Below are 127,816 nucleotides of genomic sequence, written 5' to 3' on the forward strand. Positions count from 1 at the left end.
ATAATATTATGTTTTTAATGTTATCAATCCTAACATGTATACACAGGAGATATGAAATATCTCCACAGTATGTTTATGGGAACATCTTTTAGTTTCCCCTGGATGTGTGAAGTTGAGGGTGAGTTGAGTTTTTAATCATAATCCTATTTACTTATTGATACGAAACATCCAATCATATTTGAATGCAAATGAGGACCTCTGACAGGGTCTGGTGAAAAACAAGGCTCCAAACTTCATGTTGATTCTATTGGCCAAGCTCCTAAGATGCTGCTCATTTGGTTGATGTATACAACTATTTATCAGTAACCAGCTGTAAGATGTTTTACTTTGATTTATTTTAGGAGAAATAACATTTTACTCTGATGAGTTATTGACCAGTAATGCTTATAGATGGGGTGAATCATGTGCTGTGGGTCAGTATGAGGGAAGGCTTGCTTGTGTTGAGAGTCAGAGGTGTATGAATGGTCACCAAGCTCAAAGGTGACACTAACTCGACCTACAGGGATGTCAGTAACAGTCACATGACACAGGTAAAGAAATGTATATAGGAACAGGTTTCCTCTTTGGTGTAGTATAAGTTCAATACAGAATCTCTTCTTTGGTTGTCGGATCTTTTCCTTTTTGCATATCTGTTGAGGTTTGTCTAAACTTTACTGCACAGGTCATACTAGTAGTAGTGTGAAGCATGTATGATCTTGTGGCTTTGATCAAAGATAATGTTGCCGAAGTACGTTGGCACAAGTCATACTATATTAAATAAAAAATGGGTAGAGCAGGGGTTAAGAAGTTCTTCATCATTTTGACGAAGAGGATAGGATGGAGGTGCTGATCACATTTACCACCTCTATATGTTTACAGCAAGATGGCATTCTGGCATCTCCCTAGTTGATATGAGCAATAAAACAAAGGCTTCAATTGCAGTCGAAACCTCAATACATCAACAGTAAGAGTTGAGATGGCATCGAATGAGTCACTTATTGAGGTCCCAGAAGCCTCGGTGCTGTGCTGCAATTGCTTTTATAGAGTTCAACTAGGCTGTTTGCGTAGGTAAGATGGGGATTATGAAAAGTGTTAATTCAAAAACGGTTCCAGCAGGATTTAGTTATAAATTGACAGAATTTATCCATGTTTCAACTTGTGTTAGTTATCAAGTCTATTGTTGCAGATTATAATGTTATAATAATATAATATGTTAATGTCTCATCCCCAATGACACCTCCAAAAGGCATAAACCCAAAACTCTGTGTGAGTGGTGTCTCGACTCTCTTACAGCGGAACAAATTCATTTTCTCTCTTCCATACTGACCATGTCGCCTTTTGTTTTGTTCTTTTTACACTCTGAACCAACTAAAATTCAAGGGCACGCCACTGTAAAGTGAGAAACTCGCATGTTTCCATATACTTTATATTTTGACCTTATCGCTGACTTTATGTTAGGGGAGTGTTAGAAAAATTACTCAGAGGCTGTATTCAAAATCAAACATATCGGACATTTATTCTTACAAGAAGGAGCAAATACATGTACACTCAAAGAAGGATGTCCAGCATTGCTCAACGTCACTCCTCCGTGGGGCAGCTTTTATACAGTGTGACAAACAGTTGACAGTCACTCCCATTCCCTTTGTATCTGCTTTCGTAGATAATACTGAGTTTGGTTGTAGGTCACAAGATAAGGACACAGAGACGTTGTAAATTAGACGTTGTAAATGAGACAATAGAAACATTCTTGAGCCACAGGCAGATAAGATGAGTACATCTTAATTTTCTCCATCAGGGAGCTTAAGTTATTTATTTTAAGTGAAGAAAGGAAGTATCTGGGGAAGGACAGCTACAAACAGTGAAACATAAATGCTGTGAACTCTCGATACGCTCAGCAAGATATTCAGTCTTTTCCTGGCAAATTTGCAGACACAGTTTGGCAAGAAAAGGTGGGAGCTTCAGGGGAATATAAATAATAGCCAGAAATGATTGCATTGTTCAGAGTTGTCCCAGCGAAGATGCAAGGAGTTTGATAGTTGGGGGTTTGTTTGGTAATTGTAAGAGCAAAATGAATGATTACCTCGTGTAATATCCTACGTGCTGTTTTGATACTCTGTAACTTTCCACTCAGTAGATTTCCTTCAGACCTGAAGTGCATTTCATGTGTGTGTGAGAAACTTGCTTATCTGTCGATAAGGGAACATTCCATTGTTGTCTTTTGGACTATAAAAATTAATTTTGGTGTGTTTACTGTTCACTTGTGGAGTTGGGAAAGTTTGGATGAATAATCTTTTTCATGTTGAAAATAACAGGTCCTTTCCTGAGGGGCAGAAAGGAGAAGGGAGAAATTTTATAATGCGAACAGAGAAGGGGAGTAAAGCATATTTTACTGCAAGGTCAAGCGTTTGGGTTGTGACTAGCCTCCTCCGCATGTGTGGTATTTGTCATGCCAGACGCCTTCAAGGCCAGATCTTCGAGTGTGAGGGTGCGAGGGAAGAAGTCAGACACTCAGAACATGAAATTAGTTCAGACATTTATCAGCTCAGGTCCAATGCAAATGCAAAAGGGAAACAAATGTTCCATGTGATTTTTACTGTATTTCTTGTAATTGTTCATATTCTTTGTGCCTATAACAATTTAATCAACCATTTCATTTTCACCACCAAATTATGTGTTCACTTAAGTCAAAGAAGACATTGTATTGTGGACTAACAGCAGCGCCTGTGATCTTTTAGGAACGGGTCATTTTACTGTGCAAAACTGGAACTCCCTATATTGGTGAGAGACGGTAAAAACCTTTCCAAGATCTGTCTCGTCCGAGCCCAGTTCCTCCCTTCTTCAGTGAACAAAATGAACAAAGAGAGTGTGATTAGAAGTGAAAGGCGGGTCTTTCTCTGATCTGAGGAAGCTGCAAGAGGTTTGTCTCAGATTTCATACAAATCAAAAGTTTTTCCATGTGTAATAGCTTCCTCCAGTGGATAAGAGTGTAATGGCAATACAATCACTGAATTAATTCATAAGCAATCAGAGACACTCTGTGACTTCTTTTGATTATTGACCAATCAGGAAAGTATGGGAGATTATTTTTTTTGTACTCATCTATGTATTTACACTCAAGTTCTAGATTGAATCTTAATTTCTGCACCAGTTTGAAAGAAAGCTCTTGACAGTTCTACTTCAGTTGCTCTTGCGAGAACCCTCAGTCTATTGAAACCTTTGATTTTCCATAAACCTACTTTGCGTCAAACTCAGAAGACCTTGTGTTTGATTAAGAAGACTGTAAGTGGTGTTAAGGTGACCCAATCCATTTGGGCCTGGTGAGGGATTATAACAGGGTTTAAAACCAGATGTTGGGAGAAATGTTTTTGTTGTAATGGAAATTTACTGATCTGACTTGCTCTGAGTTTTTAACACTTTACCAAAAACAGGAAGTGCACCAGACGTCCCCTTTGTCTGGTACATCTTACAGACCAAGTAGCAGCACCTAGCCAGAAACCTTGGGAGTAGTCAGCTCTGTGTAAAGTTAACTGTCTGATATAGTCCCTACTCCTGCTCTGTTCCTTTAAAAGACTGCTGACAAGACAACATCCTGGTCAGTCACCTAAACTCTAACTGAATGCTCTGTACCTTTGCAAAGGTTTGAATAAAAAAAACCTCTTAAAGACAACTTTCAGATTTCAGATGTTTATTTCAGATTTCCACCACATTGTCCTGCATTCTGAATCCAACACTGTTCATATTTCAGATATTTGCTGTACTTGTCTGCAAACCAAAGAACAAACTATTTTGCATTTTAAGTGAATTAGAAGCTTTTGTTATTTTGTGTCTCCGTGTCTGGTTATTATTAAGACGCTGCTTAAGAGTTATTAAGAGTTCATGTTATTTCCTGAAGGTAATACAAACACAAACACTACATGTAACAGACAGGTTGTGAGTGTTAGAAGCTGCGTATGTGCATGCTGTTGTGGAAAATCCGTATTTTACAAACAAGGTGAGAAATGAACACATTCGACCATACTGCAGCGATATTCTTTTTTTTGTCTTTTATTTCAGATACACATGCATGTGGACTCAGATCTTGTGACTTCTAACACTGATCATCTTGGCCAGTTTCCTGGCCTTGATCAGATCAGTCTGAGGGAGTTGCGTTGTATAACCCCGGGTTCTGAAAGCTATCAACTCGCTTTTCATCAAGGACACACATTTCCTCAATCGGGTTTTTTTCATACATAGTTATACAAAGACCATGAAAACAATTTCTGTCCTTTAACAACACACAGGTTCGTTTAGCAAAAGTGATCAACAAACACAGCTCCACCACCACGTGTGTTGTTTTAATAAGATAAATCATTACACAGTATAGCTACATGATCATTTCCAACTCTCTTGTAAGCTTGAACTAAAGAACTTCCAGAAAGCGCGGACATATCATGAAGCCCTCATCATGTCTGTTGATGCTGGGTCCATATCAGTGGTAGGCTGCGTCATGTCATTTTCTGCTGAACAAAGGACATCAAGTTGAGTCTTATTTTTCTTTCAGTGTAATTCGGTATCTTCTGATTGGCTCGCAACACAGCCAAATGAATGAGTGAGAAAATGAGCAACAGGAGAAATCAGTTCTTATACACGCTGACCAACATGTTGTAAGAGAGGAGGTGAGTTACACGTCATCTTGAGCTGGTACAAGAAAAGCATCTTCCTTGGAGACAACGGAGCAATTCAGGCGTCCTTATCGTGTCCTGTCCTTGGACACAACGTGGCATCCCAATGGTCGCTGTTTGTAGTAATAATGTAAGGTTTCTCCACATTTTTCTGCTTGGTCACTGGGACAGAATTGAAGATATGTTGGTTTAAGGAAAAAGGACACGGTCAGTGATGCAGTCAGTGACACTGTGGTGGAAATTAATGTATTTCCTTGTGAGAAATCAAAAGTATCCCAAACTCGCTGTCTTTTGAGTATTTATTACAAGATAAGATATAGAAAATTATAAGAGCGTACAAATCATCGAACATGAGCCAAATGAGTACAAACAGAGTCACAGGATACTATTCAGCTGGATAGTTGGAGAGTTTCTTCACCTGTGGAGGATCAAGAAAGTCTGACCACTCTTCGGAAAGAGAGGAGCCTTAAATCTACGTCTGGAGATGCCCTCTCTCATCCCTAACCCTGAGCACAGGGTATCCGTCAATCATTAGTCAGCTGCACATATGGACCGTGAACTCTAGTTAAGATAAGATAATACGTGTCCTCCAGGGAAGCAAACACTACTGAACTTAAACGCGGATTCGATTACATAGAAGTGACATCCGGATTGGATATACATGCTTTCCCTCCAAGAATGCACTGCTGAGACAGGAGCATAGGGTCAGCTGGGGTCAACTACAGATCAGTTACATAGGATGAATTTTTCTCCGACAGACACCTGTTGTGTAAAGGAACACGTAGGGTCTGGAAATTAATATTACAGCTACCAAAAAACTCAATCAAATGAGTAAAAAAACAGTCTCGCAGTTTTACATGGGGAGGACATCAACAGCATGATGGACTGCATCACAGAATACATTCAATTCTGTGAACACTCCATCGTACCATCCTGGACTGGACACTGTTTCCCCAACAACAAGCCATGGATCACCAGTGACCTGAAAGCGCTTCTCAATAAGAAGAAAGCAGCCTTCAGGTCTGGGGACGGAGAGGAGCTCAGGAGAATGCAGCGCGACCTGAAGGAGAAGCTGAGAGAGTGCAAGGACTCCTGCAGGAGGAAGCTGGAGGCCAAACTCCAGCAGAACAACGTGAGGGAGGTGTGGACCGGTATGAAGGAGATTACTGGCTTCAAGGGGAGAGAGAGACAACCAGGGGGCTCCCTGGAGAGGGCCAATGAGCTAAACTGTTTCTTCAACAGGTTTAGTTCACTGCCCTCATCTGTCTGCTCCACACACCACACCTCCCAAACACCTCTGCTGCCTTCCCCTGCCTCCCTCTGTCCCCCCCTGGAGAGCTGCACTGACACAGAGCCCTCAACCTCAAAGGGCTCTTCCACCAGTGACGCCTTGACGACTGGCCAGGTTAGGAGACAGCCGGAGAGACTCCACCTGCGCAAGACTGCAGGACTACCAGTCTGTACTTTCGCCGTAGTCTGCTGGGGGAGCAGCATTGGAGCCGGCGACACCAACAGACTTAACAAACTGGTTAAGAAGGCCGGCTCCATCATTGGCTGCAAACTGGACAGTCTGGAAAAGGTGGTGGAGAGGAGGACGCTGAGGAAACTGTTATCCATACTGGATAATCCTGACCACCCTCTCCACCACCTGCTGCAGAGACAGCGGAGCACGTTCTCCAAAAGACTCCTCCAGCTCCGCTGTCACAAGGACAGATACAGGAGATCATTCCTGCCCACCGCTATCAGACTATACAATAACTCACCCCTCGCCAAATCCATCACACAACAATGACACCCTTGCTTTTGTTTGTTGGTTTGTTTTAATTCATTGCACTGTTGTTTAGTTTAGTTTATGTAATATTATTCTATTTTATTTTATTGTATAGAATGTGCTTTTTAAAAAAAATTACATTCATTATTTGCAGGAAGTTATTCAACTACTTAAGATTCATTATTTATTAAAGTATTAATCATTTATTTGTAATATTTTCCTTCGTATGTGTGGTAAGTCATTTCTTGTGCTGTCTGCGGCTACAGCTGATCAAAGTGACCCTTACACAAGGGGTCAACGGGAGGTCACAGTATCAAGAGGTTTCAAGCTCTGGTGAGGGGAGGGGTTTTCATTTTCAGGAGAGGATGGATGTCTGCTCCAAATGTACATTTACTCACCTCTTGCATGTTTTCTGCACACACGCACGCACGCACACGCGCTCCCGCTATCTTTGAGAAGCATCCTGTTTCCAAATTGCCTGCACGCTCTCGGTGCCGCGTCGTTACTCAACAGAAGCGCAGGACAGCTCGACCCCAGCCATCCGGAGGCTGACACCAACTTTCTATCGGTAGCATCAAGTCAGTCTGCAGCAGCAATTAAAAGCGTCTTGACTTTGTATCAGCTGACTTGGAAAACTGCTGGTTGCGGTCGGTGAGTTGGGAGAAGCAACTAATATCAACAGGTGTTGTAAATCGGACGGATGACGTCAGGATTGAGATGTAGTTTGACTGGTAACGGTTGTTAACGGCTGTTTAGGATGTTTTAACGTCAACTGGTTTTCTCGACTGTCGCACTGAAGAAGGGGATTTGTTCAGCTCGACGGGGGGTAAGTGTTTCTACCCTGACGTAACTCACGTGTGACGTTAAATCAAGTTTTACAATGTTACTGGGGAGTGAACAATGAACACTCGTCAATATCTTGGGTGTTTCAGCAATGGGCATCTGCAGAAAAGGACAAATAGGTCTATCCGTGTCTGTGTGTGTGTGTCTTTAACTTTATAACTAACTGGTGTTAGTTTGCGTCCCAAATTCATACTTCCTGGAGACTTTCTTGTGTGACACTGAAACAGCAGTAGGTATCGGTGAAAGTAAAAGTAACTTTAAGTTCTTCAGTCTGAGGACTCCCATAAAATGTAGTCGTCCCCCCCTCCCCCAAATCTATTTATTTATTTAGGAAATCCATAATCATAAAATATGTTTCACAAACTCCATTTATAGCGAGTCTTGCCTGGTGTGTCCTGTCCGAACTGTTTGCAGCGCCACCTGGTGGTCACAGCTACATCTTACAGTAGTCTGTGGGTGGTGTGTTTTAAACGTATGGTGAATCTCATGTGTCACTTCTGCAATTTTCAATGTGGGGACTGATACATCTTAATCAGTATGAATGAAGAAAATTTGCAAACTAATTAAGGTAAATAAATGTAATGACCCAACTATGTAACTGATATGCCACCACTTGCACCATCTAATGTCTTCCTAAAACAACAACCTTCCTCCCATACTTGTATAGAAGTATATCCTTGTAGGATCCTGTATAATTTAACTTTCATGTTGCACACAGAGCTGCCTGCGATATGTTTCTGCTGCTACAAGACGCCTATAAGTTCTCAAATTGTACCAAGGAGTGTCGACGAGAGTTGTGTGGGAGTTGTAATGGAAATGTATCACAACTTGGTTGTCTACTGTTGTACAACGCTATCAGGGTAGACATTGTGAAACTGAAGGAGGAACTGAGACTGGACTTAGAGGTTAAATGGGATCAAGAACTTCCACCAAGCGTGCCTGCAGGTGTTAAAGTGTATAAATATCCTGTACTCTGAACAGATTGGGGATTTTACATGTGGAGACCTCTGATCTCTGTATGGTGTTAAACCAATTTGCTTGTCTGATTGCAAAGTAAACTCAACAAAAAGGTACTTGAATGTGACTGTTCACAGACCGAGATACATGCTCACCGTTACTTTGAACATTGATAACGAATAGGTTAGGTTAGGTAGTTACTTTATTAATCCCCAAGGGGAAATTTTTTTATATAGTGACAATGGTGAAATTAATTGGAATGATCTTAAATCACTCTATAAAGGCACAAAGTCTTTTGTATGGTGATGGAAATTTTGGACCATGATGTTAAGTAACAATGCTGTATGTGTTAAAAAGATTGCGTTGAGGATTTAGTTTGGACCCAAATATTTATTTGTAAGTTCATATTGAAACTGATGTGGAACTTGTAAACTATGTCGTAGCTTGATAAATATTGGACTTCTGGTTTCACATGGTACCTGATGTGTTTGGTAGAATGCGTGTCATGATGATGGCAGTCAGAGAATTGTAACGGCGTTATTGTTATGATAAAATGTTAGTACAGTTTTGATTTTTTTTTTGGGGGGCTCTTCTGTTTTTATTTTTCTGAAGTTTGAAGTATTCAACTTTTTCTTGTCACACATGATGAAGTTATAAAAAGTATTTCGGGCATCTGGACAAAAGAATACTTGTATTTTCCTCCCGAAATCATTATAATGACTTCAACTTTTATGTGCAGGTGGTGTTTTGTACAACGGCAACATGCAGCCAGGTGGGGCACACAAAGGCACGTCTTCCACCAGCTGCATATTATGAACTACCATGCTTAATAGTGATCTTTCTGTGATTATGTCCGTTTGATGCTCTCTGTGTTTGTAGGTGTTTTAAGCAAAAGCCAGCTGTTGGATTCTCTGAAGGTGTATCTGAACAACAAGAACAGACTACAACCCATCATTGGTTTGTGGCAACAGATCCGTACGTTGTGTGTATGTGGTCTGTGTTCTGTATGTGGACTAAAACATTTTGTTGTTTTATGGACCTTTAGGGCTGGGCAGCATTATAGAATGTGTGAAGGTGGGTACACAGAACAGAGATGCATTGTACATGTGTCAGGTGTGTGTGTGTCGACTTAGCAGAGCTGACATGCGGAACCACATAATGGGAAGTCTCCACAGATTCAACTACATTGTAAGTAGTCCTGGAGAAGAGGTCATGATGGCAGAGTTATATGCTGCCTTATATTGAAGCTTAAAGGGTGATGTTTTGCCCGGCAGAAAGCCCGGCACCCTCACTTAGTGTCTGAACGGCAGGACGGCTTTGACCTGTCGAAGCTCGCCTGGCCACTGATGGAGGTGGCTGGGACGCTTGAAAGAGAAGAGGGAAAAGGAGATGTCCAGGTATTTTATTTTAACTATGTCTTTGCTTGTAGTTGCACACAAATGAGTGTTTTTGATAGCAGAGCTAATGTGTTTTTGTACCTTCATATAAAGGTGTTCGAGGTTGGAGATGCTGTCTACCAAAAGATGGCAACATGCAGTGAAAATGACGGTTAGTGACCTTTGTTCAGAGGGGGTGTTTCAACCTCTGTTATGTCCCCGTGCTGTCTCACTCTTGGTCTTTTGAGTTTCCTCGTACCCTTTGTGTTATTAGCATTAGTTCTGTGTATTTAAAAAAAAAAAAAAAATTATTATTATTTTTTTTATTACATATGGTTTTCTGTGTCTCTAACACCACAGCACTAGCTCTGATTAATTCCTTAAGAGATGGACAGGATGACCCTGAAAGCTATCCAGAGACTACATCATTGCACTTCCCCATCAAATCGCAGAGGATTGTTTTGCTTGCACAGAAGCAAAAGAGATCCTCAGAGAAATCCCTGGAGGCTGATGGGAATTCATACAAGATGTCAGCGTGCACTTTAAAGTCTCCTCCGACACGTACAAAAGTAGCTCAAGTCAAATCAGAAGTCTGGTTAAAAAACATCCCGACATCACCTGAGAGGAGCAAGAGCTTTCTCAATGACTACACAGGAACCAAACCTGTCATTGGTAAGCACATCAAGTATTTTACTTTTGTACTATTATACTAAAATTAAATTGAAAATGTTACTAAATTATTGTTCTGCACCATTTCCAAAAATAAGTGCTGTGAAATAGTACATGAGTGCTACTACATATACTGTGGTTGGCCACTAAATAATACAGCTCATACTCATCCCCCCCATGAAATGTCAAATTGTTGTTTTTACATATGTATAGATTTAACAAATACGAAATAGGGAGTTAATTAGGAAGGAAGATTTTTTTTTTTTTTTTTTTTTCTCCACCAGACAAACCTAGTGTCCTATTTCCACCCATGTTTGTGCTCAGCGAGGCGAGTTGGAAGCTGCCTTTAGCTACATATTTACAGGGGTGACAGGTATTGATCTCCTTATCTAACTGTCGCGTGTGTATTTTCTAAAATATCAAACCATTGTGTTAAAAACATGTTTGCAACAGGTCTTTTCCGGGTGGATGAGTGTCGAAGTGAAGGTGGCCGCTCATGCTGTTTCTTATGCCACTGCTGCCGCATCAGATCCAACAAAGAGGACATCATTGATCACCTAACCAGCTCCTCCCATCTCGTAAACTACTTGGTCAGTTTTGTAGGGATCAACAATTAAAATGGACACGTATACAAGTCCTTTACCATTATGTCTGTAGGGAAGATGCCAGGTGTGACTTTAATTTTCATAAAAATGTCTCCGTATAGATGGAAACTCATCCTGAGCAGGTGGAACTACTGACTGCAGATATTGAAGGCAACGCTCAGCTTCTCCAGTCACTGGCAAAGAAAGTGGAGCGAGAAGAGGGCAGAGGAGAGCTGAAGGTACCCTAGTTTCTTTTCACCACAGCTTATCCTGCAGTGTTTATGCTGCCTGGAAGATGACTCGTATATCCTTTTCCATATGATTTAATTTCACTGGTGTAGCGGATTAGCATTCGGGGCACCACTTCCTGCCGTCAGAAAGACTCAAGATTTAATTTTGATATACAAATGTGATCAGTCAACATAGTCTGAATCTTGATTTCTACATTCACGGATTTCTTTTAATATATTCTAGGAAATACAAAAAAAAAAAAACTTCTTGGTCTAAGTAAGAATATTTATTGAACAATATTCACACTAAGAATAACACATATGAATAGTTATTGAAGTATATGGATTATGGATGCAATGAACAGGATTTCTCTGCTAACAGAGGGATGGTGGGAACAAATAATAGTTAGGTTATGAAGAACGGAGCTAGTTCCTGATGTAAATGGAAGATAATGAATTTAGAATGAAAGATAATGAATTTAGGATCAAATAAATCGGCTATCAAGACATCAACCCGATGGATCAAAGCACTCCGATAGATTATGGAGGGTCGTCCCAACATGCCTCTTTCCTACAGACCTCTGTAGTACTTTATATGAGTAACTAAAGGCAGGCAGAAAGTATGCAGATTAACTACATAAGCAGGGCTTGTAAGCATTAATTATATGTTCAATTTATACAAATGTTAACCATTTGCATGAGAAACAAACACAATAACACATGAAAACCATGATGAGATGTGTGTACATCATAGTTTCAGCTTGAGTACTGAGTTTTTCATTGTGGAGTTGTAACATTGTTCAACCTTGAGGCAGCAGACATGAGTTGTCTGGAGGTCAGTTGGTTCTCACAATCAAGAGTCAAACCTTGTGAAAAAGGGGAGAAAATGTTTATTGGGCCTGGTGGGTTTTGCGGCGTGAAAGCTTTGGGTAGTTTTATCTGTAGACCAGCGGTGTCATGTGTTGTAAGTGTGTGTGTGTGTAACCTGAGGATGACTGGATGCTTGGTATGTGCTGAAGAGGATCTCTTATCTCACTGCTCTCGTCTGACCTTCAGTTTACAAACATGTCTCCAGGTAGTAAAAGCACCAGAATCCCTCTGTCTGCTACTCGCTGGCAAAAGTTACCACTGGTGTAAGTATGGAGTCTTTTCTTTGTTTGGCCATAAACCAGTCACTTCTTTTACTCTAACTCTGCTCTGCAGGTGTGACTTGTGTGTAAGTATAACATTTAACTGTCTGTCACTTCACATTATTACTTGGACTCTGACCTGACAGCGTGGTGTCGTACTTGATGCTGTGCTGAAAAGTCTTAAGGTCTCAAATTTCAAACATTCACTCCCTTGGGGGAGACAAAAAAGAAGAATTTTTGTATTTACTACTTTTGTCTTCAATAATCAAATATATATTTTGCAGAAAGTTTTGTATACACCTGTTGTTGTATTACCCATATTTTCCTTTTCCCTCTTAGTTATTCTGTTTATGCTCAGTGTCTCTCTTACTGTACATGGGTTTGAATGTTTAATGTTTCAATAATTCATTTTTGAACACTTTTTTTTTTGCATCCAGTGCACTTGTAAGTGCATCTTTTTTTCTTTGTATATCCCCTTGTATTGTTTTTGTTTTAATTCAGGTATAAAGATGCTGTGTAGCAAATGGACACATACTAACAAAAAGAGAATACCCATCAAAGGTGTGTGTCTTTTAAAGCTACACTTCACCTTTCCTTTCAACAGTAAATTTATTCTTGTAATATGCCCGTTCCATTTCAACCTGTCCGTGTCCTGTCTTTGCTTTGTGTTTCAGGGCCGATTGTGAATGAGACTTCAGTTCGAGGCTTACCAGAGAAATCCACTGTAACGCTGTCCAAACAGGGAAACAGAGTAACAAGGAGAAAAATGAGGAAACGGGTTAATACTGTATTCAACGTGAGCCTGCCTATTACCAAAGGTTCACTGCTGCTGGAGAGGATGTTTTTCAGCAAGGTAGGCCTCCCTGTGTCTTCTGCATCACTCTCATCTGACTTGGATTTCATTCCCTCGCCGGAGTCGCAGATCGTGGATGACGAGTTGGACTGTGACACCGGATCATCTGCAGTTAGCCGTGTTGAACACACCTCCACGTGTGAAACCTCACAACTACAAGAGTTCGATAGTGGAGATACCGATGCTGGTCAATACACACCAGGAAAAAACATCACAGTCACTCTGTTTCAAGATGTGGACGGTTGTGTCAGTGACCGTGTGTACTTCAACCAGACTAAAGACATAATGGGGACAAAAGACCAGGAGGTGTGTGGAGAAATGAAGTACAACAGACGGTATGGTTCTCAAGAAAGTCAAAAGTTTGATGAGAAGTGGGAAAATGAAGCTCTGCAGACACAATATGAGGGACAGTTTCCTGCTGGGTCCCACACTCAGGACTGGCCATCTTATTACTCCTCCTACAGACACGACGAGGGTTACACTGAGCAGTGGTACAATTCAACTTCAGAGAGGGAAGTTGGAACAAGAGTGGAAGGGCAACTCAAAGACATGAGCTCTGATGCTATTCAACAGTATTACCCACAACACCTCCAAAATCACTACATGGCGTCAGATAATGCAAGTCCTCTGATGGACAGTGCGGGGGGGCATTATAGACTTTCTGGTGAACCCATTCCTGTTGTAGACGACGCTGCCAGGATAAACATGCAAAGTCATCTGGAAGATTCCCTCTCGCACGGGAGCATCATTTCACCAGAGGCTGGAGGTCAGCCTCTGACTGAACAGAGAGGATTGCAAACATACATGGAGTTCCCCGTTGACCACGTTCAGCCCACTCCACAAAGTTACGCGACACAATCTACAGCCTATCAAGCCAGCCAAGTAGACTATGGGTTGATGTCTAACCCCAACCAACAGATTGGAGCTTGGACAAACTCTTACCAGCACTTGCCTCATCCTTTAAGCAGCTGTGGTGGTAGTTGGGGTGTGACACAGTCCAATTTCTTCATCCAACCCCAGCAGGCTCCATATTATAGAGCCCACTCTGATGTGCATTTCAGAACTACTGGTTTGTCAGGCTTCATGATTTCAGAAGGTGGAAAAGGAAACACTCCATTTATGTTTGCATTTCCCAGTTGTAATTCTGAAAACAATGCCACACCTTACTAAGACTACATTTTGACTCGAGGGATTTGTGTCCACATTGAAAGAAATCACACCTGGATGGTCCAGAATGGGATGTAATCATACCGGGGCATTTAAAAAAAAATTTTTTTTTTTTTTTTGCTTAAGATAAATGTACTGGCTTTCTGTTATAAATGGTAGCGTCCTAATGGATGGATTGTTTTGCTGCAGTGATTCCAGCCATTCAACCGAAATGTGCCCAGACTGAAATATTTCTTTTGATATGCTCAGAAATGTAAGTGTTAATGGTGAACATGTAACTGTTGCATCATCGCATTGCATAAAAACAAACATTTAATACATCCTAGTAGTTCATTACAGCAACAAAAAATTATGTGTTTCCACAGTGAGACTGTGATTTGGTAGTCACTGAGTACGTTGAACTGTTTACACTCACTGTTTTCTATTTCCTTTGGACCATTATGCCAATGTGACTGCTTTGCTTCTGAAATAAAGCACTGCAGAGGTTACCACTTTGACCTGTTTTGCTGATTTGGGGCACCAGTGACATTTGTATATTTATGTGGTCAATGATGTAATATCAAATATTATGAGATCAAATACAACTTTCTTTGATTGGTTGGACTTCAGATTCCATTAAGCCTGGATAGTAAATGCTTTTTTGTTAAGTTGTGGGCTTTAACAAAATGTGGCTAATTGTGTAATGCAGTGTTGTGGTCAATAATGGATGAGTTTATGGATGTCTTTGAGTTTATTCATTTATGAGGTTGAATCATCTCCTCCGTGGCATCCTTCCTTGTTGATTACAACAGTAATTGGGTACAGCAGCAAGGAAATGAAGGTCAACTTCAATAAGGATTTATGATGAAAATAGATTGTAGAAGAGAGTTCAGAGAGTGCAGGCTTTTATATCTGCAAAACCAAATGTCCTCAGACATGTGGGGGAATCGAATTTATGCATTTGGTGATTACGTGTACAATACAATGCAATTTAACAATCCTAAAGTAAACATACAAACACTGGAGAAAAAAAAAAAAAAGTTTGTTCAGTTGTGCATAGCCTGCAAATGTTACTCAGGTTGTGTTCAAATAAACAATTGGATATAAGCCTGCAAACCGGTCACATCTACTTTGTATCGGTGCGAATGCTTAGTCATTGACACTTCAACTGCCACATGTATTCCCGAAATAGTCACTGTAATTTCCGTGGAACATGAACGCAACATAGCTACGGAAGCACTCCTTGCAGGCTACTGTAGTCTCTCCCCCCCAATCCCCCCCCCCCCAAAGCAAAGGCAACAAGGCAAGTCGCTCCTGAACACCAGCGAGAGGACGGCGGTAGCTCGTCAGCGTAAATAAACCGTCTTTAACATTGCAAAGGTTGCGTACGACATTTAATGTGGATGGCTGAAGTCCCCGTGGCGAGCGGCTGACCTGGTGCGAGACGAAAACACGTCTGGGAGAAACCTCGAAGCTGCCCCTTTTCTCCCAGCGTCTCCCACTTGAACCCCGCTCTCGTCGAGATGTCAGCTTTCTCCGAGGTGGCTTTAGAAAAGAAACTGTCCGAACTTAGTAACTCTCAGCAAAGTGTGCAGACGCTGTCGCTGTGGCTCATCCACCACAGAAAACACTCCAAGACCATCGTCGGTGTTTGGTTCAACGAGCTGAAGAAAGGTAAGGCTGATGCGGAACGCTAGCTGGTCCCTCGTAGTAAACACCACGAAACGTGCTCCTCCCGAGTCGCAGACAGATTGCGCAGCCTTCGGCCGCATCAGCTGGTTATTCTGTCGGAAGCTTTATTTGTACAATTACAACCATTGCAGCCAAACTAGCGTTAAAAAAAACAAACAAACAACGATAAGACAGCAGGTTGTTGTTAGCACACTTCCTGCTAACGCTAGCCAACTTTGGAGCGATCACGTTACCAGTTTTAAATGTTTTTTTTTTTTTTTTTTACAAAACCGGCATTATAACCACGAGTTATCTATAAAAAAAACAACAACAAAAAACCTCGTTTGTTTTCGTGTTAGCTGGCCACGTGGACGTTGTTAAAGATACTCTTTAAATTGACGCTGTATGTCTTGAAATGTGTGCAACACTGATGTTTGCTCAGGTTAAATATACGAGACCTCATTTAATGTATGACGACGTTTCACCCACTCGCTGCACAGATTTAATTCACTTATTAAAGCTGCACCACTATAAAGTTAGTAAATTAACATCTGTGGTGATTACTCTTTGTAATATCTTTCAAACCTTTATAATCTGCCGAGCACTTATAGCAACGCCATGAGAGCAACACATTCATTTCAGATTTTTGTTTTTTTTTTTTTGTCAACTAATTCAATATTTGTCAATTGGATATTCATTAATATGATTGTAATTTGAGCTCATTTTCTCCACGTGTTCACATCCGATGCATAAACGGCTAGTGTCACCTTGTCAGACTTTAATTGAAAAATAAAAGAATCCTGAATGTATTAAACATTAGTGTATAATACAAATGTAAGGAGTGGCCTGCAGATTTGTAACATTTTATTGTTATTTTGTACTATTACCATTCAAATTGCATAAAATGAAAGTAATTGATTCCTAACCTAACACTGATTGCTGTAGGCAGACAAATTTAAGTTAGGTTTTACTGAATGTGGAGTTGCAGTGTAAAAACACAATTCAGTTGTATTTTTGCGAGGTTTAATTCAGAACGGCCTTTTGTAGAGATGTCAGGCATGGCTGTAGTTGTAGCTAATACTGGCACACTTTTCCTTGGGGTGCTGGTTAACAACCTAATGATATCTCAAGTGGATGTTGTATTTTAGGACTTTCTCTGAGGACTGAAAGGAGAGTTCAGTGTTAAAGGCGGTAGGAGACAGAGATGGCACTCTGGAGACTTGTGCTCGTCTCGGTGCCGACTGTGACCTGTCAAATAACAACAGAATTATGCATCAATTATGAATTTCCTGCGCTGAAATTCTGTTGGACGTAAAGAATATCTTCATTTTCCAGAACAAAGTCTCCATAGTTTAAAAAAAAAAAAAAAAAAAAAAAAGTAAAGCGAATCAGCTCATGTTTGGATCTTGCTTATGATTAATAGGCTGACAAATCTGCTGACTCGTTTTGATGCCCTGTAGTGCGGGAGGTTTACAGACCGTCTTAATTTTACTGACAGAATCTGAGTCTCCCTAATTTCTGTAGTTTTGTGAGGAACAGTGACTAAATAGTGAGCAGAGACCCACCAATAGCCGATGAGAGCCAGCTGACCAGGAAGTGTCACCCACCCCACAAGCCCAGAGCACAGTGATATTGATATGAAACGGCATCTCCGTGGCAGTAGAAGATCAGATATGTAGAAAGAACGACTACATTTCTTACGATCACTCATTTCCGTCTACCCTCCACCTATGTACAAATACCAATAATATTAGCTTGTAGCAGTAGCTTTACAAAATCTCTCCTTTTGTTGAGTGAGGAAATCAAAATCATTTTTGAGTAATGAGCTGAGGCTAACCTAGAAATAGCTTCTTTTTTTTTTTTTCATAACAGTACAACTTTATTTGTAATTCACCTTCAGCTCACGCTGCAAAATGTATAAGCCATAACGATTCGGTCTTCTCAGCCATGACTTCACCTGAGCACACGCAGGTGCAATCAGCTGACTGTGACGTTCTGCCTCTGTGTTAGTGAAGGTCTGACGTCACGTTTGATGACGTGAGTTTCTGCGACATCTCAAGCCGCTTGAATCACCATTCTGAAAGAGTTTAGTATAAACGCTGCGTGTGAGATGCTGCTTTTTGACTGAATCTTGCAGTGTTTGCGTGTTCTTATGATTAAAATATTGTTGTTATATCTTTGGTCTTCCACTTTTTTTTTAATATTAGTTAAGATTTTAAAATCCTCTATCGTACATCAAGCATTATTTCTGACTGATTTCTGTCTTTTATACTATACAAGTTAAACTGATTCATAACGGGACAGCTTGGTGGGAAAAACATGGCTTTTCAAGAAAAGAGTTCAAACATGTTTGTGCATGTAAACCTATCACTGTATGTCTCAGCCAAGGGTTCAGTGTGGGAAATCATAATCAAATCCCCTTGTAATATGTATATTTGTACATTTGAATGCACACAGCTCCGGTATCACGCAAGCTGACCTTCCTGTACTTGGCCAATGACGTCATTCAGAACAGCAAGAGAAAAGGACCAGAGTTCACCCAGGACTTCGCACCGGTCATCGTTGATGCATTCAAACATGTGTACAGGTCAGATTATATTTGACAGATAAATGGCTCAGGAACATGCATTGTTACGTCATCTTATATAGGATTCTGCTGCTAAATGATGGCATTTATATTCATTTAAATATGACGCACAGTTTTGATTTAAAAAAATTGATTTAGAAATATGAGAGAATTGCAGCTCAAAATGTGATTTCCATTTGGACTTAAGGAGGGGACTTTGCCAAAACACATCCCCGTATATTCACGTTGAACTAAGTTATTGTCAAGTTTACCGCTGTTCCTGTATTGTCCCGTACAGACATTCACAAAGCTGTTTACGGTGAATGTGCCTGTGCTGTGTGTTCCTGTGCAGAGAGAGTGAGGAGGGCTCAAAGAAACAGTTGGGTCGGGTTTTGTCCATCTGGCAGGAGAGAGCCGTGTACGAGAACAACCTGCTGGATCAGCTCTCGCAAGTCTTATGTGAGTTCACCCAACACCAACCTGTGCAGGCTCGAACGTAGTGATGAACAGCCAGCCACGTCTCTTGATTGTGAGCCAGTGTGACTGCTTGCTCTGCCAATCTGCTGGTTTGTACCTCACGAGCTCAGTCGTCTTAACTGCACAGAGCTCGCACCCATAACGTTACATGAGAGGATTCCTTACAGTGAGTGTGAAGCCTTAAAGTTGCAGCGTAGTTTATGACATGAAATGTGCACCATTTCCTAAAATGTCTACATGTGAGGTTTTTCTTTGTCTTGTCTTATGTTCTTGGGAATTTAAGATGGAGAAAAGAAGGCTAAGAAGAGGTCATACGAGGAAATCCAACCAGACGATGAGGGCTTTGCCTCCCAGAGCTCCCCAGCTGAGCCCCCACAGGTGCCGTCCGAGTCAAACAGAGCAGACAGTTTAAAGTTAATACAGCTGCTTCTGTATTTTAATATCAACCCTTCTCTGCTGCCTCTCCAATGCTGTTTGTGACACGTACTTAAATACCAGACCCTCTTGTGCTCGCCTCACCTCGCTCCCCTGCTTATCATTCTCCCTCCACCTCAGACAGCGGAGTTAATTCGAAGTCTGCAGGAGCTGGAGAATGCAGCCTCTGGCGACTCGGTGCTGCGTCAGCGCATCTCCTCCCTCCCTGCTGAGGTGCAGGACACGTCACTGCTTAACAGGATCACAGGTAGGATGCAGGACTGCTGTATTATATATGCATACACACACTAGTCTGTTCCAAAGCTCAAGTCATGGTCATGAAGTTGTACGAGACAATGAATTTGTCATCAACAACTGCGATCATTTTATAACACTGTTATATCATAAACCCAATCACAGGTTAATAATACACCCAATGAAGAAGAAGAGCCCATTTATTAGCACCAAACATTGGAATATATTTATTAAAATTAAATTTCTGCCTGCCTTTAGGCTTTGTAAACAAAAACTTCACAGATCAGATATGTGTTAGAAAAATTACTCAGAGGCTGGATTCAAAATCAAACATATCGGACATTTATTCTTGCAAGAAGGAGCAAATACATGTACACTCAAAGAAGGATGTCCAGCATTGCTCAACGTCTCTCCTCCGTAGGGCAGCTTTTATACAGTGTGACAAGCAGTTGACATTCACCCCCATTCCCTTTACATCTGAGTTCAGTTGCAGATCACAAGATAAGGACATGTGGACGTCGTAAATTAGACGTCGTAAAAGAGACACTAGGAACTTCCTAAGCCACAGGCAAAGAAAATAAAACTAATCTTATTTTCTTTCCATCAATATGACATAAAAAAAAAAAACACTTAAATATACAAAGCCTATGACTGAGATATACAAAGAAATAACTGACAATGACAGGTACCAATAATCAAAATACACAATACACAAGGGTGTCAATAATTCTCAACTCGTGTTCCATTAAACCACAGACGAAGAGGAGATGATGTCACTAAAAGATCAAATCTCAAACGGGATAAAATGACGTGGAAATAAAGATGTAAATATTTCATTTATTAGTTGTATTCAGCTGTTTATATACAGATGAATAGAAACAATTATGACAATTATGTAAATAATGTAAAATATTACAGTAAACTGTGTGGGGTGTCTCGTTATATTGCTATTTGTGTGAAAGGAAATCGGTGGATAAGAAACAGATGAAAATACACCACCCTCACATATGCACAGACATACAGTACGTTAAAGTTCAATGCTGAGTACATGCAGTGGGGGATTTTCCTGGATATTCAAAGATGTCTCATCAGAGGTTTTCATTATATAGAAACCTGTATCGTCTCAAGACATGAGACAATACATCCAAGTCATTTAACCACTTTGACAGTAAAAGGCTACAAAGCCGTCACCTCGAGAGACCGACACTAAAACAAACTGAGGTGCAATCGAGCAGGACACTGAAGCCAGACAGATAAAAAAAGGGCTTAAATGTCTCTGTCTGCCATAAGAAGATATACATTGCGCCAGCACTGATAGATAAGTGAATGACCCTCGGCTGAAACCCCCAACACCGGCTATATTTAAGCTTCGGGCATTGGTCTCTGTGTGCCTTCTGTGCTTCAGATAAAGAATCGGGGGAACGGCTCTCCCGGCTGGTGGAGGAGGCCTGCATGCTGCTCGCAGACTACAGCGGCCGCCTGGCGGCTGAGATTGATGACAGGAGGCAGCTCACGCGGACACTAACGGTGTTCCTGCAAAGCCAGAAGGATGGTTTGGTCCAGAACGAGCAGAAACTTGAAGTGCGTGAATAACTTTCTTTCTTTCAATTAGAATTAGTTGTGTTTGTGTCTGTGTTTTGTCGTGTCCGCCTCATCTTTGAGTCATCGTCACTCACTGCTGGTGTTCGTCTCTCTTGTGTGCTCACACTTCTGGTTTTTGTCAATGTTTTGACGATATATTCTGTCATGTATTTCAGCACGTTGCATGCTCTGTGTTGTTACTGAACCAGACTGCATCTCTCAGTTTGACTGTTAGGCCTGCTGGCGTTACAAAGTGAGGAAAGACTCCTAATTAGACACAAACTTGAGATCCAAGTGAGGTTTCCCCTCTTCACTGTGAGACGCTTGTTTCATTTAGCTCAGTTTTCTCAGTGTGTTCTGCCCATGAGGTAAGTATCGACCAATTTAAGTATTTTTTGTTTTCCCATAGTATTGCTTTTTTTCTTTTTTTTTTGTGGTGACAATAACTGTCCAGCCTTTATTCACAGGATACCAGGAGGAAAAATATCCCATATTTGTATCTCAACTCAGTCAAGACCTTTGTAATAAACCTGAAAATAAAAAATGAAAGTGATTTTGTGAGTGATTTTATTTTCCTCTGAGACTTGCAGCTCCTGTTAAATCATTGTACAAATTTTCCATTTCAATGATGCTCTACAGTCATAGGATTTAAAACTTAAAGTTTTTTGTGGTATTGTTAGAAAATGCTACACACTACTACACACTAGAATTTTTGTTATTCTTCAACAGAAGATGTAGATCGAACAGAAGGAAAATGTTCACTTCATGATGTTATTACAGAGAAAACCACAACAAAGAAATTAAAAGGATTTCAGGCATCTTGGTATAGATGACGGGATATTGAGAGCACAGAAGGATATTTTGTTATTTGAAAGTGTTTAAGTCATCCTGAACTGTTAAAAACACCTGCAGCCTTAAGAAATGTGTTTGGCTTGCACAGCTCACCTTCATGCATCAGTTGTTTGACAATTATATCCCATAAACACATCTTAGAAAGTAATATGCGTGGCAAAGGCAGAGCAGGGAATTAAAACATTTGACAGACAGGAAGTAAACAAATGGCGAATAAACATGAATTATTACTTAACATGAATTCCTCCTTTGTTGGCTTGTTTTCAGCTGTCTACCCCCCATACTTCTGTTTTATTTCATACACTGTGTGATCATCTATACAACACAGATATTAAACTTTAGATGCTTCCTCTCCAAAGAATCTGAAACTCTTGTGTTTTTTTTTGGTTTGATCCCCTTTGATGTGTGTAATGTAAATTAAATTAAACCGTGACACAGGTTAGTCATAAACCTGAGGTAATATAGTTTCATTATAAATTCAGTGGTTTGAAAAAAAAAAAAAAAAGCTGAATGCATTACAAGTTTACAGGCTATATATATATATATCCAAATATATTTATAACACCCTCGCCAAACCTTTTTGCATGTGCACAGTGTTGTTTTCTAATGGGACTAATTTTTAAAGGACAACACACCATGATTGATAGAAGTCTTTGGGTGGACATTTTAACTTCAGTTTGACCTTAAGCTAACATCTTTCCAATTTACAGTAATAATCCTACATTTCTATGTTGTCTTGATATCCTTGATGTAGAATTTCTAACTAGATTGTGTCAATCACATCATATTGGTGTTGAGACAAAAAATAAATAAACAGACTGTGAGATCTTTGAGCTCTGATGGACTGTTTTCTGTTATGGACTTTTTCAGGAGTACAAACGCAAACTGGCGAGGGTGACCCAGGTCCGGAAGGAGCTGCGATCCCGTCTGAACAATCTTCCAGAAGGACTCTACAACCCCTCAAACTGACTGGAGGTTTCTCCTCTGCACCACCACACGTCCTTCCTGCTACTGGATCATCTCAACCCAACTCAAGAAATGTCTGTGTGTCCCCGCACGCTGACCTTTGTTTCTCAGCATCTCCAACCGATCGAATCATCCACATGTCTGTTATAAACGGGAATGTCTTCTTTTACTGTCTGCAAACTCATCTCTTAGTTTTAGAGTAAAAACACTGTAAATGAAGGTTTACTGTCATCAGAAACAGGCCTCTCATGCTTTGGCCCCTGCCATCTAACTCTTTCAGCTTTAAAGATGTACGGAGGATGCTGGTGTGATATTTTTCTATTTATAGCAACTTAAGATAATACACCTTTAGTGTGATCAGTCATAATAATGAGCAGTATTTTGAATTGCTGTTCCTCTTACTGTTTTTGGCAAATGCATCTGTCTAACTTTTGGTTGTAGATAAGTGCATCAGTTTTTCAAGCTGGGATAATTGTTTTCATGCAGTGTGATAATGGCCTCTGAAGAGACTGATATACTTAAAACCATTTTCCTTCAACTCATGTTACTATAATTTACATGAAGCCTAATAGTAAAAGGGTTGTGTAAATCTTTGTTTGGTTTCATGTAAATATGGTGGAGTTAATTCCTGCTCCTGCTCATAAGTGCTTATGATTTGTATCTGTGTTGTGTCTCAGACCTCGAGGGTACTGAAATGATGAATGAAAGAGTTGTGCTGTCCTCTACTGTAATGCGTCATAGTTTTATCCTTGAAAGTCTCCTGAATGCTGTGTAGATGCCTCCCACAGCTTATGAAGTGCCCCAGTTTTCAAATCCAGACATTAAAAAAATATGAGGCAAATGCTCTTAGAACCAATTAAATATAAAATGCACATATTTTTGCAGTCCTGTCTGCAGTATATGACATTGAAATTGTTTGCAATTGAGGGTTTGACCAACAGGGGGCGTAGAATGACGTAATCAACCTGTGTGTGGGTTGTTTTTTTCTGATGGGGTGCGCTCGTTTTTGATGCCATGACGTCTTTATGACTGTGAGGACACTGCAGCTTTCTCCTTCTCAACACTTCCGTTGAAGAAGAAGAACACTTCCGTGGGGTATACAGAAGTTGTTGACGACCATATATTTAAATGAAAACCACGGACGAACACGCGCTAATTTGTTATTGTCTAATATCAGCTAAGTAGCTGCTCACAACGACCGGGCCATTTAACAAAACCAGCTCGGTTACGTTCCCTCGTGAGCTAAATATTTGCTAAACTCGTAGCGGTTTCGTGAGAAGGCGGGGTTCGTGCTAGTAGGTATAAACACCCAACTATGGATAAGCTGGAAACGCCTTACGAGGAGGAGACTGAATTCATTGAATGCACGGTAAGCTGCTGTTAATGCTGCTGTAGTCTAATACACACCTGAATTAAAATCGTCCTTCTTTCAAACTGTAATGTTGTCGACCAGAACTCTGCTAAATGATTTATTCGCCTGCTCTAGCCGCGGGGGGGAGGGGGGGTGGGTGGCCCGCTTTAGTGTAGCAATGAGTACCTAATAAACTGAACTGACTGATACTTTTGATTTATGTTTTCTCTCTTAATCAAGGTCTGTGAAAAATCCATAAGGGGTGAGACCTTGTACAAGATACACGTGACCACACCAGGACACGTAAAGGTACACAGTGCAAGTTGCTGCTGCAGAAAACTTTGCAGTCTGTTAAAGTTGTGTCGAATACTAAACATACTTTAAACACCACGTGGTGGATTAGCAATGCAACATACATTTTTTACTATGATTGTCATTTGCTATGTTTTTTTTCCTTTTTTTTTTTCTTAATCTTGTACCAGCTGCATTTTTGTTGCAGATAAAACTTTCACTCTCTTTCCAAGCTGTTGTCAACATCTTAGAAATCTTTTTTTTTTTAAGGTCACACCAGTGTTTTGATTCTGGTGTGCTGTCTGCTTCTATATCCTGTAACCATTCTTACTTCTTCTTGCTTATCAAAAACAATGTATGTTAGTGTATCCAAGACAAAGATTGGGCCACCCAGTAAGTACCAGATCAGAAAGCATCTCTTCAATCAAGCCAACCATGACTGTAAAGTGTTAAAGTCCTGTCTTGAGCAACAGAATCAACCAGGGGACATGTTTAATTCAAGCATTTGTCTTTGACCATTGTGAGGGCTGGGTCTTTGTCATTTTGGAGGTGTACCGTGTCTTTGAAGAGTGCACCTTGCAGTGAGTTTTTGCCAGATCAAACTGAGCTATACAACTTAATCTCCATTTCCCTCATGTTTTCTCACGTCATCATTTGGGGATGACTGTGATGGACAAAGCTTGTTTGCCCGAACAGCAGGTTTGCGTTTTTTTTTTTTTAAACATGCTGTGTAATTACTCTGCATCACAAACATTTCTAAATGGACTCTGAAGCAGTCATTTGTTTTCTGGAGGCCATCAACTATAGCTGAACTTGGATCAGTCTTGGACCAGATTTGTTGAGTGTTGATACTTGAGGCCTCAATGACACCACCTATACCCTTTTTACAATCAAGGTCCAACCAGGGTTCTACCCACGCTACGTTTGGGTTTGACAGGGTCAACCCGTATCGTCCGACTTGGCTTCATGACCCTTCTCCTAAGGTGGGTTGGACTGGTGTCGATCAAGGGTTGATTTCAATCAGCATCGCCTGGGTCACTAACAAATGGGGGCACAACAAATGGAGGAGGGTTGCCGGCAGGAATGTTTTCAAACACATTGGTGGTGAACGAGGATTGAATCAACATGGACATCTGGCAAGATTTTGAAGTCTGGAAGCTTCTCGCTGTGGGTGTTGAGGAAGAAAACAAGAGGCAGATGACCTTGACGGCGAAGGACGGCATTGTTTATGAAACAACAACAACAAAAACAAGGCTGCTGAATTGCAGAGGCATCCTCAGATTGCAAATAGATATTCAGGTGTCCTCCTGAATATAAGGTGTCATCCGCCCGTGCCCATTTATACATCTCTCCTAGGTTGTGACCTGGGTCATATCTGAGTTGTCAAGTCACAGGATGAACTCATGTTGACGGACTTGGTTTTTAAAGAGGTACATATTATTTTGTCCAGGGGTCTCCAAACCTTTTTTTTCTCTGAGGGCTCCTTTGATCTATTGGGTAGATCTACTGGTTGGAGACCCCTGATTTAGTCATAATTCATTCTCACACTGGGCCACTGGGATGGCTGTTGAGGGTCTTGTACGACAAGAAGTCGCGGTCATTTGAGGTAAACTGTATCCAATGGAGTCAGGTCAACTGCTCAAATGACCCTAGTCCTTCTGTGGACTAGCTTGCTATGCTTTGTGAGTGATATTTGTGCTAGCTGCCTGTCGGGGTCTGTATCATATGGGAAATGTTCTTGAACCACAGTCTGATATGCCGTGTCCTCTTTGTGGTTTTGAACTCCTTCCTCTCGGGCCTGTGAGGGTTCTGGGAACCCTCCGCTGTGGCTTTGGCTGAGAATTGCAGTCGTCCCGGGTAAAGCATCTTTGAATTTCATCATGTTCTTGCACATGATGTAGTGGGAGTGAGCCAGCCACGAGAGACTCCGAGGATTCATGCATTGGTTCGACATCTGACTTCACACTCAGCGCTTTCTCACTCCGTAGTGCTGGACAGACGCCTGACAGACAAAGAATAAATAAACATGGCCAACTGAGTCTTATAGATGCTAACACCATGTTCGCACTGCGTAGCGACATTATGTTGTCGGCAGCATCTTCACTTCTCTGTCTGTGCCTACAGTCGATGCATTCAGCCACTGTACTGATGTACTGATGGGCAACTTTGTTTTGGCCCGACCTCACTGCCAAAACACAATCACTGTAGCCATGAACACTGATTATCAAACATCCGTTATCAATACTGTATAACTTCCCGAGAAGGGGGCTTAATATTATATAGTGACCGTGGACACTCCTTATGCACTAGCAGGAACTAAGAAGACAGGTGAGACTATGTACCTTCACTGCACCTCAAATGAGCTGTGGTTTTGGTTAACCATTGTGTTTGACGAAAAACAAACATGTTTTGTTCCATGACATAACCCTTTCTTCTTTTGTAGCGGAGGTGAACTACTTATTGACTTAATTGTTATTGCTTTCCTCTCATTCCTGGCAGAAAGAGGATGCCCTTGTTGCTGCGGGTAAGTCAACTTCATCTTCAGCCTTGTGTTTTTTTTTCTTTTCTGGCCTTGTGTATTTTTCCTGTCTGTTCAGGCAGGTTATTGAGTACACATGAAAGTAATGTTGGTCATTCTTAACCGTTTTCTGGTTTTAATGGATACAGTTTTAATTTAGATCCATCACTGGTCATGACCTTCTTAAAATGGTTATCACCTCCAAGCAAATTAGAATGTGAAATTTAAAGTACTTCAAAGTCAACATGTACAGAGAGATTTTATTCAGGTACTTTGATGTACTGGTTTTGTCCGGGGCTGTTTTTCATGGTTTGGTTTAGGCCCCTTAGATGTGGTTAAGGGGATCTTGACCTACCAGTAAAGAGCTCTGACCTCACCATGTTGGGACAAATTTGGGATGAATGGGAACATCAAGTATGAGCCTGATCTCATGGTCTGACATCAGAGTACGATCTCACTGATGCTCTTGTGCTTGAAAATCTTCTGTTTGGTCAGCTTTCAAATGGTCACAAGACTTTGATGTTTCAAAGTTGTACCGTTGTATATCTATTATGTTATTCAGGTCAAATGTGACTGCTTTTACAGCTGTTTTAAGGCTTGATCAGTGTGTTACGTCACATGATCAGCCAGAGTGTGGAGCAGTGTTTTTTCTTGACCAGAAGAAAATTGTAGGCTGCTTCAAATCCCTCAGTTTAAACTTTTCCAGCAGATATAATACTTAGCCACAGATCTCCCCCTCCTACCTGAGATATGAGGTCAAACTAGGCAGCATAGGCCCACGTGTGTCTACATGACTCCCTGATAATCCACTGCAGTCAAATTTGACAGATCAAAAGTTCTGTGACTGTTCTTGTTGCACAACGGAGTGCCGCACAATGATTTGCACGGAGCAGGGGGAAGAAATAACCTTCGTTAGTAAGTATTACAAGTAATGTTGCCTCTTCAACATTAACACCTGTGTTACAGTCATTTTTGTGACCGCTGGTATGTTGGCCATTTTTCTTTTTCACCATGGACCTGAAGCTTGAGCAAAGAGCACAAATCAAATTTGATGTCAAACTCTGGAAATCGGCAACGTAAACCCTTGAAATGCTGGAGAAAGCACACGACGATGCAATGAGCCGGGCGAGGAGTTTGAGTAGTATTTGCATTTCAAGAGAGGCAGAACATCAGTGTTCAAGGCTACAGAAGGCGCATCAGGTCAGGAACTCAACCAATCCCATGCTGGTGTTTTAAATTCATGGGGTTGTGCACCGTGAATTGTCGGAGGGAAATCCCTGCGTCTTCCCACTGTTCCCCAAAGTTCAAGCCGGAGCGTTGCAGTTTGGAGACTGGTTGAGATCCAGTTTAAATCACTGCTGGTGCTTGACGCACTTACAGAACAGAACTACCTGGGAATGTTCCAAGCGTAGCGGGAGCGCTGGGAGCATTGTATCGCAGCAAAGTGGGACTACTTTGCTGGGAATGGTGGCTAGATTTAAATTGGGCAAAATTTGTCCTGGTTATAGATGCAGTCTTAAGAACTTTGTGATTGCACTTTGTATGTGTATTACAGCAAGTTCGCATTCAACAATTCTGGTACATAAATGAGTGCACCTTATTGTGTGAGGCAGCTCGATTCGTGAAGTCACCAGAACCAATCCTTGCAGGCTTCAAGGTGTGGGCTTGTGCGCGCGAACCAAAGTGGTTAGGACCATTTCGCATCCTCTTAGGGCGCTACCTGCAGTTCCGAACAGCGAGAAGCAACAATGATCTGATTGGTCGAAGTTATCCCATGATAGATGATGAGAAGCAGATGGTTCATCCAATCTACTGCAAAGTATTTTTTGAAAGTGCTGACCACTTTCCAAACAGTTTCCAAGGATGACTTCTCAGATGGTTCTGTGTAACAAAACCTCCTGGCGCATCAGGTTAGAGCGCACCAATACTGCAAGAGTAAAGACTCTCCTGGCTACTGGATACGGACTCGGTGAAAGACGCAACTAAAATCTCTGCAGCTCTACCCAGGGGGGCTATGGGTAACTGTCGGTTACAGAGGAATGTGTTGTGCTACTCATCGCTGATCGCTCGTTTGATCTAACTCTCTGCTGGGAAGTGGCTTCAAAACCAAAAAAAGGAAACCTCTGTTAAGGTTCTTTGCTTGTATAAAAGAAACGGCTGCAAAAATGTTCAAACACGTGTGCACGTTTGCTAACCTGCACCTCAGAGAGACATGTTGCAGCTGTACCTGATGAGGATCGTGCTGTCCGCTTCAATACAGAAAAGTGCATTCGTTCAAACTGAGCGAACGGTTGTGGCATGCTCATCCTTGAGGTGAGCATACATTTTGTTCGCGACTATTGGGATATTTTTGGACCATATGAATCCTTCTTTCTGCTGTTGGAAATGTAGATAACATTAGATCAGATTTAGATGCTGTGTCATAAGATGGATGTCAACAGAGGAGGTTTTTTTTTCTTGCAAAGTGTTTTTTTATGCCACAAAATCACGTGGGTCAACACGTCTTTACCTGAAGCAACTTCAGAGAATTATACGATACAGAAGATTGCACCTGCTGTTTGTTTCAAAGCGATCACTTCCCTGTTGATGTAAGTAAAGATGAGGACTGAAGTTTTCAACACTACTGACGGTCATGCATAAAAATATGTATGGTCAGTCATTTGTAGTATTTCTCTCCGATTTCTAATTATAGCCTATCGCCTGTATCACCCTTTCGCACTTCTTTACCCCTTTAATATGCACAGTATATGGAATTATCCACAATTAAAGCTTAAGGGACATGGTTGGGATGAATTGAACAAATATCATGTAACTAGGCATCTGTCTGGAAAAGGTAAACACAAACGATGGCTAAGAATGTGCAGTTATAGAGTGAGTTGTTGTTTCACTTAAGATTATCAGAAAGAAAATGGAGCATTTCACTTGCTGTACTATGATTAGATTGGACACGGTACTAACAATCCTCTCTGCAGTGTTTTCTTTTGCTAACTGCCAGCATTTGGTTTCTCAGGACTCGCTGTCAGACGCCCTTTACCTGAATTTAAGGACATCTTGGAATATCTGGATTACCTGAAACTTGATGAGCCGATCATTGGTGAATGACTTGGCACAGATGCTTACATCAAATTCCATGTTAATTTGATCCCATTTAACTTTTTTTCTGCCTTTGTTTTCAGGCTTGAGCCACTTGGATGAATTGCCTTTTGAACCACAAGCAGACCTCAGATACACATGTAGACTATGTCATCTGACGTCAAACCTGTCAGAAATGGTCCATCACGTGATTGGACGTAAACACAGGCAGAAATACGTGGTAAAACATTGTGATTGTTTTTTTATTTTTATTTAGAGAGCTTCAGTAAAACTTTGCTGAAACAAAGAGAGAATGCCTGACCATTGTGTTTATTTAGGAATTGAAACGGCAAGACTTGGTGACCTGGGATAAACAGTCCATAATGACCCAAGGAGGGAAGATCATACGAGCCAGAGCAGAGATAATAGAGAGACAAGATGGACGAGGAAGTCCAGTGGTGAGACATAGCGACAACTAGACATGCTGAATATGATCAAATAATCTGTTCTTTTAAAACCATAATAACTTTGACAGTAACATACATTGCTTGTACTTTGTTTAGCTTCAGCCAGCAGCGAAAAAGGAGATCGGCGGCAAATTTAACACTTTAAGAGGTACAATCACACTTCCATCAACACTCTCTGTGGAAATGATCAGTTAGGCTAACCCTGGCTCATTTACACTGACATTGTAAACAGCAGTCCTTATTAATGTGTACTGACCCATATAATCAAATTGACCCAGTGGGGTTGTAAAAAATGTAAAGCTAAGTAATCTGTGTCTCAACATCGATTGTTATGATGGACAGGTCAGTTTCACCAACAATTTTGAAGGTTGGTATTGTGGGAAAGGTTGGTAACCATTCCTCAGCATGTCAACATCTGATCTAGTTCCCTGAACAGCGATATCTTAGTAGAAGGTTGGAAACAATCTTTAGTTTCCAACCTTGTTTCCAATCTTATTTTTCAAACCTTTTTTTTTTTTTTTGTTCTCAAAAGACTAATGTTTGAGGACTAGATTTTTTTTTTTCCCCATTCTCTTGACTTTTGTTCTCAGACTTGGAAAAAATGTGAACCAGGGAATCTAATACAATACATCAAAGTAACAATTTACACAGCTCATATGAACAATCTTGTGTGTCATATTTTTTTAATAAATGATGAAAGAACCATTATTAAACTGAATGTACACTGTTGTTCCATAGTTCTCCCAAGGCAGAGACAAAATATGGACCGAAGGACCCCACAGAGAATGCAACCAGATATGCCACCACCACTCTTACCAGAACTCAAGGATTACTCTCAAAAAAGGAAAAATCTCCTAGGTTACCCAAATCCACCCGGATTTCATCCAGAGGAAGCTAACATGAACAGAGACAGACAGCCCCAAAGGCAGGACATGCTCAATTATGACCGCCTGGAAGAAGGGATGTGGGGAGCAGATTACAGGACAATGTTTATGTCTAGAGGAGACAACGTGCACTCTGAATTTCATCAGTATGGGGAGTATTTGAAAGATCCGAAAAGAAGTGCAGTACTCAAGGCAGGTGATGTTTTTGGGTATGATTACAGGGGGAAAATGCCTCATGGCCAACCTCAGTGTGTAGACCGTTACCCAGGAAAGGATCCTTCTTATAAAAGGCCCTACCCAGAAAACGATCCTCTAAAGGAGTTCTACTCTGAGGAAGTTCAACGTGGGCAGGCTCTCTCTGCTGAGCATCATCAGCACTCCCAGATGATGTACCCCGAAGGTGATAAACAACGGTGGTCCCTGGAGAGAGAAGCTGGTAGACGTGACGCTGTGAACAGAGCGGGTAGTCAGGAATCAAGTGGACCCGAGGCCAAGAGGAGGAGCTTCTACAATCTGATGGAGAGTGACCGATCCCGTGACCAGTTTTTTGATGCCATCAGAGATTATCGGCATGAAATGAGAAATCTGCATCAACAAGAGACAATCGACAACACAGGTCCTAGCAGAGCAGGAGCCCCTACCTCTCAGAGAGAAGTGGAACTTACCAGGACCATCTCTGACATCCCAGAGCCATTCAGGCGTTTCCTGGAAAGAGCAGCTAATGATGAGGGACACGGCAAAAGACAACGAGAGAGTCGCTTTTCTGATGCCTCTCCAGAGGAACTGGAAATGACAAAGGAGATGTGAGTGTAGAAACTGATTGGCTGAAATGTTTAAAATGTGAATGCTTTATGTTTTTTTGGACTAAATGCTTTGTGTTTTTGCATTTTAAATTGTTTTCTTTTTTAACGAATTAGATTTTTTTTCTTTAAGGTTCGGTGATAAATATGGACCTCCGAATCCAAAGTTTGGTGCTGATCCCAGACCAGTAAGTGCACCATTAAGACCTGAAATCAGTGGAACACAGTATTCCAACCTCTACAGAGAATCACAGGTAATTCATTGAAAATTTGACTTTTTTGATTACCCACTAACCCATCAACATTTATACTCATTACTAATATACAACATGCACTCATCTATGCAGTACAACTTTTGTAGTGATGTCAGGCCTGTTGCTGTTTTTTTTTTTTTTTTTTTATTTAAATTTTTTAAGAGTCCACATCATCCTGAAAGCTACCAAAGGAGAGGCTCTGATTCAAACGGTGTCTTTGATATGCTGGTAAGATCATGAATTAGCAAAATTCATTGCATGTGCCATGTGTTTGTTTTACAGCTATTCACTTGTGTTTTGATCCTCTCGTCACTTCTTCCTGCCAGAAAAACATTGAAATTGAGAACGCAGAGGAGGCTGACTTCCTGAAGAACAAACTGTGCAGCCTTCTGAAAGAATTCAAGACCAAAAAATCCGAGAAAGCAGCGGTATATGTCACCCTACACATGGACAGACCTTCTAAAGCCCAGTTCAGACCAAAGATTTGCGATAAGACTCGACGCTTTTAGTACGTTGCAGGAAAAGTTGCAGCAGTGTGAACTGGCCCGTCTCAGCTCGACTCAAACCAGCTGATAATGTCACTTGCGACTCAACTTGTCATTTCGCGAGTGAGCAGTTTTGGAACGTAAGGCATGATAAGAGTTTTTTCTGCTTATTAGAGGAGACACCAACTCCTCTAAATGACAGAGATGCTCTGGAGAAAGACGGGTGAAAATGACAAAAGAGGGGAGTTAAAACACATGCACAGAGAGTCGTTGCTATGGAGCTGTAACGGCATCCAGTTCAGCTGCTTTGGTGTAAACTGGCATGTTTCAGAATGTTGCACACTTGTTGCAAAATCTTGACATGCGTCTTTGGTCTGAAGTGGCCTTCATGTTCAATGAGAAAAGGCTGGCCTATTAATTTACATCTGTGCAAAGTAGTAGACATTAATGAATGAATCATGTTTATTTGTTGTCGAAGCAGAACAGCCAAAGTCGATCAGGCATGTCAAGAAACCACAGTGACTTAAAGCTGAACCCACAGCTGCCTCCACGACACCAGTATGAGAAAACCCCGAGAGAAGATTCAGACCACAGACAACCAGAGGACCTCTATTTCAAAGACGACCACAGGAGAGGCTGGAACCAGCAGGAACACATACCTGACGAGCGATCCCATGAATACCACCGCCCTCTTCGCGGGAAACCCAGACACCCAAACAGAGGCAGCTATGAAGGTAAAATGTATCACTTTGCACTTTGTTTACATTCATGTGAGTAATTCTCACCGAAAACTACGTAATAACGGGTTCGTTCACACATACAGTGGGCTTAAAAAGTATGTAGAAAATTTAGAAAGGTCACACAACCACACTTGTCCACCAAATATTCCTCAAAAACACATTTGTTAGGTTTTAAATGATAAAACAATATATAGACGGTTGAAATAAAGACAAACCAAGTATGTGGACATCCAATAATGACCTCGCTAAAAATCACAGATTCAATAATAATAATAATTGCTGCTGTAAAAGTTTCCTTCATGTTCTAGCCAGCAAATCCACACCGGAACATCAACAAGCTCCATGGGATTTGGGTCAGGACTCCAGCAAAGCCATTCTAAGACTTTGATTTTCTCAAAAATGAGCAGTTCTTAGGTCATTTACAGTGAATGTAGAAAGTCAATTACACTGAAGTTTACACTGGTGCTGCCAACAGAGTAACGGCATGTGTAGTTCATCATAATAACGACAGACATGTTGCACTAAATGTGACAGTCAGAGGGATGTATTCATGCTCTCAAGTGACAACATGATTAGTTTATTTTAACAGTCAAATTTTTCAGTGATTTTGAATGTGTTTTTGCAATAATATTTTTGATTAAAAGTATTATATGCGGACACTGTTTTGGTTGTGTTTATTGGGTGAAAACTAATTGGAATTTTGTTGTCTATTATGTGTAAGTTTATGTTGTGATAAATTAATATTGTGATGAACAAAGAGCTACATATTTTATTTTATTCAGAATAAATCTGCGTTTTTCCATTTTGTTTCATTTAAGTTATTTTTGTTTGTCTTTCTTTTAGATGTTTTTGGGGCGCCACGCATGAACCATTTAGATGAGCCGTCGTGTTATCCTGAAAGGTTTCAAGGGCCCATGCGCCCTCACGAACACCATCCTGCTGGAGAGGGTTTTTTTGACTCTTCTGCTCGTCCCCTCAATATGGAACATGGACCCAGGAATCAAAGAGGCCCACGATACTCAAACAATTTGGACAAAATCACCTCCACCCTCCTGGAACTGGTGGCAAGGAAATAATTGTCATCATCATTTCCATAATAGTCCTGTAAAATAAACAACCATACATTTAATGAAATATTTTGGTTTAAAAACATAGAAAGATATATCCTTTCCTCTTTATTTTCTTTAGGTTATTTGCTTAAGACATTTGTGAAAAATTTGGTACTTGGAATGTTCAAGTGTTAATGTTTAAGTAAGCATCAAATGAAAATCAACTTTTTGACCTTGTTAATATGTCAATGTGGTGCTTTTATAGACTACAGGACATATCATGATCAAAATAAGCACTCCATTGCTGAACATTTCATAACTGCAGTGTGCTGCAGTCCCAAAAGCACAGATTCCAATTTAGTGTTTTCTTCCTCACATACCAATTGAACCAGTCCTATCAAATTGTGGAGTGGGGCTTTCCATATCATCGAGCTGCAGTTGAATTACTGCATATTATTAGATCCGCACATACTGAATAAAGGCAAAGGTGTGAGTTACATTCAAGACATTAGTTTTTTTTCTTGGCAAAAAATTCTAAATATGTAATTTTGACAAATCTTAGGGGTTTAATCTTTGCCATATGAGGGACATTTGTCAAGTAGCTGTCATTTTTTTCAAATTTTTAAAAAAAATGACTAAAACGAACTTGCCAGCAAGAACAGTAAATATTGTTGTAGCCTTAAACTATGCAGTATATGACTTAATTCAAGTGAACCCCGTTTTTGACTTTTACTGCAGACATTTGTTAATTGTGTGTTCAGGAGGCTATTAATGAAAACATTTTGTCACGTCAGTTACGACTTATATTATAGCAGCAGCGCCGTTCATATCTTACATACAATGCAATTACCAGCTCACTTTTATACTATCTACCTATTAATATTCTGGGACTTTACGCATTGCTCACGATTGTTCCTATAGCCTGGATATCCCTTTCAAATAAGCAAATTCAACGAAGAATGGCCGGAGAATGACGCCGTTGCTCAGGAAACGTAACGTATACGTCATCACGTTCGTGCATTTGACTATTTCCGGTTCGAATAGCAGCCATCTTGTTTCCCCTTGCTAGCTAAATAAAATAAATAATACGCTGAGCCGGACTTCACTTCGAACCCGAAAAAGAAAGTAAGTAAGAAATAAAAAATCATTTGCGTGAAGAATGTTTCCATGAAAGCTGTCCATGTTGGGTGGAAGTAGGGGCAATTACTTGGCTCATTTTCATTTGCTGTTCTTGACCAATAGACGATTGTTTTGGAAGATGAACATAGGCGCCATTTCCCTCCCCGCTCTCTGAGGCGCTTATTGGTGGCCCGCTGAAAGGATCACGGGCGGTCAGGAAACTCGTGTCTTGCGTCCACCATTTTGGCTCTTTTGTGAGCGAATTTGAGACGAACTGGCTATTTCTGCCGGAGCCCGAATGGCGTCAGTTGCAGAACTAACTTAGCCCTAAAAACCTTGATTGGTGGAATCTAGTCCGAGGTTTGATTGGTCTGAAGGACAGATCCAAACGTTGTCTTTATTGGTTAGATTGTCTCTTCCTAGCTTTGCAAAGCTTTGCAAACTTTCACATGTTGGCCGGGCGCGTAGTCAGCTGGTGATTAAAATCGCGCACAGTGCGGATAATCACCTGTGTTGTTCATCAGTCACCGCTGTGTATCTCCGGCAAGCTCGCATGAACTTCACTAACGTCAGCACGAAGACACGGTGACCATCCTGACTACAGCTTCTGTTGATAAACGCGTGTGCGTGTGTTGAGGCTGCTGTCTTTAACAGTCAAGATAAAAGTAACACCGTGCATTGTAATGGTCTACTATATGCCAGCGATCCTAGTGTTATTTGATAATTACATCCTGGTTTCCGACTGCGAACCGGAGATGCGGTCTCGGTGTCTTCCGCTAGTCACTTTGTTCAACCTTACTGGCCTGTGATGTATAGAGTAACGATCTATGTAACATCGTACTGAAGACTTAAGGCTTTCCATTCAATTACATTTGTATTAATGGAGTGCCAAATAACAACACGAGCTATTTCAGGGCACTTAACACAGTGGAGTCTTTACAAAAATAACTTTACAATATTATAGAGAGGAATCCAGCAGTAATTCCCACATGAGTCGTGGCTGGAAGGAAATATATTCTCTTTTAACATGGAGGCATTCTGCAGATCTGGGTGAAGGGACAATGGAGAGACAAAAGAAAAACGTTCAAGGAGAAATTCATGAGATTTTAAATTGACTGTGGGGCCAGTAACCACAGACCCAGACAAATGCAGCTCCACGGTACCTGCAAAGTAAAAGCACAAAGCTAAACACGCAAGGAGAGGTTCATGGAGACATAATAAACAATTAACACAACTCCAGTGATACATTATAAATTCATGGAGAGAGGAAAGGAGGGGGAGCTCAGTGCATCATTGACTCAAGGTCATCTGAGCCAGCCCTAACTGTAATCTTCGCACAAAAGAAAGATTTAAGGCTAACGAGAGTGCCTTCTTCCCAAACCCAAACTAGGAGCTGGTTCTACAGGAGACGGGCCTGATGGCTGAAGCATCTGCCTCCCATTTTACTTTTGGAAACTCTGGGAATCACGAGCAGGACAGCGTTCTGAGAGCAAAGCGCTTTATTGGGATGACATGGCACTTTGATGTCTTCGATAAGATAGAGCTTGGCCATCACGAGCTTCATCAGCATTCAGCAGGAGAATTTTGAATTCAAGAATAAAATTGCCTTCGTCCCAGTGCAAATTTGGTGTGCAATGCTATTTACATGTGAATACTACTTGTTTTTGTTTTGATGCACGTCAGTGTAAGCAAAACTTTATGTTCAAACTTAACATATTTTATGATTAATTCATAAAATAATAGTTTTAAAAACACATGAATAGAAAATACATGCTTTTAACCTGAAAGACATTCACCTCATTCTTACAATGTACTTTGTATAGAAAACAATACAATCCCTCTGCTACATCCCCTGTGAATATAAGAACTTCAAAGTCGCTTCAGGATTTCCTATTCTTTGTTAGCGGGGGAGACAGAGTTTAGTTTAGTCTTGCAGCTTTTCCTACTGCGAAGTGTACTTCATTACCCTGCCTGTCCGTATAAAAATGCTCTTACTTGCGTGTTTTCTATGTATGTTTATCTATCAAGCAGTTACTTTTATATTTAAAATGACTGGGACATTTAGCTTTTGAGGCACCTTAATATGGGTCCTGTGTGAAAGTCAGTCAGCTAGCCATTTAGTTTTGCAGGTGGTCATGTGTTTTTGCATGTTTGTGGCTGAGTGCATGGCTTGGCCTGGCTACCGTGAGGGTGCTGTGTGTTTATGAAACCCAACGTCTGCTCTGTGCATGTTTATCTCTAAACAGCATCAGTGAGCGCAAACATGTCTCTGCTACGGGCAGCACATGTCATGGGAAGGTCTTATTCATACGGTGACCTTGCCAGATGTCATCACTGAGGCATTCTGGGTAACCAGAGTGCACCTACAGTGAGAATTGCTCTGGCGTGGCAGCCATGGTGGAGAGATTAATCTTTGTGCAGCTCCACTCTAATCATTAACTGGATGTCTGTAGTATCTGTTCTAGTCCCCGTGCTCCTCACAAAAATAGAAAAGGGAACATTTAGCTTTGTTTCTCTTGAGTCTCTATCTTGCTCCCTAGCCCTCCCTCCACTTGTTCTACCCCTCCCATCCGGTGACAACTCTCCTCTCTGTCCTTCTCCATCCTTCCGGTTCCCCTCCCCCCCTAGGTTTTTCATTGATGGGGCAGGTTTGCTCTCTTTCCCTCTCTCTTAAGCTTGTTGTATTCCTCAGGACGGATTTGCAGTCATATGCAGCATAAGCTCCAGGCCACACTGTCATTCGTTCATTTCTTATCACTCTACCAAGCTTTCACGTGTCCTAATGAGTTTACACATTACACGTGGAATTATGTAGTCGGTGGTGCATTAAACCTCATGAGTTGTGCACATGAGCCGCAGTGTCCTGCCCTGGTGTTCCAAAGTAAAGGTCTCTGTGTAGAGAGTATGCACATTAAACCGGTGGTGAGTTAACAAGAAGGGCATTGTGTGACATTGCTGACGTGGTTTTTTGATGACATTTTAATTGTGGAAGTTGCTGTGAGCATAGATTTTGGGGTCAAGACAACAATGTCTTTGTTTACAGACTTTCACCCATATCTCTTAAGTCTTGTTTATCCATAAATAGAAGGAGCATCAGATGCACTCCCCCCTTCCCCCCCCTCCTACCACAACTGCTACCCTGTCAGCTGACTCTTCTTTATTCTGCACAAGCCTCTGCAATGATCTGTGTTGCAGTGATTAGTATTTATTTGAGTTTGATTGACAGCCTAATTTTGGTTTTACGGGATTAATGTTGTGTTTGCAGCCAGTTGCATCAATTCAATGTTCCCATGTATCATACATTTGTTGAATAAAGTCTAATCCAGCTCATTTATATTCTTAACGAGTAGTGAAGGACCATGCATGTAGACAAATTTGTTCCTCTGTGAGCAAAACATTTGCAGCACAATGCATCTCATTATTGCAACTAGGCTGGTTAGAGGCTAGATGTTTGCGGTGTGTGTACCTGTGACTGTGAGCAAGGATAAATGAGAAAGCAAGGGCAAAATGTGCATGTGCATGTAAGACTGTGCACACGTATGAGAGACAGAGAGTCTGCCTAGTGTGCTTTTGTACTTTAAATCATGTGGATGCAACATGCGGCATCCATTCTGGCATTTGTTTTAGCCAGTGAGGGGCAGCGCCGCTGCCTGCATCACTGTTCCGTCAGCCTGTAGCGGTGGAGAGGAGGCGGGGCGGAGGGAGACATTTAGTTTGACATTGTAAATAAGCAGAGACCAGTTGTCAGAGAGCAGCGCGCGGAACCTTTGCTCATCCGTCCCGCAGCAGAAGAGGCGCGGACCGCTCGAGGACGAACGATGTCGAGGCAAGCCACCACGAGCACACCCTCACGCTCTCCCCGAAGAGCTTTCCGCAACTTTATTTGCTCTTTTTTTTTTTATATTTTTTTTTTTACCTTTTCTCATCTCTACTCTCGCTTCCTCTTTTCTTTTCCCTGACCCCTATCCTGCAGCTCAAGGTAACTTAGAGCAGGAAGTTGGCTGTCGGTAAAAGGGGGTAGGGCAGAGGAAAGAGGAGGAGCAGGGGATGTGTCGCGACTGATTGGCGTGCGTGTCGTCCAATGGCGTAGGAGGACCCAGTTTTCTCATTGGCTGCGAGTGTCCGAGCGAAGTGGGAGCCGGGTGTGAGGCGGGGTTTGAGTATCATGTAGCATGCTAGATTGATTACTCCTGAACGTTAAAGGGGAAGGAGGCTCGAGATTTTTTGTCTGTGTGTCGGGAGTGCCGCTGTGCTGTTTGCCTGCTGTTGCGCTGTTGCCTGCTGTTGTGCTGCTCTCCTATGCCTTCTCACCCTCTACTCTGCGCCGGGCCAGGGGTCAGCTCAAAGACAAACATAATGGGCCACTGGCTGAAGAGAGGGAGAAGGGTCAGAGAGTGGAAAGGCAGAGAAAAAGAGAAGGTCAGGGAGTTGAGAGGACTTGGTGAGAAGAGAAATAGGAGAGACGGGGCTGTGTGTGTCTAGGTAGTAGGAGGACGTTGGAGGGGCTGTTGAAGGAGACGGGGCAATGTGTAAAGGGAGAGAGACGGGGGGAGGGGGGGTGCTCTTCGCTGCTGTGTGTCCGGGCATAGAGCCTTTCTAAAGCCGTCCAGTGGAGCCAGAGTGCCTTTTGTCTGTTGATCAGAGGAACTAGAGGAAGTGAAGGAGCATGAGAGTTTTTCTGTCAACCTCTGTGCTTGCTGCTGCTGCTCTCAAGGAGACTGGGACAGGGCTATCTGTTTCCTTGTATTCTGCTGTGCTCCAACAGGGCAGACCATTCGCCATGAAGGGCACAGGGGTAAGTCTGACAGCTGAAAACACACACTCAACGAGAGAAGGCCTGTCAAGTTAAGTTGCTTTCAGTTTCTGAATGAATTGTTTATTTCTGCTCACTTTCTGAGGTCTCTCCTCCATCACCCTCTGCAGCGATGAGACAGTGTCTGTCCTCTACAGCAGTCCTCAATCCCCCTCCCTTTCCTGTGTCCTGTAGTACTCTCCTTGTGTGTGTGTGTGTGTCGTGCTTATCCATGTCCTTCACTTGTCACTTCAGTGCACCACTGATGATTTTACAGAAAGACCTGTGATTGTTTTTGTTGCGTGTTCTGTTGATTTTATTTCATCCTCACAGTAGCTATGTAAAGTCCGCCTTTAGATGTCACTTGTTTTGACTTTAGACCACCATGCACACAAACACCACTTCAGCACTTACTCTGTGCCCTGTTATCGACTGCATCAAGGTGCATGGCTGCCAGATACTGTCTCTGTGCTCAGATGCACTTCGCTGTCTTGATGGTGTTAATGTCCCCGGGGGAGGGGGGGGGGTTAGACACAGGGTGCAGGTCGAGACGCCACTTTTTTCCCCGACGACATCCTTGTTAACATGTTTAGCAGCAGACAGTGACACAGAGCCGAGCAGCAAAAAAGGCATCCATGTTGAAATGAGATTTATTATATGTGAATAACTCTGAGAGGATAACTCTCAGTGTTGTTGTCACTGTTGGTGTCAGGAATCCCCAGGGGTGGAGGTGCAGCTGGTTGCAGTGACCTCAGGACCCCCCAACCCCTCCCCCTGCCCCGCCAGTGCCAGTGCCAGACACCCAGATGGGACAGACTGTCAGCCTGTCAGCTTCAGGGGCAGAGGAGGCTAATAGTTTGATCTGATCTCTTCTGATGGAATCTTTGGAGGCTGCCTCTTCTCTCACTTGCCTCTGACTCTCTTTCTCTCTCTGCTCCCTTGCTCCCTAATTGAAAGTTTCCATTGGTGCCTTTGACAAAACAAAGTCCCGTTGGGGAAAGAGAGGGAGTGAGAGAGGGAGACTAAAAATAACTCTTAAGTTGAAGCCCTTGCTGCCAAATCCCAGGGTTGGCTGCTGTCTGCATGAGATTTGAATATCATTTGTGCCCTATGCTTTACCATAGGCACACCGGGGGAGGAAAAAGTAAACGAAACACACTCACAAATAACTAGGCCTTTCAGCTTATCACTAAGGTAACCACTACCGCTGCACGTTCACTCTTTTGCCCTTGCCCCCGCTGTGTTTTTATGTGTACACTGTCACTAGAGGCAATGTGTGGGCAGCCAGGGGGAGGCGGCTGTGTCCCAGCTTGTAATATGCAGGTACCTTTAGCCCTGCCTACTTTGACGCCAGAGACTGGGCCTAGCACTGGATGAAGGTCATGGGAATGTGAGATTGACTCCTGCAGTCTCTCTGCCAGCTACACGAAGGAAACATGTAGCAGGAGATGAGAGGATGCAGAGGAAGTGAAATTCAAAGGGGAATGCAGAACACAGTTAACATGTACAGTATGTGATGCTTTTATTAAGCTTCTTAGAAAGTACACCGCCTGAACCACTGGGGTCACTTAAGTGCTGCAGTAAAAGTTGAAAAACCTGTCCTTTTTTTATCCTCCCCCTCTCCCTCTCCCTCTCCCTCTCCTTCATCTCTCTCTCTCTCTCTCTCTCTCTCTCTCTCTCTCTCTCTCTCTCTCTCCCTCCTCCCTCTCTGGTTTCTCTCTCTCCGCTGTTGAATGACCTTGGGAGATCAGTGACTAGCACTTCCTGGAGTTGGCTTGAAGCAGAACCAAGGGCAAAGTTTGCAGAGCCGTTTGGCCAGCTAGCACGGCCCAGCCAGGCCAAAGGGATGTTTGCTGCTGCAGGTCACAGCGAGTGAGACCATCATTAAAACCCTATCTGTTCATTTTTAATCACAAAACATTTAAACCAACAAATGTGAAAATGTAGTGCATATGAGAGTAATCTGTCAATCCTGGCTGGAAACTTCTTATTTTGTTTTTTTGTTTTCTGTTTTGCCTGAGTAGATCATTTACCCTGCATGCTGTACCGCTGCCAATCTGTTTCTGTGTGGTATTTGTAATTTTGTTTCATCAAGGTGAGTGCTTTAATCATTCAGGATTTTTAAATACACTTCCTTTATTTTATGGCCATGATTTAAAATGTCAGTATGACATTTGTTACATATGGCTGTGGACTGTAAATTACAATAAAACTGTCCTATCAAACACTTAACATTAAACATTAGCCAGTTTCTCAGCTGTCCAATGATATATCCTGGTTAATGAAAATGTTGCATCAACATTGTTTGTTTTTCTGCTGAGGACACGAGTTAAAACTTCAACCTTTCATGACCTTCCTCCAGAATTGCTCAATCTGCATCATTGACAGCTTGACACAGCAGCACATGGAAAACTGACCTTTTGCTAAAGACATATCACAATGATCATTCCAAAGTTGGTAGCATACAAAAAAAAAATCTTGTCTTTAGCCAGTTTCATAATTTATTGTGAAATATTGCGATAACCAGTCCATATGTGTATTTGCTCTTTGTGCAGCTTCATGTTTGTAACTATAAAGAGAAACAATGTGGAAGGTTACTTTTAGGTCATGATATGGGGAAAAGAAATCATTTATATATATATATATTTTTTTTTACGCATTTATCCATGTACTCATTTCATTGTCTTTGGTGATTGAAATGGAGTTGTAAAATAACAAGTAAGTTTTATAACTGTGTTTTTGAAGACTAATCTCTGTCACTTTTATTTATTTATGTTTTTTATTTTAAATGTTAGAAAGGCAACTAGGAGGGATCGCTGAGATGTGGGATAGCATTTCTCTGAGGTTGAGGTTCCAAAATTACACTTCCTGCAAACTGTGTTACACTTGGGACACATGTACACTTTAATTTGGGGCACTATATACATCTTTATTTTTTTTTCGTGGCTCAGGTCCACTCAGTATCTGTCCTTCTTTTGGGAAAGGTCGGGAATGAGATGACTTTTTCTTCCACACTGTGACAGTGATAGTGATGCTGAAACACCTCAGGGAATAGCTCACTCTTCTCCCTCATGCTTTACCTCATTCCCTTTCAACTACACGACAAAATTAAGCTCAATTTTCACCAGTTGTCAGGTCATAAAGGAGGCAATTAACGGCACAAAATTCCACTTTAAACAAAGACCAATTCATTAATTCAACTACCTCTTTTGAAGTCGTGCCAGTGTACAGAATATTACGCCGAAAGCTTGGCCTCTTTCTATTTTCCCCTTTTTCTCTTTCACCTATCTTAAAGAGCAAATGAATAGACATATGGCCAAGTGATACTATCTTGTTTTGTTCCAGTCTTCTGCCCTTCTGCCTGCACTGATCCAAGGTCCTATTGAGTTCATTTGGACAGGAATTGAAGGCTCATGTAAAGTGGTGTGATGTCAGAGTTGGAGCGAGTCACCAATGCTGCTGTGAGTGGCTACTTGGTGTGACGTGCCAGAAAGCAAGCGAGCGAGCGAGGGAGGGGAGGGAGATAAGGACGAGATGGACAGAGCGAGAGGAGAGATGCAGGACCAGGCTCGCAGAACAACCTTAGCGCTGATTCAGCTGCTGCAAGCGGAGCAGCATTGACTTTCTCAAGAGAAGTTGGGAGAGGGGGATCAGGTGAAAGTGAGTAAGACGAAGGAAGAGAGAGAGAGGGAGAGAGAAACACATACCCGCACGTGACAAAGAGAGATGGGAAGTACCGGCGATGGAGACGGGAAGAGAGACATAGAGCCGCTGAAGGAGGAAGAGCAAGTTGCTGTGTTGGACGAAGTCGGCAAAGCACAGACATTTGTCCTCAAAGGCGCACACGTAGAGCGGAGTTCATAGGAAACCCAACACCAGCATTTCTCTGTTTCGGTGACCTGATGAAGGACAACAGAGCTGCAGAGGAGAGGAGAGGAGAGGAGAGGAGAGGAGAGGAGAGGAGAGGAGAGGAGAGGAGAGGAGAGGAGAGGAGAGGAACAACACAGTGTACCTGAATATAGCACACAGAAGCAGCTAAGAACAACACAGCAGAGAGGAACTTGTCAGGTTCACTGCACAGTGCAACAGAATAATGCACAGTGTTTCCGAGAATAGCAAACAGTTGTGTTGGACACTTTCAAGACTTATAAAGCTTGCCATAAGTGGTAAAAAAGTGACCTGGACTTCCTTTATAGATGAGAGACCTGTAATTCAATATAGATGGGAGACCTGTAATGCAGATGCAAAAGGTGCTTATCACTGCATATGAAAAAAAGCTTTCTTTACACTTTTAGTTTCCAGACCTTTTACAACTTGTATTGTCTTTTTGGGGAGTTAACATTATTATTATTTTTTTTTTCCTAGCGCAGTGGATACACCCACTGAGTGTGACAAGGCTAGACCCAAACCATAGAAGGTGTTGCACAAAGTCAGCAGAAAACTTGTGCATGAGACACTGACAGGCTTCCACGCAAACTTTCCACTGATGCAAAGCCTTGAGAAATATGTTCATATCGGTAAACTGTAGTTAGAACACACGAGCTTGCTGCAGAAGAAATGTTCCAGGGCAAGTTGATACTTAACCGTCCTTTTCTCTGTCACACACATGTTGTTCTAGAGCGTTTTTTTTTTTTTTTTTTTTACTCTCTCACGCTTCAGCCTGCCTCTTGTCACACTTGCTTTTTTTTTGTTTTTCCTTTCTCTTCACATATAAACTTCCCGTCTGCCCCCACCACCTACCTCCCTGGCTGTGGTTAGTTTGTGGCTGTGTATTTACATTGAAGGTCACAGGGTCAGAGAGAGGGGGTTGGGGTGTACATGTGATTTAATAACGGCTCGCTCTGCTGTCTGTTTTGAAAGAAAAGTGAGGAGTTTAAGGGAAGTGAGAGCAGAAGAAATAGCTCGGGAGGCCTGTGAGTTTTGTCCGTTTTATCAATTGAATCATTAGCTATTTTAACTCGTCTATCCTCCTGCTTCCTCTGGGCCACAGCATTGTTATGGTTATTACCCTGATAGTCGTCTGTAATGTTAAGTGAATTGCCTAATTATTGTTTCTTATCAGGCTACCAGTTGGAGAGTGCCACACAAGCTGACAGAGAGCGCACGCACAGATCTCACAAGGTTGTCTTGTTCACAGTTATCACAAGATCAAGGGCTGATACACAGAATACAAATCCATTGAGCTGGAAAAACAAAATGCTCTCACTGCTCTTATGTTGTTTATCTTTTTTATGTGGTCACGTTTTTGCCAAAAACAGCACAAAAAAAATAAAATAAAAAAAAAACACTTGGCGGGTCAGTTCACCCTTCATGCAGAAGAGGAAAAACTACAATTCCCATCAGTCATTCCTGCCCTGTGGAATGCTGGGATTGTTCTGGAGACTGCAGGTTTTCAATCAACCTTGAAATGCAACTGGACACTGAAGCGTCAGACAGGGAAGGGGAGACACTGTCAAGGTCAATCACTAGCCTGGCATGCCATAGCTACAAGCGGCCTGATTGATTTATATAAAGCTCCCCTCTCGCCCGGCATTCTGTCTTATTGATTTAGGCTGCTGCCTGTCGAAAAGTAAACGACAAAACGGGACGCAGCATAGCTTCTTCTGTATTATTCAGTAACTTCTACAACCGGGAGAGAAGCGATCTTTCCTGTCCAAAGTCAATGAGGTAAAGTGCCTGCATTCTGTATCAATGATTTGCCCTTTTAAAATATTTGCTCTTAAGTGATATAAATTAAAATTAGCTGATGCCTTGGCAAAGTCAAAACAATCCCTTACAACATAGCTGCAACACAACCTAGTGGGGGACACGGAGGATGGAGTGTTTGAAAGGCTGTCTTTTGTGTTGTATTGGTCTGTCAGCTGGACCAGGGATGGAGCCATTCATGCTTGTTAGCCCAGATTGAGAAAAGAAAGAGAAGATAAAGAGGAGAGGCCTCCCCCCCTTCTCCTAACACTTTTTCTTTGTAGTGTCATGTCTCCTTTTCTCTCTCTCTCTCTCTCTCTCTCTCTCTCTCTCTCTCTCTGTCTTGTTTGACCCACATAGCTGGTTTGCACAGCAGTCTGGCCTTGGCCCTGTCTGTCTCTTACCTCCCCCTGTTAAAGCCTTTGGCACTTTGTCTTAGCGCTGGATTAATGCTGAACTGGACAAGGCACTGCCCCTCCTTCAGCAACAAGCAGGAACACTGAACACACATCCCGTCTCTCTTGAGTAGCTCAAAACACTCATCTCTTGTTCTGTTTCCCCACGTTTCTTTTTCTTTTCCTTTTCCCTCCTGCCACATCTTTTCACAGAGGCAGGGAGGAGGGGGAGAGAGTGAAAGAGTGCGATCAGGACACTCCAAGCTCGACATGCTCAGACAGGCTGGCCAATATTCCCCAAGCAGATTCCTGGCATGCTGTAGTAACCCGCTGGATCCTTTTTCAAACTGTCAGACCCCCTTGTAGCAGCACTGGCTCATGCATATGTTAACATTTAGTTTATTTCACTTCAAAACTTTTGGATGTTCTCTGAGCATGTGTCTGTGTGCGAGTGTGTGACAATGCCACAAACTCAGCTGTGACTGTTATCCCTGGCTCCAGCATTGTCCTCATTGCTGGGGTCAACAGCAGCACATGACATGCTTATGTTTGAAAGAGGAGCTACAGCTATGTGCCGAAGGTGGTGGAGCCATTCATAATCAGAGAGCATGCAGCCAGCGTGGTGGTCGGCTCTTGGTCATGTCAATATCCCACGAGGACTAGAATAGACGCCCGCGGGGGCTCTATTTTAGACTTCTGTGTATAATAATTATAGGCTGTGATAGGATATGCGGTTCTGACACATGGGAAGTGCTGTGGGCAGCACAGGCCTGGCTTGGACTGACTATGTATTCGGTGTCCTGGTGTCTTGTGTCCTTGACCGGGGTCTTTACTGTCTACGTATCTCCACATCACTCGTTTTTGTTTTGTTTTCAAACAATTAATCGTCTGCTCACACTTATTTCATCTTCTGCCAATCTTCCATACAGCTCTCTAGAAGATGTCTGCAGATGCGTTCGGAGCCGGGGGCAGCGATGCCCAGCAAACCTTGCAGTCCTTCTGGCCTCGTGTCATGGAAGAGATCAGAAACCTGACTGTGGTACGTGAACACTAAGATTTAAGCATTTCATATGGTCTCGCACTACTCGAACATATCCACATCATCCACATCCACATCCAAACACAACTCCAGTGCTTTATTCTACGTTTAGCTGAACACATTTGTGTTTTTTTTCAGAAGGATTTCCGCGTGCAGGAGTTGCCGCTTGCTCGAATCAAGAAAATTATGAAGTTGGATGAGGATGTCAAGGTAAGAGGAAAACCTAAATAATGCGCCATTTTAAGACGTAATAGTAATTTGAAATAACTGAAAATAGGTGATGCATGACTTGATCTGGTTCCTCGAACTAGGTTTTTAAGATAGATGTCTGATTTTACTTCAGTTACTGACAAAATTTTAATATTTGCCATGTCTTAAAGTTTGATGGAAGTTATTCTTTAATGTGGTGCTGGCTCTCTATCAAGTTCTCAATCTATGAACTCTTGTGCTCAGACCACTCAATGACCACAAATGGGCTCAACAGCAAAGATCATTTTATAATTGGAAAAATTGTAACAGCTCTTTGCTTTCAGCTTTGTCTGATAATTTTTTTTTGTATTAAAATGTGTTTACATCAAAACAATAACCGTGTGCGTAAAAGATTATTGAAGCATCAAATTCCATCAATTAATTGTGTAGCAAGTAGCTGTTCATATACCTTTTTTAAAAACTTGTCATTGCAGCGATAAGAAGTACTACTCAAGATAGCTTTAGATTCGAGCCACTTTTCGAAATATAGCCCACATTTATGTTGAGCAGCAGTTGGGTAAAATAAACTGGCACTGTTTATTTTATCGGACTTATGCTAGCTAAGTACACCTTGATACCAATATGAACCTTTCAGATCTACTCAGGTTATCCCTTTTTTTTATGGATGTGTCAACAAGCTCAATTCAGAGGAACCTACCCATTTGCATTCAATTAGTCAGATATGGCTCCTTTCAATTCAATTTCAATTCAATTTTATTTACATAGTGCTAAATCTCAGCATTGCACTTAACAACATACACAGAGAAACCCAACAATTCAGCAATTGCCACATATCCATCATTTCCACTCATTACAGCGAGGACTGTTTAAGAAACCTCTAGGACCGTGTGCGAGTGTTGCTTGAAAGTGTCGTGTCAAGAGCGCTATCCCCTTAGTTAAGCAGCAGCTTAAAGCGGTAAAGAGATCAGGAGATCACTAACATATCTGAAGAAAAGACCCTTCTGTCGGCCCTGACAGAGCACCTTTCACTGCATGTGCACACATGACCTTTAAATGTATGTCCATATATTTAGTTAATCATCATATGAATTAATGTAAGAGATTAGTGTTACTGAGTAGAAAGAAGTAAAGCTGGAAGCTCTTCAGTTTGACTCTAGGGACTTGGAGAAGGGTGATTTCTCCTACTGAAAAGGTGCCGTAAGGCGGCAATAGGTTTGGCGGTAATTCACATCTGTTTTAAAAAGAATAGAAATGTTGGAAATGTTTTGAACAATAATGACACCCCTGTGCTTTGTACATCTAAAATAATATATTCTAATGTACGTCATTCTTGACAAATGAATGTATTTCCTGGGAATTTTGCAGCATCTCTGAATTTGATTTAGTCAACTCTTACTCGGGTCGTGGGTGATTGATAGTCTGTGGGTGTATTTAACCAGGTGTAACATACTTCTCTCCTGTCTACAGATGATCAGCGCAGAGGCTCCGGTACTGTTTGCCAAAGCCGCTCAGATCTTCATCACTGAGCTCACCCTTAGAGCGTGGATCCACACTGAGGACAACAAGAGACGCACTCTACAGGTCGGATACACATTTGAGCTGTGAACTCCTCTTCTTTCTTTTTTTTTTTTGTATGACATGCATTTAACCTGAAACCTTTTTACCTCTCTCACCACTACTTCTGTACATTTCAATCCTTTTTTTCCTCTTTCTTTGTTACTCTTCTCCCACACCCTTGCATCAACTGGCTGTTTTTTTTTTTTATTTGTTGGTCTCTGTTCACTAAGTGCCTGTGTCTGTGTGTGTGTGTTCAAGCAGAGGCCCCATACTAGCATCCCCTTGAGGACTATCTCCATGTAAAGCCCCCCCCCCCCCCCATTGATTTTAAAAGCAAAGCCAGGCGGGTGCCGGTGACCCACTTTTCCCACTGGTGCCATTTTGCCTGCTCGGCTGTCCCATAGTTGAATAAGATGGGCTCTGGAAAGAAATGAGAGAGACAGGAAGCAGAGAGCATGAAAGTGCTGAAAGAAACAGTCGGGAAAATGAACCCAGAGCTCGTCTCACCTGGATGTCAAGAGGGAAAACTCTAGCAGAACATGAAAGCCCTTAAGTCCACTTTATCCATTCACATACCTCTGAGAGATTAGCAGTCCATGGATATGCTTGTGTATGCCAAAGCAGGTAGAAAAAGACACTGGAAAAAAGACGATGTAATCTGTCTTATCGCAGTTAGTCTTGGAGGAGTCCTGCATTGAAGGCCTACTTTGGAAGCATGCTCACTCATCTGTTGTCTTGGCCCATCACTATCTCTGGTGATAGTCCTATTTTTTGTATGACCCTGAATGTTGTTATAACTCGAGACTGGATGCTTTAAATAGAAACTTCATCCGCTGTGAATTTGTACATGTTAATTACATTTTACACCACAGATGATGCATTCGGCAGGCATGGCGCTTCACCTCATGAATGTGTGATTTTTCTTTTGCCTAAGTGGGGGAAAACGGGGCCCTGCATTACCAGAGACACACACACACACACACACACACACACACACACACACACACACACACACACACACACACACACACACACACACACACACACACACACACACACACACACACACACACACACACACACACACACACACACACACACACAGCCTGAATCCTATTGTGAAGAGGCCACGCCAATTGGGGTCACCATAGCAACGCTCATCAATAGAACAAGTGTAGATGTGACCTGATGTTACCAGATATTAATCAAGCTACTATAAATAGCCTGTAGTGCAGGGAGGGCCACAATGGGGGTCCTGACAGCCAATATCCTGTGGAAAATTCCACAGAGACAGCACACTGCTGTGGATATAGGAAGAAGTATAGAAGCAGAGCCATGCGCTCATGAGGACAGGAAAATGCAGGTGCTCAGGTGGTTGTTTTTATTAATCTGTTTGTCTTTAGTGACCCTGTGTTAAAAATAGAACGTCATTGAACTTAAAGTACCAACAAACCCTCACACTTAAGAAACTGTAATGAGCAAATATTGGGCATTTCTACTTGAAATAATTCCAAATTCATTTTCTTTTGACTAATCAATTCATATCTAAACTTCCCCCCTGTTCTTTTGAGCTCCATTATCAAAGCAAACACCTGTTTCAGTACTACTGGGAACTGCATTTCAGTCCCACAGCAGTCGCCCGTGTGGCTGTTTTGGGAGCGATGACCTCAGACCTCGCGGCATGTTTATATATAGGTAGCTGCATATATGGAATAAGCATAATTAAACTGTGACTTCTTAACTTGACCTTCTGTGTTTGTTACGTTCACAGAGGAACGATATTGCCATGGCGATAACAAAGTTTGACCAGTTTGACTTCCTGATTGACATCGTGCCCCGGGACGACCTAAAGCCCCCTAAACGACAGGTAGGAAAGCAAACACTGCTCCCTTCACAGTGACAGGAAAACAGAACCTGCTCATTTCATTACACGTTAAAGTTACCACAGGACAAAGAGCTGATCATTTGGATATTCATCACTTTTCCATTGTTGGCAACCTGGAGGTGCTGTAAACATCCTTGACTGGAAGCTGGAGTTTTGACAGCAAGGGCTTTCAGTCGGATGTTTGCAGCATCTTATTGCCTCAGACAGCCAACAGTAAGTCCAGCGATGAAACTAGTGTCAACCAGTTAGTATCTTATAGCAACTCGTAGTATCACGGTTTAAAAAACACATTTTTTTTTACCAGGAAGTAATTCAATAAGAATAGTGGGAGAAAACAGCATCTCCTGTTGAAGCCAGTGATTGATGGAGACTTAGGATAGCAGATGGAGGAGAGAGAGAGGGATATTTAAATCTGTTGTCAAGTAGACTGTCTCCAGGCATGTAAACATCCTACACTCTCAGCTGTGTTGTCATGGAGCTGGGAGAGGGATGTTTACGCTTCTGGTGATGGAGAAACCTCATTGCGGTGAAGCCCTGCTCATTAGTCAGTTCTGAAACAGAGGTCAGTGTTTCCCGATCATTTAACGTGGGATAATTGTACAATCTGTTTTCGAGTCCTCCCGTATGGCAGCAGGCACCTAACCTGCTGACCTGTGCTGCCGAGGGAAGTGAATCCCAATAACGTTACATTTCTGTGGCTGACCTCAGAGAAGGATGGACAGAGAGGGCATGTCCATACATAAATCAATAATTATCACATTATTTATTTCATTATACATATTGAGTCACAGATGGCTATGGATACGGTTTATAAAGTAGAGTTTTAACACCTACATATCACCATGATGAGCCTAGCACGCCTACAGACCGGCAGTGTATGTTTTTGACCAGTATGTAGCTTGTAATTGATCTTGCATCCAGATTGCATTACTCTTCCTGAGCCACATCCCATCAGTTATTTATCAGAGCTGCTCTCCTCTACCCTTACACTGGCAAAAATAATTCATGGAGATGTAATGGACTGATAGGCCTCCTGTGTGTGTGTGTGTTTTGCATGTGTGCGTGTGTGTGCCGCGTCTTTAGGAGGAGATGCGTCAGTCTGTCGCTCCAGCAGAGCCGGTGCAGTACTACTTCACCTTGGCCCAGCAGCCTGGAGCTGTACAGGTGCAGGGAACACAGCAGGGCCAGCAGCCGGGCACGCAGGCTACAACCATCCAGCCCGGACAGATCATCATCGCGCAGCCACAACAAGGACAGGTACGAATAACCTCGTGTTTTAAGAGACCTTTACCAGGTTTGTCACAAAGCAAAGTGAAGAGGACAAACAACAAAATGTAAAGAAGCTACGAGCACATTAAACCGAACTGTCCCAAAGAATATACTGTGAACATTTGCACCCGTACTTATTCTTGTAAAATGTAATGTATACACAATGCGTCCTTTGTGGTTGTTTTTTCTCTTGCGTTTTAGTTTTCGATTGTTTTGCGGCACAATGCCAAGACACATTTTTGACATGTGAAAACTTACTTGGCCATAAGTCAAATTCAAATTCTAATAAAAGCACACAAATGACCTGTTAATTAGTCATGCACTGTACTTTGTAGCAAAAATAAATCTTGTTAGTGAGTGTGTGTCCATGTAACAATCCAAAGATGACCTCTCCCAAGACGTAGAAGTAGCACATTGTGACTCCACCCAGTCCTGGGAATCCTGCTGCAAAACGCTTGTTACTTTGGCCATCCTGCCTGGTTTTTATTGATATTAGTCTTAGCTCACATTTAGGAGCTGACCACTCTCCCACCAGCAGAAATAACAGGACCTTGAAACACACCCAGCACATATGTCCACACACAGACACCCCCTTATTGAAGTCCTGCAGAGGAAACATCGCAACTCAAACACAACTCGGTGTTAAACAAAATATTCTCTGATCTCTTGTTTACTTATTCAAGTCATCGATGCCAAAAGCTGATCTGTACAGTCATTGATTTAAATTGTGCTTTCAGAGTCAATGTAATGGTGACTCCTGAATTTACACAGATCACACAGCTGTATTATGGTCTAGTTTCTGGAATCATACAGTAAGCAGAAGATGTGTTGATCTGTAATTAAAGGAAAAAAGGAGAAAAAAAAACTCTTCACCTTTTTCCCTGTTTGACATTCTCAGAAGTGCTTTTGTCGTTCAGCCACACAAAAACAAGAAACGACAAACGGTGACGCAGGAGCTTTCTTAAGGAACACACACTCTGCACAGAGTATTGGGAAGAGCTCATTCCTCCTCAGGGTTATTGTGTTTTCACAACAAACATGCATACTTAGGGACACCATTCACTTTCCCTCTCCTAATTATATCACTCCTACTTTTTCTATGGAGCACTCCTTCTCTCCAGTTTGCTCTCTGCGTGTCATGTAGCGGAGCTGCTGTGGTGCTTCATGCTGCTTCAGCAGACTGCTTTTAGCTGAGCTGTCATACTCGTTCAGACGCGGTGTGATTCACCTGCTGCTGCTGCTGCTGCTGCTGCTGCTGCTGCTGCAGTCCCGAGTCACACTTTGACACTCACCTTATGTACACTCCATCGTAGGCTGCTTACAATGTAGCACTTCAATAGATGGGACTTTGACGTAATTGGCAAAAGGTTTCAAATGAAATCCCCATAAAATGATTCGGTTTTATGTGCTTTTCAGATTATATTGATCATAGAAATATTTAAAGCTTCACCTCAACTGTCTGTCACTGCATCCTCGTATGTGTTGTTGTGTAACGTTTTTCCCCCTCAGACATGATGGAGGTAGAGGCTCATCAGTTTGTTGTCTACCAGCTTTGTCATAGTGTATCTTTGCATCCGAGCTATACCTCTTCACTGTATTCAAATTACAACAGATTTGGTCTGTGGAGTGAAGCGTTCGCAGGAAGTCCTAAAGAATGAAGAAAATACAAAGTAGAGAAATGGAGAGGGTTATATTTGTGTGCGCCCATGTGCAGAGCTTTCAGTGTCACCAGTTGTCACTGTTGGACCGGTTCTCTCTGAAGTCAACCACTCTTTCATAAGATATTTTAAAACAGCAGTTGGCCTTCCTTAAGCTGCTGTAAATGTAACTGTAATGCTTTTTGTATATTTTATTTGACTGTTTTTGTCATTTCACTGCAGCTTCTTTATCATTTACCCAGGTTTACTTGCATATTTCATAAACGCGCTCCTAAATGTCATTTGCTGCTTATATTTTACTGTTTGCCGCTCTAACGTTGAAGCTTTTCTATGCACACACGCCACTCATGCTTACATCTGTGTGTTGAGTTGTTGCGATCGCTGCTTTCTCACTGTGTCTTTCTCTCATTTTCTCATTCTACTCTGTCGGCCATCAGATGTTGCAAGGTGCCACCATGCAGCAGTTACAGCAAGTGCAGGTGCAATCACAGGGCACACCCATCACGGTAAACACTCATTGACCACACGCACACACGGGCTGCCACTTGGTGTCACAGCCTTATAGGTGACCACTCTGTCCTGCTCAGATGACTGAGGTCTGTCGGGGCGAACGCAGCATGAGATCAGATGGCCTTTCCTGGATAATGTGACAGACAGAGGAGAAAGAGAGGACTTGAAACCTGCATTGTCACCTTTTGTCCTCATATCTTTTGTGCCTGCTTGATGATCTTTTAATACACTTTTAGAATTTAAGGAATAGATTCAAATTGTACTCCAGGGAAGTTAGTGACTACCTTTCTCTTTGCTTTGCGTCAGTTAGAAACTACATGCCTGCACCAGTTGTTGTTCAACAACTAATGTGTTTCTGTAACGTATCGCCGTGTTTTTTTTGTCCCCCCTTCTTCTCTCCATTAGAGTGCACCTGTTGCCATGCAGGTGGGTGAGGGCCAGCAGGTGCAGATTGTCCAGGCTACTGCAGCCCAGGGTCAAGCTCAGACAGCTCAGGCCCAAGGCCAGACCATGCAGGTCATGCAGCAGATCATCACTAACACAGGAGAGATCCAGCAAATCCCGGTAAGAAATTGCATCAGCCTGGAAAGGACAAATAATGGGCATTTAAAGGAGGTAGAAGGTGGGGCTGCTGAAGGAGAGGAGGCGGCAGGCCCAGGTTACGAAAGAGAAGATGGTCAAGGTCATCTGTGTTTGCTGCGTGATGTGCTGTTTGACATTATGCTTCTGCACAAACATGTTGTGAATTTCCTGTCCTTCACTGTTTTAAGGCAGACATGAAACAGTAGTTTTAGAAGTTAAATCACTGGAGGAAACAGGGATTCTCGTTGATGTCGTCCAGAGCAGCAAAATGGCTGTGACCTCTGTGTTACAATGACCTTTGCTCTAAACCAAACTTTGTCTCCCCCTTGTGTTGCTTGACTGCAGGTGCAACTTAATACGGGCCAGCTACAATACATCCGTCTAGCCCAGCCTGTCTCTGGAGCACAAGTTGTCCAAGGACAGATTCAGACCCTTGCAAACACTCAGCAGGTAATCACTGCAGCGGCAAAAGTACCATCTTTAGACAACAAATCTGCCTGATATGCGAGTTTATACATCACAGCTCTGCATGTGGTGTGTCAAAATGGCAGGATGGGTTATGTTTCTGTGTTACAGAGAAGCTTCTTGTCGAATACAGTCAATGAATAACTTGTTTTATTTTCAGATTACACAAACAGAGGTACAGCAAGGACAACAGCAATTCAACCAGTTTACTGATGGACAGGTAACAAATGCAATATAAAAATTATTGTTGTTCATTTTGTGGGTTTTTTTTCCGGTCAGGTGCCATCTGGCACACAATTTATATTTCGAACTTGTTCACTTTTTAAATTTTTTTTATTTATTTATTTATTTTTAGCAGGTCTTACTATAACTACACTGCCAGTTAGCTGGCCAGCAGTTTACATTTGCACTTTGAAAATGCCATTAATTTAACATTTATTTATTTAGAAAAGCCTCAGTGAGATTAAATGTTCTGGCAGTAAGCAACTAACAAATAAAAAAATAAAATACATGCAGCAAGTCAGCATTAGAGTGAAAAGTGATTATAGAATCATTAATAAATTGTGTAATACAGTCAGATGAAAGATGTTCTCCTTGAAATAACCTAAATAGCATCTTGAAACAAACCCAGAGCTTTTTAAACATTCACCAACACGCACAACCTTCAACCTCTCTGTCTCTCCGTTTCTCCGTCTCTCAGCAGTTGTATCAGATACAGCAGGTGACGATGCCGGCAGGACAGGAGCTGACCCAACCAATGTTCATCCAGACCACCAACCAGACAGCTGACGCACAGGTCACGCAGGTCAGCACTGACTGAACCAACCAGGAACCTTTCTCCACACACACACACACACACACACACACACACACACACACACACACACACACACACACACACACACACACACACACACACACACACACACCACCAGCCAATGTGATGCCGACAGATGCCATCAGCGTCGACAGAAGACGCTTGATAACTGAGATTTTTAAGCACCGCTCACTAGAACAAGGGACCTGAAATCTGGTAACACTCATTTTTGTAAAAAGACAAATTCACTGGATCACGAACCTGAACACTGATCAACTATTTCACAATCATATGTTATATTGCATTCATGGTTAGACATTGTGTACTTTTTGTAATTCTGCCCACATCACATTGGGAAAATATGCATCCACTTCCACAGTCCCCGATGACAGTTTTCCACAGGTCAACTCTATTCTTCCTCTCATCACATTTAATAAGAGAGTATTGTTTTAGTTCTGGCAACTTATTTTCAGCCCTTCATTTGGAAATAAACTGGGAAAGCTTTCATCTTTGTCTACGTGACGGATCTGTCGTTAATGGGATCTGTCCCACAGGATTCTTCACCTCCTGCTTCTCATCTTTGAATAAATGAATTACACCCTTTTCACTGTTTGTCAAGTAGCTGATGGAAGAAATGAAGCCATATACCTCAGATATCACTTTTTACAGTGCGTCAATCTAAGGGATCTCTAGGAGAGAATATAGGGTTCAGTAATAATTTTCATGTAGTTTCTCTGTTGTTTTCTTCTTTAATGATGAAGCATGACTTTACGTTGTAAGGGCTTCAATCTGTATAGGTTTACTGTGTGTCTGTCTGTCTCTGTGTGTGTGTGTGTGTGTGTGTGTGTGTGTGTGTGTGTGTGTGTGTGTGTGTGTGTGCGCGCGCGCGCGCGCGCGCTTACGTGTGTGCGTGCGTGTGTGTGCTTGTGTTTGAAGCACCCACATTTGTCTTTACTTTTCCCTTTTGGTTCCTTGCTTCACTTTTCTTCCTCATCCCTGTGTCTTTAGAGCGGGGAATGTCTTCCCTGCCTCTATGCAGTTTCACACAGGCCTCTCTACCCAGGTGGTTTTGGAGTCCTGGGTCTTGTGCCCTGGTTTAAGCCTGATGTACAAACACATGACTCCGTCTGGAGAAGAAAAAAAAAAAAGCCCTTTTTACAGACTTTTGTTTTTTTTCAGTACAAGTGTTTTATTTTGGTTTTGAAATTATGTTTGGCCTGAGATCTTTTCCATCATTTTTTGTACAGTAATGATTATTATCAATGTTCTTATTCTTGTTGATTTTGCATGTAGTTCAAACTGCCAGCATGACATGCAATAGATAGGTACAATTTTATTTTTGACGTTCCTTTTTGTAAACAAACTTTGTTTGTGAAAAAAATTAAAAACCATAACTTGTCTAAAAACCTTGTTTTTCTGGTATTTTGACTGTGTGGCATCAAGCACTAATCTTTGCCTTCATTGTTTTGTTTTAGGTGAGGTAAGCACCTTGCTAGTGTGTCGCCTGTAGACAGGAGAGAATTTCAGCAGCACACCGAAAGATAGGACTTGAACCATCCCAGGCATCATCACACACTGTATTTCCAGGTAGACACATCCCACCCACAGAGCCCAGAATATGATTTCCTCTGTCATTTTCTGTTGTTATGAAATAGAAACGCTCATTGTGTTAATGAGAACAGGAAATAAGTAGTGGGTTTAAAAAACCATGCAAGATTAAAACTTGCTGTTTTTCCAAATGGCCATAGGAGGGCAGCACTGATCTAACAAACTAAATACTACGGTTATACTGCAATAGGGCACCTGATGTTTTCCCAGATACACTTTCAGTAGGAAGATTGTTTTAGCAGCAGAACTGCATCTTAAGTGCACTTTTGTCTGTCTGAAATATAAAATCAGTATTTACCCATGTTGCACCCAAACCAGACTCCATAAACTCCACTAATCTCCTTTCCACTGCCCTCCCGGAGTGGTGGAAAAGCTTCATGTGCCACAAAGGGCCACCGGTTAACAATAGAGTCACGAGTTATTTGGCTAGAGACTGCTCAGCTCCTAAGAGATCAGACTACATTCCTTGACTGACCTAAATCTTAAAAGAAAGAAGTAATTATGGTGCAAAAAAAAAAAAAAAAAATTTGGTAGGGAGAGGTTGCTGATAATGTCCCACTTTGCTAATATAAAATGTCACACATTAAACATGATGTCAAGGTTCAAAAGTTGCAAGTGTCACTTTGAAGTCCTTTCCTATCCAGCTGTGGGGAAAAAAAAGTTCCCCGCACTTACAGTGACCACTCACTGTGCAATTGTCTGGTGAAGCCACGGCAGTCCGAGCCACAAGTAAACATTACTCAAACCGGAGGGCCCTTTCTTAATCAACTTAATCACTGAACAATAACTGCATTAATGAGTGCAGACTCAGGCTCGGCTCTTTGTAATAAGAGCAACGGGGATTGTGAGAATGTTTGAGCTTAAGTCGAGCGTGAAAGGGATTGTCTGGTGGTATTTTTCTTGGCTGGCTCGTCCAGTCAGATCAAGGCAGCTTTGGCCCTATGAACTGGAGCTGACTGCCTTGACTGTGGTCTGGACCTTGTGATTGGGCCACTGCAGCAGCTGGTTTCACAGAGCTGACATCAGTAGACTTTCACTTAGATGGGCTTTGCGTTTGAGGCGTCAAGAGATTTTCTTTAAATCATCATCAAACTGTAATGTAAGCTGTTCCCAGGTCCTGGCGTTTCGCTGTTGTATAAGAATAATGTGACCGTTCATGTAGTGAAATTCTCTTAATGCTTATACCTCTTCATAAATAGCTCGGTGCAGGGTCAGTACTGAAATAATCTGCATTAAAAATCGGGAACATTATCACATCAAATGATAAACTAGTTGTATCAAAAAGCCTATAGTTTATTTCTGAGGGTATTAAAAGATTTTTCCCATATTGAATGAGAGATACATTTTTACCAACTAACTAACTAACTGATTAACTAACGGATAGTACATTTTAGAGCCCGACCTATTTGGGAGTAAACATTTTATATCGACTAAAATAAGGTTATTAAACATTATGACAAAGATACGTCATGGAGGCAGGATATTTTACAGTTTAATGAAAAAGTGACATCAGTGCAATGAATCAATGGACTTCACAGGGAATTTAATCATTTTAGATAACTACAGATTAAAGCCACTCAAATAGAACAATTTCTAAATGAACCCAAGCATCTTTTTTCTGCGATATATTCTGCATAGAAAAAAAATCAATCAGAAATACAAAATGAACATACAGATGCCGATACCAATGTATCTGAGAAAAATTGGTCTGGTTTGAAGAACTTCCCAAACTGTTTACACGTTATACTGCAAGTTATACCGCGTCCTCTGCTCTCAAACACACGCATTTTGTTATTTCATATTTGTTAAGTCAAATGTACTGTATACCTGCTGACATGGAGCTGGGAAGGTGGAGGCAGGAGTTCAGATGAATTCAGGGCTGTTGAGAAGTTTTGTGTTCATGACTCCCTCCTCCCTCCAACCACTCGTGCGAGACATCCAGGAAAACTTGTACTGCAGCAGCTGAGTGTGTTTTCTGCTCTGAGCATCTTTTAACTTCAACTACAGAATATACAAGACAAACCTGAGATTTTTAATGTGGCCTGTTATTCATAGTTTTGTACTCTGATCAATAAAGAGGTCCCACTTCATGCACTGAAGACTCCTCTTTTACCCCTCCACCCTTTGTGGACTAAAAGAAGTCAGTTTGTGATGTCAGTATGTTTAGAAAACCAGACAGCTTAATACGGTTTTTATTATTGTTCCGTGTGTCTGTTTGCTGAGTCTTTTTTTTATAGCTCAGGGTTGTTTTTGACTGACGGAAGTGAGGTAGTGTCTACACTGCAGTCCCTTCCTCCCTCTGAATGTATGTCAGTAAAATGCGGCATATTTTTATGTGGAGTCACATCTGTAAAGGCACTAAGAGTGGTGTGTTACAAAGGATCTTTTGACTAGTCATGAATGGCCACTGAGTGAAGTCTCTACACGTCCTGCTGTAATTTCCTGACTCAGTGACTGGGTGTTGTAGTTGACACTTCATATTGTTGAATAGCTGATTGTCAGATTGAGTACAAGAAAAGTGCCTCACGTCAGTGCGGACGTGATGGTTTAAGTATGTAGCTCGCTGGAGTTTTTTTGTTGTTGTTGTTGCTTCAAACACAGCACTGCTTGACAATGTCATTTCAACTCTCCGAAGACTTTAACCAGACTTGTCACAACAACATTAACCCAACACAACAGACACTATATCAACAAGTCATCTGCCCCCCGCCCCCTCCCGTCCACCTTTCCTCCTCCTCGTTCCTTGTTGCTCGGAGGTTTTCCATTGAGAAAGATGTGTGTTAAAGAGAAGGAAACGGATGAAAAGCAGAAGAGAAAAGAGATTAAATAAAGACAAACAAGAGTGCAGTCTGGGAAAGCCATTAAGTGGCGTAAATAAACGTCAGAGTGCGCAGCGGAAATAGAAGGTTGTTGGGGGTCGGCCGGAGCGAGTTTGCACGGCACTATGTGTAGAGCACAACTGCTGATGTGAGTATTTTTTAAGTTCCCATAGATTCCCTGAGTGGCTGTCGACTCCCGCAGCTCAACGGGCCCTGTGGCGCGTAAATGAATGCTCGGATTGAAGAGCGTGGTGGAAAAACAGCAGAGAGGGGAGAGGTGGGCACGAAGGGAGCACGGCAGCCACCTCCTAACACTGGGCCCCTGTAGTCTCTTCCTCACAGTCTGGTTTCGTACATTTGTGCCTTCAGCCATTCGTTCCACATTTTACAGTTTGACCGTGCCCAGCTGTTGTTTGTTGTCACGGGGCTGCCTTTAGCCGAGAGTCCACTCTGGACACTCTTCTCAGCTCCAAGTGTTGATTACTGGATAAAACTAACACTGAAGACGAGCACTGTAATAAAAAGAGGGCGTGTGTGTCTTTGCCACGGTGGAACTTTTTTTTTTTTAATCCCTGAGGGTACAAGCATCGCTGGCCTGTTTGTGAACACCTTTTTCCTTCGTAGCCGCCTGGCGTATTTTGGACTGCCGAGAGGCAGAGGAAGCCAGGCGAACAGAGAGAGGGTTGTAGTGGGGGATTTCAAGTACACGATCCTGTTGTGTTGATGTTTAGTTTGTGCATCATCCTTTCATAATGAGGTGGTTAGGCGCCACAAGACTCTGCTGTCAGATCATCCCAAATTAGACCCCTTGTCGTATATCTCTCTGTCCTTTACATCTACAGTCCTAAAAAAGCAGAAGTACCTTTATTTACAACCATGCGAGGTGGATTTCACCCATGCCAACTTGTCTTGAAGGCCCACTACTTTTTTTTGCCTTATAATTAAGACCTATAGTCCCTTCTAGGTTAAATCAATAAAGTTCATCATATCTTAAATGATTAGTCAGCTAATAGAAAAAACATCAACAACTTAATGTATGATGAAAATAAATATTGATTGCAGTCCTATGGTAGATTCAAATACTGTTTCCGATCAAAACAAACAAAAACGTAGCTATGCACCTTTAAAACACAAGACTCACTCGGAAAGTTTCAGCTCTCGGGCCGATTCGTCATATCACCCGTCACCAGTCTGCATTACCACGTTGCTGTAAAGTCTGCCTGTCAACAGTTGATTCACTTTTATAGCCAACAATGAGTCCATCAGGCTATATGCGAGTTGCTAAGTAAAGAGGTAAGCTCCTGGGAATAATGTCTAGATTTGTGACTTGTGAAAGACTCCAGCTGCATTCCTACACGTCAACCCGCAGATCTGCGTGTTCCACAATAACAACGCACATAGTTAGCGTGAGTAACCTGCCCCTGCTATTGTTACACTGTAAAACTAAAACAATGCTGAACACATGTTTAAGGTGGGGGGGTCAGGTTCTCTTGTTGATGTAGCAGTGAAATAAACAATTTATTCAAGCGTGACAATTATATATTTCACTTTAAATGTAATGTAAGTACATGCCAGAGATGTAAGTGATGGGGTACTGAAGAAAATAAACAGATTTGCACTTCTTTGTTTAAAAAAAAAAAAAAAAAAACCATTCCCGTGAAGACCTCGTTTCTTTTTCTGCTGGTGGATTTAACTCTAGGTTTACATTGCTGCTTGCTTTAGCTGAACACAGCTTTTAGCTTAAAGAAAACCCATCAGTGTGAGTTCTCTCCACATTTACTGATGTCACTTTTGGTGGTCAGATGACAGTGAAGCCAGCAGGATTTTGGGAACCACCTCACAATGCTTTCCTCTTGACGCCCTCCGACAGGTGATCCCTCCACAGGACTCACTGTGCTCCATAACCTTGTATTTGTGTCATAACCACAAACCACTGTGTGTCACAGTCATAGATTTAGAAAGGCTCTTGGAGGAGGCTGTCTCTGCTGTCCCAAACTATGTAGCCATGGATTCAAGCCTCCTCCCACAATAAACACAAGTGGCATTTTCATTTCAATGGAAACACAAAGGAAACTTTCACCGTTACTAGAACACTTTGTCATTAAAAAGCACATTTTGAAAGAGACCCAGTGCACTTTGACACTTAGAAACTACTCCATTAATAATTGTATAATAATTATGCATAAAGTTGCATAATCAACAGTTATACCAAACTTTGTAGCTCTGTCAGTGATCACTCCTTCCTAGAAAGCTTCATAAACAAGAAAACTCCTGCGCCTTCCCTCTCTCACTGTGCATCTCCTGCTCATAGCCACACATCCCGTGCGCCAACTACTTGCCGCTCGCCACAGCTTCTGTTTCTGCGCAACTGGAGAGGCGTTTCTCTCTTTTTTTCTTTTCTTTTAAAAAAAAAAATCTCTGTAAGCGCCAACAAACCAGATGCAAACATCGGCCGGCGTTTATTTCGGCCTTTTTGCGGAGTTTTAGAGTTGGCCGTCTGCGATTCTTGTCATCATACTGATGTTCTTTTACTTCTGCGCGCTCCACCCCGCCTGCCGGAGCGGAGGAGCGCTGGACCAGAGAGACGCGCGAGGAGGGGAGAGCGAGCTGATGTTAGCGACTGAGGCGAGGTTCAGTGTGCCAGTTGAAACTCTAGAAACAGCGAGGAGTAACTTAATGAAAGAGTTGTGGCTGCTTAATTTGGTTTAGATAACATGGATCCACTGCATGACTCCTGCCTTCGCTCGTTCCTTGTTTAGTAAAGTGTTTTTTTTTTTTTTTTTTTTACGAATAGACGCTACCCTTTCTGCAAAGTGATGGCAGGTTAGCGGCTTGCTTTCAGTTTTCGTGGACTTAGTGCATGTGTCATTACTTTTCTGCACCCCGCTGGTCACTTCTTACACCTGACTCTTAACAATGATCGCTGAAGGTCACGTTTCGGCGCGGCGCACTCGTCAAAGTATTGTGCATCTTGTCTTTTGCGACCGTGACTTGATTTACAGATAACTTTGAAATCTTAACCGATCAAACCGAGACTATAAGAAGTAGGGATGATATTTTAGCCTACTCGTGTGATTGAGAGGTTTTAGTCCACTGTAAAGCCGAGACAAACTGGACTATGACTTGGTCCAAACTTTGGCTCCTGCGGAAGATCCAGTGAAAAGTGTAAAATCATATGTAGTTTAATCGTGTCGGCCTGAAGATGTTAGGAACTCCGTCCAACAACGGCGGCATCAGGATGCTGGTTCCCCCGGGTCCGGACGACGACAGGCGGGTAGAGTTTGTGGCTCTCACCGCCGTCCACACGGAGAGAAGCGAGCCGTCCACACCGGAGCGCGGACACCCGTCTCACCGCACAGGTCTACTGGGCACCCCGTTACCCGGACCGCCGGGACCCCGGGCCAACCAGTCTGCTTCAAGCAAGCGCTACAGAAAGTTGCAAAACTGCCTGTACAACGTGCTTGAAAGACCAAGAGGATGGGCATTCATCTACCATGCATTCATGTAAGTGTATCATTGTTTTTTTTTATTGTGACTAAATTTAAACCTTCACACCTTTCTTTTCTAATAACTTAAAAAAAACAAAAAACTCTCACAGTTACAGAAAGAGTAAGACAATAACTTCCCAATCCAGGTTTTAGAGACTATGCCAGCAACTCTTTGATTCATTTTCCAATTAACCAAGCAGAGTTGCTTATGCAGCAATTAGCTTGGTCATATGCCATACATCATCCCAACATGGGGCCCACTGTTCAATTTCCCATTGTCTTTGTCCCATTAAATCATCAGGAGGACTTTGGGTATTAAATTGAATTTGTCCGAATCCACGGGGCAATTTTATGGAATCAAAGTCCTTTTGTAAACATTTTGATGCCTGCTGATAGTCGTACGCTTTAAACAAATTACTTTGCAGAAACTTTCTAAGTTGGAAACTGAGTTTGAGTAATAGAAGTGAGAGTGATGTACCCAAAATGTGATGAGAGTAAATTTAAAATAACAAAAGTGCCCTCATGTGAGGAGCTTAGAAGTGATACAAACTCAAACCAGATTTGCTTGTTGCGCCCTTTTTTCTCCACGGGGAAGTAAGAAGTCCTTCTGAAGCTAATAATTAATTAATGCAGAGTATCACCAGTGAAACACAGGCAATTAAATGTCAAATTAAAGCAACTCCTCTACTTCAGAAAGTATTCAGTCAGGGCTTTAAAGTACCTCTGTGCCATACGCTCCAAATGTATAGAACATGTAAACACTGGCCTCACAAGTATGAGCTCTGGTAGCGCTGCATGTTCCCCTCTAAAATCTTAGGACCAGTATGTGAAACACAAGACACTTATTTGATCGGGACATAAAACCAAACATGTGTTGAATTTGTGCCCATGTCAGCTTTAAATATCAGTTCTTCAATAACTGAAGTGGTGTGAATTGTAGGCCTAAATATTTCAAAGTCAGTTCACTTTATAAGTGAAGCGCAGGACAGTTTTGGACTAGCAGCTGTCTCCCAGCTGTGTGTCTACACCTGGCACATAGTGGACAAAGCGTTATGTGTGGTAGCTACTTGGACCGGGTCGTGCTTTCTGCGTTGTTGTTTAGACAAGTACGGCTGTCTGCCTGCCAGTGCCATCACGTGGCTATAACAGAGGGAAACCCCTCTGCAGGGTCATGGCTCTCATGTGTTCTCATCATATACAGTTAGTGTGAGCATGCCGGAAAACTCCAGTCTTACTTTGTCTTTCACCGGTTTCACTTCCCTCTAGTTGTTTCTGCCGTTTCTATTCCCTCGGAACTGCTAACATGTCTTTGCAGCCCTCAAAGGACTACATGTCATGTACTCCTTCCACCCGGTGTGTTTCTCATTAAGAACGTTGGCCTTTATATTGTAGTTGCTGGTGACATTCTCCCTGACATTACTGGGTGTTATAGTGGATAGCAACACTGCCGTTGTTGTTATTTCTCTGTCAGGGAGGCAGGGCAGGCACTTGGAGGTGCCCAGATCTTGTTTCAGATGCCTCATGCATGTAGCTAGGTCTGATTTTGAAAGTGAAACTGTGACGGTCCCTTTTTTATGTTGCCATCTTACCGGACTGCAAAATAAACCTGGGACTATAACTTAGGTTTTTCATGCTCTGTGACATGAAATACAGTCTTGGATGAATTCGTTGATAACCTTAACAGCTCATTGAAAATATTCCTAATTCCTCCTGAAAAGTGATTGAATTAAAAGCAGTTTAAAAAAAAAAAAAAATGTATACCTGCAGCCTGCAGCCTTTGGTATATCATTCTAACTCTTATTCTAAAAAAGAAATAATTTGGTTCCAGTGATATGTCAAACTAACTGTTTTCTGTAAGTATTTTCACATGTTTTAAATCTTGTAATCTGTCATTCAGCCTATTTAAATGGAAAAAAAAAATTGTCATTCTGCTGTTTGATATCATCGTGTGCACCGCTCTGAACATGGACCAGAGAAAGAAAAGCAAAGAGCTGTCTGAGGAGATCAGAGAGAAAATAATAGACAAGCATGTTAAAGGTAAAGGATGTAAGACCATCTCCAAGAAAGCTAATGTTGCTGTGACTACAGTTGCAAATATTAGTAATGAGTTTAAGGTTCATGGGACAGTAGTCAGACTGCCTGGATTCGGCTACAAGAGGTCTTTTGGTACATCAGTGTCTGATTGTGAGATGTGTCACTTGTTAAGCGCGGCCGGCTCCATGGAACACGACCCAGGAGGACAAAAAACAGATTGGAATTTGCTCAAATGCAAATTTGCCAAGCCTCAATGCTTCTGGTAGATCTTCCGTTTTAGAGCTGCTTTGCTGAATCTGTTACAGAGTGCCTTGAATCTGTGCATGGCACAATGAAGTGTCAAGACTATTGAGGCATTCTCGGGCGAAACGTGCTGCGCAGTGTCAGAAAGCTCTATCTCAGTCAGAGGTCATGGATCCAACACAATCGTGATCCAAAACACACAACTAAATCACATCACCCCAGAATAGCTAAGAACAAAACATTGGACTATTCTGAAGTGGCCATCTATGAGTCCTGATCTGAATTCTATCATACAAATAAAGAGCTGAAACATGCAGTCTGGAGAAGGCACCCTTCAAACCATAGGCAGACGGAGTTGTTTGCTTTGGAAGAGTGGACCAAACTACCTGTTGACAGGTGCAGAGGTAATTCATTTGTAGTGATTGCTTCTGAAGGTTGTGTAACAATATATTCGGTTGAGGGTCCCATCAATTTTATTATTTAAAATATTCTGTTGAATCAAATATCAAAAGCAAAGTGAGATTTTTTTTATAAATATTGACGGTTGCCGATTACTTTTGTCAGTTTCAAGTTATTTTAGGGAACATTGTGGGTTTTTAAAAAGAAAATTCTGGAAGGGCACCAAAAATGTGTGCACGACTCTGTGTTAGGTGCACATATGTCTACCTGAGTGCATCGTTCCCCTGATATTGTATCACACTCGGTGGTGCATTTGTTGTGATTAATTACGTGTTGCTCACCAGGCCGAGATTCGTACCATGTGTGAGGGAAATTCACTGTGCAATGAAGCTCAATTAAGGCCGCGCCGATCTGTTGTAATGAAATTGAGCCATATGCTGCTGTGTAGGGTGCTGTGCTAACTTCTCTTGATCCTTTAATTAGTCCTGCATAGTAACGGGGGACTCTGGAACAGATGTGTTGCCTCTAGAGGGCCTCTCGTTGTAAGTGTGTGTGTGGAAAACTCTATACACTCTAATGTGTCTCCACGGACATCCACTTCTGTCCCACTACAGCCTCAGCCCTGCTTACTTGTGTCACAGCTGCACATACGATTCTTCCTCATAGGGACAGATTTCTATCAGAGATAAAGGCTTTGAATAACTTTAACATCCTGCCTTCCAAACAGTTCACATGTTGTAAACGTCACACACACTCTCCTGCAAGTGAAACAGCTGTATGCTAATTCAGAGCTGGCACTAAGTCTCTCCTCTCCTCTCCTCTCCTCTCCTCTCCTCTCCTCTCCTCTCCTCTCCTCTCCTCTCCTCTCCTCTCCTCTCCTCTCCTCTCCTCTCCTCTCCTCTCCTCTCCTCTCCTCTCTTCCCCTAACCTCTCTTATTGTCTACTCTACAAAGAAAAGAAGGAGTGGTAAGAAGGCAGAAACTTGTTATAAGGGACAACAGCGTTCCCGGAAAGTTCTGTAAAAAACACCCAGCCTACGACGATTTCCTTTGCTCATAAACCCGATCGGTTGCTTAGACGACACGGCAAATTCTGGCTTTCCCGGAGATGGTGCGTGGACCATTTGAAAGGCGAAGTGCTGCTTGTCTTGTAATGGTCTCTTCACTCACGCGCAGTAAAAGCTCACGACCTCTTTGACAGCTTTGAATCCCGTCTCTTTGTTTCACCTGCTGTAAACCTGCTTTTCTGAGCTGGTTAAATCCATTTAAGTTTCTACACCAGCAGCCCAGTAAGAACGCCTGGGTTGTAAGAAAGTATGGCAGATCTACGTAATTTAGAAGTAAACCTCATTGTATTGAAATGATATTTAAACAGTATTTGTGCTTGTTTGGAGAATGTGTAAGAGCTGCAACTAATGATTATTATCCATTCTGAGTATTTTTTAACTGCTTTGTGTGTAAAAGGTGTTAAAATAATTTCCCATCACAATTTCTCAGAGGACAGGGAGACATTTACAAATGTCTTGTTTCTTTGACAAGTTATGTAAGAGCCATGTCAGACAAAAGATTCATGATGATCTTAAAGTTGCAACTGTTGGTAATTCGTCAGTCTGCAGCCGTCTCAAACCTACCAGTTTGCATCAAAGCAAGGAGACGAGACAATGTAACCTCTTCACTGCAACGGCGCTCCCTCCTTCCGCTTTGCATTTTTAGCGATGAAGCGGCAAAAAAAAAATTCAAATTAAATCGAATTAAAAGCAATAGAGGGTAAAGAATTTGGAGCCGTCTATGGGGATTATTCCGGGGGCTCATGGAAATTTCATGAATCTTCAGTCTGATCTTTTGGTCTGAACTGGACTTAGGTCAATAAATTAGTAACTTAATAAATAAGGTTAACCCTGATATAAAAAAACAGAAATCAATCCGAGTTAGGGTCAGGCTTTTAGGGTAAGGTTTCATAAAGGACATAAATGGCCTAACTGACTAATCCACTCACTTATTCACCTCTACTATCAGCCCTGTCATTCTGAGTGTGTCTTTATTCATCTGGGGTGTGAACTTGTGTTAAATTGCCCTCTGAGCTTGGCAGATGACCATCAACATTCAGAAGGATTGGTTTCAGTGGTTTGCCTGACCTTTGACTTCGCACCCATTTCCACCAGAGGCAGTGCCGCATACGGATCACGAGGCCATCTGTTTTGCCCATATTCATTTATCCTGGCTGGAGGTCTTTCACTGCCATTAAACACAGATGTAAAATTAGGCTACCAGGTTGCGAGCAGGTCATACTAGCAACTACTGCCAACTCTGTGGAAATCCAAGAAGACATCTTGTCTTTGGCTTCATACTCCGTTAGTCTGTGAATGTGCATTCCACTGGACTCCAGCCTGAATATACTCTGTGAGTGCATGAGGATGGACAGGAAAGGGAGTCAGGACTGAGCGGTGGCCAGCCACAGTGATTGATTGGTTGAAAGGAGGGTGAAAATATACTGGTCATGTATTATTGATGCCTTCAAGAGGAGGAACAGAGATGTGGAGCAAAATTACAACACAGAGGTTTTAGACTTGTGCCGTGTCATCAGTATGAGAGAAATGTCTTTACAAGTAGTTGTTAGCTCTGCGCTAACTCTCCTGACAGACTCATTGAGAGTTTAGCAGATTTTCTCTCCAGAATACCATGTCGCTGTCTGATCTCTGGCTCTGCTCAAATTAAAGGGCAACTTAGTGAATTTAACACATCAGTTTACTCTTTATGAGGACACAGCCGTTGGAAACAGTCGTATAATGTCCTCTGTGACTCTGAAGGAGCTTTGAAAATATCCCTGATAATGTCAAAGGGATATCAAATGTCATCATCAAATGTCATCATTGGTATCTCAGCTGTCATCTGCAGGACAACAAAATCTCCTCATAAGAATAGAAATAAAGTCAGTTTTATGATGATTAAGGTTAGAGATCCAGGCCATAGACTGTATTTAAAAGTGGATGTAGCTTCCGGGTCTGAAAAATGAAGCCAATGCCATGAGGGTTTGGTCCCAAAAAGGCTCTGGGTCCATAGACTCCCATTCAACTTCTCTAATGAAATACAAAGTCAATACATTTTTTTCCATTAGTCATTATGATGTCCTCCACTAATGTCACTCCTTCCTTATTTTTAGCAAGATGGCGACAGGTGAAATGTCGAACTAAACTAAACCAGTGAAAGCCTGATTTTTATCAACCGATCCTTCCACCCTGACTTCTCCCTTCACAGACTTCACCTGACTTCCTTCTCTACTTCCGCCATAATTACTGGAGCTGCTTGCCGGCTTTGTCTCTTGTAAAGATATAAAGTTATTTAATTATTTTTGCACTGCTTAAAGGACTAATCTCGACAATCATAGGTTACAAACTGAGAATGTGGCCAGTGAGAGAGAATCTAAAAAAAAAAAAAAAAAAACATTTTCAAGTTGCATTTAAGCATCAGATCAGGTGTTTACTGTGCTTAACAATACTAGTGATTAAAAGTCAGGACATGGACCTCTACTGGTTTGCCATTGGGTTTTAAATTTCTCTCTTGTGTGCCACCAACTTCATACAGTTGCAATGTCAAATCCCTGCAGTGCATTTTTAAGACGTCTTTCTACAAAACGGCACATTTGGAAGCAAAGAGTGCACTTTGGTGCTTTCAAATCTGTAACAGATTTTAATAATGCATTGTTAATGCTTTTAAAGACATGATCATTAGTTTGCCAAAGATCTGAAAACAGTAGCGTCTCAAATTTTCAAAAGTGAGCTTCTCCTGTCAAATTAATCTTGTGTGAGAATCTGTTCCCTTTAACCTTTTATGGCACAAGCACCGGTGATGGCGTCTGTTTAGGAAAGCTTGAGCATAAAGCCACATTATTTATAGATGTTGAGAGAGATACCAACAACAGGACTCACGGCCTAATGCTCGATATAACCTCTCCGCTGAAGAGGCTGAATGGCTACAGTTCATTCTTCACACATCTTCTCTGTGAGGAGTGCTGTACACAGAATGCGTCTTGCAGGCTTTTCATTAAAGGTGAATTGCCTTTCTGACATTATTAAACTCATTTAGCTCAGACAGCGTGTTGATTGAATGTGTTCTCTCTCTGTCGACTATTGCAGTTTTCCCTGCTTCTGAACCCAGTTTGAGCCAGCTAATCTACTTTCTCACCTGGGTCATGGAAACAGTCTGGTCGGCTTTTCCAGGTTTTCAACCACGCGACACAAAATCCACTAAAATCGCCACCCTCTGGCATCCTCCAAAATCCACTGACGCGTTTATTATTGGACGTTTTTTTTTTTTTTTTTAGATTTTTTTTTATTTTTTATTACTAGTCAGAAAATAGCTTTTTGTTTTGTTGTTTGCTTTTTTAGACCACACACAAATGTGTTTTTATTGATGACTAAGTACTAGAAGAGAGAAAGAAAGGTGGGGTAGAGAGGGAAGTGGCACCATAAAACGATGTGGGGAGAAAGCTACTCGGCACTTTGTGTGGGGTTTTTAACCTGCTCAGGACTGCAGATTGGATGCTTGTTGTTCAATTACCGCTGCTGTTTTTTTTTTTTTTTTTCTTTATCTGTTCACCTCAGCAGGTTGTGTAAATTCTGCTCCATTAAGAATATTTTACGGCCCAGATGCCTTTTCTGTGCTTTCACTCTCCCGCTCTCTCCTCCACCATTCCCTCCTTCCCTTTCCTCCTGAGTGGGAAAATCATGTCTCATTTGCTGTACTTCCCTTTCCAAATGACTTCCCCTCCCTCATGGCCTCGTCCCCTGTCTTCCTCTCAGTCCTTGTTGTCTGGTCAAGTCTCTTCTTAAAACCCCAAGAATTCAGGATGTGCTATAGTTAAATTGTGAAGGGTTAAATACAAGAATACATAGTTAGAAATTATTTGATTCGATGATAATTGTGTTTGTTTGTCCTTGTTATAGCCACTTTTCAGGCAAAAAAAATGCCAAACATGGTCCTGTTTCAGCTTCTGACATGCAATGATTGGCCTCTTTTTTTTTTTTTTTTTGTCGTATGATAGTAAATTAAATATTTGGGGCTTTTGGCCTGACAGGGAAATTATGATTTTCTGACATTTTATAATCAAATCATAATTTTATTGATAATAACCATTAGTCAAAATAATCATAATTTTGTAGACATTGAATTATCCCACACCCCCTAATCTACAAATCTATGCCTCTCTGCTTGTATTCCCTCTTGTTTAAAGTAGTTCGAGTAGAGATACCCCGACAGCTCGGCTCCGGTAACACTTCTCTGATAGACCATCTTTGGCATTTCCTTTAATTTGAGTGAAGGAGGAACTGAAATACAGTCGAGCTGCTAATGAGATTAAGGCCGGAGTAACTTGACTGAGTAGGAATTCAAAGATGATGATTTTGGCTGATTTGTGTTCTCAACATGTTGAAGACATGTTTTGTGGATAGACTAAAACTCTCAGTGCCGTTCAGTTATAGTTCTGAAATATGCGCCAAAGTCAGAACTTTAGAGAAGTACAACAAGAGTGAGAGAAAGAAACAGATTTATTTTCTCTTTTTCCAAAATAGAAACGTCTCAAATACTCACATTTCTGGGGAAATATTTTGCTTAATTTCCCAGATGACACTCACTGCACGTGGCTCTGTGTTATCCTTATTGTGTATTTTCATTTGTTTAAAGGTCTTGAGGTCCACCCCTTGTCCACCTGGCCTATGTGCACCACAGTCTGTCTGAATTTCTCACGTCATGTGTCCTCTTGATGTCTCTTTTGATGACCTGTCACATTCTGCAGCAACTGCTTTAACCTCCTTGGCTGCCCCGTGGCTTTATTTTTCCAGAGTGGCTCGCTACCAACTCACACCACAGTGTGACAGAGGACAAGCCGAAGAAGGCGGAAGGAGTAGGAGAGAGTTTGGTTTTGGTTGCAAAGGATGAATGATAATGATAATCCGATACTCTATCGATTTCTGTAGGAAAATTTCTTTTTGCTTATCCTCTACAACAGCAGAGATATAATGTCTTGCTCAAGGCCACGTCAGTAGGGTAGATGCTGGCTAATGGTGACTTGGATATAAAAGGTGGTTTCTTTAAGACAAGTGGGATAGAGAAAGATATATTTACGCACAGTATTTCCGAAAAACTGAGATAAAAATGTACAGAAAACATCCCTGTTTGAGAAAGATTATTGTTCATAGCTTGGTCGTCCTTCAAAGGAAGAAAAGGCTTGTCACAGGACAAGTGATTGTGTGTGTATAAAGGGAGAGATATGGAGAGGAGGATCAGGAAAGTCGAGGTTAGTTGCAGTATTAATTTCTCCTTTCGGGGCAAAATGTGTCTCCCCGGGGAGAGGACTGTCTGTCCTGGGATGGCCGACGGGGAATCAGGTTTCCCTCTAATATCCAGCCCCGCTCCTTCTACTCACTTTCAGCCAGGAACAGGACAAACACAAACACACACACACACACACACACACACACACACACACACACACACACACACACACACACACACACACACACACACACACACACACACACACACACACACACACACACACACACACACACACACATATACCATTATCGTCAGGGGGGCAAGCAAACTACTGTTGTTTATTTACTTGACAGGGCAGAACACGTAAAAATGCTGAAGGTGATTCAGTACACACACACACACACACACACACACACACACACACACACACACACACACACACACACACACACACACACACACACACACACACACACACACACACACACACACACACACACACACACACACACCTTGCACTAAACACAGTGATTTTATTTTATTCTCCTGCAGAAGATTGGCACCCCTTGATCTACAATGATCTGTTTTCCTGAAGTGGGCCAGGAATACTGTGGCATTTGGCTGCGAAGGGCTGAGGCTAATGCCAAGAGTTTATTTTGATTAGTCAAGACCCTCTAAACACTTCAGATCTGCTTTCACAGCCAGGAAAATCCAGAGACAGTGTCCCAGCTCCCATTGTCTGTATATATATATCTTAGTATTATGTCTCTCTATCTCTCAGCAATGTACTGTATGGCATCAGTAATTTCTGCAGAGGTTGTGAGTCTGCTCAAGTAGACATACTACAGGAGCTGCAAATACTGACAAATTGTTGTGTCATTTCATTGTAGCAATTATTCAAAACAAAATGCTGTAGGTGAGGGATTTTTTACTTATTTATTATCTGGGATTTTTGCCAATGTATCCCCCTGTGATCATACATTGTACAGAAACACACACTGAAAAGATGTCACAAGACTTTAGTAAATCAACTCTGACTTGTGTTTGAGCTTCCCTCTTTTTCACTGCAAAATTTCACCCAATACTTCTTTGTTCTCTTAGTTTTCTGTTGGAAATCTTTACTGTGCTGTCGCTGCTTTGGTTCTCACATTCCCTGCTTTGAATTGACGTTCCACTGGACAGATACAACTTTGCAAACCAGCTGTCACTGTCGGTAAAACAGGGCAATTGGTGAAAACAGACGGCGCTGTCGGTAAAATCTGACTCTGAAAATGTGTCACAAGCCATGGGAAAGCTTCTCTGTAACAATGTCTCCCGAAAAAGTTGATTCATATTGAATACACTTTTATTCATTTGTATAAAGAGGCAGTGAACTGTCCCCGGCTTGGGCACTATCCCAACTATCCCCTTCTGTACAGGAGCGATCCTGAGAGGCTAAGCATCTCAATGTGGGCACAAAGTTTTGACAGAAAGCATGCTGGATTCCAATGAATGAGGGCGGGCGGGTTGTACATGTTCATCAAGGTGTTCGCTGTGAGTCCGAGGGTTGAAGAGGGCTCAGGAAACAGGGTCTGTGTGTCGCCAGCAGCTGTGAAGACCATGAGGCAAGTAGAAAATAAATCAATAGCTTCAGCCATTATCTCTCAGCAGCACACTTAAGACCTGACCCTAATGGGGGGCTTCACCAGCACACCACCAATTATCAACAGATGCTGAATAATGTGGAAACTGACTCTGTAGCTAACAACTGATAAGAAATGAACATATTAGTTTGTACAAAATGTGGCATAGCCTGCTTCTTCTTATCTTATTCACTGCTTTAAATGTCAGAAACACTTTCATTCAAGGATAAGTGATGACAGATCAAAAGCTACAAGATGGAAATCTCAATGTTTTTTCAAAAGGCAAACTGCTTATCAGCTTGATGGGAGCCATTATGTTATTTTGATCATTTGCAGTGAGTTAGAGTAAGATCATATGGACAAAATCCTTGATTATGGTATATATTGTTTTATGTTGTCATAATACTGTACATTGAACATATAAAAAATAACCAGACACGTATGGGGGTTTGTTTCTCTGGCTGGTTCAGCAGATTAAGTACTTGGCACTTCAAAGTCATTGATTATGTTGATTCAGAAACGCAGTCCTTGTCATCAACTTGAACATTATGCATTATTGGCTCAAAGACAGAAAATAGAAAGAGAAAAATGCAAAAGCACCCATAGAACTGCAGTTACATCCAGTAACTTTATTTATTTAGTTCCTGTGCACCGGTTTCAACACAGCTCAGTATGAGAGTGGCGCATGCATTTTACTTCTCACTAAAAGTCGCGCTATGTCTATTTTTTTGCTCTCCTGTGTGTGTCTGTGTTTAATGAAGGGTGAGGCTACGCCTCACTCACACAGACATGCAGAGCAGAAGATAGACATAACATAACATCTGAAACTTTATGTGACTTGTAAAAAAGTGCAGTAAAAGCCTAAAATGAAGCTTTCAATGGACAAACTGACCTCAAACTGCTGAAAATCAGTATTAATATCAACATTTTTTAAAAGGCAACCTAACTGTATCTACTAAGCAGTAAGGATGCTAATGTTAGCAGCTTTACTGCTGATCAAACTATCAGTCCAACACATTGCTGAACCCCCGAACGCTACCCATCTGGAGGGGTGGGGGTGGGGTCTCTCTGCTACTTCTTTCTTTTCCCCAAAAATTTAACACAAACTTTGTTGTGTGGCCTCTGCTCAAGTTTCATGTCTGTGGTAAAAGTGCAGACGCAAACGTACTACTAGTCTTAAAAATGTGTTTATCTTCGGTACTGATGTTGATCAAGCGACGTAACTGGGAACTCAAGTTATAGCTTCAACCTGTTCTGCTGTCATTACTTTGCTGCAGCATGCACAACAGTCTCTGAAGGATATAGATAATTCAAGTCATTCAAAGTAAATGTGCATATTTAAATTGTATTTAAATTGTTGTGAATTGTTAAAAGCTTCAATATAATTATAAGCTTGAAATTTATATAGAAATTAAATGAGAAATAAAGAGAATTGGGTGTGGCCATTTTAAGATCAATAATGATGTACGTCCCTGCAGAGGTGGGCTGGTCTTATTGATGTAAGTGGGTCAAGTTTCAAAGCTACTTTAGATCAGACTGTGTTGTTCTGGCTGTTGGTATTAGATTTTACCTGCTGTTCACATGTTTTTGTAACTTTACCCCATCAGGCACGTGAGTGCTGTCAATAAACTGTAGTTTTCAGGATGAGGAGGCTGCATTACTGCGCAGGCATACCTGATGTGTATTCATGATTATTGAGACGCGCACGCACACACACACACACACACACACACACACACGCACACGCACACAGTTACTGTTTGGGGCAAATACTGTCCTTTCCATTTCTCTCATCTTCTTCATCCTCCTCTCTGCTCCATCTCTGTCTCCTGTCTGTCCATCCTGGGATAGCCCAGGTCTCTGTCTCTGTCCTATTGTCCCTGCCTGGCTGCACCCGCATGCATGGCCCAGCTTAAGTGTTGTTAAGATCATTTTAATTTATAATGGCAGTCACTATAAACATGTGAGGAAGCAGCACCATGGAGACGGAGCTCAAACAAAATCACAATGTAGGAGAGTATTTATAAGGTCAGCTTTGCCTGCAGAAAGCACTTTGCAATGTGTGCACACGTGTGTGTGCATGTGTGTCATTGCTTATGTGGCTGAATGTGCAAGCTGCCAGAAAGGATCTTGATTGGCGTTTGCACATTGGCAAGATCTATGTGCATTCATGCATATGTGTGTTTGTAGCGATTGTGTGTGCGTGTGTATAAAGCTATGTGTGTAAATGCCTGGCCAGTAGCATTGTGGGCAGAGCATAAACAATAATCAAATGTTAACGAGGAAGCCATAATTACGCAGGCTGCATGTCACTCTTGAGAGATTGTTTTTTCCTGCATCACACCCCCTCATACTCTAAATGTCTCTATCATAGCTTCAGTTCCTGTGTGGCAGTGCCTTTCTCAGTTCCTGTTGCTGTAATCTGCTTCTCTGCTCTCTTTCTGCTTCTTTCCTTTAGAACGTGTTGTTTTCTCTTCTTCTTCTTCTGTGCCTCTCCACACCTGTATTTGTTTCTTTTTCTTTCATGTTCTCACTCTCTCATTGTTGTGCACTACTTGAAGTGTTTTCTATGTCAACAGGTGGAGGAGGAAGGGAGGGAGGGGGAGACAAAGTTTGTCCAAAAACCAAAACACTGCGAATGCTGCTTCTGTTGCTGCTCTGCCTGCAGTTGCACTAATTTACTCCATTGATTGAACATAATGAATGGTTATTGATGATGAAAAGGTTTCAGTCAATTTCAAAACATGTTTTCCTGTAAAAAAAAAAAAAAAAAAAGTACAGGAATGTATTGTGGCCAAAATACAAATATAAACATAAACCTGCCACATTAAACTGTCTTTATTTTTCTATGTTATGATGTCATGCAGGAGTCTGGCCTCCCTTTGCACAAAACTAGGTGCTAATGCTGCACACACACACACACACACACACACACACACACACACACACACACACACACACACACACACACACACACACACACACACACACAGTAAATCTGTCCCTATGTGCTGTGTGTGTTTGTGTTTGTGCGTGTGCGTGTGCGTGTGTGGACCCTCTGGTCTCCTCCTGGCCCTGAGATTAAAGCAATGTCAGCAAGTGTGTGATGAGACCTCACAGACGATACCTCTCTCTTTTCCATTCTGGCTCTCCTTGTCGCGCTGTCTCTTGTCTATCCAATTCATTATTCAGCCACCTCTTTCTGTCTCTTGTCCACTATTTTTTCTCATTATCTATCTCTGTCTGACTGATACTAACTCCTTGTGGTCATTGCTACTTTTCCTCTTCACCCCACACCCCTCCTATTTCTATCTGAATACATATTACTGTACTATATCTGTTCTCTCTTGTTCAATCAATCATCTTGCCCGCCAGCTGCTAGACCTCTTGGGGTCCTGTGATGTCCAAGCAGTTTCCCAGAGTGAACATTACTGAGGGAAGTAGTAAAAATACATAGTGGAGCTGTGCAGTCAAACTACACAACCCAAAGTCTAACTACACTAAAACGGTAAATTTAATACAATTTATATAAAAATGATCTGCACTATAGTCTGTTTAAATACTTAACCATAAAGTAAAAAATATTTCCACATTAAACAGGAGCAGCAATTCCAGTGCAGCTTTGATCATAAAGAGGTTTGACAAAATCAACAAAAATAAATAGTTGAGGACAGTATCTGTATTCTGTGAACAGCTTTATTGACATTTAAAACTAAAAGACAAGGCGAGTTAGTGGTGGCAGAAATTTGGCATCCTGATTGTCCTGCCATACTCCTGACCATCTCTTTTTCAATTCACATTCGAATACAATGCTGATGTTTTCAGATTACACTGAGTAATCTACCTCAAATTTGAGTTTGCATGTGTTTACATTGGAGTGCTTTGCTGAATGGAATGTTGCAAGTTTTTTGACATCTGGAAAATGTGTTTGCTGTATTGAGGTTTTGTAGCTTCTCTGTTTGTGGACTCAGAGAGAAAATTATTCCAAGGATTTTGTTAAACCTCACTCAGTATAAGTGTGTGTTGCCTGAACAGAGAGAGGTTAACCCACTAAGACCTTGGCTATTTGTTAAAATTGTGATGCCAACATGAAAAATCTTGGGACACTTAGGAGAACTTCAAAAAACAATAAGTGTCCTTGTCCCCCCCCAAAAAAGTTAGTTTTACTTCTGCCTAAATAAATCTGTACATTAGAAATTATAACAACAATCAGTCAGTGACATTCTCTTTGTTAAATCTTCTCTAAATTAGCACAATAATGCTACACCCATTTTAGTCCCACTAGTCACATGCCATGTTATACAAACGTCTAAAAATGGCGCTTGATTGTATGTTATTATCAGATATAACCTGGTCCTGCTACAGGGACCTGCAGTGTGCCAAGAGAGAGACTGAAGAGACACCGAAGAGGAAGATCTAGGACGTCTGGTCAACAAGTGAGCAGGAGCAGGGAAGAGGTAGGGCGAGATTCAGTAAAGGGATGAATAATTCAGACAAGTGTTATCTCCCTGTGCTTAGCTGCCTTTCCCTTCTCTGGCATTCACCTAATTGGTTGTAATGAGAGGAGCAGGTGTGGCTAAGAGGCCTAAAAGTGGTCCACTCTGATCCTGGCTCTGCTTCAGCTTCACTAAAAAGAGGAGGAGGAGGAGAGGAAACAAGGAGAGGAGAAAGCAGAGGAGTTAAGGTGAGAGTGGGAAAGAAAGGAAAAAGGTCAAAATTCAATAGCATTAAGTAGAGAAGAACACTGGCACAATAAACATAATTTCTATGAAATTCAGATATTTTCAACATTTGAAGTGTGAAATAATCTGTCCACTGTAATAACTTGAAAACATGTTGAAGTTTCTGAGTTTTGTTTGAGTATCCAGTCAGGGTTTCAATTTTCTCTCCCCTCTTTTAAGTCTTTCTTTTAGTCTGTTTTTTTGTTTGTTATTTTCACGTCCTGCCCCTGTGTGTTTCCTTAGATCAATATCAACTGTTTCCACTTCACCATCAGGCCCTTGTATTTCAAACCACCTGCTTTCTTTTACGCTTTGGCAGTTTGTTGTTTCTGTTTTCATGTTGGTTATTGCTCCTGTTTCCAGTGAACATGGACTCTGCCTTCACCTGCTCATAATGTTATTATATCTGTCTAGTTTTGTTAATCTGGAACTGTTTGTTCCATCTTCCTGAGTTTGTTTTTTCTATTGTTGTACCCAGAATCCTTTGATATCATTATTCCCCTTTGGTTTAACCTCCTGCCCCCATTTGCGTCCTCCCTGTCTTTGAAATATGACAGTAACAAAAAGGAGGGACTCAGTATGTGGACAGAAAGTGTAACCTTAATGAGTGCTTCCCATTGGGTTTCATGTTTTTGTTAATTCATAGAGGGGGGGGGGAAATAACACTACACTGTTCATGAATGATGTATATATGAGCCAAAATCTAGACAAACAGAAGGCCAATTTTAGGCATTGAAAACATGCTTCCTGTGCTATATTCCTTTTGCAAACAAGGGTCAACCGCTTATAGAGTAATTTAGTTTTGCAGTTGATTTTAAAAACATGTGTAAGCAGATGAAACAGTACATGAGGACCAGTGCCCTTTATCCTACAAAAGGCACATCCTACGATAGCTGTGCTCTTTCACCCACTGTCTTGGATTGGGATGTTGCTTAATGTACAACAAGTGAGAAACAGAAAGCAGCCACTAAATGCTCAGTGTTTGCCAAGATGTTTGTGGCCAGTTCTACAACCCCGGAAGTGGTGATGGAAAATGGCAGAGCCACTGCAAATGTGTGTTATGTTTATGTGGAAGGTGGTGTCACTGGACGGTGATGTAAGCCTTTCTCACATGGCTCTCTGAACTTAAAATGACACAAGGACATGCAGACAAAGACACATTTAGTCTGACAGAAAATGATAGCAGTGTGACTGCAGTGCAGCCCCTCCACGTGATGCGACCTGAGCTCCAGTGTTTAACCTTATAGCAGCAGAGATAATGTTAGTGAACAGATAGCATGACAGGCTCTGGTTCCTCATCACACTTACAACCACTGCCTGTCTGTCCCGTACCAACTGAGGGATCACCAACAAAGAAGAAAATTCCGCCTTGGTGTCCTGGTGTTGCTGTCATGGTAACCAACTGACAACATAGTGGTTGTGCTGCTGAGACCGTTTTTTTAGGGATCTGCATTTCAGCAGGGTCACATTTACACAAGAAAGGAAAACCCAAACACATGACACGGAGGCAGGTTGTGTAGCAAATGCAGAATTTTTCATAACAGGAGTATGTGGAATTAGAAAAATTAAGCAGACAAACCAAACTATTCTCATCCCTGGGAGTCAAAAACTACAGTTTTGTCACACCCCACTGTCGTCTCAGAGATACACACAAGGTGCCTCAAGTTTAGCCACCAAAAACTATTTGATTAGCGTTAGGAAAAGATTAAGGTTTTCTGTAAAGGAAGTCATGTTACATAAGTAACATAATGTATGTTACGGAAGTTACTTTACCTACGTTACACAAGTTGAATAAAAAAAAAAAAAAAAAAAAAAAAGTTTTTTAATTTTGTTCTCATGGACTCAAACACCAGTCTTCCAGGTGCAAGGCCTCTGTTGTTCCATCCAACCACCCTTTACTTCCCACTAATGCAAACTTTGTCATTTTTTCTACTCTGCAACGTGACCTTGTTCTTCAACCCAGATTGTCCGGTGCCAACGCTAAAGAGCATCTTGTCTGTGTCTCGCCTACGCCAATGGCTTTTGCAAAACAGCAGTACTGAGGCATGGGGCAGAATGTTTTTGTTTTTATCTGCCTAGTTTGACCAAACCTATGACGTGTCCTTCATGTTGACCAATAGGATTGCAGAATGCTCTCTGGTTTCTCCCCCTACTTGTTCTCACTTTCTTTAATGTGAAATTAAAGTTGAGTTAACTTTTGTCCCCACAAGTCATGGAATTTATGTATTTTTTCACCTCACAGTGTGAATCTATTTAGGTGTTAATGATTGTGAGGCTGTTTGGTCAGGGCAAAGATGACTGAGGAAGTCTGTGTCAATAAAGGACAGTAGTCTGTGAGCGCTTGAGATCACTTACCTGCGTGGCCAATATATTGGCAGATATCAGAAATATAGGTATTGGCACAAATACCAGCTGGTAAGGGTCGGGTTATGTACTCGATAAGGCTTCAATATAAAGTATCTGTATTGTTGAAAAATTGAGGTAATGGCACACATTTTCGATGTGTAAATTCAGATGGGCTCATGGATCATTTTCACATAGTGCTTTAAACGTCTTCAAACCTTGGTATTCGTCACGCTAGGCTCAATGTTTACTGCGACCATCGAGATCCGCTGACCACCGGGGTTGCGTGCGATCTCTGCTCACTTTCTCACACCTCTTGGCTCAAACTGCTGGGCCAATCCCATTACCCCGAGTTCAAATGTTACAGTCACCGCTTTTCTTTTTGTTGTTTCTCAATCCTCGAATGCCGCCCCTGACCCTCTGTAATCCATCACTGGAGATCCCCGCTGCCATGGTAACAAGATTAGACCTGTCACGGAGTAATGATGATTGGTCTGAAATTCAGTCATAGCCTCGGTCAAGGAGACGGGTAGTGTTGGGTGCATGTGTTTTTTGGTCGTGGGGGGGTTTACTTCCAATAAACCCCTGAGAAGTCATGTGGTTGTTTCCTGACTTCTGCTGGTACATCTTCTGTGTGAAGTTTTGAAGTCCTCCAGGGCAAAATAGTTTCAAGAGTCACTCTCGACCTGCCTACCATTTGGTACCTTCCCCAACCTCCAGCCCCACCAATCCGAGCTGAGTGAAGGTTGAGCTAGTGCTGGTGAAATGTCAGCGTTATACAAGCACACTGGCGTGTGAAAGGGCTGCACCTACTAAAGGCTTCGAGGGCTCCGTGCTAATTGGGTAGCTCCTGGTAACAATACCACAGCTAAATGTCAGAGCTCTCTCAGCACTTTGTCTCCACCCTGGTCGCATCTCCCAGTACCCTTCACTGACAACAACTCCATAAGCAGCAAAGAGCAGGAATCAGAAAAGAAACAGAGACAATGGAGCTCATTAGTTGGGTTGCAAAGGTGTGTGTGTGTGTGTGTGTGTGTGTGTGTGTGTGTGTGTGTGTGTGTGTGTGTGTGTGTGTGTGTGTGGGTCAGTGCTTACGCCTGATTATAAGCTCATTCAGGTCTTTATGAGGGTGACAATTTTTTCCAGCTTAGTGGGCAACTGATGTCAATATTGTTGATATAAATCACAGTTTCATTTTCCCAGGCCCCCTTTTCCATAATACCATGAATCTTCTGTAATTTATTGGAGCAATTTCACACTGAATTGTCCTGATGTTGTAATAAAAACACGTCCATCTGATTTCCCACCAGGTCAAAGCCCCACCAATCACCAAGGAAATTGTGTGTAATTACTATTAATCCAGGTCCTGTTAGACACACACACACACACACACACACACACACACACACACACACACACACACACACACACACACACACACACACACACACACACACACACACACACACACACACACACACACACACACACACACACACACACACACACACACACACACACACACACACACACACACACAATCTTGTGCAGCCCTCATGAAATCACTCACACATCATGGATTTATCCTCCCTCTGTGGTTATACTTTAATTTCACTCCATTTTCTGCTAAAATATGTGACCACAATGGACATATTTCTAATCTTTAACCATCCGTGCTGCATATTTCCACAGAATCGTGTCACTGAGGCACAATAAGCCACCAATGTCAATTACACCTGACCTTACAATGAATATGCTACATGACTCTATGATATATACATTCATGGCACCTTATGTGTTTAAGCAGTAAAAAAATAAATCCTCATTGAATGAGTTAGCATTAGATTTCATTGAGTCTGCACATATACAAAATCGGGGGATAAGTGCTTGAAATGCTTCTTAATTGGTATTTATAAATCATTTGCGGGCAATGTGATGCTTCTGATGAGGCAGATCTAAAACATTAAGTATACAGACGAGACGTATTAACAGCAACACCTGCATAAACAGGCAGAAGCAACCCTGATAATATTTGAGACTTCAGTTTGTGGTGTCATACTTTTGCTCTAAGTTACATTACAGTATAATGTGCAGGTGTTATTGTGGTGGGCATGAATGGTGTCCTTCTGTCCTGCAAATCACACAGAGATGCACAACTCCTGTCACGTTGACCTCATTCTCTACTTTTTCTCAAAACAAATGAAAGATAATCTCTCCAGTTTGAATGAACAACAACTTCTCTTGCAACATTATCTCAATACATATTACAAGATAACTTGTACTTGTTTGAATGAGATTCTCACACATAAAACAGCAGCCAGGGCCAGAACTGCTACTGCAGACACAAAGGTCATCTCCGTGTTTTATCTGGGGATTTTTAAGTTTTAGCGACTTGTGGTACGGTCTGAAACCAAAGATAAAATCTTTTCAAACTCTTACCCAATATCTTTTAAAATTGCCATGTAATTTAACTGCAGTGTTGCTAGCTGGTCGTTGTTCAAAGTAACTAGGCAAAAACAATGCCTCTCTCATTCTGTGATTTATTAATCCAAGGTTTTTGATTATGATCAGCCTTGACCCTAATAAGTATACAAAAAAGTTAGATTGTCTTTGCTTGATATCGTTTGGCCACGTGGAGGGACAACAAGCCATGAACACAACATTGGCAGATAAAGTGTTCGAAAATGTGTAAACTTCAGAGGAAATATCTTTCTGTTCAGTGATCTGTTACCAGCTTGTTGCTAAATTAGATAATTGGCTGGTGCTGGTCTGATAGAGTACAGTGTGTTTATTAAAGCTTTTTCAAAACAGCTGGAGATGAGGTCAAAGAGTAGCTGCTGGAAAGGAACACATAGTTACATTTTGGTGAAGTATGTCGGAAAGACCATAAAATCACAAGATGATACTGTAAAATCATAAAATGCCTGTCTGAGCTGAGGGTAACTGCATTAGTATTTTCTTTGGATCATCTCTGCAACCACTGGGCCCATTGTTAATATCAATATATGGATTAGTGCAATTTAACTTGTGTTTGCCCAGCACATTTTATATTATTTTCCTTACATTGTTTTGAACTGTTCTGCTTGGTGAATAGATGATGAGGTTTTCAGTGGTGTGTCGACATGACCTCACATTTTAAAACTCCTGAATTAGATCCTGGCTGCTGTGGAAGAGGTCTTATATTAAGTCATGCGACTGGAAAAATGTTTTTCACTATTTTGAGGAAAAACACATTTTTAAGATGAATTAGTTTGCAGAAAATCTTGTTAAGTTGGAGACTTATGGTCTAACTAAGAGTAGGACATTTAACCAGGGCGTTTGACCTCAAGCGTTTTCTTCCATCTAAAATGATAGCATTTGGAAATATGCCTTGGAACTATAAACTGCTGGAAACAATTTGAAAACAAACCATTAAAATATTGGAAATGTCACATGGAATTCAAGGATTTGTTCGCATAATTAAGCATCATGCTCTGTAGGAAACTCACTGAAATGTTTCTCTTTATTGGTTGAACACACTGATAAATGACTGAAATCCAGACACACAGTGAAAAGACTAAAGGAGCTTGACTTCTTAGCACTGAACCCTTATTCCAAATCCTCTTTTTATTTAAATTTCATATCACTTTGTGCAGCGTCAGGTGATTTCTCTGTCAGTGAGACCCAGGATCAAACATCAAGTGAACATAGGAAGCCTTCTGTTTATCTGACAAATGAATAGTCAAAAGCCTGGAATACAGGACTCAATTATAATGTGATGTAACATCAGCTGAGAGAGATTGCAGACACTGTGTTTGTGTGTGTGTGTGTGTGTCTGTTGATGGTCGATACTTTAAAAACATACCGTGTCAGTCTAATGGGGACTCTGTTTGAAATGCATTACCTGTGGACAGGCTATGGAACAATACGGCTGTTTTGTGAGTGTGTGTGATGGTGTGTGACCGTCTGGCTGCGCTGTCGGTTTGCTCTGCGATGGAGAGTGTGGAAGCACTTTTGTGTGTGAAGAGCTTGTGTATGTAAAGCAAATAATTTGTGCGGAAGTGTCCGGCAGCGCCGCTCGGGATGCAAACTGCCAAGGTTGCACAGCGCCGTTTCTCTCATGACCTCTCAAGATGTAAATAATTGATCTCGTCACGTAATACTCCTGAAGGTTGTGAGAGGATGAGGAAAAACAAACACATTCTTTCGTTTTTTGCGACACTCATGTCAGGCTCCCCCACCTCCACCCGCCCTCCTTGGTCCATGCGCCTGTACCAAAGCCTATGAATCGCTCAGTCAGCTTCTTTCCCTGTGAAAAAGCACATTTCATCTCTTATTTGTTGTGTGTTTTTTTTTTTTTCCTGCCTTGAAAAGTTTGCTGTCCCAGAAGAAGAAGGAGGAGGAGGGGGTGACTAACAGGCCTGGAGACTGGCCTACTCTGCGTTGAGCTGCACTTGTGCTCTGCAGCCTACCTGCGCACATTTTGTCTGCAGTTGCTATTTAAGGAGAGTGAAATGCTATTAATATCTTTCTACCGTTTCCAACTTTCTCCCTTCTCTTCCACTGCTCACGACACTATGCCTCATTCTTCTCGCTCTCCCGCTTCTTCACCTTTTTCCTCATTCACACCTACCGTGGACACCGCTCGGATACTTCCTCTCATTATTGCCTGCTTGTTGTCACTTAGCTGCTGCGTGTGTTGTAGTTTCACTTTCGCAGACACAGTAAATGTGAGATGCTATATTTCCAAGGTGACCTTTGACATCAGTCTCTGCTGCTATAAATAAACCACATATTCTAATTGGGCTTTTTTTTGTTGCATTTGTTTAAACAAGTCTATATGTTTACTGATACACATCCTTGAAGAACATGTCACTGCAGGTGTGCAATAATTGGATTGTGTTGTTGTTTGTGTTTGCGCACCAGCAGCATGCGCACAGATTGCGGGTCAATACCCGTGGTCGTTGTCAGAGCTTCAGGGTTACGGGCAGGCGCTAAACACATACACACATCAATGTGCAGTTACACTTACATGCACAGATGTAGGTACAATGACATGACCCCCAGGGCCCTTTCAGTTTATGTTCAGCTTTGGCCCTCATCTGCTTTATTTCCCTGCTTCTCTTTTTCCCCCTTTTTCCCCAGTATGATTGCAGACTGCTCTTTTTTTGAGTTGTCAACCATTCATCTTTACATCTTTCTACCTCACTTCTACCTCTTCCTTCTCTGTCTTCCTCACTGCCCTCTCCTCTCCTCTCCTCTCCTCTCCTCCTCCTCTGCCTCTTTTGTTGTGTGTAACTGATAGTTGCTTTATCATCCTGTTGGTGGTGATTGAATCAGAGCTGCATTTTCTCACTGTCCAGGTCCACTTCACTCTACACGCAACACACACACACACACACACACACACACACACACACACACACACACACACACACACACACACACACACACACACACACACACACACACACACACACACACACACACACACACACACACACACGCAAAGTGTAATGCAGCAATACACAATGTCATATATGTTTATTAGGACTGGTAATACCTTTTTTTTTTTTTTTATCTCACTCCAGTATTCTCCCAGGCCCGTTAACATAATGTGAGATCTCCTTTTTCACTTATGTACGCTGACAGGAAAACAGCAGTAAAAGCACCTTGTCGAGTTTCCGTTAAAAGCAATGTGGTTGTCCAACATTTTTTCTTTGTCTGCCCCACCAGCATTATTCAAATGTAGCCCATATAAACTTTATATATACATGTGCGCTTTCTTTCTTTTTTTCTTTCTTTCGTTCTTTGTATATCTTTGTTTGCTTCTTTCTTTTTTATTTCGTTCTTTGTTTGTTTATTTCTTTTTTCTTTCTTTCTTTCTTTCTTTCTTTCTTTCTTTCTTTCTTTCTTTCTTTCTTTCTTTCTTTCTTTCTTTCTTTCTTTCTTTCTTTCTTTCTTTCTGTTTCTTTTCTTTCTTCCGTTTCTTTCTGTATCTTTTCTTTCTTCCGTTTCTTTCCTTTCTTTCTTTTACTGTGCTTGCACTTTTCTTGATTCTCCACAGTGTCCACGAGACAAATTACACTCTGTTAGACTTTGGAGTAAAGTCAGATATTCTCTGTATATAGCAGTGCATGCATTATTCTTTCTAAAAAGTTCTGGGGCAATTATTAATGCAGACAGCCTTACAGTAAACCTCCCGAGCGGCTCACTTTCATAAGTTACATCATGATGATCTTTTTGATTCACTTCATGACACGTGGTACGTCTATACATGCTCATTATTGATGACTCAGGCTTTCACTTCACTTTGTCCTCCTGTAACCCTGATGTGGGTCTTGTATCAAGGCTTGTGATTGCAGTTAAGAAACGATCCTGTGCTGAATATATGCAGCAAAAGCAATGTAATCTTTAACTTTAAACACATATTCAGTGATTTAAAAAAAAAATTATTGTATTGCCTATTAGAGCAATGTTTATTCTGATATTTACTTTCTCTCCTCTCTAAATCTGAAAGGATAAACTCTTTCAAATATCTTTCTTAAACTCGATCACTTGGTGATATTTCGTCAAGGCAGATTTTCTTTCATTGTCCCGTGAGACCAACCCTGCTGATTTGGTGGATTTCAACTGATGCATTGCTCTTAATTGACATTTCCTGAAAGGGAGGGAGGATGTTGGGTGGTGGTGGAGAAAATGTGCCCTCAGCAGAAATGTGACTCTTTCTCCACGTGCATGGCCTAAATGTCTCCTTATCTATTTTGTTTAATTATGTATTTAAATTTGAATGTATCTGTTTATATTTATTTATTCGTTGGGAAAAAAATGAAGCAGATCAATTTTGGGTGTGGAAAAAGGACAGAAATCTATATTTATTTTGTTATTTCATTTGTCAACTTTAAAAAATACAAAAATGTCTAGTGATATTCTGTATTTTTGTAGCTCTTAACAAATCCCATAAAAATCCCCAAATAAGAACTGATTGACATAACATCCAGATAGTAGTACAATATATTTGTTACTTATTTTTAAAGATATCTGTCTTCAGTAAGGGCTCATGGCTGCATAAACTCATAGTGTGAGGCATTAACTCATTACTGTGTTTTGAAGTCACTGTATGGAAGGGATGGTTTTATATTCAGGTAAATGCAGAGTTGTTTTCGTAACTTGTTTCTGCGGTAATTTTGTGTCTGCATCCTGTAAAAGCCGAGCTGTCGATCCAGCTATCTGCACTTTAACTCGTTTCCTGTCATAAAGCACAAGTCAATGTAAGAAACCACCTCAGATGCTCCCCCAACTAATCTCCTCTTCATGGAAATACACACAACACTTTGAGTTAATTGAGGGGAATAAGGCAGACGGTTTAGTCAGCACATTACTCAGCCGAAATACATTGTTTGCAGAGAGTCATCTGAGAGTATGTTTCAAACTAATTCTTTGGTGGCTGAAGCACAAACTCTCCTCTGTGTATGCTTCACTGGGCTGAGAAATACACAGTGGTAATTGGTGATGGTTTTTTTTACTCACGCTCGGTGTCTGATGTCTTTTTTAACTGTCTAAAATTGACTTTGTCTTCCTATTTCTCACCCATTTGGAAACTGTGACCAGGCAGGCAGGCCAAACAAAAAGATATTGGTTACTGACTCCCCTCACATTTGATGATGTTTTTTTTTTTTTTACATCTAGAAAAGAGACGACAGAATTTACACTTTTCAGATTGACCATATGAATCGCTACTGGTAAATTCTAATTAGATTTGTATTTACATTAAATTCTGCTTTGATATATTGGTGAGAAAAATACTAAAAACCTGAAAGCAGAACTAACAGGCCTCCAACCTTAAGAAAACCACCAGTTAAAAGAAATAGTCACAACGGTCAATAGTTTCCTCCAACCTCACTTTAATTGGCTAAGCGGACAGGGCCATCTACTCATCGCAGATTAGAAACACCTGAAGAGAACTGGGAACTTGCTTGTGTAGCTCAAGTGCCACCTGCCAACTGAGTGATTTCACACAGTGCTGTTTGGATCTCAGAAAGTTATGTCCAAAAACACAGCTGCAATTACCGCTCATCACCACAGGGGCCACCAAAGAGAACAGAACGAAGATCTTCCAGATGTTTACTTTAAGCAACACTAAAACATGGATGCTGTTACAATCTCTGATAGCATTCTACTTCTTTTCATGCAGGCTCAGTGGCAACTTATGTTTTTTTTTTGTTATTGTGTACTGTAGTCAGTTGATTATAGAAGTAGATGGTAGCTCACTTCTAATTGTGACAGTAAATCTACACAAGATCGGTTTCTCACCCATTTGAATGATGCTATTCATAGGGTCATATTTGTCTGTAACACAAACATATGAATATATTTATTTAATAAAATGACATTTAAATTGTTTCTAATGAGCTGAGCTTCTCCATAATCTTCCCACGTTCCCCCTAATAACTGGAGAAGTATCCTGTGGTACAGGATCCTTGTTCTACAAAGTGTAACAGTCTTCTCTCAAAAGTCATTGGTTCCTCCAGCCAAGAGGTCACAGGATCATTTCTAATGTAAGGCTGTTGCAAAACCAATATATTCTCAGCTGATCAGATGATGACGGTGTAAGTCTGAGAGGAACTGCAGCTTTATGGAGTTTCTTCCTCTGCTGAATGTTTACTGATGAAAGCATTATGATTTTTAAGTTTCTCTCTTTTTTTTTTTTTTTTTCTTGTTTAGTTTCTATTCTTATATTACCACATTGCCAGGGAAATGTGTCTGTATTTGTTGTTATCACGTCCATGTATGTAGGGCAATCACAATGATAATTGGATTATTTTAAAAATATTTTTAATTTATTTTTTAAAAGGGCTAGTTATCTTAATTCATAATCTCAGTACAGCAGCTGTCCACTTTACTCTTTGTCTGACTTGCACTCATTTTTTTAAAGCAGCTTTTCTAGTGTGAGCATTTAAAATGCATTTCATTTCACACTCATTATCTTGATTCGAGACTTGTTGATGGTGTTACTAATCAAAGAGAAAGGGCACCATTGTCTGAGGCCATGAGAACTGGTTTTGTGTCCAGCAAATGTTCTCTAACATTTCATTCTGACATCCAGACCAGTTTGACCAGCAGCTGCCACCTGACTAATCCCGCCTCACTGCTCTGGATTCACATGGCACAGAGGCCAGGCAGTGATTGTGTGTTTGTGTTCAACACTGTTTATCTCTCTCAGCTCTTGTTTTATTTTTACCTTGCTTACCATGTTTTCACATAATCGCTTCCTGCTCTCAGAAACACTGTTATTGTGCTGTGGTTCTTGCCACTGAGCTGCAGAGTAGGTGTGTCACACGTGAGGAGTTTTGTGGGTGAAGGTGTGATTGTTAAGATTATCTGCCCATTGCAAACTATATTTTCAGAGAAAGCAGAGTTTTCCCAAGTTTTCCTGCTTCTACCTAAATGTACCAAGATGCATCACTTGTTAGCTTCTGATGCCCAACACCCAAATCCTTTGGTTTTATTTCTCAAGTCTTTCCCCTGGTAGCAGGCACTCAACATAAAACAATAAGCAACCAGATGACATTATTCGCAGAGAGCAAAAGACAGGAAAAAAGGTGGTTATTCAACCTTAAGCTACCAGTACTGATCATGTACTGTAATGTTAGCAGCCATGATAAATACAAACTACCCAACGTGGTAGGTGAAAATAATACTCACTCAACGGTCGTCTACCTTCTCAGTTAGCTGTATTGGAAAATGGCACTATGAACTATAATACTTTGTGATTACAGTTTTGTCAATTTAAAATAATGTTGGGAAGTGCTTTTTTTGTTCTTCATCAGTAGCCTTCTTTTGAACTCTTCATGAAACTGTTTGAGCTGCAACTTCCCACATCTCCAGTGACACTGAAAAAAATGAAGTGTTTACATGAGCACGAGAGCACCTTAAACATTTGAAACAATTGATCAGAATTTATGTTGTATTTTATTTTGGAGTAGTTCTCCAGCTGAAGTGGCCACTACTTCAGTGGGACAGTAATTCATGTCTCAGCCGAGCTGCAGGTCCCCATTCCTTCTTTGAGAGGCACGGTACAATCACAGTAATTTTACAGGACACTTTTCTTTCCACTTTTTATTTGAACATCTTACTGCAAGATTAAGACTGGCAACAATATTGTACTATAACATATTATACTATATAATATTCTACTGTACTGTAATATACTGTTTTATACGGTACTATTTTATATTCTATACTATTGTATACTATGCCATGCTATATTATACTGTACTATATACTCTATTGTACTATATTCTACTGTACTATACTATATTATACAATACTACATTTTAGTAAACATTGCTCAAAAATACAGTATTAATAGAGCATAGAGTAACTATTCTCTGCAGGATTTATTGCTCTTGTGTTTATGGCAGCAGGATGCTATTTTAAAATATATTATGGTACCTGTGTTCGTGGTATTGAATGAACATTTCACCAAGTGAAACATGGTGATTTTCACAATGAAGGTACATCATAGTGAGGAATAAGCTATATTACACCTCCATACTTTTTTAAATACTTTCACTGAGTCTTACAATTTGTGTACTTAAACAACTAAGTATGGTTCCATTATTCTGAATCTGCTGCCTCTGACTGAGTATAACCAGGCAGGCGGTGTTTGTACTGCATTATGTTACGGATCAACAATTCTTTTCCGGCCCCTTTGCAATTTAGTTTTTCTCTGTTGGTTAATCACTCGGAGAGTGAACAAAGCATATTATAATGAGTTTTATTTAGTCTATTTTTTTTCTGAAGAGATTTATGCAAACGTGAGAATGTTCTTATGTTGAATGTGTATATTTTGAAATGTTAATGACGTGTGTGTGTGTGTGTGTGTGTGTGTGTGTGTGTGTGTGTGTGTGTGTGTGTGTGTGTGTGTGTGTGTGTGTGTGTGTGTGTGTGTGTGTGTGTGTGTGTGTGTGTGTGTGTGTGTGTGTGTGTGCGTGTTTCAGATTTCTGCTGGTGTTCAGCTGCTTGGTGTTGTCTGTGTTCTCCACCATCCCCGAACACCAGAAGTCTGCCAACCAAGGCCTCTTCATCCTGGTAAGACCCCTTCCCTCACTCTCTTTGGCACACACACACACACACACACACACACACACACACACACACACACACACACACACACACACACACACACACACACACACACACACACACACACACACACACACACACACACACACACACACACACACACACACACACACACACATATATCCGCACACGTATGACAACTTCCGTACACATTTTCAAACACCGTCCTTGTATACATGCCATCTCACTAACTGCAGATTATCCGTATGTGCTTGCGTGTTGTTGTTTTGTTTGGCGGTGGAGGCACAGACAGCCATGTAAGCAGGTGGGAGCATTCAGGTGTTGTTGACTGCGCAGTAAATCATAGACATGAAGCACTAATCCTAATAGCTATCCCTTAATCTCCCCTCTTCCTCTGTGCCTTAGCTGCTTCAGTAAAAGGTAATGGACACTCGTTTTCTCCTTCTTAACCTGATGTGTCCTCTCTCAACCCCTCTCTCTTCCCACCTTGCTCGTCTTTACGTGTTATTTAATGGCGGTACTGCTGACATTCACATTCCCTCAGTTCACTCTTTGGATCAATCACCTGGCCATTAGCAGGCAATCAGCCATTAGTGGACTTTACTTAAATGAACATTTACTCTAATGACCGATTGGTTCGGTCAGCCTTAAACTGCCAGAAACCTGGAAGTAACACAGACACAGAGAGAATAGATTGTGACTTGTGGTGTAACTTTATAATGTTACATCTCTTAATACAATCTTTTATCAAATAAAATGTAAATCGGTTTAGAAGCTGAACATCCAGCCTTTGTTTCACCACCAAGGTCAATTAAAATGATGCTGTCAAGTACAGAAACATGCAGCGCACTGCAAGTACCAGGATGATGCACTCAAAACGCCCCAAACACGTTAATTAAAGCTGTAGATATTTTGGCGGGTGATGTGTTCACATGCTGAGGTCATTTCCAGTCAGTGCAGAACAGCAGTGTGCGGATTGAAACAGCACTACCCTGTCAAAATGACTGCTCTACACAAGCGAGAGTCCGAACATGGAAGAGCACTATTTGTTTGGGTACTACGGGAAGTACGTCATTTGTAACACAGCAACTGGTTTCTTGAAGTCATTACCAAGTTGCAAATACATAAGATGTCCATAACCACCTGTATGATGCTTTCAGTAAAATAGAAAACTTGGATGTTCTGTTCCACCTTTACATCTGGTCAAACACTGTGTTTACTTGACTTGTGCATGTTGCTGACCCCTCTCTCTCTCCCACTGTGTCTGTGTGAATTGCAGGAGTTTGTCATGATTGTGGTGTTTGGGATGGAGTACTTCATCAGGATCTGGGCGGCTGGCTGTTGCTGCAGATACCGGGGATGGCAGGGACGGCTGAGATTTGCCAGGAAGCCCTTCTGTGTCATAGGTTAGTCTGCGTGTTTGTGTGAGCGGAGCACAAACCCACCTCAAAGTGCTGTGTGTGTTTGTTCTTGTGAAAAAGTGTGAAATCTCATTACCGTGACTTTTCCTCTCCTCCTATCTTTTTTTTTTTTTTTTTTTTTATCTCTCTCTTTGGTCTGAACTTCTTTTCTGTAGACTTCATAGTGTTTGTGGCATCACTGGCAGTGATCGCTGCAGGGACGCAGGGCAACATCTTCGCTACGTCAGCCCTGCGCAGCATGCGCTTCTTGCAGATTTTGCGTATGGTTCGTATGGACCGACGAGGAGGCACCTGGAAACTACTGGGCTCAGTGGTTTACGCTCACAGCAAGGTGGGAATGACACATAAATACTGCACTCACCTTACACATGTTCTGCTATGAAAGCACACTTTATCTGATTTATATTTGAAGTCATGAATTAAGTTGGGCCTTGGAAATTCTAAGTATGCAAAAACGTGGTAGCCACACGCAGCATTATGGATTATTATAGGAGCAGAGAGGAGCTTGAGGGCTGCAATTAAAAGGCTGACAATGGTGATGGTGATGGTTCCTAATGGGATAAATAACTTCATAACTGCCAGTGTTAAGAAATATGTGGTGAGCTAATGGATGACCACCAGGTACTTGATTACATTCCCTGCCCTCAAACATCAAGCTCACCTTTAGTTCTCATCTTTGCCAATTAGTAGTTTGTTTTTGTGCTGACTTAAACACCTGATACCCACCGGTCGGCTGCAGAAAGCATGCAGACAGCTGTGAGGATGATGAATTGATGGATCTGCTGTCCAAGCAGACCTGTGCTGCCAAATCAAAGTAGAAGCCAAATGTGATTGTGATAAGAATTTAGCCAATCATGATGATAGTGATACGGTAATGACAGCAGGGATTATGATAATGAAGATGCTGCTGTTGCTGCTGTTGACAGGTGTGATTGAAACCCACTCTCTGTCTCACAGGAGCTGATTACAGCCTGGTACATAGGTTTTCTGGTCCTGATCTTTGCCTCCTTCCTGGTCTACCTGGCAGAGAAAGACGTTAACAAAGACTTCCACACCTATGCGGACTCCCTCTGGTGGGGAACTGTGAGTACTGCACAATGTTTCCACATACAAGCCCTCTGTAGATGTGGAAATAATCAATTTTGCTGATCTGATCTTAACATCAATATCTTATTAACAAAAAGTGTCTGACACAAACAAAAGGTCTAGGAAATACCATAGAAGCTCTGGGATAGAAGGTAGATCAAACATACGTTATTGTTTCTGACAAGTGCATTTGCATTTCAAAAAGAGATTTAAACTTTTGAATTGAGAAGGCTAAACTGTGCATATTTTTGTCTTTACTGGTTATGCCTTGCAGATTTTTTTAATTGCAGAAATGTTATCCAGGAGTTTGAACTTGTTTTCTTATCAGCCATAACACCCGCAGCAGGATTTAAAAGAAACAGACACCCTATGGACACTACAAACAAAATTTGATGAAATGTTCCTGTAGATTCAAAATTACACAAATTCCAGGTGTAAGTGTGTTGTAGTTTCATACCAGATGTTTTGTATCTGGCAGTGTGCTATATATGAGTAACTTCAGCTAATGTGCTCAGTTTTCAGATATAGAAATAATCCTTAACACATAGTTTGCTGTCTTTAAAAGTGAAGACCTGTATAGTTTGCATTTTGTGTGAGTAAGATTGGTATTTTTTCTTTTACCCAGATAACTTTGACCACTATTGGCTATGGTGACAAGACCCCTCGTACGTGGCAAGGACGGCTCCTCGCTGCCGGCTTCGCTCTCCTGGGAGTTTCCTTCTTCGCCCTGCCTGCTGTGAGTCTCCTATATTTACTCGCACTCTCATTCTGGACTCCTCCAGCCTCGCCCAAAATCACGAGTTGCACGCCTGGCTTTGATTTGACCTTTGACCCTCAGGGAATTTTGGGGTCAGGCTTTGCCCTGAAGGTTCAGGAGCAGCACAGGCAGAAGCACTTTGAGAAGCGGAGGATGCCTGCGGCAAACCTGATACAGGTAAAGGCCTCATTGAGCGTCATGCAGGCTAATTTGATATGCATTTTAATACTTTCACACTCGTAGGATGTTAACTTACTCTTTGCTCGTTTGTCTTGCGTGTTTGTGTTTTTCTTCAGGCCGCATGGCGTCTCTACTCCACAGACGCCAAACACTCCTATCTAACGGCTACATGGTACTTCTACGACAGCATGTTGCCTTCGTTCAGGTAGGTGCTCTCATTATTGCCTCATGTTCAGCACTGGATGGATTCAACCATCAGAAATCCACCTCGGTTATTTCTCTTGGAATGTTGTAATCAATGCAGACAGAGGTTTGAGAGGCAAAAACTGAAATGTGAAAACTCAATTGTGGTAACTTTTTTTTTAGCCACTGCTCATACATTTATAACATTGTGAAAAAACAGCACACATCCCACCTGATGCCTTTGGACTGTGAACGACCCTATTTCACTTAAAGTGGGGGGTCATAGTGGAAGAAATAGTGTTGATTTTAATTTTTACTTAATTATTTTAAATTTCGGACACCACTAAGTTACATTTTTATTAATTTTGTTCTACAAAGTGGTTTCTTTGCATTCATGTATTAATTTGACTAATTTTTATTTGCTTAAAAGGAGGGAAACATGAGAAGGCATTCATCTGTTTTCCATTAACATCAAGTCAAACTTTCACTTCCTAAATTTGGATGTACAAATGCCCTGTAGATCTCATTTCTCTCACGTATCCCTCTTCTTTTGAGTATTTGGACCATTGATTTGGCCTTTTTGTTGGTTTTTCATCATTTGTTGTTTTGTGTTCATTTGTCATGTTTTTTGTTTGTTTTTGTTTTTGTTTATTTTGTGCACGTGGGTGTCAGAGAACTGACGCTTCTGTTCAGTCACCTCCAGCGACAGCGTAACACCAAGAAGGTTCTCCACAACTCCTACCAAACGCTGCTGTCTGGGCTGCGGCCCTACAGCTCCCCCTACCTGTCAGGGGACAGGTACGCACCCCGCCACCTCTTTACAGCCTCACAGTACATCCAGGCAGGTGGCCAAAAAAACCAACTATCCACAGTCACAATGACACCCAAACACAATCCAAACAGTAACAGCAGGGACTTACAGAACAGCACATTCAACAGGTGTACACTCAGAAAAACCTGGCTGCCTCCAGAGCTCTCTGCATGACTGTGTTGTTTATCTAACTTCACTAATGTGTTCTGAGCCCACTGTGTTGCAGGCCCTCCTGCTTCTCTGCATCTTTGTCTGCTTAACTCATACTCTTGCCATCCCCACAGCCTCCTGTTGTCACTCACCAGTTTCCTCTTCCTGTCTTCCTCTTCCTCTCCCTTTATTTCCATTGTATCTTTTCCATGCCATCCATCCTCCACCCCCCATCTGTTCTCAGGAAGGCAGAAGTTCCATGCAGGTTTGTTCTTCAAGTCATGAGCTGTGCTTGTTGATTAACGGGTATCTGTAGGCAGAATAGATTTGCGCCGCTAGATTCATTAGCTCAAACTCAAAGCAAGGTAACAAAGGGTTGTTGATCTAATTGGTAAATATTGGACTTATGCATGCATGAGACAACAGAGGGAGATTAAGGTATTTGAATAATACAAGTTTTACTGGTAGACTTGACTTGTTTTTTTGAGCTGCTGTCACATCATGATGTTTAATGGGCTGTCTTGATGAATATACTCGGGTGAAACGTTACCTACTACCTTGGCATGATCCCTCCCCACCTACTGATCAAACCCTCACTACTCACTGAGTGTGTCTCCATAATCCAAGGTAGCCTCTCACAATAACATCTTACAGTTTTAGGGAAGATAACAAGAGCAGGACAAGAAAGGGCTACTTGGACTATTGAGATGTCACACTACACCCCTCCACCTCACCCCCTCTCCCTGCTTTTTTTCTTCCTTTGCCACATTTTATCATCATGGGTTCACCGTGTACCCAGGTTGTGTCCCAGAACTTCTTGTCCTCCTTCACCCCCCCACTTCTTCCACTCCTCTCTTCCCCTCACCCTCTCCCCCTCTGCCTTGTGTGTCTCCCCAGTCAGCTCCTTTCTAAAAAGCGGGGTCTCTTCCGGATTCATGCTGGCCGTAAGCAGAGGTATCCACGGCAACAAGCCTGTGCACGGGGCACGCTAAAACGTCACCGACCAATAACACCACTCCTACTCCTCCTTTAACGACACATCCCACTCACCTTGCCTGAAACACTCAAATATTTGTGGGCTGGTGCAGTGGTTCACTAAATGTTTTGTTACTGTTAACGCATCAAACCAATCACAGTTTCTAAGTTTCAGAAAGAACAATTACTTTAATTGGGATGGCATGTAGAAGCAGATCCCAAAATATTTGTTATATTTCTAACAGTGGACTGCAGCGACTAATTCAAACTACACTCCAGTCCACAAATGCTTGCGTGAATCCTTTACTGTGAAGACATGTTGTGCTCGGTTTTACTCTTTTGTAAGTTCTGGAGAAACTAGGGCTGATTTTGGTTGCTTTGGCTTGACGGTCATGTTTTGAGACAACCCGACATCACGCCAAAGCATGAAATACACCCATCGTTCCTCAAGAGGGTAAAGTGTCAGTGTCTCGTTTCGGTGTGAAATGCAAGGTTTCTTAGGTTTAGGCACCAAAAAACGTGCGGTTAGATTTAGGAAAAGATCCTTGAATGGGTTAAAAGGGATCCAGTCGCAGTTTGGTTCGGGTTAGACATCTAAAACTACTTGGTTCTGTTTGGGAAAAGATCCTTGTTTGGGTTAAAATAAGTAATATTACTTAAGTATGTCATGTAAGGTACTTAACGTACATTATGTAAATCAAATATGTAAGCAATATTTGTAAGTAATTTACTTAAGTTACTGAAAAGAAATTCATGTTGACACCGGTCTCCCAGGTGAAAATCCTTTGTTTATTTTATCACTCTTTGCAGTTCATCACATGACCTCCTTAACGGATTGGTCATATGTTTGTGTACAAAACAAAACACTGACATGATATCCTCTAGTGATTTTATGGGTGTATTACACGCTTCACGTGATACTGATCTGGTTGAAATCATGACAGAAGACCTGGGGGATTTATGACTGAGTTAAATACATGTATTTCTCTTTTCATCAAATATCCCAGGTCAAATCAAATATTCTCTCAAAATCAAGCAAACACTTTGTGAGAAATGTCATGCTCTCGGCTTTCTTCCCGTTTTGAATTCATTTATTTGATTCATTTATTGTTTCCTCTTATGGATAAGCTTGAAATGATTAAGCATGCATTTCCTACTTCATATTGGCCATATAAACCTCAGTACCAAATAAATATGTTTGTGCTCTGTTCTATACGATTAAAAGTGCTGAAGTACTTCTGTTTGCATGCAATATTCTTTCCACGTTTTGGAAAGATCCACTGAAGCAGTTGTGGTCCTGGATGCATCCACACCATTTACTTCCCAACAGCATGTAAAGGTCTTTCCCTCTATCTCCCCCATTTCCTCCGGTCTACCTGAAGCATTTCAGATTGCTTGTATGAAATGCTGTTACCACTTACATTCCTTAACTATTTAAATTTAAATTTAAATGGCTGGTTACTGTGTAACTCACGCACGACAAAGAGTATATCATCGTAAAAATTGCTCTGTGGTGCATGACGTTTGCGTCGCCTTTATGGATCCGTGACAGTGTGTAACATATGAGTGGCTGTCGAGTGGGAGTGGTCTGAAAGAGCATGCTATAACGGCAGCCGTCAATCTTCTGCAGAGAACGACCGCCAAATAGCTTTTTCTGCTGCAAATAGATTACCTCACATATTGGCCTGACCTGGGTTGTGGTGAGTGGTATAGAGTACTTAATGAGACGCCTTTTGTACAGCTGCACTTTGAAGCCAATATTTTGATGCTTACACACTCTGTTGAAGGGATTAAGGAAGCTTTACTGATGGTAGGTGGAGCATTTTCCGCCATCCCAGCACTACTGCAAGTCTTGAATCAGGTTTCGGTCTAATTTTGCTGATTCAGGTGCTACGATAGGCAGATTAAATAAGCAAATCCTCAGGGCCGAATCAGTTTTTAGCAATATGGTGTGGTATATTTGGTCAAACTGCTTCTGCGATAAGTCTGATAAGTCAGCTAGTCTGTTCTTCATTGAGACAAAATGTAAATGTCTGTGTCCCTGTTTTGTCTGTTTGTTTATGTGCTTAAGGCTATAAAAATCAGAGCCTATTTTTTCTGTTTCTTCACTAACTAACTCCTTTCTAACAAGCTCAGGCTTCCCTCCTGCTGCTTTCCTAAGCTCCCAGGATAACATGGTGTAGTTCTCCATTAAGGCATGGACATTGTGATCAATGAGAAAACTCAGGGCCTGTCATTATCCAAAAGGAATATTTTGCCCACGTGTGTTTAATTATTTCAACTTCATTTCTAGCAGTAAAATGGGCTTCCGGGATCGGATCCGGATGAACAATTCCCGTTCATCCCAAACCATTCGGAACAAGGCTTCACCACTGCCCCCGGGCTCGGGCGTCCGCTGCTCTCCCAGCCAGGAGAACTTCCCAGAAGCCACCAGCCCCGGAAAAGTCCAAAAAAGCTGGAGCTTTAATGACCGCACACGCTTCCGCACCTCCCTTCGCCTCAAACCACGTCCACCTGCTGATGGTAATCGGCACACTTTTTTTTTTAATTGAGCACTTACAAAAATTATCATTGCGTGATAAAATCTCTGACTGTCATCCCTCTGCTTGGGCCCAGTGGAGGGATTCGGGGAGGACACTGTGGAAGACAAACCATATTGTGATGTGGCCATGGAGGAGGTGATCCCAGCAGTGAAGACACTCATACGGGCTGTCAGGTAAGTCTTGCCATCAACAGTACATCACTTATACTTACAGACTGACTGACTGAATTTTAATGAAAACATCTCAAATGATACTGAGAATAATTTCAACAAACACTGAAACAAAATTGAACAATAAAAATAACACCAGATTGACTGTATTCTTTCAGTATAGTAAACTGTTGTTTTTTTATACTCCTATATTCAATTCAATTCAATTTTGTTGATGTAGCGCCAAATCACAACGCAAGTTATTTCAGGGCACTTAACATGGTAAAGTTCTTACTACAGAACTTTACAACATTTTAAAAAGGACCCCTAGAATACTCCCCTTTAACAGGAAGAAAAACCTCCACCAGTGGGAAGGAACTTCAAGGAACATGTTGGACCTTCTGTTCCTCTGGTCATAAGGCCTCTTTGTTCAGATGAACAACTTAAATGTGTTTTCACAACAGGGCCACTTCTTCTGGTACACAGCCTACGTTATTAGGTGAACATGCTGCTCCTCCATTTAGGCGCTGGCATGTACAGATTCAGCTGACGGAGTAGAAATGTCCACTTAGAAGAGGTAACTGAGCTCTCCTGCCGGCAGGGTTAGTTCCCCTGTGTGACCTTGTTGCTCAGCTCGTGCAGGCCGGTCATGTGTGAGGTGGCGTGATATGCCACACACACACACACACACACACACACACACACACACACACACACACACACACACACACACACACACACACACACACACACACGCACGCAGGTACAAACACCATCCAGATCGAAGATCAAAGTACATTGCGGCTGTACAGAGACAAACGATATTGTAGAGTTTCGACAAGGACAACTGTAATAACAATTGATTAAGAGCTTTGCTGATATTGGTGTTGATTCCTGTCCTTGTGTCATCCTGTTACTGAAGCACTTTAAGTTTCGATGTAATGTTACAGCAGTGTGTCGCTGGAGGATGTACTTCACACAACATGTGCCTTATATGTGTGTGGCCACACCAAGTGCACTCATAATCAGAAAATCAGAAAAACTACAATTGCTAGCAAGCATCTGTTATTGGGGCCGTGCCGGTCTCCAGGGAGGTTTGATAAGAGCGGATTATAATGATTCTGATTCTGGTCCCTGATGTTGGCACTGTTCCCTCACAGCATTTCTCATGGTAGCGTGATGCTGTCTGTGTGGTTCCAAATGCACTCTGTGATGCTCCTGAAAGAAGTATGTGCATAAAAAAAAAAAAAAAAAGAACTGTGTACGGTGCAACATTAGGGATTCTGAAATTTGAGTGGCACGTCCAAAAATGATCTGGAGTCACAGAAGAAGCAATATTTAAATTAGAAAAATGTTTTGGTTTTTTGGGTTTTTTTTTTTTTGTAGCACTTTGATTTCTTTTAGATACTTTACAGCAGAGATGCAGACATGATAGACAGGTACAAACAGGCAGGAAGTTTGAGCTCACCTGCTTAAAGACGAGGTCAACAGGATACCTCACATACAGTATATATATGTATTTTTTTTTTTCAATTTGTGTATCCTTGATTATTCAGTTGACTTGTCTAAAAATGTTGTTGTGAATGCTTTTACTGAAGGTCTCTTCTTGATAGACACACAGCCGATGGATGTTTAACCCTCCAGGGATGCGGCATGATATATGATTGTTTGATAGTGTAATACCACTGATAGGCCATTATATGATCTCTCCCCAGGTTTTCACTTGACTCAGCAGATAACTCTGACCTCAGCAGCTCTGTGCTGCATTCAATAGTAGAGAGGGAGTTCCTTATAGATAGCGCAGGTGTGAAAACAGCAGGTGCTTCACTGTGTTAACACACCAGTTCGCATGCAGCATCTCCGCAAGGCTCATGATGGATGTCAGTGAAACACAGAATTTTGCAGCGGGCCTTAGTGCTGAGACTTCACTTTACATGCACGTGCTTTATCAGTGTCCACCTGAATAAACGTGCGAGGATGGATTAGAAGAGGGAGAAGAAGAGGAAGAGAAGGAGGAAACAAGGCCTGCTATCTTTTTGTGTTCTCTCTGCTGTAAAACTCATAAATCCAATACTGCACCAAACACCAAATTTCTGCCCATTTGCAATCTCTGATGATGCGCCCACTTTATTAAAGACGTTGTTGGGAGATGCTTATCATTTATAATCATTTAAGTCATTATCATCAGTTTTTGTAGCGTGTCAGCTGCAATGTTTTTAGACGCATATAATGTTTATGCACTATATTTATCTATTGGCACAACTGCAGACACATATCGTAGTTTTTGGATTTGATTTTGTTGGCTCTGCAGGTAGATAGTCATATCTGGCAGAGCGTCAGACCTGCTCCTGCTGTGTCTCCCCCTACTTGGCCCACCTAGGATTCGTGTCAGCATAAGTCATTTATAGTTTCCAGATAAAAGCCTTGCCATTGGAGACTATCAGAGATCCACCTTTGCTGAATTGCAAAAAATATTTGCATCGGCTGTGCAAGCATTTCGGAGCACAGCGGACACTTCCTGCAATCGTCGCTGTGTTTTTATATCTCAACTTCCGTGCACTGGGAAGGTACGATATCTTTCAGTGAGGTGTGCCAACTGTTTTGTGCCACTGCCAGCGACCGGGGGTAGAGAAGGGACCCCTCTCAAAGCTGACAATGTATTTTAAAAGCCGTTTCAATAACCGGGAAGGAGAGTCAGCGTTTTGAAGAAACCCTTGGAGGATCTGAATCTAAAGTCTTCCCCTCCCCTCCACTTTCAACCTTTTCTTTTACCCACACCTGAGACCCACCTTGGCAAAAAAAAAATGAAAAATAAAAATCTGCATCTACCTGCAAAATATGAAAAGGCCGCCTGCAAAATACCCCGAACGCAGAAGTCATCAAGAAAAAGAGTGCTGCGCGAGGGGGAGGAGTGCGCTGACGGCTGCTCCGGCACTAGCTGGAGACCACCACTCCTCCTCTTCCTCCTCCTCTCGCTCCTCTTCTCCTTTGCTTGCACCTTCTCCTCATCTTTGTTGCAGCACCGGTCACTAACACAGCGCTGCGTGCTGTATGTGGCCGCTGTAAATGCAAGTGCTGCAGACCTCAACAAAGGTTACAGTGGTTATTTCAGAAAGTGACCCCTCTCACAAGTTCAGATTTCACCGCTCGTCCGTCACCCACGTGTGAGGTGGTGTTGGCGTCTGTGTACATCTAAATGAGAGTGTGTGTAGGTGTACTCATGTATGCATTCGTGGCTGTGTATATTTATGCATGTGTGTGTGTGTGGTTGTGTGAGAATCTCTTCTCAAAACAGCTGAGCGTTTCTGATCTTCGGCTTATTACAGTGGACTTAGTCATCTGGGTGTGAGAGATAGGATTTCCTTCTTCCTCGCCTTCCTTCCCTCCTCCTCTCACGTCTCTCCTGGCATGCGTTGCAGGACAATCTATCACTGGGTGAGATGACAGCATGAGTGTGTACATATTGTGTCTTGCTTACATTCGGTGTTTCTGGTCCTTTTGTGGAAGCCAGCATCTCTGTGCCAACTATCTGGTGACTGATGAGAGGGGAATTGAATGACCCAGCCTCAACAGAGAGCCTGGCGCACACACACACACACACACACACACACACACACACACACACACACACACACACACACACACACACACACACACACACACACACACACACACACACACACACACACATCCTTAAACTTTCCTCCGCTCCCTTCCCATTATCTCCCGCACAGCCTCCAGCATGATGTCCGAGTCTGGCAGAGGATGTTGTCAGTAATGTGTGCGCAGGGTGCAGTAGTGCTGGGTCAACATTCCTCAGTGTGACTCCCCCACACTGGGATGTCGGTGGTGACGATGAGCAGTGTGCACTGGGAGCAGCTGTGGTCCACCAGTGGCTCCAAAAGGGCTGTCACACTGACAAGAGCAGAAACGGGATACAGTCGTGTGTATGTGTGTGTGTGTGTGTGTGTGTGTGTGTGTGTGTGTGTGTGTGTGTGTGTGTGTGTGTGTGTGTGTGTGTGTGTGTGTGTGTGTGTGTTACTCATTCCTGTCTGTGGAAATGTACTAATTGCTGAAACAGCACATACTGATAAGAAAATGTCTCTGCATCATGAATTAGTAGGTGTGAGACTGCTTTCTTTATGGGGCTGTTTTTGAATGATAGGGTCACGCTGACTTTAATTAATGTTGTTCTTCTCTGGGTGGGCCGCATCATGTAATAGTCTCCTGGCCCTGCATTTTTCCAAAGGTTTACTGTACTGTGCAGACGTGCAGCTCTTTAAAGGAGCGCAGAGAAGCGATGACAGCGGGTCTGCTGTGTTTTGTGTGTGCAGGATCTTGAAGTTTCTTGTGGCCAAGAGGAAGTTTAAAGAGACGCTGCGTCCATATGATGTGAAAGATGTCATAGAGCAGTACTCGGCCGGACACCTGGATATGCTGGGCCGCATCAAGAGCCTGCAGATGAGGTAGGTTTCCCACTTAAACGCTTCTGTTTCTATAAAAGGTATATTTGTGATGGTGTTTGGAAAATGTGTAAAAAACAGAATAAAAAAAAGTAACAAAAGGAATCATGGCTTTATGTGGGGTTACATGTTGGACTATTTCTTAATCAGCTGTCTTGTTGTCAAAGTGACACCATTGGCACAGGCTCTGGTCCTGACCAAGAAATGATCTGGCATCACACAATCAAGACTTGTCCTCTGTCAGCTTCGGTGCGGATCCCGCAGCCTTTATACAGACTAAGCTAATTAGCCGAGTTATTTTAGATTTTCTCATTAATGTTTATGCTCTTGTTAAATCAGTAAGCCTTTTTTTTTTTCTTTTATCTCCTAATCTTCATCATATTTACTGTCATCTGCTCTGTTTGAATAAAAGGGTGGACCAGATAATTGGGCGAGGAACTGTTCAACCTGACAAGAAAGCACGCCCCGAAAAGGGAGAGAAGACGCCACCAGAACTGGACTCACTGGATGAGTTAAGCATGATGGGACGTGTTGTCAAGGTGGAGAAACAGGTAACGGGGAGAGGGTTGGATTCATAAAGAATATGTGGAACTACTTTCTTATACGTAAAGTCAGTTTTAAAACAAATTAGGCCACCAAAAGCAAACAAAATCATCAATACTCCTCATAGTTTGTTAACTGAAAGACTGATGTTATTGATGTACCTCCTACTCATTCATCAGTCTTTCAGTTAACGAACGATGAGGAGTATTTTATCTTTGGATTAGAACAGGAAGAGAAAACTCAATGTTTATCTTATCTCATTAGAAGGACTGATGAAATAGCCTGGTCCCTCTCTGTGTTTGTTTAGGTTCAGTCCATAGAGAACAAGCTGGACCTCCTGCTCAACTTCTACTCCCAGTGCCTAAAGAAAGGCTCCTCCCACTTCACCCTGTCCTCCCTGCTGGACCCCGACCTGACATCGGACTACCACAGTCCCACGGACCAAAGAGACCTCTTCCCCTCCGCCAACACACTCAACATCTCCCAATCCGAGAGCGGCAACTTGGAATGACAGTGATCCGCCCGTTCGAACTCACGGACACGATCCCTTTACAGTACGTCTTCCTCCGGCTGAGTCCTCACGCTGAGCAGCCGAAATCTCTTCATTTCATTTCTGTCTGCAACAACTCCTCTCGAATCTGCATCCTCCACCCCTCCCTCCCCCTCAAGTGAATGTTTCCAGAGCTGATGCAGACAGAGGCCACCAGATGGCTCCACCTGACAGGGAGCCTCAGCCAAAGCCGCGCTCTCAACCCACGATTACTTGACTACTGAACCACTCCCAGCTGCTCACCTCCTGCTCTGTATCTCTGCCTCCTTTAAAGCTTCAAATGTAGATGATCAGAAGTTTTGTTTTTTTCAATCTTTAGAGAAATTTGATCTTTTTTCCCCCCCGTCATCATTTTTTTGTTTCGTTTATTGGCTGCTTGAATCAACCTACTGAGAGTTCTGCTGAGACTGTGCACTGCAGGTGCCATGCCAGTCAATCACTCAGTACTTTGCCAGTCATAGCTCCGGATGGCGTCACAACTCTTGATACTGTGAGAAATGCAATGGGTCCCGCCACGCCAGATCAACTGATAAGCACTGAAGGAGCCATCGACGCAGAAACAAAGTGCTCTCTTGGACCTTGGATGGACAGAGTCAGCTGACAGCCACCTCGCCAAAGCACCACACTTCCACGGTACACCGTCTCACCCAAACTACGGGACTTTTACATGTGTAAATCCTGCGTTAATAGCCCAAACATGTTGCATGAAAACAGAGCTTGTTCTTCATTTTGATCTCCATTCCCTCGCTTTGAGGTTTGGTCTCTAACAAGCCCACTTGCAAAAAACACACATTTCCTGTTTGGCTGATATTTAAATGAGAAACCTTCCTCATTTTAGCCAAAACATTCTTTCATCGGTCCACAATCCCTCCTTTTCGATACTTTTAAGGCTGCTGTACCTCTCTGACTGTTCTAGTAACCTAAATTCATGTTTTTAAAATGCCCTTTAACATGCTCTCTGTCTTGCAGCCCACACTCCTGACGTGCATGTTCCTCGAGTCGGACCAGTCCCGTAGATAAAAACCTCGCTCCGAATTCAGACATGGATGTGACACTTTCTGGACTGCTTCTGGTCACTCGCGTCGAGTCCAGTTTACCCTTTCAGATGGTCCAGGCAGGCAGTAATACTTCACAACCCTCCTCACACTCATGAGGCTACTTCTCACTTGTGCTGTCATCGCATGTCACACGCACCTGCAGATGATATGCAAACTTTCATTGGCCAGTTTGGTGCGGTGTTCAACAGCGAATAACGTGTAAGGCATCCAGGTCTGACTGCATGAATTCCAGACCGTCATCCCCATGAGTGCACGCGTCCTTCGCTCCGGCCTCGCAGCTTCAGTACAAATACGGCGTGCAGAGTGCCCAAAAGGTGACGGACTGTCTTTACTCTCCTCTGTCTTCTCTGCTTTCTTTCTTGGGGACGTTTGCTCACGAAACGCTCTGTGCTGATGGACGAAACTGGAGTGTGCACAAATGCAAACACATGCAAACACGGACTCATCAACAATGAGAGCAAGTCCTTTACTTAAATACTTTGGCACTTGATGACACATGTTTTATCATGTATATTTCTGACATTTCTTTTGATTTCTTAACTGTAATTGTGTTCATGCACTTGATATTTTGTGACCTATACCAGATTTTGTTTTTTACGATTTCGGTTGTGAAAGTGAATATAGGATTTTTAAGTTAATATATTTAATTCAGTTAGATCTTTAAATAAATGTAGCATTTCTGTTGAGTTAAATCGTGGACGACACAACTTCATACAACTGATCAGGACATGACTTGCAGAGCCTTTATATTTTTCTTAACATAATTGCGGCCTGTTTCGACTGAGACAACATTCACCGTTCTGTATTTGGCCAGTGACAACATTTCTTCTGTCCCTGCACTATTTGGTCCAGTCAAGCCGGTTGACTCAGGTGCTCCACTTTTCCATTCAAGCCAAGCCCAGACTTTTGAACAGTGAATGTATTTAATTTCTCTGTCTTTTTATTATAGATCTGTTCATGGTATGTTGCTCTCGGCGTCATCCAAAGCTTTGCATTCATTTCATGGAGAAATGCTAAGTAGCTTTATTCTTTTGCCCTAGATTAATAGCAAAGGTGTTTATTAGAGGCGATATTAGACTTCATTGTCACCTGGAATGTTGAGCTTCTTGAAACAGTATGAGACCACTGTACTGAATGTTGTTGTTTCGTGGTGGCCCCAGTATTAGCAGAAAAAAAAAACCCTGAAGGATGTCTCGTGTCAAATTTTAAAATCAAGATGTGACAGGAAGTGACCCGTGCCTTCTGTGCCCTGATCTTGTTCGGCTTTCTTATTCAAACCTAAAGATTAAACATGCTTTGGAGAAAGCTGTTTCGTAGAACTATCACATGAGGATAGCCATGTTCTTTGTTTTGCAACTACCTAAAGAAACACAGTCAGTCTTTTATGACTGATGTAGACTTTGATATTTTCTATACATTCAGCATATCATTGTACCTCTGCCAGGACCTCCCTGCATCAACACCCTCGCTGTATTTTACCACCCATCAGATCCGGAAGCATGGACGTTTGTATCGTCACAGGAAACTGCAGGCATGTGTCCTTTCATAAAGCATGTCACATAGATCCGAATGGCTTCCACACAACTACCTCTGAGGCCACTAGGGGGCGCTAGTCTAGAAAACCAAGAACCAGTAACTGATTGTCTAACTGACTGAATGCTATGCATGACTCAAATCTGCACGTTCTCTTTTTCACTTCTTCTTCTTCTTCATGATGTCGTTTCATCCGTCTTTTCACTGACTCGCTGCCATGTGACATTCCAGCTCATTGCTCTTTATCTGCTCTAGTAGCTGTTGGAACTGTTGTAAAAATGAAACACAAACTGATCGAAGCAATAAGCAAAAATGCAAATGTAACAAAGTCTTCCAATTCCAATGGTTGAAATATGACGCTGATTTATTTTCTAATCTAATGTGCACCTCTATTTGATCTTTTAAAGAGATACGACAGCGTGTATCTTCTGAGGAGAAAATTAGATCACTTGACTAATTTATTAATTTATTTGTTTCAATAAAGATCTTTGGACTGTACTTTGCTTTTGGTCTCTTCTTTTTCTACAAATTAAACTATTCCACACAATATTTTCTATTTACACGATAACAAACCTCTATCTCAGGTGTTGGAATTATTTAACATATGATCTGGATCCGTCACAGAAGATGTGGAAGAGTAAAAAAGTGATGTTTAACTGTTTTGTTGCTTCTTATTTTTCATGACCAAAATTCAGCTGGAATCAATAAGCTGTCAATCTTGTCATTTATGTAGGCCAGGTCCAGAACATTTTATTGACAATTTGACAGATCAAAATAGCGGTTCCTTCTCATTCGTGAGCCTGTTGTTCTGATGTTCACTACATTGGACTGATCTTCACTCACTTTACTTATGAGGTCAAAATTATTCCTGAAGATGAAAACCATGAGAAAACTCACAGCAGTGTCATTGTGAGCTCCTGGTCTGAGCTGGTGATGTTTGTACATACAGTATGTAGCTTGTGTGTCTAGCCGGACACTGACAGGCTCTCCTGAGGCAGCAAGACCTTTTCCAGCTCCTCACTGTCACAAAGTAAAGCTACCCACACCGTAGGAGTGGTAGAACATAGTCACTTGTCTTTTGTACGGGTCGACAATCAAATAGGCAAACGTCTGCTCCTCCTCACGTGTCCCAGGGAAACATCGGCCAGACTCATCCTGCAGAGGGTAAATAATGCAATGTGTTTAAGGTCTGTGGAAACAACAGATGCGGCTCTCATCTCTCTGAAAGTGTTTCAGTAATATCTTAATTCATAGCTGGATGCTGACTCTGTAACATTTAACAAAAAAGTGCTTCTTTTGAGGTAAAATTTGAGGTGTCGTCTAAATGAGCAAAGCAGTACAGTCATAAAGAATCCTACTCGTTACAAAAATACTAATGTTCAGTTCAATTTAAGATTAGTTAAAGATTTACATTGAATACTACTGTTTGTTAATAAGTCATTTTAAGTCTTGAGTTTAAGTTTTATCCAAAGGCGACTCGACTCTATTTAGTTTCTTGAAGACGTTTCGGCTCTAATCCAAAAGGACTTCAAGGTTTTAACTTCTTGTGGGTCGTGTGCGCCCTTTCGCACGATGCCTGCGTTCCAATATCCACACTACCAAACTATTTAGTATGCCAAAAAAAGATTTAGTATGTCCCAATCCTTAGTATGTTAGACGTAGGATGCCAAAAGTAGCAGGATGTCCTACTGCTTTCGGTGGTATTTTGCATTATGCAGGCCAGCATGCTACTCGAGCTGTTCTGTCTCACAATCCTTTGTGAAATGGAAGATAAGTCACATCGAAAGACATCGAATGCTCCGCCCGCAAAAGGAAGAAGAGAAAAAAAAGCGGCATTAACAGGAAGCGTACTCGTACTTCAAACGTTGGGCTCCCGATCACGACAGATATGACAAAGTGGGTCAAAGATCAAGACGCATTTTTCTGATGAAGTAGTATGTCCCAATTGTATTCATACTACATGCAACAGTAGATACTTTTTAAGGGAAGCTGGTTCCCACCTGTGACCTAAACGATTCTCCTCCAGTCAGTAAGAACTGAAGAAGCCTTTCGGATTTGAGAGAAACGTCTTCAAGAAACGAAAGAAGTTCAGTTGCCTTTGGATGAAACTTAGATTGACACTGAACTGGATGACTCAGAAACTTCACAGACATTAAGTGAATGTAAACCTGTTTACCATAATTGTCTTCTCAACAGCGTGCGTTTATCGGCTCTCAGTGGCTTTGAGTCATCAGCCAATCAGTCACAATGCAATCAGATATTTTCTAGTTTCTTAGCTAAACTGGGAGGCACTGGTGTTTGTTTAGAGTTATTTATTCTTTGAAAAGATTAATGACCGACACACCTTTTTCTTCGCAGGTGACACAAACAGACACTGAAGCAGTCACTTACATGGGCACACACTTTGAGCACCGTGGAGACAACGCTGATCTTCTTCGTCTCTGGATCCTTCTGCACGCTACAACGTGAAAATATTACAATCTGTGCATTTATTTCTGTCCAGTATTGAGTTGGGTGAGACAGTAAAGATGGCCAGATTCTGCTCACCTGATCAGATCTTTGTACATTTTCTTTGTGGTACAGATGTATGGATCAATGGTGTCTTCGTACTGACAGAGCTCTCCCCCGAGACACAGGTGCTTGAAGAGGCTGAAGAGAAACTCTCCTCGCTCCTCTCTCCCGACCACGCAGTAGTTCTCAGAGTCCTCCTCCTGCAACATCTGGAGAAACCGATGAAGTCAAGAGCAGTGACTCCTCGTCAAAAAAAGATAGTTAGAGACAGACAGACAAAGGAGAGGAGAGAGTCACCTGTCTTAGTTCATCGTAGTCAGGGTGGACGTCATGAAAGCATTTCACTACGTGCCCAGAGGGCCTCAGGATGCCGCACGAGAAGATTGGATCGAACAGCTCCATGGAGACCTTGGTGCACGGCACAGGCTCCACACTGACAGACACCACTGGCTTGTCTTCACACACACACACACACACACACACACACACACACACACACACACACACACACACACACACACACACACACACACACACACACACACACACACATGAAAAGGATGTATGTTAACAAAACATTCCATAGAGATCTGACTGCACATGTTGTCCGGCAGATGAGATGAATTTCCTTCTATCAGTGATGAAAGGCTTTCTGGAGGGCATGACATACCGAGAGGCACCCAGACTCCGGCCTCCATCCTCCTCAGACTGGATACCACGTCAGGGTCTCTGAAGAAACACTTTGTATACAGAGGGACACCAAGGTCATAACATAACATAAAGCTAGATTTTTTTAAATTTTTTATTAATTATCGATTAATCTGTCAATTATTTTCTCGAATAATGGATTACCTGTTTGTCAGAACATGGTAAAAAAAAAATGTTAAACAGTGTTTTAAGAAGATAGTATCAGAGAATTTTAACATTTTTTTCATCCCAAAAATATCTCAAATTGATTAATTGATTATCAATTTTCTATATAAAAAAAATACTAACTAATACCTGTCTTTCAAACTGTAATATACAAGGTAAAAACCACAATAGAACTGAGTGATCACTCAGTTTTCTGTACTAAATTTGATCATTATTGTAATTTTAGTAACCTTACATCTTAGGTGTGCCTTACCAGTGCAAACTTCTGACTGTTGTATGGGTAGAAACTTTGGTCAAAACTGTAAGCCTGAGCTGAAATCCTCCCCAGCATGGACCTGCATGTAACACACGTACATTAGCGACCGGAACATAACTTAGAAGTGTTTTCAGGTGAGTTAAACTTATTACGTCACCATTTCATGAACAGGGCCAGAGTGTGTTTGTCCTGAAGGAAGGAGAACTTCTTGGTGGGAAGGCGATTAAAAGAAAAGATCGGATCAAACGCGCACTTCTCTCCTTCCATCTTTCTGTCACTGTTGTAAAATGTACCTAAGAAGTCTCGCTCCTGTTCAAAAGCAGGTGACAGGTTGTGGGGCGTCTACAGGCCAATCAGCGGCAGATGGACTCACTGACAGCCAATGAGCGTCTAGCTCTGCTGGTTTGTTCCGGTTGTAAGAAATATAATCAAAGTGACCAGTCTTGTCTTTTTTTACCCATCTCATTTGTCTTGTGTACTTGTTGCTTAGGCAACGGCCGCCAGTGACGTACCAGGTTGAGACCAGAACCCTCTTTTTCAAACGGCTCGCGCTAATATAACGAGTTATTTTAATCATTTTAATTTTTTTTATTTAACGTTGTTAGCGTCATCTTTTTGTCCTTAATATACTTCCGAATCGTTCTAGTCTCCTTTTTTTTTAGCTCACTGTGGTTAACCAGGGTGAAAAAAAAAAAAAAAACGTTTGCCTGGAGTTGTCTTCCCAGCCACCAGAGGGCGATGTTGTTGTCGTGTTTCTTATCTTTACTCATCTCACCACAGTGTTCCTGACTTTCATCTCCACCATGATCCTGTTGAGGTTTCTGACTTTGTTTTCTCAGTCTGCCTTCTTTTTTTTTTTTTTTTTAAGTTTTGGTATCCTATCCAGGTGCTTTGTTAAAAAAAAAAAAACAGATTAGCTCCAATTTAAACAACAGTTTATAGTTGAGTTTAGAAACAACAGTAGTCAAAACAATTAAACTTTGTCGTGGATGAAAGTCAATTGTGGTCAAGTCCCGAAAATCATGAAAGACTGAACATCCACAGTTCAAGAACACAATGCGGATGAAAACTCTGTTAAAATCAAAAGATTTGGTTTCATTTTGTCTGAACAAAATGTTTATTATTCCTGCTTTATTCATTCTTAAGCCTGTCTATTTTTTTTTTTTTTTTTGGTTGCCTTCTCATACTTACTCTTACTTCAAGCTGTTAAATCCCTTAAATATCCTTTCAGCACATGTGAAACAGTTATTTGTGCAGCACAGTTTGCCTCAAATGACTAAATCTTGTAATATTCTCAATTTGGCGGGGACACCTGAGGCACAATAAAGCGAAGGCCCCTTTTCCATCAACCTGACATTTATAGATTGTCCCCTTTTTTTGACGTTTCATTTAAAGAGCTCTGGTGTCCTTCGGAAGTTTCTCTCCAGCAATCGGTTTGTAATTGTACTAGTTTTTGTTTGTCTGGTGTTTTTTTTTTTTTTTTTGGTGAAGTTTGGCTTTTAAAGTGAGAGAAGATCACATTTTATAGTCGGTTTGTAATTGTACTAGTTTTTGTTTATGTATGTACTGTTGCACAATCTACACAGCTCCTCATGATAATGTGGCTAAAAACTCATCCTGCCCCACTTTCTGTGTAATGTAATGTGTAATAAATTCTACTATGATGTAATGACAACTGATAACATCATGTGACCATATTAGCCACAAGTTTACAATTAGATCATTCTAAAAATTACCGATGATAAGCTGAGTTTTAAATTGAACCTTATTAAAATATCATGCTCTCACAATGAAAACAGACATCCAGTGATAATTCATTGTGTCTAGACTATGACAAGCTAGATGGGCCCGAAATGGGCCAAATACAGCTCTCACATCCCAAAGATTGAACTGAAGGAGGGAGAAAATTGCACCAAATTGATGTTTTGACACTGTACAGCCAGTGGATAACATGACAGAACTGAGTCAGGTCATTAAAATAAAAGAATTCTTCTCATTGTCTGCTGATTGCTTTGTGGTTTCTACACTTGATTCCTGCTCATTAGATCAATCAGGATGAGAACTGCAGGAAGGCAAAGCAGGTGAGAAGATGAAACAGCTGAGAAATGTTGGGAACTGACTGCAGTTTGTGATCATTTCATTCCACGCCAGCTTCACAGATTCAATCGCAGATATCCCAAATGCCCTGTAATACTTTGTTAAATAATGATCGCATGATTGGACACATCTCCGCCTTCATTAGAAGCCCTCAGTAGTTTCTTTCCAAATATTCTCCATGGAAATGGTAAAGGCTTTTGCACAGAACTTAGTTACGTGGGATGACCCTGACGTCATGTTGTCTGTATGTTTTGAACCTTTGAGACCATTTGGAGCTGATTGCAGGCCCCTTCTTCTATTTTTTTAGACTCAATATATTTAAATTTCACGACTATTTGACCAACAGGACAGGAAATAAATAAAGCATTCAGTGTATACAGCAGAATTTTATGTCTGGCAGTGTCAAGAAAGTTTATACCATGCAATAAAAATCAAATTGAACATTTACCAAAATAAATAAACTTAAAAAATAATAACCTTTGAGATCTATTGCAGATGTTCTTTTTGGTGTCTGGGCAAAGTTTTGTACGTGAAAAAGCTTTATGTTTTGTCATTTGTAATAATAGAAAATCTTTGTTGAAGTCATTATTGTATTTCACTTTCTTCTTGTAGCCTTTACTCAAACTGTAAAATCTCCCAAACTTTACAAACTAACTGTTGTTTTCACATGGGTCACATAATAATAAAATTAACGACGTGAAGAGAAGCGACATAAACACAAAAGAAAAGCTGTTGTTGCTATCAAAGACCCTCTCCAAATTCCTTCTCAAGTTTTGTTGTTGTCAGCAAACATTCACAAGTCAGTGGTTGAACTCAAATTCCCTCTCCTCTCTCTGCACCTCTCCACTTAGACTATAACAAGAGATTACAGTCAGAGATGTTTAATTATCAGATGGCATAATCACCTGTAGGCAGCATGCATATATGTTGCGCAACAGTGAGATAATGCACAGAAAGATATGGCAGAGAGAAGTACAGTGAGGGAAAGGTCAAGCACAGGAGCTCGGAGTGATAACAATATTTCAGTAAAACATCTCTCGAGTGGAGAAGGCCTGCGGCAGCGGAGCACTCAGTGTCACTGGTGGGACTCCTGGCTGGTAAGTGCTACTGAGCTGAACTCATCTGGACTCTGTCAGTGAAGGCCGTGCTTCCCATTCCCAAATGTCAACAAAAAAAAAGGAAGTGGCTTGCAGGAGGACCGTTTCACAAAAAGAGAAAGGGCATTTAACATCTTCACGGGGTCAAGTTTTAATACCTGGCTTGGTTTCTTCTATTCGAGTAAAAAGGAGAACACACTAACAAACAAGGGTTAAAAGATAAGCTGAAGGCAATGATGCGTTGCATTTTGCAGAGCAGTAAGGTATGAGAATTTGTTTGACTCACAAATAGACACAGAGTAGCTCTGCTATTGTGACAGATGCACCAAGGGAAAGAGAGTTGTGTCTGGACTTGGAGAACAATGGAAAAATCCTGCTGGTGTATTTTGATAATGATTAAATCTGTGTCTGAAACTTTTCCTAATGATGTCATGGTGAGAGGGAACTTTGTTACTGAGCTCTTTTTATTCTGTACAAAGTCAGCCAACACAGTTGGTAAGTCCCAGTGGGAACTTGATTAGTCTCAGTCCCTCTGCACCGAGCTCCTGTGTTTGAATGGCATATTGTGGTGCTGTAGAGCAATGTGTTTCATGTCAACATACCGTACCCAGATCCAAATGTGGCAATTTATCCCTGTTAGTTCAGGTACAGTGGTGTGTTTCTATTTGTGTGGTTCACTTGGCGATTGCACAAGAGCCTACTTGTTTTACAGAATGTGAGATATCTTTATGGAGAGAGTGTGTATATGTAAGTCATACTAGTCTTTTCCCGAAAATTTTTCAAATTAATTTTTTTTAAGCTTTACTGAACATTTTACATTCTTTCGTCGTTTCATTGTTTTATTTTGCATTATACTTTAAACGCTATTTTATCATTTAGAATACATTATATGTGAGGACAGTTAGCTCATTAATGAGGCACCGTGTCCTACATATTGTTTATTTACATTTTTGAATGTATTATTTCCTGCACGCAGGAAAGAAGAAGTCATGAGAAAAATCCAAGTTAGTGTCATTACCAACTTTTACCACCAGAGGGCACTGCTTGGCGAACCACCCTGACCACAAACAATCTAATTAAAAAAAAAAAAAATCCCGTGTGGACCGGACGGTGTCCTGAAATGTTCGATCTACGCATGCGCCGACTTTTCCGCGTCAGAAAGCTTTAACAACGACGCGTGTCTGCGACGTTTTTACAGGTGAGTAGGTTTGAGTAATGTTGTTAATGTACAAATGTGAGCAGGGGGCAAGATGGTCGCAGGTGGAGTGGGAAGGTTTGATGTTTATTTCCATTAAGCGTGTTTCAGCACAAGTCATTAACCATGTTTAGCTCGCAGCTGAGCTTAACTTTTGCCGCTGGTTTTGGCTGAACGTGAGCGCTCTCTGCTCGAAATGGTTTACGACACAAATGTTGAAATGTGCGGCAATGGAAAACGGGTGTAGCAATCATATTTATAGTATTCGTAGCAACTGTGTTTTACTTTGGCTTTATGAATTGCATGTTTGAAGAAAAGAGTGCATTTTTGTTTGTTTTGTGGAAGCGCCGGGTTAATAGTTTTAGTAAGTTAGCGGGCAGGCAACGTAATGCAGGAAAGGCGCAAAAAAAAACAAAAAAAAACTTTCATAGAATCTGCAATTTTTGTAAACGTCAGCAAACACATCGCAACTGGTGAACTTCAGCATTTCATTTTGAATTGTAACAGACCTTTGCCCCACTGAAAGCGCCTATGTTGCAGAATTTCTACCTCATTTTCTACTACTAGTTTCAGGTTCGCTGGCTTAGACTTGACTCTTTCCTTCTGCTTCTCTCTCTTGCCCAGTCTGTTAGATGTTAAATGTTTCCTTTGCCTCCATGAGTTATAATGGTATTTGTAATAAATATAGTATTTTTTTTTTTTTTTTTTGTAGTGTTGGAGACTCACGGCTCGCTGAATTGGAATCACGGTTCAGAACCGTGAGAGAAAAAAAACAACCCATCAGCTGCAAATGCTAATCATAGGTGCAGGTTATTGGCTCTGTGGGTCCCCAAGCTTCAGCCAGAAAGAAGCATCTACTGACATCATTTTAATAGTTTTGGAAATATGTTCAGACATTCAGAGTGATTATGGTCGCAAAATTTCATACTATAGAAGAGTGGACTGATGTCCTTTGGTGGTGGCGGTCTGTGCTCGCTCTAGAATTGGCCTCCTAGTTTTGATTGAAGTAAAGTTTGAGGATTTAAAAACAACTTTCCAAATTTTGTCAGAGGACCTAGTGGATGCTGTGATGCAGTGGTCGCTACGTTTTTTTTTTTTAGGGTTGTGACCTTTGAAAGGGAAGAACTGTCCAGAAAGGTTATTTCTTCAGTCTTGTCCTTTTAATCATCTCATGACCCCACATATTTGTTGTCAGACCCCTATGGGTGTCTTGACCTTCAGGTTTTGAATTTCTGTGTATGCAAAGGAGCACGAAACAGATGAGAAGCTGCTCCTCTAACATACCAGTATATTCTCCGCTCAAAGTTGAACTGCTGTGCTTCTGAAAAATCCCCGATCAAACCAGAAACCAGAGCCACCTTGTAACGTCTTGCTTAGAGCACACATTCTTCCTTTTCCCTTGTTTGTTAAGTCTTCCCGCTGCACTGTGTGATAGTTTATCTAAGATATGGGAATCCTGGAGGAGCCTTGTGGGGACAGGCCGTTACAGCAGAGAGGGAGGAGAGAGGTCGAGGTGCAGTGGGAAGGTGCCGCAGGCAGAAAAGGTCTGCCAAGATAAGACCGTCACTGATGTGTCTGTCCTTTTGAACGTGAGTTTGATAGCATCTGGTGGGACTGTCTGCTCCCAACCTACTCGCCACACTTTAACTTAACGCTGTCAGCAGCTTCCCATAAAACTAATTGATGGATGACAGGTGGCGTCATCAGATAGTGCTGGCCTTGTAGGAGCTGTGTTGATGGTCTTGACAGGATTAGTGTTGTGGTTGTGCAGATGTGGCGGTTTCAGGTCTACAGGGGTCAGAAGTCACAACCATTACACATGACTGATGCATTCCTGTTTTACATGTTGGTTAGAACAAACATTTTCCACTCACCTCGAGTGCTGTTTATCAATCCATTTGGTTTTGTTGTTATGAACTGAGGTTTGGAAATGATTATTTGCTGTCAACTTTTACATTTCACAGAGATCAGTGCAATAAAACAAACAAACAAACCAAAAAAAAACCTTCTTCTGGAAGTCTACAGCATTTATGCCCTGCCGTCAAGATCAAATGTTTTGTTTTGTGCTGCCGTGCTCTGCGCAAGTGGTGACTGGATAACAAACAAGTAGTCCATCATTTCTGTGGGGGAAATGTTATTTATGTAGCTATCGACAGCAGACAACATCTACAAATCACACAAAAAAGAAAATGACCTTCTATATTACCGTACAAATCTTTAGTTTTCATGCTGTTTAGAGAAAGCGAGTGAAACTCGGGTTATTTTCTGTAGCGTCAATGTCCTGTAAACGCCCCACATGCAAGCTAACACCAAACTATACATTTACTGATGTTACCTAACGCCTCAGATACTATTGCTAAATGCTGGTTTAAATTCAAATTCAATTAAATTAGTACCAATTTAAATAACGTGTTCTAATGTGAGATTTAGGCCTCACCAAAATCTGAAACTGATCAGTCTTAGGAGAGGCTGGTGAAATGTGTTGCTGCATAAACGTAACAAGTTGTGTGTTTCAAAACTTGTTGGTGTGGGTGTAACATACACGCGACATGACACAAAGCATCTGCTTTAAAATAGCCTGATTGCTGATCTGCTGAGGAGAGCTAGTAGATGATATCCTGCTCCAGTTCGTCAACACAATCCTGTCGATAGACTCCATTTAAAACTACTCGACACAGAAGCGTTTTACACCAAGTGAATTTTATATTGACGACACTTTCCATTTATATCAAGCTGATGACTGAACTTGTTCCTCTCGAGCTCGCTCATCTCTCGCCCCCTTGACATTTGTGAGACAACCCAAACACTCCTTATCCTGCTTCTCGACACTTCTGTTTGACCCGTTTCTGTCCCGTCTCCACGGTTACGGCCCATGTACAGTCGCCTGACACGGAACACGGACGCTGGATGTTCCGCAGGCGTCGAGGAATGTCGCCTCGAGGAATGTCGCCTCAAGTCGTTGCCAGCTTCTTGCAGCCTCCGACACACAATCTTGCTCCTGTGACACTCACTATTAATAACAAAGTTCATTCAATCGTGCCTGCTGCTTCCTGCTCTGAATACATGCTCATGTTTGTATGCTTATTTTATGTGTCCTCGAGCTGACTTCCTGCAAGCGAGATCTGCGATTGTCCTGTTGTGCTTGAATAGAAAGTATCAAACAACTTGCTGAGAGAGGAGCGGGAGACACAAGAGGGAGCAGAGATTTAATTACCAGAGGATGTCTAATATTGGCCTAAAATAACCCCGCCAAGCCCTTTAAATATCTTCAATTACCAGCATAAACAAAGAAACCAAATTGTTCCAAGCCACGAGATGTTTCTTCAGTCTTGACTCCCTGTGGAGTTCAGCGGATCGCTTGTGTTACAGTTGTGGGAGTGAGATTGGATAAACGGATGAAAAACAGAAGAGAGCTGAGGAGCGCTGCTGATGCTGCAGCCCCCGGGCCTCACCGCTGGCCCTCTCGACTCGACTCCGCTCCAGATAAAATAGAACTCTTCCTCAGAGACCACCTTTCCCCACTTTATTAGTGGAAAAGATACTCGAGCTGTACACGTGTCAGCCTGTGATGAGTCGTACAAGTAATTCTAAAATATCTATTTACGCAGTGATTCAGCAACACGGATGAACTCTTGTCCCCGTGAATGGTATTTTTTTTTAATCAATTTCACTAGTACAGATTTTGTGATGGAGAACCTCCTGGCAGGATTAGTTGAGCGAATGTAGTAAGACGGAAACATATTGGTGCTCGTCGCCAGCGTCTTTCTATTTTCTCTGTACCGTGCTGTATTACACCCTCATAGTGGCATTTTGATTCCAAGATTAAGTTATTATAAGGGATGGGAGACAGTTATCAGAGGTAGGTACATTAGTAACTGTCTATGGCTTTGTCTGAAATCACTTCCTAGTTACCAAAATATGTATGAAATGGTGAACGGCAAGTGAAAACATCCCGCCACGTCAACTTCACCTTGCTTTTAGAAGCTCGACAGAGTTGATACCAAACATAGCACCAGGTGCCAGGTACAAGCCAGAATTTTTGTTCGATGGAAAACCAAGATAAGCGAGAAGAGTTGAACCGAGCCGATGCTGGCAGTGGAAAACGGGATTTAATGCATCATGTGCGAGATGAGTGGCACTTTCCAGAAGTGTGAATTACTAGTTGTGTGACACTATAACACACTGCTATTAACAGGAAAACAATAAGTTCACACAGTTCGTCAAAAAGAAGTACAGTAATCAACTCCTGTCTCATAACTCTCATTTCTTTTGTGCAAACCTTTTTCACTTGCTCTCTGTTCCCTCACAGGTGACCACTGTTGAAATGGTCTGTGATGTCAACGGTGTGAATTCATGGGTTCAAATTGAACTGGATTCAGACATTTCATTTAAATTTACATTTCCCCTGTGAGTGAAGCCACACATTGTCATAAATCTTTTGAAACGAGTTGACTTCACCATTTTAAGTGTTGGCATGACGACCTATAAGGAGGTCAACAGAACGGTCCTCGTGGATGCTTTATGCTCCATTAGGGGAGATAAGTGCCTCCAGCGGGTGACGGGTATCGAGCGAGGGTGTTGGGACTATTACGAATGGGTCAGTCCCCCGTGGGGATGTATGGAGAGATGGATGGAGGGTCGGGCTGGTTGGAGGAGGAGAGGGCGTCTAAAGGACCACCTGAGACTTCCTCTCGTCTTTTAGTTTAAAGGGAAGAGATGACATCATCGACAAGGGAGAGGGGTGTGTATCAGAGGGAGAGTCTGTGAAATGTTTTTCCTCACTTCTCCCAGTGGACACTCATCTCAACTCCGTGTACAAATGTCTCTTTCACTGTCCAATGTTAGGTTTCCTCCCTTTGGAAGTTAAAGAATCTGTTTCCCCAGCCACTTGAGGTTTTTACATAAGACGTGATGATTGCAACGCAGTTTAACCGACCAATCTGTTATATTTTAGGATCTGACTTGCGCGAAAACACCTTCATACACTGAGATGTTGCTGCAAACTACAAAGAAACACAGACACAAGCCCGTGCACGCCACATAAAGTAACTTTTACTTGGAATATACTTGTGGCAACAAATTATAGGTTTGAACTTGATTAGACCGAGACACCTTGAGGCACTGCCTTTCTTCCGTAGTGTGTCATCTTTGGCTCCGAAGTTACCGTGAAGTGAGGTGATAAAACATCACCAAGGACCCTTTTGAATGGATTTATAGTGGCTGCATTTGACAGTTTCAGATCTTTGTCATGATAAAGAAGAAAGTACGTGATGCATCCCAGGTTTAAATTCATGCATGATTTGAAAACTAAGTTTTGTTTGTCACTTTGTTGTCAAAATAACAACAAAAAAACAAAACTTAAATTTGTTATTAACTCATGACAAATAATAATAATAAAAAAAATTCTTCACCATTTAGTCCTGGGAGGACTGCGAAACGTGATGATAGTGATTTAATGCTGAGTATTGGTTATACTGTGGATATTTGTCATTTTTTTTAAGTCATGCCCCTGGTTTCTACATATTTGCTGTTCAGTAGTCACTCAAATTCCACTAAATTAGCTTTTTCCAGGCCATAATGTCTCGCAACTTCCTGCTGAATTGATGAATCTTATGGAGCAGAACCTGTGTTGGATTTTGCTGACATGCTTCTTATGACCGAATGATTCAGAATCTGTCACCTCTCAGTCTGCAAGTCAGTGGTTTGTTTCTAATTTTGGCTTATATGGGGGTCACTTCTGATTAATTAAAGGCCAATTGGAGAGTTTCAAAATGTGACATGCAACAGAAAACCCTGGAAAGAAATGGTGTTGCAGCATATTTACCCCTCAGCTATCTGGTTTCTCCAAGCAAACTATGTCAAAGGGCTACATTTATACAAATCAACAACAACAGTAGCAACAGTAATACAGATAACAGGTAACCTTCATTTTTTATATAACAAAATAAATGGTGTGTTTTGTACGCGCGTCTTGATTTGTTACGCCTCACTTATTTGCCTTTCAGTCAGTCATTGACAGGAATTGCACATCCTTTTTTTACAGTTTCAAATCTCAAAACTCTGCGTCATAGAGTTCTTACATCCTCACAGCTACTGATGAAAAATAAAGAGTCTTCCTTTTTCCATCTGTCGTTGTTGCACTGGCCGACTGTTGTGGCTGGTGTGTTATCTTGGCGATTTGCAGAACAAAAGCAAAAGTAGATTTCAGGAGACGTGAGAAGCAATCTGAGCCCGAACAAGAGCATTACGCTGAGAACAAGGACAAATCTGGCTGTATCTCGTATTCCTCATATTCAAGCTGTGAGAGTTATTTTGTTTGTCTTGTGGTCTCCAAACAAAAGTACATCCCCTGCTCAAAAACAAAATTGCTATAGCTCCAGCTGCAGAAACGAAGGACAAACAGTACAATGAAATTCTGATAGTCTCCCAAATATCTGTGCTTCTCATCAACACGAGCATGTGGGTGTTTTTCCATACACCTGCTGCTAACTGCCTCCAAAAACAGCTCGAGTGATCGCTGACGCGCTCTTGTCCACGTGCGCTAGTGTGCTGCCAGCACGCCCGTTCTTGTTTACTATCAACCACACACGTCCGGCATGTTCCTGGAAGAGGAAAGGCACCAGAGAATTGGAGATGGATGCATCTCCACTCCCCCACGGGGTCAGGAGAGCAGACCTCCACCCTGACACAGTGCAGCTGGTATTCCCGGCCTCGCTGCGTAGCATCGCGGGATGGATATGATGCAACGCTCAGGAAAAAGAGAGGGATTGTTCCCCGGGACGACTCTGTGTGTGTGTGTGTGTGTGTGTGTGTGTGTGTGTGTGTGTGTGTGTGTGTGTGTGTGTGTGTGTGTGAATGAGACCAGCCCACGCCATGCGCCTGGCAGTTCCAATGTCAGTGTTAGTTTGTTTTTCCTGAAGGCTCCTAATTAAACACACATAAAGCACTTTTACATAAAAGTGTGCACATCTGGAAGTCCACACCTCTTTTTTATTTTTTTTTATTTGAGGGTGTTTGTATGTGTTGTTTTTTCCCCCCATATCAACCCCGCTGACAGATCTTTGAGTTGTATAGGCTCTATTGATACCATGTGTGTCCCCAGCCTCCACAGTTCAGTCCATTTTCTGGAAATTACCTTACAAACAGAAGCTGCTCTGATATGTGATTCCTTTTTTCTACTTCTGCTCTCAATTTACTGCCGTGGTTAAACATCTGGACGGCTTGTTAAATCCTGAGTCACTGCAGTCTGGGTCAGGCTTGTATGTCAAATGTACACCCATACACGAGGGTTACAACACGCCGCCTACAGATCTTGTGAAATGTATTTCGAACAAACACCCGAGATGATTCACTCTTCTTGTCTTTACTGATGATTTGAGGGTGAATCACACACACTCCCTCGTCTGGTGACTTCCTCTGATTCAGGGGTCTGTTACGCCTTATCTGAGGGTCCTCGCACACACACACACACACACACACACACACACACACACACACACACACACACACACACACACACACACACACACACACATCTTGTCATGCAGATGGCTACAATCAAGTTTTTGTGTGTTTACGGTCAATGAAGCATCAGAGCCATACTACTGTATACGTGACTCATTGTATGCCAGCAGCTGTGCAAATAGCATTTTTTATGTGGTAAGCACAACGGAATCAATCATCACAGAAAGGTAAACCACATGCACAGAAAAAAGTATGATAATGATCGAGAAGGTGGTGACAATAAAACACCGTAAACATTACTCAGAGCGCCTTTCTTCGGGAGGCCTGAGGTTGTGTTAGAGGTGTTCAAACTGTATTTATAGCGTCGTATGAAAAGTGAACCTCGTCTTTTCTTACAGTACTGATAGAAACTGAGAGCTTTTCACGGCTGTCGTGTGATTTAGAGACACGGTTTTTAATCTTGCAGATGATTGATGTCAGCTGGACTAACGGCTGTGGTGTGTCCCAATCAGGCTTTTCAGGGAAGATCACTGGAGTCAGGCCTGAAAAATATTTTTTACAGAGACACTGCATGAGAAACTATAGAACCCACATTTGACTCCCCTTCAATTGTGTCGCATGACTTTTTATTTTTTTCTGTTTCAAAATACAAACTTTAAAATCTGTATTACCTTATTTTAGGGATTAACCATTTTATATGCCGTTCCCCCAAAATGATCGGAAACAATATTACCGATTAATATGTAACGAACATAATTTTGCAATAAAACGTCCCATTGATCACACGAATGATGTTACAGTTGCTTTTGCCATAAAAAAAACAACTCCACAGTGTGTTTTTTAGTTTAGTAAATCAGCCCAATGCACTTGCTATTGAGTAAATGTTGTTTTTTTCTGCCCCTTTGTGTGTGTGCCTGTAATTAACGATTATTTTTATGATCAGTTGATCTGTCACTTAGTTTATTTATTTATTAATTGTTGGGTATACATTTTTTTTTTAAATGATCTCGAAAGTACTTCCCAGTTTCCCTCAGTCCAACATGACATCTGATAGTCAGTCCAAAACCCAAAGATGATTGTAAAAGACATAGAAAACCAGCAAACACTCACACTGGGATTGAATGAGATATTTTTGCTCAAAAAAGACTGAATCAATTATCAATTTGATTATTTCACCATTATTTCAATTAACACATTTTTGAAACGCAAGGGTTAACCGTTCATTATTTGGAATGTAAGAGAAAAAAAGAGAGCTAATTAATAATTAACATTATTATTATGTTTTTTTTCTTTAATTACTGGAGTTTTGGATATGTAATATGCCAACAAATAAGAATCTAAATTTCAACAGGTGCTGTACCATCTGTAGTAAAATATCAGACTGCACCATCTTAGTCTTCCTTTTACAGCGATTTCTGGGCTGCCGTAATGCACTGACAAAATGTTTGATAGACATTTCTTTATTTGGCTTTCATAGTTGTTTATTTTTTCTGATCTGGAAATTTGGAAACCTTTGATTCGTTTAAAGTGGCGGCATAGTGGTGCACTCGTTAGCACTGCCGCCTCACAGCGAGAGGGTGCCAGGTTCGATCCCTTTCTGTGTGGTGTTTCCATGTTCTCCCTGTGCCTGCGTGGGTTCTCTCCAGGTACTCCGGCTTCCTCCCACCATCCAAAAGACATGCATGTCAGGTTAATTGGTGATTCTATAAGAAGTTGCCCTTAGGTGGGAATGAGAGTGTGAACGGTCTTTGTTTTGGTCGGTCTCTATGTGTTGGCCCTGTGATAGACCAAAGTGAGCCCCCCCCCCCAGTGACCCTGTTCAGGGTAAAGCGGGTGTAGATAATGGATTGATGGATGGATGATTAATTTATGAGCATTTTCCAGTACTGATGAGTGATGAAGAGGGCAAACCCTTCAAAGGACACTGTCTGTTTATTGTAAATATTCTGTTTATGTTATGCAGAACAAATTCAACATACTGACATTAGAGTATTTTTGTATCCTCAGTGTTCTTTCATATTTTCTGGGGAACCCTGCTCTCACTCAGCCTGTCTGACACCCTGCTGTGTCACACTTATTGATTCAGCCTTTAACTTATTGATCAACCCAAAGGGGGGTCTGTGGCACAGCTGTGTCTTTCTGGACCACCATGTCGCTCTCCTAAATACCTGTTTTAGCTTTCTTGTCCAGAAAAACACAAGATGGCTGCAACAATTTTGTAATTTGTTTATTGTCATGAATTTTGTGTAGCCAACTTTTTTTTTTTTTTTTTTTTACTTTTTAGAGAGTATTTACTTTATGGATAGAAACACCTAAAAGAAGCTTTACATTTTTCATGAATACATATATATACATAATATTTTCTAATATGTGTCTTGTTTATATTTTGTTCACCAGTACTCGGTATAA

The 127,816-nt window shown here is 41.7% G+C and overlaps 6 protein-coding genes across 15 annotated transcripts; 5 read left to right on the top strand and 1 right to left on the bottom strand.

Moving 5' to 3' along the window:
• Positions 1-6,934: 6,934 nt before the first annotated feature.
• Positions 6,935-14,708, top strand: LOC138619680 (uncharacterized). Its single transcript, XM_069696331.1, has 12 exons — positions 6,935-7,237; positions 8,951-8,983; positions 9,091-9,168; positions 9,257-9,399; positions 9,486-9,608; positions 9,702-9,759; positions 9,948-10,259; positions 10,710-10,846; positions 10,963-11,079; positions 12,146-12,203; positions 12,702-12,761; positions 12,875-14,708. The coding sequence occupies exons 2-12, from the start codon at positions 8,974-8,976 to the stop codon at positions 14,221-14,223; spliced, it is 2,445 nt and encodes an 814-aa protein (XP_069552432.1). The 5' UTR covers positions 6,935-7,237; positions 8,951-8,973; the 3' UTR covers positions 14,224-14,708.
• Positions 14,709-15,482: 774 nt separating this feature from the next.
• On the top strand, positions 15,483-22,986 carry LOC138619602 (regulation of nuclear pre-mRNA domain-containing protein 1A-like). Its single transcript, XM_069696226.1, has 7 exons — positions 15,483-15,873; positions 18,328-18,457; positions 18,789-18,895; positions 19,197-19,291; positions 19,469-19,595; positions 20,988-21,163; positions 22,886-22,986. The coding sequence occupies exons 1-7, from the start codon at positions 15,723-15,725 to the stop codon at positions 22,982-22,984; spliced, it is 885 nt and encodes a 294-aa protein (XP_069552327.1). The 5' UTR covers positions 15,483-15,722; the 3' UTR covers positions 22,985-22,986.
• Positions 22,987-24,268: 1,282 nt separating this feature from the next.
• LOC138619552 (uncharacterized) lies at positions 24,269-34,977 on the top strand. Of its 3 annotated transcripts, none has more exons than XM_069696118.1 (13): positions 24,269-24,350; positions 24,573-24,641; positions 27,123-27,147; positions 30,152-30,235; positions 30,318-30,454; positions 30,552-30,671; positions 30,777-30,828; positions 31,419-32,367; positions 32,498-32,618; positions 32,781-32,846; positions 32,945-33,046; positions 33,582-33,837; positions 34,687-34,977. In XM_069696118.1, the coding sequence occupies exons 1-13, from the start codon at positions 24,297-24,299 to the stop codon at positions 34,917-34,919; spliced, it is 2,268 nt and encodes a 755-aa protein (XP_069552219.1). In that variant the 5' UTR covers positions 24,269-24,296; the 3' UTR covers positions 34,920-34,977. The 3 variants fall into 3 exon arrangements, with proteins under 3 accessions (XP_069552219.1, XP_069552228.1, XP_069552238.1); XM_069696127.1 differs by having other exon boundaries at positions 33,585-33,837; XM_069696137.1 differs by lacking the exon at positions 34,687-34,977 and adding an exon at positions 34,152-34,608.
• A 512-nt stretch (positions 34,978-35,489) lies between these two features.
• On the top strand, positions 35,490-58,281 carry nfyc (nuclear transcription factor Y, gamma). 8 transcript variants are annotated; one of them, XM_069696150.1, is made up of 11 exons: positions 35,490-36,017; positions 47,813-47,922; positions 48,061-48,132; positions 49,600-49,713; positions 51,461-51,556; positions 52,658-52,831; positions 54,939-55,007; positions 55,417-55,575; positions 55,939-56,043; positions 56,219-56,278; positions 56,759-58,281. In XM_069696150.1, exons 2-11 carry the CDS (start codon positions 47,824-47,826, stop codon positions 56,876-56,878), a joined length of 1,068 nt encoding a protein of 355 aa, XP_069552251.1. In that variant the 5' UTR covers positions 35,490-36,017; positions 47,813-47,823; the 3' UTR covers positions 56,879-58,281. The 8 variants fall into 8 exon arrangements, with proteins under 8 accessions (XP_069552251.1, XP_069552296.1, XP_069552285.1 ...); XM_069696195.1 differs by having other exon boundaries at positions 54,939-54,980; XM_069696184.1 differs by having other exon boundaries at positions 48,064-48,132.
• A 5,492-nt stretch (positions 58,282-63,773) lies between these two features.
• Positions 63,774-110,412, top strand: LOC138619611 (potassium voltage-gated channel subfamily KQT member 4). The gene is made up of 14 exons (XM_069696238.1): positions 63,774-64,806; positions 93,407-93,497; positions 94,792-94,918; positions 95,089-95,264; positions 95,891-96,016; positions 96,645-96,755; positions 96,858-96,953; positions 97,073-97,161; positions 97,812-97,937; positions 101,369-101,598; positions 101,692-101,791; positions 106,102-106,233; positions 106,643-106,781; positions 107,081-110,412. The coding sequence occupies exons 1-14, from the start codon at positions 64,505-64,507 to the stop codon at positions 107,282-107,284; spliced, it is 2,049 nt and encodes a 682-aa protein (XP_069552339.1). The 5' UTR covers positions 63,774-64,504; the 3' UTR covers positions 107,285-110,412.
• Positions 110,413-110,615: 203 nt separating this feature from the next.
• On the bottom strand, positions 110,616-113,821 carry cfap300 (cilia and flagella associated protein 300). Its single transcript, XM_069696251.1, has 7 exons — positions 113,712-113,821; positions 113,552-113,633; positions 113,096-113,165; positions 112,723-112,880; positions 112,462-112,634; positions 112,306-112,372; positions 110,616-111,069 (listed from the first exon to the last, which is right to left on the bottom strand). The coding sequence occupies exons 1-7, from the start codon at positions 113,819-113,821 to the stop codon at positions 110,938-110,940; spliced, it is 792 nt and encodes a 263-aa protein (XP_069552352.1). The 3' UTR covers positions 110,616-110,937.
• Positions 113,822-127,816: the final 13,995 nt, after the last annotated feature.

The sequence above is a fragment of the Brachyistius frenatus genome, unplaced genomic scaffold (assembly GCF_029030835.1).
Source record: "Brachyistius frenatus isolate BFR_SWC_R1_liver_20210118 unplaced genomic scaffold, ASM2903083v1 Contig_2, whole genome shotgun sequence".
Classification (NCBI taxonomy): Eukaryota; Metazoa; Chordata; class Actinopteri; family Embiotocidae; genus Brachyistius; species Brachyistius frenatus.

What these genes read in the sequence shown, in the direction of transcription:
- LOC138619611 (XM_069696238.1), top strand. Translation starts at nt 64,505, where the DNA reads ATGTTAGGAACTCCGTCCAACAACGGCGGCATCAGGATGCTGGTTCCC. An exon ending in AGCATGTTGCCTTCGTTCAG is followed by an intron (nt 97,162 to 97,811) that starts GTAGGTGCTCTC and finishes CGTGGGTGTCAG; the next exon opens with AGAACTGACGCTTCTGTTCA. An exon ending in ACACTCATACGGGCTGTCAG is followed by an intron (nt 101,792 to 106,101) that starts GTAAGTCTTGCC and finishes TTGTGTGTGCAG; the next exon opens with GATCTTGAAGTTTCTTGTGG.
- nfyc (XM_069696150.1), top strand. Translation starts at nt 47,824, where the DNA reads ATGTCTGCAGATGCGTTCGGAGCCGGGGGCAGCGATGCCCAGCAAACC. An exon ending in ACAAGAGACGCACTCTACAG is followed by an intron (nt 49,714 to 51,460) that starts GTCGGATACACA and finishes TTACGTTCACAG; the next exon opens with AGGAACGATATTGCCATGGC. An exon ending in GAGAGATCCAGCAAATCCCG is followed by an intron (nt 55,576 to 55,938) that starts GTAAGAAATTGC and finishes GCTTGACTGCAG; the next exon opens with GTGCAACTTAATACGGGCCA.
- LOC138619680 (XM_069696331.1), top strand. An exon ending in TGGCAAAAGTTACCACTGGT is followed by an intron (nt 12,204 to 12,701) that starts GTAAGTATGGAG and finishes GTTTTAATTCAG; the next exon opens with GTATAAAGATGCTGTGTAGC. An exon ending in AAAGAGAATACCCATCAAAG is followed by an intron (nt 12,762 to 12,874) that starts GTGTGTGTCTTT and finishes TTTGTGTTTCAG; the next exon opens with GGCCGATTGTGAATGAGACT.
- cfap300 (XM_069696251.1), bottom strand. Translation starts at nt 113,821, where the DNA reads ATGGAAGGAGAGAAGTGCGCGTTTGATCCGATCTTTTCTTTTAATCGC. An exon ending in ACAGTCAGAAGTTTGCACTG is followed by an intron (nt 113,166 to 113,551) that starts GTAAGGCACACC and finishes CTGTATACAAAG; the next exon opens with TGTTTCTTCAGAGACCCTGA. An exon ending in TGCTCAAAGTGTGTGCCCAT is followed by an intron (nt 111,070 to 112,305) that starts GTAAGTGACTGC and finishes TACCCTCTGCAG; the next exon opens with GATGAGTCTGGCCGATGTTT.
- LOC138619602 (XM_069696226.1), top strand. Translation starts at nt 15,723, where the DNA reads ATGTCAGCTTTCTCCGAGGTGGCTTTAGAAAAGAAACTGTCCGAACTT. An exon ending in CCCCAGCTGAGCCCCCACAG is followed by an intron (nt 19,292 to 19,468) that starts GTGCCGTCCGAG and finishes CCTCCACCTCAG; the next exon opens with ACAGCGGAGTTAATTCGAAG. An exon ending in AGAACGAGCAGAAACTTGAA is followed by an intron (nt 21,164 to 22,885) that starts GTGCGTGAATAA and finishes GGACTTTTTCAG; the next exon opens with GAGTACAAACGCAAACTGGC.
- LOC138619552 (XM_069696118.1), top strand. Translation starts at nt 24,297, where the DNA reads ATGGATAAGCTGGAAACGCCTTACGAGGAGGAGACTGAATTCATTGAA. An exon ending in ACCTCTACAGAGAATCACAG is followed by an intron (nt 32,619 to 32,780) that starts GTAATTCATTGA and finishes AAATTTTTTAAG; the next exon opens with AGTCCACATCATCCTGAAAG. An exon ending in AAAAATCCGAGAAAGCAGCG is followed by an intron (nt 33,047 to 33,581) that starts GTATATGTCACC and finishes TTGTTGTCGAAG; the next exon opens with CAGAACAGCCAAAGTCGATC.